The sequence below is a fragment of the Henckelia pumila genome, chromosome 4 (genome assembly GCF_033568475.1).
Source record: "Henckelia pumila isolate YLH828 chromosome 4, ASM3356847v2, whole genome shotgun sequence".
Classification (NCBI taxonomy): Eukaryota; Viridiplantae; Streptophyta; class Magnoliopsida; order Lamiales; family Gesneriaceae; genus Henckelia; species Henckelia pumila.
In genome coordinates this window covers 100,788,615-100,932,793 of record NC_133123.1, presented here as the reverse complement: position 1 = coordinate 100,932,793, position 144,179 = coordinate 100,788,615, and the positions used below count along the sequence as shown (strand labels likewise).

General features: G+C 39.1%; 1 protein-coding gene across 1 annotated transcript; it reads right to left on the bottom strand.

Moving 5' to 3' along the window:
* Positions 1-34,168: 34,168 nt before the first annotated feature.
* LOC140859865 (callose synthase 1-like) lies at positions 34,169-75,362 on the bottom strand. Its single transcript, XM_073262471.1, has 43 exons — positions 75,162-75,362; positions 73,518-73,750; positions 70,837-70,937; positions 69,683-69,804; positions 69,517-69,610; positions 69,236-69,346; positions 69,040-69,156; positions 68,412-68,501; positions 68,230-68,321; positions 67,931-68,057; positions 66,184-66,321; positions 66,010-66,086; positions 65,854-65,944; positions 63,556-63,678; positions 63,331-63,448; positions 62,545-62,879; positions 62,371-62,423; positions 62,216-62,276; positions 61,080-61,161; positions 60,923-60,972; positions 60,740-60,826; positions 59,166-59,297; positions 58,962-59,056; positions 57,566-57,650; positions 57,332-57,492; positions 57,117-57,240; positions 56,923-57,026; positions 56,711-56,840; positions 56,384-56,535; positions 44,688-44,797; positions 44,444-44,569; positions 44,283-44,351; positions 44,007-44,196; positions 43,785-43,938; positions 43,090-43,209; positions 42,897-43,012; positions 42,721-42,804; positions 41,952-42,064; positions 41,636-41,865; positions 40,747-41,544; positions 40,570-40,620; positions 40,261-40,446; positions 34,169-34,642 (listed from the first exon to the last, which is right to left on the bottom strand). The coding sequence occupies exons 2-43, from the start codon at positions 73,702-73,704 to the stop codon at positions 34,394-34,396; spliced, it is 5,835 nt and encodes a 1,944-aa protein (XP_073118572.1). The 5' UTR covers positions 73,705-73,750; positions 75,162-75,362; the 3' UTR covers positions 34,169-34,393.
* Between the last annotated feature and the right edge of the window lie 68,817 nt (positions 75,363-144,179).

Genomic DNA, 144,179 nt, shown 5'->3' with positions numbered 1-144,179 from the left:
CGGGTATCAATTCTGATTGATCTGATCACCGTTCTCCAACAGAATCCGGGAAGCTCAAAATTCTGATCTGAAGACTCAGAGGTTAGCCCGGCTGGCTTAGAGTGTTAATATTTCTTGTTTTCATCTACAAGGAGACGGTCTGTTGTGTCTTTCTGGTCGAGTTGTGGTACCCGAGGATTCTACTTTGAGGGATGAGATCTTATCACAAGCTCACCGCAGTCGATTCTCTGTACATCCAGGCAGCATGAAGATGTATAAGGATCTTTGCACTCGATTTTGGTGGAAAGGGATGAAGCGCAGTGTCTATCAGTTTGTGTCCCGATGCCTTGTGTGTCAACAAGTCAAGGCAAAGTTTAGACGACCCGGAGGGTTACTTCACAGCTTATAGATTCCTGAATGGAAGTGGGAGCATGTGACGATGGGCTTTGTCACCCACTTGCCTATGTCTTTCAGGAATTGTGATGCTATTTGGGTTGTCGTGGATCGGTTGTCAAAGTCAGCGCATTTTCTTTCCTATAACCGCGATTACACCTTTGATAGGATGGCGCAATTGTATGTGCGGGAGATTGTTCGATTGCATGGGATTGCGTTGAGCATTGTCAGCGATAGAGATCCGAGATTCACTTCGAGGTTTTGGGGTATTTTCCAGCGAGCCCTTGGTACTACCTTGAGCTTGAGTACGGCTTATCATCCAGAGACGAACGGACAGTCGGAGCGTACTATTTGCACTTTAGAGGATATTCTTCGCGCGGCGGTGATGGATTTTGGTCCAGCGTGGAATGATCATTTACCCTTGGTGGAGTTCGCCTACAACAATAGTTTCCATCGCAGCATTGGCATGGCACCATTTGAGGCTCTTTATGGACGCCGTTGTCGTATACCTTTGTTTTGGGACGAGGTTGGCGAGCGTCAGGTAGAGGGTCCTCAGATGATTCAGCAGATGATTGATGCATTAGAGTTGATCTGATGCAGGGTTAAGGCAGCCCAAGATCGACAGGCTAGTTATGCGAACACTCACCGCAGGCCACTTCATTTTGAGGTAGGGGAATATGTTTTCTTGCGTGTGTCACCTTTCCGGAAGGTGATGAGGTTTGGTCGCAAGGGTAGCTGACACCTAGATTTATTGATCCTTTCGAGATTCTCGAGAAGGTTGGAGATGTGGCTTATCGTCTGGCCTTGCCACCCGATCTTTCGGAGATCCACGATGTGTTCCACGTGTCCTTGTTGAGGCAATATGTGGCGGACGAGTCGCATATTTTGCATCCGACCGAGGTAAAGGTAGATTGAGATCTATCGTATGTGGAGAAACCCCTACGGATTCTTGACAGGAAGGACAAGGTACTTCGTAACAAGCGCATACCATTGGTTATGGTACAGTGGAAGCGCAGAGGTACAGAGGAAGATACTTGGGAGTTGGAGAGCTGGATGTTAGCCGAGCACCCCGAGTTATTTTGAGATTTTGTACTTCTTTGTATCGAGTTTGTACTTGTTCAGTTGTAATAAAGAACATTTGGTTGGGTAATTATGTTTTCCTCTAAGACTTAAATTTCGAGGACGCAATTTCTTAAGTGGGGGAGAATGTAGTAACCCGCATTCCTAATTAGTGATTAATGAGTGATTAATCACGTGATCATGTTTAGATTAAGTAAAACATGATTAAGTAAGTTCCTGTTGGGATAACGGACTTCAGAAATGGATTCAGAGCACTCGAATTAGTTGAATTGGTTCAGCAGGATCGGACGATCCGAAGAGGAGTTCGGACGATCCGAAGTGGATCGGAAGCTCCGTGCCAGGATCGGAGGCTCCGATCGAGATCGGACGCTCCGTCGGCGAGATCGGAAGCTCCGATCTGGACCAGGGCACACGTCATCGCTTACGTCAGCAAGGTGACATCATGGCTGACGTAATATTGAGCGATCGGAAGCTCCGAAGGTGCGATCGGAGGTTCCGATCGTGTTCGGACGTTCCGAACCGGATTCGGAGGCTCCGAACTTCGTCTATAAATAGGGGGCCGAGATTTCATTTTCAATTGCACCTTTCCCTCTTTTCTCTCTGATTCCTAAGCCTTCTAACTCAGATTTAGGGAGTTCTAGGAATCCTATTGGGAATCCGGAAGTGGCTTAGTGATCTAGACGTCGTCGCAGAGCTATGGCCTAGTTTTGAGGCTATCGACAGCAAAAGGCTAACAACGGACGCAGGTATAGCTATGGTCTCCTTAAATTATTTAGGAGTATGCAATAGCTTAATTAAGGCTTTTATAGCAATGGATATTTGCATTGTAGTAGCAGTAGACTGGACTAGTAGGCTTGGAGTTAGACCAGTGGAACTAGGTTGTCCAGCAGTGTTAGAGGTACGTAAGTACTGACTGAGATAGCCGGCATGATATATTTTCTTGTATGTTGCATGAGTATGTGCTATATGTTTTATCATGTTTTAGCATGTTTTACCATCTTAGCACATACATGATTTTACGTGTGACTGCATCCGGAGAGATATGAGTCATTGACAGTCTACATAGGGAACAATGATCTCATTTTGAACTCGAGTCAAGTATGACAGTTTTCATATGAGACTTGTATCCTGTTTTGGATTCGGTCAGGATGGGGTTGGCTCAGCCCTGATATGGAGTATACGAGTACGCCGCGGAGTCGCCCTCTAGCCGGTACTGTATATTCTCGGCACCATGAGCAAGTATTTTCACTTGAGTTTTAAATCATCTGTGTGCGCATATTTGTATCTATATCATTGCTTAGTATTGAGCGTTCTAGCTCACGCCCCTGTGTTTGGGTATTGTGTATCTTGTGGCAGGGCAGGTTTGAGGTTGGACGGTCCAGGCGGCTCTCAGCAGGATTGAGCTTCGGGGAGTGCGAGGTTGTAGAGGGTAGGGATTTATTTACCCTGAACCTTCGATTTGGTTGTATAACAGTACTTATACACTTGTGGTAGCGTCGGTTGTATTCTGCCGATTGGATTTGTTGTATTTTAATTATCCGCACTTTACGCTTTAAGCTTTTATTGCGTGCGCTTTTACTATAACTCTGATTAGGTAGTGGATCTGGTTTGGGTCACTACATATAGGCACAAAGAAGACAATCAAAAAGTCACTCTATTGACATTTTATTATCCGTATTTAATGAGCAGTCTTTTGAGATTGACTTTTGAGAAGTTTCAGTACATGGCTTGTATCGCATCCAAGATCACAATCCATTGGGCTGATATTCTCTACATAAAATTTTGTGATATGATCAAGGAAAAAAGACAATAAGAAGGATTTACTCTTAGGATTTTTCATATTCTCAGTCTTTTATGGGTCGATCTCTCTACCACAGAACCCCTCCATGCTGCAAAATGGTCGAGTGAAGCCACAATTCTTAAGTTCCTGAAGAAAAACCATGTAATGCTCAAAAATATTTAATTTTAATCCAAGAATATTTAATTTGAGAATTTTAGAGTTTAGATTTAAATTCTAATATTCTTAAATGATTTAGGATTGAAATTAAATTAAAAAGATTGATCGAGGATTGAATTGCATTTACCAAAGAATTCAGGGTCTAAAGTGCAAATCTTGAAAATTTGACTTGGACACTTGTTTCATATATGTATATCAACGTGTATCCATCTTCTTCTTTAGAATTTCAGCAGCAACAATTCGATACTTCATCTTCTTCCTTGGAATTCATCTTTATATTTCAATTTCTCAACATCTGGCCATCGATTTCAAATCCGGGCATAGTTTTGGAATCCTTGTAAGAAGAGCTATCTATTGATGTAAGTATTGATGAGATTCAGTAGGTTTCAAAATTATTTATGTGAATAACTCAAAATTTGATTATCTATACATGTTCTTGAGATTATGCGTTTTGTTATATCGAAATCGGATCGAAGATTGGATGTCGTTTGAAATTGATATGATTTTCCAGCCTTAGTTTGGAAGTTTAATTTTTTGATATTTCTGGTTTTGATGTTTTTATGCTGATATGAGATGGTTTTGAAGTATATTAGATTGGTGTGTTGTTATATTTGAGTTTCGGTTTCCGCTTTTGATATCATCACGCCGTCGATTTGAAAATGATCAAGATTGAATCCATTTTTTTGATTTGAGCATGTATAGAGTTTGAATGTTAATCTTGAGCTTCCTTAATTATGGTTTTCAGAATTGTAGTGAAGTTGACGAGCTTGTGAATCCAGCCTTTGAACCGAGAAAGATTAGAGCAAGGTTTGAAATTATTTCTTTGAAGATTGAAAGATGAACTTGAGCAAATTTTGATTGATATGTGTTCTTGTTGTAGTGTTCAGATTTGAAGCACTCAAGAACCGAGAAAAAGATAAGGTAAAATATGACATCGATCATAAGGGGTTTGAAACTAGAGAACGATGATTCTTGATTTATCCTGGAAAAATCACATACTTGTTTAGATATGTGTTTTTGAACTTGAACTTGAACTGTTTAATCCATCTCAGGTAAATGGATATTTGATTCATAATTCACATACCTTTGATGTTGTGTCTGATACGAATTATGAAGAACGGATATATCCAAGTCAAGATCGGATACGAATCTTGAATACCAAGATCGGATACGAATCTTGATGTCGGGATCGGATATTTGATTCATAATTCACATACCTTTGCCTTTAATTTAGATTCAAAATTGATATGATATCGTTATTGCATGTTTGTGTCGCTTATATTGAGAAATATGTTCTCATCGGAGTTATCCGGTTGTTGTTTTGTTTTGTATGTGTGCATGGCAACAGATGGGGCAGGAGCTAGTCAGAGACGACACGGGTAGCTCGAGAGAGAGTCTTAGCATGTGGAACTCGGGTTGTAGCAGAAGTTACCTTATCATAAACCTTGTCAAGTATGTTAGAAGTCAAGAGACTTGTTATAAGTTGAAGAGTATGTTGAATAACTTGTTTAGTTTAGCTCTTTTTTGTACTTTAAGCTACTAGATGGATGTAATAAAGGTATGGGAACATGCTAGGAACATGATATATATGTATGTGCATGTTTTAGACTTAAAAGAGCATATATTGAAGGAGATAGAAGATCAGAAAATATGCTGCAAAAACATTACAGAAATCTGCTCCAGGCAGCGCTCGAGCTGCATTTTCTTGCCCCCGATCATGGCCCCAACGCGAGAGTTGGGCCGCGCTCGAGTGGCAAAAAGAGGCGCCCGAGCGCACCCCATTTTGAATAAAAATAATAATTTCTTGGTTAATATAACTTGAGTTAAGTTATGTTCAACTATTATTTGCCCTATGATTTGATTAGCAACCCGAGCCCCCGCAAACCAGGTGACTAATGACATTCTTCGAGAAATCAAGAAAAAAATTGGAGCCACACAGACTACTCATGTAGCTCCAGTTCAAAAGAAACGCACTAAATTAGTGAAATGGAAAATAGTTGTAGTCTCAGAGGATGAAGTAGATGAAGTAAACAATACTCCAATTGTTCAAGTGTTTGGAACGTCTTCTCCTGCCAATAATGATGAGGTTGTCAGGACCAAGAAGCTCAAATATATCACTGATATATCATCTTTGCCAAAGCAGAAAAGCAAGCCCACTTTGGAAACTCTATCGGTTGGGGAATTTTCAAGACCATCATCGGTCGAGGTTGCATCAAAACTCACAGAGGTCGTTGAAAATATCATCACGACCGATTCATCTCACTTCACACGATCGGTGAGTGGAATAAAAATTGTTGAACCCATTGCTCACACATCTTCAGACATCCCTTGCGTTGATCCCAAGGACAAAGGCAAAGCAGCAATGCCACCAAGAGTCAAAACCCCATCAGTTGGCAAGATTGAAGCTACCCTTCTTCTGTCACAAATTCTTCGGGATTTTTGATTGAAGCATCGTGAATTTTACGACTGGTTCACCTACAGAACTTCAGTATCCTTTTCTCAAATCTTGCAGGACAATAGCCTAGCTAAGCTGGCCAAGCTCGAAGAAAAAATTCTTGTCCTTACTTCAACAAATGTTATTGAACAAGCTCTTGGAAGACACAAACTTGTTGATATACAGCTTTGTGATAGTATGCTTCGCTACATTATTGCCCAACGAGAAAATAATTTTGATCCCCTTCGAAAGACTGCTGGTGATTATTTTGATGTTCTTGAACGATTAAAGCACGTCGCTATATTAACTGCCAATTTTCTTCACCAATATAGGATCAAGCATGACATTAGCTCAAATCTCACTGATGATTATGTCGAAGCCTATTTCATTGCAGTCAAGGATATGCTCTCTACAATGGATACACATGATGACACCGACATGAGTGGGCAGATTTTTTATCCAAAGGAAGAGATCTTCCTAGTCATTCAACATGATCCTCTTACAGTACCGACTTCATCATCCGCAACACTTTTATCACCTGTAGCAGAACCCACATCTCCTCCACCACATCTCTCTTCACTTATTGCTCCACTACCTTCAAATGCTGCAAACGCTACATCCGACCAAGCTCAGGTAAACTCCACTCCATCCTCTCCTCTTGTTGAAAAAGGTCCTAGTCTGGAGACTCCACTGTCGGTGGTTCCATTAACCTAAGTTGATGAGGTTGTTAAATAAATGACGGATTTCGAGCTGTTCAAGGCCCCTTCAAAGCACATGGAAATTTAAACTGGTCATCATAGCTCCCTCGTTGACACGATCTTTGAGGAACCGCCTCTGCAGTCTCCTCCAGTCCATGGTTAGGAAACCACTACTGCCTCAACGCCACCATATTTCGAGCAAATTAATGAATATCGCGATGTTTCTCCCATTATACCAGTTCTTGAAGTGTAGTAACCTCTATCCGAAATTAATAATTAATGGATAATTAATCATGTTTAGATTAAGTAAAACATGATTAAGGAAATTTCAGATGGATTAATGGATTTCAGAAATGGATCCAGAACACACGAAAATATTCGGGGGATTCTCCGAGTGTTAGACAAGATCGGAGGATCCAAACTCAAGAATGGATGGTCCGAAGAGGCTGAGTTCGGAGGGCCTGAAAATGTTTGGGAGGGTAAAGTTCGGACGATCCAAACCAGGATCGGACGGTCCGATCCCCTTCAGATGAGATAAGATAAGGAAAATAATTTGATTGTTCAAGACTGGAGTTTGGACGATCCGAAGTAAGGATTTTACGGTCCGAACAGTGGTCCAGCCAACTGTCCGGTAATAATACGTCATTGGTGACATCACAGGGGGTGACTTCGGACGATCCGAAGGTAGGATCGGAGGCTCCGAACTGGATCGGATGATCCAAAGTCCCGATAGGACGGTCCGAAGTGCTTTTAGGTGACACTTGTCACGCATGCAGAGTTCGGATGGTCCAAAGGCAGGTTCGGACGGTCCGAACCCTCGTCTATAAAATGAGGCCAAGGAGCTCATTTCACAACCGCACCAATTTCCTCTCCTTTTCCCGTGTAGCTATATTTTAGGGCTTTGGGTACTCTTATTTTATATTTGGAGTAGGAAATATATTTTAGCATAGTTAGACAGTGTCTGACATAGTAGCGGAGTAGTGCTCGTGTAGGGGAGCCGTGCTTGAGGCTGTGGAGTTGCAGCAAGGGTGTGCCCCTAGTTACGGGAAAAGTCGTCATCAGTGAGCTGACGACGGACGTAGGTATAGCTATGGTCTCCTTAAATTATTTAGGAGTATGCAATAGCTTATTTAATGTTTTTAAAGCTTAAATAATGACGCATGGGTATTTGCATTGTATAGTTGATGATAGGCTTGGAGCCTAGAGTGGGACTGCTAGGAACTGCCTGTAGTAAGGTACGTAAGTAGTGACTGAGATTGCTAGAGGGTATGCATGCTTATATGTTGCATTTATGTGTTTGCATGTTATTGCATGGATATTTTTATGCGGCATGTGCATATCATATTGTGCTTGTACATCTTTTGAGATGAACCAGTTAGGGTTGCTCAGCCCTGTTTGGACGTTTTGATGTCGAGTACCCTTGCGGCCGACGGGCTTAGCCAGGTACTGGAATCTAGGGGACTCCGTGGTCCGCGTCCGAGATTCGGGTTTGAGTGTTCGCACATAGTGGTTAGCGTCCCCGATGTGACGAGCTCATGTCTCAGGCGCAGTTTGAGCAGTTTGTATACAGTTATACCAGATATTGATACCTTGTCATTTGCATGCACTATATTTGTATGTTTTACCCGTGCTTTTGTATTGAGCTTAGAGCTCACGTCCAGTATTTTCTGTATATCCTGACACCACATTCAACGGGGCAAGTGTAGGTGCAGGGTTGAGCATCAGGAGCTTGGAGTAGCAGTGACCTTGAAGACAGCAGGATTAGCTGTAGGTTTCTACCCTTAGGATTATTTGTAATTCGATTGGGTTGTATATTGGTTTATTTAACCGATTGTATTTTGCTGGTCTATTTTTATTTAAGTCTTCCGCAGCAATTTATTTAATGCATGCTTAATTATGCTCTTAACTCTGATTAGGTAGTGGATCCGGGTAGGGTCGCTACATTTTTTGGTATCAGAGAAATGCATGAAAGAGACTCGGGATATAGTAGTAAGACATTGGGTTATCCTTGTAGGATTGACGAGACCTCTAAAAGAAACGATGATGAGGCGATTAGGTTTCCCGAAAACTATCATCATCGGCAGGATATCTATAGATTTGGCTTAAGGGATTCCATCAAGTGCGGACAGGAGCGATGGATCCTGTCCGAGTTTTCGAGACTTCTACTCATGTGGATCCTAGCTGTGGATTGAATACCGGATGCCAGAGGCAGTGGCAGAGGATTGGTTGGGACGCACTTGATGCTTGCATCCGTACCATCCTTACCATGATGACACTACTTTAAAGATTCTCCGATCGTAGTTTGAGAGATTGTCAAATAGACCTTCACTAGGAAATGACTCAAGTGGCTATGGCATGACTGGGTTCGAGCGTAAGGTCATTAACTTCATGCTGAACATGGTTTTGCCGGTATGCTTGTATCGATGAGTTCGGTAGGCACATGGGAGAATTACACTATAGTATAACTAAAATTACACTAGTATTACACTATAATATAACTAAATTTACACTGCAATAACACTATAGTATATATAACTAAAATAACACTAGCATTACACTATAGTATAACTAAAATTACACTAGGATTACACTATAGTGTAACTAAATTTACACTACAATAACACTATAGTGTAACTAAAATAACACTAGGATTACACTATATTGTAACTAAATTTACACTACAATAACACTATAGTATAACTAAAATAACATTAGCATTACACTATAGTATAACTAAAATTACACTAGGATTACACTATAGTATAACTAAGTATTACATGGGATTGTAATAAAGAAAATTGTACATAACTTGAAGTAATGGTACGTGTATTATATATCCAGCAATTCATGAATGATTGCATGATTTTGCTAAAGTTGGCATGGCGTTCTAGTTGATGTGTGTTCAACTACTTGTGACTCATGGGTTTTGAGTAGGACAACTGTAACTGCTTGACTTATGGTTAGTCTAGGGGTTTTCTTAGGATTGATCTAGATAGTCAGTGGACTAATTTAGTGTCAATGATGAGTTGTTTCATCTAGAGGCATGGGTATATTGTTCGGTTTGGAACATGGGGCTTTGTTCTGGGTTGTTTCTTAAGAACTGTAGTCTATTTGACCTTAGTAGGTTGAGACTTTGTGATGATGGGATTTCATCGGAGACCAGGTCCAGTATATGCCGAGAGTTGTGGACTATGACCATGACTAGACATGATGGGGGCGCTACCCTATGCCAGTGTTACTCTAGGAGTCTTTGTACTTCAGAGGTTGCTTGGAAGCCTTCGTGCTTCAGGAGATGGCGGTGGGAAGACTACCCAGTCTAGAGTTTTGGTAACAGTCACAACGAGGTATGACCTTGGATTAGATATCAGGTTTGATATCAATGATTAGATGTCTTCTGGTGTGTCAGATACATTAGTTTGAGTGGTCTGCTGTGAAAACCAGTCTTAGAAGGATTTCCTTGACATGTGTGTTCTTTGAACAAATATGTTTTGACCTATGAGATACGGCTAGACTAGTGGATCTAGTAGGTGATTGGATTCTCTTGTGATAGGACTTATCCAAGAGATGAGTTTGTGGACTGTCTGGGACTTTGACTCGGGGGTGAGTATGTTCCAGCGATGAGAGTGTTCCTCGATGATGGATTATATCGGATGCCAAGGATTATACAGGACTATTTGAGATGAGAGGGAAGCGTGGCCTATGTACGTTAAGCCTTTGTGATTGTCTAGGTAGGTTATCAAGGTAAGCTACCCCAGTCTTGAATTGTTGCAAAGTCTTAGAGAGGGATATAATCAGGAGCATGTTCGGAGATTGTGGCAATCTTAGGGATTCATTAGATATAATTCTTGGACTCAACGAGCCGTGGCGTTCATTCCAAATGTACGAGACAAAGATGAGACTAGTGATAGCGCTAAGTATTGTCTGATATTTTAGAGGTTGAGCGTAGGATTCCAGGAGAATGGAAATGATCTAGGTTGATATATCACGAGCAATTCTTGGGTTTAGTTTGTCTTGATGTTCGCCTTGGGTGAACAATACATCTATTAGTAGTGATAAGGTGGCACGGGAATTGTGCTAATAACCACTAGTGGCTATTGGCTAACTCTGTTGTAGTTAGGAAAATTAAGTCCAGTGAATGAGATAGTTGTCAGTAGTAAGGCGCGAGTTGGTGCCAATATACAACTAATAGCTATTGTCTGGCTATCGAGTATAGGTGTGATGAACCAGAGCGAGTTGGGTATTTCAAGTGTTGGAAATAGTAGACTTGTCGCAGCCGAGTCAAGACTATTGATCGAGCCACATAGGTAGTCTGATTTTATGTCACTGTTGAGCTAAGTGTGAGCCACAGTAGAATCGACGAGGTTGATTAGTTGAGCCCAATCAGTGATGATCAGGGTGTAGAAATTAAGAAATACCTGAGATAGTACTTTATCGCGTAGTGCTTAAGGGGATGAGTACTTGGTACAATCTCAGAGCAGTCGGCGATTTGGATATTTTAGAATCTCTAGGGTTGCCAGATATGGATCTTTTGGGATTGCTGCTAATCGGGGACGATTGCAATTTGACTTGTGTGATCAAGTTAGGCAATAACTTGACAATAGAGACAAGCAAGGGAATTAGTGGTTTCCCAGGATTGTGCATTCTTGTTAAGAAGAATCCGAGATTGATCTAAGCAATTACTTAGTGATAACAATCGTATACTCAAGGTTAAGTAACAGAAGGGATCAAGTTTCTGCTTCGTGTAAGAGTTGTCCACTAACAGCAATATTAAGGGTGTCAACCAAACATTTTTGAAGTGTTCCTGTGATGACATCTTGATGAACGGTTGAATTGAGAGCCAACGAGGTTTGCCTTTTGGAATTAAAGACTTCGCAAGATCGTGACAAACCTAATTCGTTCCTTCCAGTCAGTAAGTCACATCCGTACGGACTGTTTGTCAAGATTTTTGTGTTTCAACAATAGACAATAGTCGGATGTGAGATGTGCATAGCAAGTTACTTCGAGCGTGGAGTATTCCAAGAGTAACTAGTGACTTGTGATGATGCCAAGGGATTACGTGTTTGTCGGAGATCGTAGTCTTTTTCGATTCATGTTAGAGCTGATGCGTTCAACAAGGGCACGAGTTGACTGTTTGAATCCGTTGGGATTTAGTTTCCATGATCAATAAGTTCCACCTTGTGAGGTTGGGACGAGCGATGATGGTATCATCATAGGCTCCTTAGCAAGTTATACCGGGTGCAATGACTGTCGAGTTTTGAAACGAAATAGAAAGCGTTTCCATATGTCAGTGCACTGTGGAATGTCTCAGTCGAGCATATTGGTGGGAGCTTGCCTTAGTCTTGATATGTGTACAGTGATTGCGAGTATGTATAACTATCAGGAGGATGTCCATTGATTGGCATTCATGGGAGAATACTAATGCGGTTAAGCATTAATGGAGCTTACAGGAAATTCAACAAGAGTCTGAGTGTGTCAGAAGCTATTTCGACCAGACACTCGAGCAAGTGTCTCTAGTATGTTCTCGAGGTTCTACAATAGATTTCGAGGATGAAATCTTTTAAGGGGGTGGGGAGAATGTAGTATCCCGTATCCGAAATTAATGATTAATGGATAATTAATCATGTGATCATGTTTAGATTAAGTAAAACATGATTAAGAAAATTTCAAAAGGATTAACGAACTTCAGAAATGGATCCAAAACACTCGAAAATATCCGAGGATGCTCCGAGTGTTAGACAAGATCGAAGGATCCAAACTGAAGAATGGATGGTCCGAAGAGGCTGAGTTTGGAGGGCCTGAAGATGTTCGGGAGGGTGAATTTTGGATGATCCGAACCAATATCGGACGGTCCAATCCCCTTCAGATGAGATAATATAAGGAATATAATTTTATTGGTCAAGACTGGAGTTCGGACGATCCGAAGTAAGGATTGTATGGTCCGAACAGTGGTCCAGCCAGCTGTACGGAAATAATACGTCATTGGTGACGTCACAGGGTTAACTTCGGACGATCCGAAGGTAGGATCGGAGGTTGCGAACTGGATCGGATGATCTTGATGTCCCGATCGAACGGTCCAAAGTGCTTTCAGGTGACACTTGTCATGCATGCATAGTTCAGATGTTCCGAAAGTAGGTTCGGACGGTCTGAACCCTCGTCTATAAAATGAGGCCGAGGAGCTCATTTCACAACCGCACCAATTTCCTCTCCTTCGCCCGTGTAGCTCTATTTTAGGGCTTTGGGTACTCTTATTTTAGATTTGGAGTAGGACATATATTTTAGCATAGTCAGAAAGTGTCTGACATAGTAGCGGAGCAGTGCTCGTGTAGGGGAACCATGCTCGAGGCTGTGGTGTAGTAGCCCGAACCCTAATTGAGTAATTAAGGATTAATGCTAATTAAATAAATTGGGGATTGGACGGATCGGAAGCTCCGAAGGGACGATCGGAAGCTCCGATCGGGATCGGAAGCTCCGATGAGGATCGGAGGCACCGATGATATTACGTCATCCATGACGTGTGGCTGGATCGGAAGCTCCGATCAGGATCGGACGTTCCGATCACCCCTATCCGGAGTCATCAAGTGATATTTTGACACGTGGCAGATCAGGATCTTCGGAAGCTCCGATGGCAGGATCGGACGTTCCGATCGAGGTTCGGATGTTCCGATCAAGGATCGGAAGTTCCGATCGTTGTCTATAAATAGAAGGCCGAGACTTCATTTCTCCTTGCCAATTCCGAGTCCTCCTTTCCTTTCTAGTCCTTTTGGAGCTGTTCTAGTCTTCTTAGGCTTGGTCCGGAGGTCGGCGGGGCGTTCGGTAGTCGTAGCGGAGTTGTGCCCAAGTTCTGGAGGCATCGACATCAAAGGGCTAACGACGGACGAAGAGCAGACTATAGGCGTGGACCTAGAGTTGGTAGAGCTTGCACTGTTTTGAGGTACGAAAGTACTGTTCGAGATATCCTGACTGAGTATGCATGTATTATGTGACTGCATGATTTATATGCCATGATATTATGCTGCATTCATTTGCATCTTGCTGTATCTCCTTCGAGATGTCTGTTAGTAGGGTTGTACCCTATCCTGTTAGTGGATGGACTTCCATCGATTTGGGTCCGGCGTATCCACGGTTATCTCGGTATGGGAGCCACCTCCTGAAGCGACGGCACAGCGTGCTACATACCAGGGCCCGGTCTGTCTCTGTTATCTGATCCTTGACCTCGAGTCTATAGGGAGTTCACTTTGCATGCATGTATACTCATACTCTCGCACTGAGCGTTTTATGCTCACGTCTCGTACTCTGTATTTTCTGGACACCCTATTTCATGGGGCAGGTTTGCGATTGGACGAGGAGGGTGGATCCAGGAGGGGCTAGTCAGTGGTTGGCCAGCTGGAGCTTCGTCTAGGTTTTATTACTGTTGGTTGGGTTTTATACAGCTATTCGATTTGGTTGTATATTAATGGATAATTACAGATTCCTTTACTTGGGATTGTATAATGTTATTGGTTTTCGCAGTTTTATTCTGATATCTGTTTTATTAAGTTAATTGCATGCCTAAGTTCTGTTTAGTAGGTGATCCGGGTAAGTGTCACTACATTTATGGTATCAGAGCATGCAAAAGATTTCTTGGGATTTAGTCTCATCTTGAAGTATTTTTGTAGATATCAAATCGTGACGACCAGAGTTCTCATGGAAGTGTTGGTGGGCGTTGGGGTGATGCCGACCAGGAGCCTCGTCGAGAACGGCGTCATCGTCATCATGACGACGAGCGTTTCACTGTGCGTCGATTCTTAGCTATGGGTCCTAAGCCCTTAGTTGGAGGAGAGTCTCCGGAGGATGCGGAGAACTGGTTAGACCGCATGGAGACGACTTTTCAGACTTTCCAATGCACCGATGAGCAGAAGTTGGAGACCCTTGGCTATCTTCTGGATGGGCGTGCGCGTAGATGGTGGAGGTTTACTACTGCACCTTTTGTTGCGGCGAGAGGAGTGGCCACCTGGGCCGAGTTTCGCACAGCTTTCCAAAAGCGGTATTTTCCTCCTGCACTCCGACAGTCGAAGGCAGGTGAGCTATTGAGTCTGCGACAGGGAACCATGTCTATCGATGAGTATCAGCAGAGGTTCTTTGATCTGCTATCCTATTGCCCCGAGATTGCTGATAGCTCAGAGATGAAGTATAATCTGTTTCTTCAGGGCCTTAATCCTGAGATCCATGACCGTGTGGCGGTTGGTGACGACATGTCCTACGAGGGTTTGGTGAGCCGTTGTCATCAGGCGGAGGACAGCATTCGGCGGAACAGGTCTTTCTCTCAGTCGAGACCTGCTAGTTCTTTGGGTCCCCGTGCCCAAACTTTCAAGAAGTCTGGATCTTCTTCTTCCTCTGGTTCTGGAGGTGTTGTCCGTTACGGTAAGAAGGACAAGTGTGATCACTGTGGGAAGATCCATCCATCCGACAAGTGCCGCAGGGCTTCTGGAGCTTGTTTCCGTTGTGGAGAGACTGGTCATATCCGGAGGGATTGTCCACAGTCTGGGGGAGGCGGTTCTGGATCTGGTTCAGGATCGGGCTCTCAGGCCACCGTACAGCAGAGGTCGCAGGGACAGTCTGCTGGGAGTTCTCATTTGAGGCCACGAGCTTCTGGCCAGGTGTTTGCCCTGAGACATGATCAGGCTGTGGAGGAGAATGAGAAAGTCATCGCAGGTACATTTATGCTTTATGGTATACCTGCTCTTGTACTTATTGACACTGGTGCATCTCATTCCTTCATTTCTGCACTTTTTGTTAAGAGGCATAAGTTACCATGCATTGCTCTAGACGTAGTGATGTCTGTTTCTACTCCGACGGGCCAATCTACTTTGGCTAAGCGTCTAGTGATGGGTTGCCCTTTAGAGTTCGAAGGGAACATTCTGTTGGCGAATCTCATGGTCCTGGCGATGGACGACTTTGATTGCATTCTGGGAATAGATATGATGACTACCTATCGAGCTTCAGAGGACTGCTATCAGAGATTAGTACGCTTTCATCCGGAAGGGAGTGAGAGTTGGTTTTTCTATGGTGAGGGAGCGCGACCCCCGATGCCTTTGGTATCAGCTTTGAGAGCCTGTCGAGCTCTGGAGTCTGGCGGGGAAGGCTACCTTATCTATGCAGTTGATTTGTCCGCTGAGAGTATTGGGATAGAGAGCATTCCTGTTGTGGATGAATTTCCAGATGTGTTTCCTGATGAGATTCCGGGTTTTCCTCCTGCTAGGGAAGTCGAGTTTGGCATAGAGTTGATGCCGGGTACTTCGCCTATTTCTAGAGCACCGTATCGTCTGGCTCCGTCAGAGATGCGTGAGTTAAAGAATCAGCTACAGGATCTTTTGGACAAGGGGTACATTCGTCCTAGTGTATCTCCTTGGGGAGCTCCTGTTCTCTTCGTGAAGAAGAAGGATGGGTCGATGCGGCTGTGCATTGACTATCGGGAGTTGAATCGAGTGACTGTGAAGAACAAGTATCCGTTGCCTCGTGTTGATGACTTGTTTGACCAGCTGCAGGGCACATCAATTTACTCCAAGATTGACTTGAGATCTGGGTATCATCAGTTGAGAGTCCGTGATCAGGACGTAGCCAAGACTGCATTCCGTACTCGCTATGGTCATTACGAGTTTCTAGTGATGCCATTTGGTTTGACTAATGCGCCGGCTATATTCATGGATCTGATGAACCGTGTCTTCAGGGAGTATTTGGACAAGTTTGTCGTGGTCTTCATTGACGACATCCTGGTTTATTCGCGTAATACGGAAGAGCATGTTTCTCACTTGCGGTTGGTACTGCAGACTCTTCGAGATGAGCAATTGTACGCCAAGCTGAGCAAGTGTGAGTTCTGGATGGATAGAGTGGTTTTTCTTGGCCATATCATATCCAGGGAGGGGATTTCTGTTGATCCAAGCAAGATTGAAGCGGTACTTAATTGGTCGCGTCCGACGACAGTTGCTGAGATCCGTAGTTTTCTGGGTCTAGCAGGGTATTATCGTCGCTTCATTCTGAACTTCTCTCAGTTAGCTCGACCGTTGACGCAGCTTACCCGTAAGGGTGTGGATTTTGAGTGGCCCTCCGAGTGTGAGGAGAATTTCCGTGAGCTTCGACGGCGGTTGACTTCTGCGCCGGTGTTAGCATTACCGTCAGGATCTGGAGGGTATGTAGTTTACACGGATGCTTCTCTTCAGGGGTTAGGTTGTGTCCTGACTCAGAATGGGCATGTGATCGCATACGCTTCTAGACAGCTGAAGCTTCACGAGGACAACTACCCAGTCCATGATTTGGAATTGGCAGCCATTGTGTTCGCTTTGAAGATCTGGCGTCATTATCTTTATGGCGAGAAATTTGAGATCTTCACCGACCATAAGAGTCTCAAGTATTTGTTCACTCAGGCAGAATTGAACATGAGACAGAGACGTTGGATGGACTTGCTTAAGGACTATGATTGCGAGATTAAGTACCATCCGGGAGCTGCTAATCTCACCGCTGATTCTTTGAGTCGCAAGGTGCGACTATCCGCACTTCAGACTTGTTCGATGTCTAATGCGATCAGTGACTGTTGTACTTCAGGTTTTACCTTCAAGCATAAGAAAGGTATGCAGAGTATCCAGATTTTTGCGATATTATCTGAGCCAGCTTTGTATTCGCGGATCCGAGATGCTCAGATGTCTGATTCGAAGACCCAGCGTTTAGCTCGTCTAGCTAACGAGGGTAGCTCATCTGGATTTCATTATCAGTCAGATGGCTTTCTGTGTTTGTCTGGTAGGCTTGTGATTCCACAGGATGAAGAGTTGCGAGAGGAGATTTTGTCTCAGGCACATCGCACTAAGTTGAGTATTCATCCTGGGAGCAACAAGATGTACAAGGATCTACGTACTCGTTTCTGGTGGAAGGGAATGAAACGCAGTGTTTATCAGTTTGTTTCGAGATGTTTGGTGTGTCAACAGGTCAAGGCAGAGCACCGACGACCTGGAGGATTTCTTCACAGTCTGCCTATTCCTGAATGGAAATGGGAGTTTATCACTATGGACTTTGTGACCCATTTGCCGGTATCCCCGAGGAACTGTGATGCTATCTGGGTTGTGGTGGACCGACTCACCAAGTCAGCGCATTTCATTGCCTATAGCCGGGAGTACAATGTGGATCGTATGGCTCGGTTGTACATTCAGGAGATCGTTCGACTTCATGGAGTGCCTGTGAGCATTGTCAGCGATCGGGACCCCAGGTTTACTTCTAGATTCTGGGGGAGTGTTCAGCATGCGATGGGTACTACTCTCAGTTTGAGTACAGCCTATCATCCAGAGACTGATGGTCAGTCAGAGCGCACCATCCGTACGTTAGAGGATATGCTTAGAGCGTGCGTCATGGATTTTGGTTCAGCCTGGCAGGATCATTTGCCGTTGATCGAGTTCGCTTACAACAACAGCTATCACACTAGTATTGGGATGGCACCTTTTGAAGCGTTGTATGGGCGACGTTGTCGTACTCCACTCTTCGGGGAAGAAGTGGGGGAGAGACAGGCTGAAGGACCGGAGTTTATCCAGCAGGCGATAGACATTGTTGATCAGATCAAGAAACGGATTAAGACTGCACAGGATCGTCAGGCCAGCTATGCTAATATCAAGCGTAGGCCTTTGCAGTTCGAGGTCGGGGAGAAAGTGTTTCTGAGAGTGTCACCTTTCCGCAAGATTCTCAGATTTGGCCTTAAGGTCAAGTTGTCTCCCAGATTTATCGGTCCGTTTGAATTCTTAGAGAGCATTGGCGATTTGGCTTATCGACTAGCTTTGCCACCGCATCTATCTAGTATTCACGACGTGTTCCACGTATCTCTGTTGAGACGGTATGTGGCGGATGAATCTCATATTCTGCAGCGATCTGAGGTTCAGGTAGGCAAGGATTTGACTTATGTTGAGAAACCTCTTCGTATCCTGGATTATAAGGATAAGGTTTTACGGAACAAAGTCATTCCTTTGGTTTTAGTTCAGTGGCAGAGCCGAGGCACTGAGGAAGCTACTTGGGAGCTTGAGGACAGGATGCATATAGACCATCCTGAGTTGTTTTGATTTCATTCTTTAAGTTGTATTCAGTTGCAAACTCTGTAAACGTTTGATTTGAATAAAGAATGTTTCTGATTTCTGTATTTGCATTCGGTACTTAAGATCTGTTTTCGAGGACGAAATATCTTAAGTGGGGGAGAATGTAGTAGCCCAAACCCTAATTGAGTAATTAAGGATTAATGCTAATTAAATAAATTGGGGATTGGACGGATCGGAAGCTCCGAAGGGACGATCGGAAGCTCCGATCGGGATCGGAAGCTCCGATGAGGATCGGAGGCACCGATGATATTACGTCATCCATGACGTGTGGCTGGATCGGAAGCTCCGATCAGGATCGGACGTTCCGATCACCCCTATCCGGAGTCATCAAGTGATATTTTGACACGTGGCAGATCAGGATCTTCGGAAGCTCCGATGGCAGGATCGGACGTTCCGATCGAGGTTCGGACGTTCCGATCAAGGATCGGAAGTTCCGATCGTTGTCTATAAATAGAAGGCCGAGACTTCATTTCTCCTTGCCAATTCCGAGTCCTCCTTTCCTTTCTAGTCCTTTTGGAGCTGTTCTAGTCTTCTTAGGCTTGGTCCGAAGGTCGGCGGGGCGTTCGGTAGTCGTAGCGGAGTTGTGCCCAAGTTCTGGAGGCATCGACATCAAAGGGCTAACGACGGACGAAGAGCAGACTATAGGCGTGGACCTAGAGTTGGTAGAGCTTGCACTGTTTTGAGGTACGAAAGTACTGTTCGAGTATCCTGACTGAGTATGCATGTATTATGTGACTGCATGATTTATATGCCATGATATTATGCTGCATTCATTTGCATCTTGCTGTATCTCCTTCGAGATGTCTGTTAGTAGGGTTGTACCCTATCCTGTTAGTGGATGGACTTCCATCGATTTGGGTCCGGCGTATCCACGGTTATCTCGGTATGGGAGCCACCTCCTGAAGCGACGGCACAGCGTGCTACATACCAGGGCCCGGTCTGTCTCTGTTATCTGATCCTTGACCTCGAGTCTATAGGGAGTTCACTTTGCATGCATGTATACTCATACTCTCGCACTGAGCGTTTTATGCTCACGTCTCGTACTCTGTATTTTCTGGACACCCTATTTCATGGGGCAGGTTTGCGATTGGACGAGGAGGGTGGATCCAGGAGGGGCTAGTCAGTGGTTGGCCAGCTGGAGCTTCGTCTAGGTTTTATTACTGTTGGTTGGGTTTTATACAGCTATTCGATTTGGTTGTATATTATTGGATAATTACAGATTCCTTTACTTGGGATTGTATAATGTTATTGGTTTCCGCAGTTTTATTCTGATATCTGTTTTATTAAGTTAATTGCATGCCTAAGTTCTGTTTAGTAGGTGATCCGGGTAAGGGTCACTACATGTGGAGTTGTAGCAGGGGTGAACCCCTAGTTGAGGGAAAAGTCGTCATCAGCGGGCTGACGACGGACGCATGTATAACTATGGTCTCCTTAAATTATTTTGGAGTATGAAATAGCTTAGTTAAGGCTTTTAGAGCTTAAATAATGATGCATGGGTATTTGCATTGTAGAGTTGATGATAGGCTTGGAACCTAGAGTGGGACTGCTAGGAACTGCCTGTAGTAAGGTACTTAAGTACTCACTGAGATTGCAAGCGGGTTTGCATGCTTATATGTTGCATTTATGTGTTTTCATGTTATTGCATGGATATTGTTATGCAGCATGTGCATATCATATTGTGCTTGTACATCTTTTGAGATGAACCAGTTAGGGTTGCTCAGCCCTGTTTGGATGTTTTGATGTCGAGTACCCTTGCGGCCGATGGGCTTAGCCAGGTACTGGCATCTAGGGGCATCTGTGGTCCGCGTCCGAGATTCGGGAGAGAGTGGTCGCACACATTGGTTAGCGACCCCGATGTGACGAGCTCATGTCCCAGGCGCGAGTTTGAGCAGTTTGTATACAGTTATACCAGATATTGATACCTTGTCATTTGCATGCGCCATATTTGTATGCTTTACCCGTGCTTTTCTATTGAGCTTAGAGCTTACGTCCAGTCTTTTCTGTGTATCTGGACACCCCATTCAACGGGGCAGGTGTAGGTGCAGGATTGAGGACCAGGAGCTTGGAGTAGATAGTGACCTTGAAGACAGCAGGATTAGCTGTAGGTTTCTACCCTTAGGATTATTTGTAATTCGATTGGGTTGTATATTGGTTTATTTAACCAGTTGTATTTTTCCGGTCTGTTTTTATTTAAGTCTTCCGCAGTAATTTATTTAATGCATGCTTAATTATACTCTTAACTTTGATTAGGTAGTGGATCCGAGTAGGATCGCTGCATGAAGAAACCACAGGTAGCCCAGCGAAAGATTTATCCTTTATGTTTATTTATTTATGATAGTTTATGTTTGGTTTCACGAATGTTTTAATAGGTATCTTCCGCACTAAGTTTATTTTTTCAAAACTCACGTTTCATTTTCCTAAGATTTTAATTTTCGGTTCAGGTTTTCTTTGTAAAATTGTGTGTGTAAAAATTAAATAACAATTATAAATTTTTACCTCCAATCTCGAATCGAGATTATGGACACCAACAGATTACTCTGCTCTTGTTGTATATCCATGGAACTGATGGACGAACTGTTCTTCAATCAGGTCCACGAACAGAGATTTAATCCCTCTGATAGATTGCACTAGAAAATCTATCAGAAGTTTCTACGAAGAAAATTAACGAATTTGATCCGTTAAACCAGACTGCAAATTCAAAATTCACAGGCTGGATTTTCCCGAGTAGAGAGGGAGGGGGGCGGCCACTTAGAGAGAAAATCAGCTAGGGCTTTCGAAAATTGTGACCTCTGTTGTCTAATTTCTGTACTGCAATAACTTATTTATAATATGGACTGCTAACAGCTTAGGGCCCATTAGTCATAAGTTCAAGCCTGACAAGCAAAGCCCCCATGTTCAGAAATTAATATAAAATTCATCGTGACTCAGATTGATAAACCAATTTCACCAATGTGCACAGAAACCATTTCTGCACCTTTTAAAGTCAAGATAAATTTTCTGAATCTGAATTCAGTGATTTCCAAAAATGTCCATCCCTATGTCATTTTAGGAAATCTTACTCCTCTACTCTTAAATAAGAAGTCCCACTTCTTTGTTCATTAAATTTAACTCTTTAAATATAACTATCTCAACGGGGATTAAAAATCCATTACTCTGTGTGACCCTCAATGGTTCAGGGATACAGCTAGCCGTGGGCTCACAACTCCTTGTGACTCAGAACAACAATTTCCGACTTGCCCATCGAATCATGGTAAGAGAGCCTAGCAACATCGCCCCATGATTCCCTAGGTATCACTGATAGTGCCTACAAGAACCAATAGATTTTGGTTAGCATACAGTACGGTCCCTTCATCCATATATCCCGATCGAATCAACAACCATTGGTAAATCGAGAGTCGTTCTAGATTTGATAACTATGCAATACATCTTGAAGATCAAATAGTGACATCGCATGTGCTACTAAGAAACCATTTCTTAAATCACATCATGTACTCTGGCCAGAGATTCGTCACACTAATATCTCCTCAGATCGCATAGGATATCCACACTCGCAAGTATGTGGTGAATCCTTGACAACAAAGCATCGACTCCTATATGTGTCGTAACTGTACCCAATCCCGACACCTGATGACCCCAATAGAGTCGGTAAACGAGTCAAAGTACAGTACTAGCATATAGAGTCTCAATGATGTTTCAAGTAGTAAGGACTAATGGTGTACAACCAAAACCGCGGACTTTATCCACTCGATAAGTGATAACCACTTGGAAAGTCCGGATAGGGTAATTCGATCATTCATCGTATGAATATCCATTTGCATGCTTCGAACATCTCTATGTTCCTTACCAATGAAACGTGGTACTCTGCATCGCAAATGCTAGTCTCAAACTCGAGCGATCCTTATCCTTATTATCGGACGGCTCAATCGACTAGGAACTGTTTAGAATATACAGTGACTATAAGATGTGTTTCATGATAGTCATCCCCATGCACTACCACATCTTACATACACTATAGTATATTCAAGGTCTTTATCAAAACAACAATAGTATATCACAATATAACAATATGAAGAAAGATAAAGTCATTGCCATTAATAAAAGTGTAAATTATATTAAACAAAAGATTGTTTATACAAAGAGTCATCAAAGTCCTTAGCCACAAGTTGGCTCACCGGGCACCCACTCTTTCAATCTCCCACTTGCCCTAAAGCCAACTAGTCATACTACGTAGACCCATTGCTTCGCGATGTTTGTCAAATAATGGTCCTGGCAAGGGCTTAGTAAGTGGATCAGCGATATTGTCTGCAGAGGCCACTCTTTCGACAGTGATGTCTCCTCTTTCCACGATCTCCCGGATGATGTGGTATTTCCTCAGTACGTGTTTGGATCTTTGATGATACCTTGGTTCCTTTGCCTGAGCAACGGCACCCGTGTTGTCACAGTACACCGGGACTGGACCAACAACTTCCGGAATAACGCCCAACTCTTGGACGAAATTCCTCATCTAAACTGCCTCTTTAGCAGCAGCTGATGCTGCAATGTATTCTGCCTCAGTGGTGGAATCCGCTGTGGTGTCCTGCTTGGAACTCTTCCAAGAGACAGCACCACCATTGAGCATGAACACAAATCCAGAGGTTGACTTCGAGTCATCCACGTCACTTTGGAAGCTAGAGTCGGTATAGCCTTCCAATTTCAGTTCTCTTCCTCCATATACCATGAACATATTCTTAGTCCTTCGTAAGTACTTAAGAATGTCCTTCACGGCTTTCCAATGCATTTGGCCGGGATTAGCTTGATATCTGCTCGTGACACTCAGAGCAAATGCTACATCCGGTCTGGTAGATATCATCCCATACATGATACTACCAATGGCTGACGCATATGGTACATGTGTCATTTTCTCTATCTCTTCATCAGTCTTGGGACACATAGACCTGGATAGAGAAACTCCATGACACATAGGTAGATGTCCTCTCTTGGACCCATCCATTGAAAACCGTTTCAATATGGTGTCGATGTAGGTTGCTTGAGTGAGTCCTATCATTATCTTAGATCTATCTCTATAGATCTGTATCCCTAGAATATAGGATGCCTCACCCAAATCCTTCATCGAGAATCTACCTGATAACCATATCTTTGTTGACTGCAACATCCCTACATCATTCCCAATTAGTAGGATGTCATCAACATAAAGTACTAAGAATTTCACAGCATCCTTAACTATTTTCTTGTACACGCACGGTTCCTCCGGGTTCTTGATGAAACCAAAATCCTTTATTGTTTCATCAAATTTCTGGTTCCAACTTCTTGATGCTTGTTTTAGACCATAGATTGATCTCTGAAGCTTGCATACCTTATGCTCGCTTCCCATGGATGTGTATCCCTTAGGCTGCGTTATATAGATCTCTTCCTTAATGTTTCCATTAAGAAATGCAGTCTTCACATCCATTTGCCATATCTCATAGTCATACCAAGCAGCTATGGCAATAAGGATTCTTATGGACTTAAACATTGCAACTGGTGAAAAGGTTTCATCATAGTCAACTCCTTGTCTTTGAGTATAACCTTTCGCCACCAATCGCGCCTTGTAGGTCAATACCTTACCATCAGGCCCAAGCTTTCTCTTGTAGATCCATTTACACCCTATTGGAACAATTCCATCGGGAGGATCTACTAAGGACCAAACTTGGTTTGTATGCATCGAATCTATTTCCGACTGCATAGCTTCAAGCCATAAATTTGAATCCGCATCAGAAATTGCTTCCTTGAAGTTTCTTGGATCACATCCAACATCGGGTTCATCTTGATCCCCTTCAAGAAGAAGACCATATCGCATAGGAGGTCTAGAAGTCCTCTCGGATCTTCTAGGTATAGGCGTGTCTATCAATGGTTCCTGAGGTGTAGGATCATTATTTTGTATTTCGGGTTCTTCTCGAATTTCTTCGAGTTCCATCATCTCGCCTTTCTTATCCAATAAGAACTCTTTCTCCAAGAAGGTGGCAATCCTTGAAACAAACACCTTTGTTTCAGAAGGATGATAGAAATAATATCCGATTGAATTCTTCGGATACCCTACAAAATAATATAAGGTGGATCGACTATCCAACTTATCTCCCACTGTCTGCTTCACGTAAGCAGGACATCCCCAAATCCTCAAGTACGAATACTTAGGAGCTTTGCCATTCCATAACTCGTATGGTGTTTTGTCCACTGCTTTGGTGTGGACGTTGTTCAACAACAACACCGCCGTTTCAAGCGCGTAGCCCCAAAGCGAAGGTGGAAGCTCAGTGAAGCTCATCATGGATCGAACCATGTCCAACAAAGTTCGATTACGACGCTCCGATACACCATTAAGCTGAGGTGTCATAGGAGGAGTCCACTGAGAGAGAATCCCATTCTCTTTCAGATAGTCCAAAAACTCGGTACTTAAGTATTCTCCACCTCGATCCGATCGAAGTGCTTTAATACTTTTACCTAGCTTGTTTTCTACTTCAGCCTTGAATTCTTTGAACTTTTCAAATGCTTCAGACTTATATTTCATTAAATATAAATACCCATACCTAGAATAATCATCAGTAAAGGTAATGAAGTAGGTGTGGCCATATTGAGTACCAATTCTAAATGGACCACAAACATCTGTATGGATCAAATCCAACAGATTTTGACTACGCTCAGGTTTCCCCTTAAAAGGAGATTTAGTCATTTTTCCTTTCAGGCAGGACTCACAAGTAGGTAGAGAGTTAATATCAGACATATCAAACATGCCCTCTCCCACTAGCTTGTTCATCCTCCTTGAGGAAATATGACCTAGCCTAGCATGCCATAGGTTTGCCGGGTTTTGACTATCGATTTTTATTTTGTTTGTTGTTACCGGTTTATCAACATAATTTATTGGAACGTCTTTTAATTTTAAGTTATATAGATCGTTTTCAAGTTGTCCATTTCCAATCAAACATTCATTCTTGTAAATATTGCAAATCCCATTCACAAAATTGCAAGAATAACCATCTCTATCAAGCATAGAAACAGAAATAATATTTTTAATCAAATCTGGAACAAATAAAACATCTCTCAAAAGTAACTTAAAATCGTTCTGCAGAATTAAATAAACATCTCCCATAGCTTTAGCTTCAACTCTAGAACCATTTTCGAGCCTCAGCTGGGTCTCACCCATTCTAAGCCTGCGACTTCTTGTCATCACCTGCAAATCATTGCAAATGTGAGATCCACATCCGGTATCCAATACCCAAGAAGTAGTATTATGTGAAACATTTATTTCAATATAGAACATACCCTTCGCAGTTCGCAACTGCTCTAGATATTCCTTGCAGTTACGTTTCCAATGACCGGGCTTCTTGCAGTAATGGCAAACATCCTTGGACTTTTCCATGTTTGAAGCCTTTGTCTTGTACTTCTTCTCGGGTTCGGTTTTCTTGGGTGGGGCAGAACGTTTCTTACCCTTTGTACTTGGCCCCTTCTTAGCAAAAGAAGAGGAGCCCACCAAGAAAGCCGGTTTATCCTTCTTTAAAGTGGATTCATATGTTACAAGCATATTGACCATCTCTTCAAGGGAGGCCTCTATCTTGTTCATATTGAAATTCACCACAAATCCGTCAAACGAAGAAGGAAGAGATAGAAGTAATAAGTCCACGTTGAGATCATGCTCCAACACCAAATCAAGCGTTACCAACTTCTGTATGAGTCAAATCACTCGTACCCCATGATCACGGACCGAAGTCCCTTCACGCATGCGACACGTCATTAGCTCTTTTACAGTAGTGAACCTTTCAGCTCTCGATTGAGCCCCAAAAAGTTTCTTGAGTTGTACGTGAATGTCAGCAGCATTCACGGTATCCTCAAATCGCCTCTGGAGTTCATCAGACATCGAGGCTTGCATATAGCATTTGGCCTTGATATCATGGTCCCACCATTTATCAAGTTTGGCCAACTCTTCCGGACTTATGTCAGCTGGTGCTTCCTTCGGAGGAGATTTTTCTAACACGTAGAGCATCTTCTCCGAGGTCAAGACAATCTTCAACTTACGGAACCATTCCGTATAGTTTGCGCCAGTCAGTTTATTTTGTTCGAGGATAGAGAATAGTGGATTACGCGAATTCATCTTTATGAAATACTGAAAAGAAACAGACAAGAATCAGTGATTGTTTAATTAATTTACTAAGACATAAAATAGGCGAAATTTATTTTATGAATCTCACTCCCACTATTTTAACGATTTCACTACCCTCTAGTGAAAACGGGAAACTGTTTTCCTTAGTGAGAACATGAAGTCCAATTGACAAACTATGGTCCCGAATAATATCAGCCAACCATAATTTTCAAAAGGTAGAGCCCAATTGCTTCCAAAGCAACCTCCACGTTTTTACCTCATGTCCAATAAGGGCCCAATAATATGACGCCGTTTATTGTGACATGTCAAGATGACCCATCAATATTAAGTTGTGATGGACGGTCTCCATGTGGATCCCCCAATAATATGAGCCGATCCCATGGGAGTTCCACCCAACTTACAACATGTGTCGATCCAATGTACAGCTTTTCGACGAACGGGCCCCCCCAATAATGAGCCGGACCGTATCCGCGGGTAGCATCTCATACATTGATCGTTGATGGAAGGTAGGAACATTTAAACAATTTTAAATTTCCTTTATTTATCTTGATATCAATTTTAAATCATATTTAAAATGAGGGATTTTAATTTTGAAAATTTGTCTCATCATTTTAAAATTTGTATGTTTGCCGGATTCACACAATTTAGTCTAAAACATGCATACAACAATAATATCATATATTATATAGGATGATCGATTCCATTTCTAATCGACCCGTGGTTGCCAATCACGAGTATTAGTCCAATCCTAGGTAATATGCAGGTATGCAATGCAATCCTATTACATTGTGCTTCCAATTTACATTTCTTTTGTCTTTATTGTCTGCTGGGCCCACCTCCGTCTTCAAATCTTCATCTCCCACTAAATCTAATGTATTTACAATAAATAACAATGACAAGTAGGGGATACATTTTAAGGGGTGGGAACGGGCCATAAACCAGGCCCACTTTTATTACATATGACAATTCATATTGGGCCATAAACCAAGCCCATTAATAAATCCAACAACAATAAAAACAAATGTAAATTCCTAACATACACCTACAAAATTGGTCATGGCAATCGATCATCCTTATCCAATAACATTTAATTCAAAATTAATTTATTGGAAAACATGCAATGGCAATTTAAATTAAAAAGGATAAAATCATATTCCATATATAAAATCTTATTTTACATACAAAATCATATTTTTTCTTTTTTTCAAATAAAATCATATTTTACATATAAAATCCAATTTTATACATAAAATCATATTTTACTCAATATTTCCATAAGATCATATCTTATCATCAATTGTACCAAAAATAATTAATTTCATAAAATCTGATTTAACGGATAAAATCTATAAATTTTTCAAAAATTCAAATTTATCCAAAAACCAATTTTAAAATTTTCGGACTCAAACAATTCGATCCGACGCCTCGTGGACCAATCAAAAACAATTTTCGATCGGACCAAAAATAGAATTTTAACATATTAAAATTTTAATTTTAAAGTTAAAAATTAATTTTCGCGGGCCGCCCGGGACGCTCCCGGACTGCCCGCGCCCCAAAAGGGCTCGGGCAGCCCGTCGCTGCCCCTAGGGCAGCGATCCAATCGCAGCCCGTGTTTTGCCCGAAAAAATTTTTAATTTTAAAAAAATTTATTTTGTTTCAAAAACCGAGGCTTAAAAATTTTTGTACAATCGATTAATTTAATCGCTTGATCTGAGCAACCTGTCTCTGATACCACTGTTGGAAAACTGGCGTTCAGATCAATCACGATTGATACCCGGTGCAGCGGAAGTTTAAAAATTTTATTATGGAACAATTCCATATTGTGGGTATCAACCGTTCAACGATTAAATTATAAGTGTGTGTAAAATTTAAATAACAATTATTAAATTTTACCTTCAATCTCGAATCGAGATTATTGGACTCCAACAGATTTCTCTGCTCTTGTTGTCTCTCCCTGGAACCGATGAACTCCTTCAATCAGGTCCACGAATGGAGGTTTAATCCCTCTGATAGATTGCACTAGAAAATCTATCAGAAGTTTTCTGCGAAGAGAATAAAGAATTTGATTCGCTTATTCCAGACTGCAATTCAAAATCACAGACCGGAATTTCTCTGACAGAGAGAGGGAGGGGTCGGCCGAAATATTCTTGAGAGGAGGCTAGGGTTTCGAAATTTTGCTCTCAAAATTATGACCAGTTCTCTGTAATTTCTGTACTGCAATAACTTATTTATAATGCAGGCCACTAACACCTTAGGGCCCATTAGTCATAAGTTGAGGCCCGACAAGCAAAGCCCGCATGTTCAGAAATTAATATAAAATTCATCGTGACTCCAATTGATAAACCGATTTTACCAATGTGCACAGAAACCATTTCTGCACATTTTAAAATCAAGATAAATTTTCCTGAATCCGAATTCAGTGGTTTCCAAAAATGTACATCCCTATGTCATTTTAGGAAATCCTACTCCCTTACTCTTATTTAAGAAGTCCAACTTCTTTATTCATTAAATTTAACTCTTTAAATTTAACTATCTCAACGGGGATTAAAACTCCATTAACTGTGTGACCCTCAATGGTTCAGGGATACAGCTAGCCGTGGGCTCACAACTCCTTGTGACTCGGAACAACGATTTCCGACTTGCCCAACGAATCATGGTAAAGCGCCTAGCAACATCGCCCCATGATTCCCTAGGTATCACTGATAGTGCCTACAAGAACCAGTAGATTTTGGTTAGCGTACAGTACGGTCCCTTCATCCATATATCCCGATCGAATCAACAACCATTGGTATATCGAGAGTCGCTCAAGATTCGATAACTATGCAATACATCTTGAAGATCAAATTAGTGACATCGCATGTGCTACTAAGAAACCATTTCTTAAATCACATCAAGTACTCTGGCCAGAGATTCGTCACACTAATATCTCCTCAGATCGCATAGGATATCCACACTCGCAAGTATGTGGTGAATCCTTGACAACAATGCATCGACTCCTATATGTGTTGTAACTGTACCCAATCCCGACACCTGATGACCCCCATAGAGTCGGTAAACGAGTCAAAGCACAGTACTAGCATATAGAGTCTCCATGATGTTTCAAGTAGTAAGGACTAATGGTGTACAACCAAAACCGCGGACTTTATCCACTCGATAAGTGATAACCACTTGGAAAGTCCGCATAGGGTAGTTCGATTATTCATCCTATGAATATCCATTTGCATGCTTCGAACATCTCCATGTTCCCTACCAATGAAACGTGGTACTCCGCATCGCAAATGCTAGTCTCAAACTCGAGCGATCCTTATCCTTATTATCGGACGGCTCAATCGACTAGGAACAGTTTAGAATATACAGTGACTATAAGATGTATTTCATGATAGACATCCCCATGTTCTACCACATCTTACATACACTATAGTATATTCAAGGTCTTTATCAAAACAACAATAGTATATCATAATATAATAATATGAAGAAAGATAAAGTCATTGCCATTAATAAAAGTGTAGATTATATTAAACAAAAGATCGTTTGTACAAAGAGTCATCAAAGCCCATAGCCACAAGTTGGCTCACTGGGCACCCACTCTTTCAACCACTGTTGGAGTACGGCGATCAGATCAATCAGAATTGATACTCGGTGCAGCGGAAGTTTAAAAATTTTATATGGAACGATTCCATAATGGGTATCAAAACTTTACGATTAAATTGTGTGTGTAAAAATTAAATAACAATTATAAATTTTTACCTCCAATCTCGAATCGAGATTATGGACACCAACAGATTACTCTGCTCTTGTTGTATATCCCTGGAACTGATGGACGAACTCTTCTTCAATCAGATCCACGAACAGAGATTTAATCCCTCTGATAGATTGCACTAGAAAATCTATCAGAAGTTTCTACGAAGAGAATTAACGAATTTGATCCGTTAAACCAGACTGCAAATTCAAAATTCACAGGCTGGATTTTCCCGAGTAGAGAGGGAGGGGGCGGCCACTTAGAGAGAAAATCAGCTAGGGTTTTCGAAAATTGTGACCTCTGTTGTCTAATTTCTGTACTGCAATAACTTATTTATAATATGGGCTGCTAACAGCTTAGGGCCCCTTGGTCATAAGTTCAAGCCTGACAAGCAAAGCCCGCATGTTCAGAAATTAATATAAAATTCATCATGACTCAGATTGATAAACCAATTTCACCAATGTGCACAGAAACCATTTCTGCACCTTTTAAAGTCAAGATAAATTTTCTGAATCCGAATTCAGTGATTTCCAAAAATGCCCATCCCTATGTCATTTTAGGAAATCTTACTCCTCTACTCTTAAATAAGAAGTCCCACTTCTTTGTTCATTAAATTTAACTCTTTAAATTTAACTATCTCAACGGGGATTAAAAATCCATTACTCTGTCTGACCCTCAATGGTTCAGGGATACAGCTAGCTGTGGGCTCACAACTCCTTGTGACTCGGAACAACAATTTCCGACTTGCCCATCGAATCATGGTAAGAGCGCCTAGCAACATCGCCCCATGATTCCCTAGGTATCACTGATAGTGCCTACAAGAACCAATAGATTTTGGTTAGCGTACAGTACGGTCCCTTCATCCATATATCCCGATCGAATCAACAACCATTGGTAAATCGAGAGTCGTTCTAGATTCGATAACTATGCAATACATCTTGAAGATCAAATAGTGACATCGCATGTGCTACTAAGAAACCATTTCTTAAAACACATCATGTACTCTGGCCAGAGATTCGTCACACTAATATCTCCTCAGATCGCATAGGATATCCACACTCGCAAGTATGTGGTGAATCCTTGACAACAAAGCATCGACTCCTATATGTGTCGTAACTGTACCCAATCCCGACACCTGATGACCCCAATAGAGTCGGTAAACGAGTCAAAGTACAGTACTAGCATATAGAGTCTCAATGATGTTTCAAGTAGTAAGGACTAATGGTGTACAACCAAAACCGCGGACTTTATCCACTCGATAAGTGATAACCACTTGGAAAGTCCGCATAGGGTAATTCGATCATTCATCGTATGAATATCCATTTGCATGCTTCGAACATCTCTATGTTCCTTACCAATGAAACGTGGTACTCTGCATCGCAAATGCTAGTCTCAAACTCGAGCGATCCTTATCCTTATTATCGGACGGCTCAATCGACTAGGAACTGTTTAGAATATACAGTGACTATAAGATGTGTTTCATGATAGTCATCCCCATGCACTACCACATCTTACATACACTATAGTATATTCAAGGTCTTTATCAAAACAACAATAGTATATCACAATATAACAATATGAAGAAAGATAAAGTCATTGCCATTAATAAAAGTGTAAATTATATTAAACAAAAGATTGTTTATACAAAGAGTCATCAAAGCCCTTAGCCACAAGTTGGCTCACCGGGCACCCACTCTTTCAATTATATTGTGTATGAATAATACTTTTTGAGTCTTTAAACTCACTATACTTGATTGGTGGAGTTAAAATTGAGAAGTAAATGAATTAAAAGCTTTGGTAGAAAGGCTGAAGAGTCCAAGAGGCGAAGACATTGCATGACACGACTGTTCGAATCTCTGGCGTTCTAAAGCAAGAAGTTTTGCATATGTTTATTGTTCTTTCATTATTAAATTATTTTTATGCACGACCGTTAAGAGTCAGTGTTAAAGAAAAGTATAGATTTAGTATTTTCAATGACGGTTTCGTGACGATGAGTTTTATTGATTTTAAGTTTTTATTCTTTATGTTGTTTATTTATTTATGATAGTTTATGCTTGGTTTCACAATTTTTTAAAAGGTATCTTCCGCACTAAGTTTATTTTATCGAAACTCACGTTCCGTTTACTTTTCTAAGATTTTATTTGTCGGCTCAGGTTTCCTTTATAAGTAATAGTTTTTGGCGTGCCTGTATAGGAATCGATTCTTGACTGTAGGGTTGTATATATCCTTTGTTCAAATATTTTTATGCACGTTAGAGTTATTAGATTTTAATTTCAATCTCGAGTCGTTGAACTTGCAAACCCGATGCATTCCTGTACTTTTATATTTGAAAATTTTCCCCACACTTTTCCGCATCTACATTCTTGTAAATGTTTAAAACTACGGGACGTCTCATGTAATGCATGTGGTCAGGTCGGTCACTTAAATTCTTGGGCATTACAACGAAAGATTTAAAGAGCATGACATATCAAATTTCAAGTTATTTTCAAAGTTCATGATGATTTTAAGATGTTTTTAAGTATGTTTCATGAACAATAAGAAGTTTTATGATGGAAATATGTTATGATGAGAATGATGAAGTTATGAGAAAGTTTAAGATGATGATGTTTATGACGAGAAAGCATAATGAAGTTTACGAAGTTATGATGTTGAATGATGCCATGTATGCATGAAAACTTTTGATGTCTTGTGTTGAGTTGTGGTGGAAGTGCGGGATTGGTGCCTCGGGATGAGCTCCGGGGAGGGTCTTTTCAAAAGAATTAAAGTTTAATGTGCATATCGGCGACAGTCGGTATGGGATGATACGCATGTTGACACAAGGGTGGTATGGGTTGTACCAAATTATATTCATGTTGTACAACGACCGTGATCACGGAACCCAAGAGCTCTAATGGTTGCACATTTACATATTTCATCACCCCAAATGAAGAATTTTATGATATATGTTTCTATGCATGATGTTTAGGTTTAAGTATTGCACGTCCAATGCATTATGATTTTATTATGTATTAGTTATGTAATGAAGGTTTCTTGCTGATTCTTTAGACCCACTATACTTGTATGATGCAGATGTAAATAAAGAATTAATTATTTAAAAGTTGATCATGTGACCGAGTAGTCGAGAAAGCGAGAAAAGTTTGCATGGCACAGACGCCCGAGAATCTTATGTCAAGTAAGTCTACGAAGCTTAGGCATTTTATTAATTTTATGCATATTTATTTGATCTCGCAAGTCATTTTAAGATTCAAATCAATTTTTAAACTCGTTATTTTGCGATCACGTATTTTACAGTTTCAAGTTTTGCATGTGCGAGGATGTTTTAGCATTCCCGTATGAGTTAACATCATTTTTGTTCAATAATAGTTTAAACGAGTTTTAAACCATGAGATTTTGAGTTGCTTTGATTGAACTTAATTTTACGCATGATATTTTGTACCTACGACCACGATTAATGTTTCAAGAAAAAATATTTCGCATTTTTCTACATCATAATTTTTTAAAATATCCAAAAATACAGGACGTCACACATTAAGTCATGAAAGTTGTGCTCACAAATTAACAAATGAACCTTAGTATTTATATTTTCAAAACATGCAACCCGCCAATCTATGATATACACGATGATGATAATATATGAGAGAAAATAATTCGAAAAAGAGAAATATTATTGCAATAAAACTTACAAAATCCACTTGCCAATATTCTCAAGTCCCCAGAACTCCATCATACAGTCGACAGTACCAGTTCCTAGACTACTATAGTTACATGTATAAACAACACTATACACAGCGAACGAAATTATAGCAAAATAAGTAGAGCGACATCTTATATACATAGTCGACGCAGCCATTTCGAGTATACATACCCTTCGAAAGCATTCATTCTTTGTTGCTGGAGGAGCGATCCTTCTTCGGTCCACCAAGAATACGAGATATCTGCAGGCCTCTGCTGAAAGCTTGGTTGAACAACATTCGTGTTTGGAACTCAGAAACAAAAGGGAACCATGCCAAGAACGCGACTGGTGTGAACAACAGCAATCCGATTATAATTTCATAACCACGGGCAAGTGTTCTAACTGATCCCCAGATTCCAGCACGGACAACTAAAGGCTTTAAAGCCTGTGCGATCTGATTTTTCAGATACGATTCAGAGTAAGACTCAAACACGACCATAACATTTGTTAGAAAAATGGAGAGACAATAACAGTCTGATATCTAACTACATGTTTATTCCATGTTATACACTCGCACAGTGCACAAATCTATGTGAACCATTAGACTCTACAAATTATGACAACAACATTTAAGGGTGAGCCGAATTTTGGTTTAACCGAACAGTTCAACCAGTTACGTGAACCGGTTGATAATTTTTTAAAATATTGATCTATTCGATTAAGTTTCAGATATTCTCAAAAAACAAAAAGGACCAAACAACATGAACATCAGTAGAGAAAATTCTTATCATATAAATATTTCGGTTCAGTTAGTCAGGTCAACATTAAATATTTTGGCTATTTCGTTCAGTTAGCTAGGTGGTTTTTGTGAGAAGTTATTTATGTATATAATTCTGATATAATGAAGTTATTTATGTATATAATTATGATATAATTATTCATATATTCTAATCGTAGTCAATGGGTAAGTTTCCTTTTTCTATAGGATCTTAGAATCTCAGGGTATTATTATTGATTCTTATTGTTGTATATTTATGTTGTTCTTGTGGCCTAATGAATTCATTCAGAATTGTTGAGCATCAATTCTTTTATGGTATCAAAGCAATTCCGATCCATTCTTTAAAAAAAAATGGCGTCTGAAACACCAAAGGTCGAGTCTTTTGAGAATAACAGTCATTCCACTATAGCCTCAGGACAAGCTCCAGGAGATATGACTCCATCTCTAGTCATTACTACTCACAAGTTGAACGGATTGAATTTTTTGCAATGGTCTCAATCTGTGAAACTGTTTCTCCAAGGCAAAGGAAAGTTCGGCTATCTTACAGGTGACAATCCGATGCAACTCACTGCTGCTACATTTAAGACATGGGAAGCCGAAAATTCAATGGTCATGGCTTGGCTTATTAACTCCATGGATCCAACCATTGGGAAATCCTATTTGTTTCTTCCATCTGCTCAAGATTTGTGGGACTCAGTCAAGGCGACATACTCCGATGTCGGGAATGTCTCACAGATGTTCGAACTAAAAACCCAGATCCGCCAGACGAAGCAGGGATCCCGATCTGTCACAAAGTTTTACAATCAGTTGGTGGGATTGTGGCACGAGAGTGATCTCTACGTTGACTTCGAATGGCACTGTGCTACTGATCGGCTCCACTTCCAGCAACTTCAGAATATTGAGCAGGTCTTCGACTTCCTTTCAGGCCTCTCTAAGGACCTCGATGATGTTAAAAGGTCGTGTCCTCGGCCGATCTCCCTTTCCAAAAATCCGAGAGGTGTTAGCTGAAGTCCGCCGAGAGGAAAGCCGGAGAAAGATCATGTTAAACAATGTTGCTGCCCCTCACATTCCAGAAACCTCTACGTTGGTCTCCCGGTTTGAAGATCAGCCTCGTCGCGCTGGCAGGCCCTGGTGTGACCATTGCAAGCGTCCGGGTCATACCAAGGACACCTGCTGGAAATTGCATGGTCGTTCTCTTGATCACAAATCATCTCGTCCTCCAAGAGACAGCAAAGCTCTCCACACCGTTGCTGCCTCCAGTCCCAGTAACGAATCATTGCCAAACGAAACTCCTCTCTCCAACAGAGAACTTCTGGAGCAAGTGTACAAACTCCTGTCTGCCTCTCAGCCCATCAATCACTCCTCATCCACGTCCTGCATACAACAAGGTAATCTCCCGAGTGCTCTAAATGTCAATCAAGGGAATTTCAGTCCTTGGATTATTGACTTTGGAGCTTCCGATCATATGACCTATGACTCCCATATGTTTTCAACCTATGTTCCTAGTTCGGGTAATCTTAGGGTCACCTTAGCCGATGGTACACCATCCACTATCGCAGGTAAAGGTTCCATACTTATATCTCCATGTTTAACCCTACAATCTGTACTCCATGTTCCCAAATTATCCTGCAATCTCATTTATGTAACCAAGCTAACAGCTGATCACAATTGTGTAGCTAAATTTTTTCCTAATCTGTGTGAAATTCAGGAACAGGGCTCGGGGCGGACGATTGGCAGTGCTGAAAGACATGGGGGGCTTTATTACTTCAAGAGACCTAATCTTCTAGATGGACAAGCTCTGCAAATTAGTAGCAATTCTTTTTCTTACTCTCGTGACTCTGAAATAATGTTGTGGCATCAAAGATTAGGTCACCCGAGTTTTGGTTATTTAAAACACATGTTTCCCCCTCTATTTATGAATAAAAATCCATCTATGTTTCAATGCGAAGTGTGTCAAATGGCTAAACATCACCGATCTTCTTTTCCACCTCACGTGTACCAAGCATCTAAGCCTTTCTCACTCATACACAGTGATGTGTGGGGACCATCTAAGGCTACTAATCTCACGGGAACTAGGTGGTTTATTACCTTTATCGATGATCATTCACGATGTTGTTGGGTTTATTTATTAAAAGACAAATCCGAGTCCATCCAAGTGTTCAAATATTTTCATACCATGGTTAAAACTCAATTCAACACCAATATCCAAACCTTACGAACCGATAATGGGGGTGAATTTTTTAGCCTAGTATTGGGTGACTATCTTTTAGAACACGGGATCATACATCATAGCTCTTGTACGCATAGTCCTCAGCAAATTGGTGTTGCCGAACGAAAAAATAGACATTTACTCGAGATTGCTCGAGCCTTAATGTTTAATTGTCACGTTCCTAAATACCTATGGGGCGATGCTGTTCTTACAGCAACATATTTGATCAATCGAATGCCCTCAAAAGTCCTTAAATATACCACCCCTCATCAAACACTCACCCAATCTTTCCCCGAAAATCGGTCCTTCAGTCATCTACCCTAAAAAATATTCGGGTGTACCGCCTTTGTTCATGTTCAGCAACCAGGTCGGAGCAAACTTGATCCACGAGCTGTTCGTTGTGTTTTTATCGGGTATTCAGCCACACAAAAGGGTTACAAATGCCTAGACCCCGTCACAAAAAGAATCTTTGTTAGTGCCGATGTCACTTTCTTTGAGGATCTAACGTATTATCCCAAATCTTCCCTTCAAGTGGAGACAAAATCCTATGAAGGTAATTTTTGGGAATACGGGGAAGAACCGATAAACTCGAGTGTGTCTAATCCTAGGAGTCCATGTCTGCCAACCGTAGATTTTGTCCAGGACAACATTCCTAATACACTTGAATCGGCTGATCCTCCTCCTACTAAATCGCCGAAACTTCGTGTTTATTCTAGGAGAATAGGTACTCGAAGGGAGCCTCCTATAATCTCAGAGCTGCTATCGTCCGATCCGGGTCTTCAACAAGGTAACTCTTCATCTCTTTCTCTTTGTGACAGTCCTAACACTCCTATTTCTGTTCAGCCAGCCCTTGAATTGCCAATTGCTCAAAGAAAAGGCACTATGACTTGCACAAAAATTCCTTTATATCCCCTTGCCAAGTTTGTGTCCTCATCCAACCTATCTGGAAAATACAAAGCCTTTATATCTCAACTCACTGCAGAACAGATTCCATAAAAAATACAGGAAGCTCTAGGTATCCCAAAGTAGAGAGAGGCAATAATGGCAGAAATTACAGCTCTAAAAAAATGGTACTTGGGAAATTACTAATCTTTCCAAAAGAAAAACCAAAATTGGTTGTAGATGGATATTCAACATCAAATACAACTCAGATGGGACAATAGAGAGGTATAAAGCTCGCTTTGTAGCTAAGGGATACACACAGACTTTTGGAATTGATTATCAAGAGACCTTCGCACCCGTCGCTAAGTTAAATATCGTGAGAGTTCTTCTTTCGTTGGCTGCCAATTTGGACTGGCCGTTGCACCAGTTAGATGTGAAGAACGCTTTCCTCAACGGAGACTTAGAAGAAGAAGTTTTCATGGAGGTTCCTCCGGGATTTAAGGAACAAAATGAAAATGGCAAAGTTTGTCGGTTGAAAAAAGCATTATACGGTCTCAAGCAATCACCTCGAGCATGGTTTGGAAGATTTGCAAAGTGTGTTACTGGGTTCGGGTACACTCAATCTCAATCTGATCATACCTTATTCTACAAACACTCAACAACTCACAAAGTCACAATTCTTATTGTCTATGTTGACGATATCATCTTAGCCGGAGATGACCTTGATGAGATGAGAGATTTAAAGAATAAATTGGCAAGAGAATATGAAATGAAGGACCTCGGAAATTTGAAGTTTTTTCTTGGCATGGAAGTGGCTCGGTCTGGAAAAGGAATTGTAATTTCTCAACAAAAATATATTCTTGATCTTCTTAGAGACATAGGACATCTTCGATGTAAGCCCGCTCCAACTCCCATGGATCCTTATCAAAAACTCAGCCAAAAGAAAGAAGAAGCTACTGTGGATAAAGAGAAATATCAACGGTTGGTTGGACGATTGATATTTGGCTCATACTAGACCCGACATTGGACATGTTGGAGTCGTTAGTCAATTTATGCACTCACCAAACCGAGAACATCATGAAGCAGTAATTCGGATTCTCCGGTATCTCAAGGGATGTCCAGGAAATGGCCTGATTTTCAGGAAGCAAGGCACTCGATCTCTCACTGCCTATACCGATGCGGATTGGGCAGGATCGTCAATTGATCGAAGATAAACCTCTGGTTACTGTACTTATGTGTGGGGTAATTTGGTGACTTGGAGAAGCAAAAAACAAGGAGTTGTTGCACGAAGTAGTGCAGAGGCAGAATTTCGAAACATGGCACACGGGGTTTGTGAACTTCTTTGGCTTCGACGGTCATTCAGGAGTTGAAACTTCCTATGGACTCACCAATGAGGCTCTTATGCGACAACAAGGCAGCCATTAGTATAGCCCATAATCCTGTCCAACATGATCGAACCAAACATGTAGAGATTGATCGACACTTCATTAAAGAGAAGTTGGAGAATAATGAGATTTGCATGCCTTATGTCCCTTCAAAAGACCAGGTGGCAGACATTCTAAGTAAGAGTCTTCATCAGCCTACATTTCGAGAAATGGTTAGCAAGCTGGGAATGTTGAACATTTACTCTCCAGTGAGAAGTTATTTATGTATATAATTCTGATATAATGAAGTTATTTATGTATATAATTATGATATAATTATTCATATATTCTAGTCGTAGTGAATGGGTAAGTTTCCTTTTTCTATAGGATCTTAGAATCTCAGGGAATTATTATTGATTCCTATTGTTGTATATATATGCTGTTCTTGTGGCCTAATGAATTCATTCAAAATTGTTGAGCATCAATTCTTTTAGTTTTTCATGATTATTTTAGTTATTTCGATTCGGTTAGATTGCTTTTGACGAAAATTTTGGTTGATTCAATGATTTGTAGCTAAATTTGGCTTATTTAGTTCTGAATGCTCACCCTAACCAACATTTTATAGATTGCAATACTTGCATCACACTTGAAAACAAGTAGAGAGTAAGTACAGCTAACTTAGGATAAACCACTTACTGTAAAACGGGTGGAAGATGAAGGTTGAGTCAGACCCAAATCGTAAATAAATGATATAACTACATACATGGAATAGGGCCAGGAGAGAAAAAGATTGTCGAAAAACCGAAAAACAGAAGATAGGACGGATAAGTAGCACTCACCAATAGCAATCCCCAACCGGTAGGCATGAATGCGAGGATGCAAACAATAACATCTCGGAATGTCATGTGTGCAAGAGCTATTAAGGTAATAAGTACTGCCACAAGTAAGAGGAATATCAAGCCCTTGATCATTCGAAACACGAGCTGAAAATCAGCACTGAGTTGCTTCCTTCCAACCGAGACAACCTGCAAAAGTTTGGCACATTTAAGGTCCAGGAAAGAGTTTGAAGCTCGAGGTGAACAGTTCTATTCTTTTGAGCAGAGATATGCTCGGTATTGGTATTACTTTAAAAGAGGTAAAATGTGCACCTTCAACATTAGTAAGACCAGAAGAATCACAAGCCAGGATAAACCATAAACCTGGATATGAAGCAAAGGGATAATTATCATGTCCACATTCCTAAGTAGCAAATAATTAAAAAAATGAAGGAACGAAGGAAAAATAGAAAATAAAGAATGAGGATCACATGAGTGTAAACAACATACCAGAAAACTTTTGCTTCCCTTTATGAAGCTCAGGTGATAAACGAGTCCGTACTGATAAATGAAAAACCGAAGAGACAGCAATATTTCAAAAATTATACCACGTGTCCCTGAATGAGACAAATGCTCTTGTTGTTTCTCCCACCAAGATTGCCAACTCTTTTCAGGAGGGACACCTATGCCTCCATGATTATTCATCCATTTGTTCCAATCTGTCCAATCATCCACGATTTTCTGCCATTCGAATCCAGAAGGATTGAAAAGAAAAGGGGCAAAAAGCCAAGTGCCCACAAGCACCCATATAGAAACAGTAATCAATATATATGCAACAACTCCTCTGTATGCTCTACCAAATATTTGGTACACAAGAAGCAAAATCATTAGTTCAATTCCCTTGACGAAATGGCTTCGGGAATATAACTGGTAGTTGTCTGCAAACTTTGCATGAAACACGACAAATCCTCGACCAGTACCTCTATATTGTGCACCCCCATGAAGCAACGTTCGTCCAAAATAATGTATTCTTGTTCCAAGAGAAAATGTGAAAAATACAGGAGCAAGTTGTAGTTGCATTAGAACAAAATCAGTTAAAGCACTACCAAAACCCCTTTCAAGACCTATCTCCATCATCATAGGCAAAGCCATTAGGAGTCCCATTTGCACAAATGACTGAGAAGCAAGAGCAACTTGTAAAGGCTTATTGTCCCGTATTGCTGGATGGCTACTCAAATTCTCTTCCAGGCCACTTAGAACAAGATAAAGTCGACCATATAGAAACACATACACAGTAAGAACTGTAAGCTGTGAGGGGAAAAAAAAAAAAAAGAAATGTTCAGATACAACCTTGAGAAGATTTACATTGTTAAGAAACTTTTCATGGTGTGGAAGCTACCAAAGTGCTAAAGTAGAATCCCACTGTAGTAAAATAACATGACAGCATTCGGAAAAAGTCGAAGCGATGGCCAAGCCTATAAACATCACGACTCAAAGTCTGCTCTCCATTACCACACGCTATCTTTGCCTCAAAATTTGATATTTGGTTGAGGCCCACATCCCTTCCTTTACCAACTTGTACATACTCATGATGAGTGACGTTGCCTCCACGAAGAGTGGAATTGAAACCTTCATAGAAATGAGCTGAATAAAAAAACCGAAATGCTACATTTATCAGAAAATACATATAGGTTGTTTTAAGGATATGAAAATGCCTGCAAAGATATCCTCGCTCAAGTTGATGATTTTAGAAGCTTTGCTAACACCACCTCTAGTCAGGTGAAACAATCTATCAAATACATCTGGATGTCCATAATGAAAACGAACCCTGAAATACAACACGAAAATTTTGAGATCAGACAAGTGGAATCAGCTGATCCAAGACGAGCCACCAACATTAGCATCATATTATCCATAATTCATAAAATGCTAAGGCCTTGTGGGATTTTTGGTTCATTAAGTGATGAAGCAAAACTGAAGTGAAGACGAAGATACAGAGAAGGCTCTTATTAATTTGCCACATTGTCTAAACGAAGTACTCTCATATGTGCACCTATTCTCTACTAAAGAATCTGTGGCCGCAAGACTTGACAAAGCCCTGTTTGGACTGCCACTGGTACAACATTCAATTACCCCCACATTTAAACTCAAAAGTATTATAAAAGAGAAATTTAGTACTTTTTGTCTTTACCAACAGTCTTGTTCTTCAATTTTAATCTTATTAAACGGTGAATAAAAAAGAACACAAAATGCAACAAGCTAACCAAATATCATAACTATTTCTAGGTTTCAATGGATTGGCAGAAGAAAAACATAAACTTAGATAAATGAAGGTGCAGAAGATATATGAAGGTGATATATGACAAGCAATCAATAAAAGAAAAACAAACTTCATTAGGGAAACTAGTGGCAGAAGATAAATAAAGGTGCAGATAGTGAAACTTAGATACGTAACAAATCCTATAAAAAGTAACACAAACTTACTTCAATGGATTGGCGAGCAATCTTTGGCCTATTGTGACAAAACTATTCTCCTGATTTGACATGAACCAGGCGAGTGAAGATACACTAAAGAAATAGAGAACTACAGGTTAACCAACAATAAAATTACAGATATGAGATTTGAAATGAGTAAAAGTCTATTTCCCAGAGTTCAATACCTTCCTGTGAATATGTGCTCCCTAAGTCCAAGAATTGTTGGTTTCCTCACACCATGCTTCTTAAGGAACTCTTGCAACACGTTCCTCATTTTGAAGGCTTCTTCCATGTAGTTGTCCTGTTACCGAACATTTGATCATAATCCATCAGGTTAACACTGAATTCCACTTCCTTAACAAAGTCCAAGTCAAATACCTGGTTCATATCAATCGTTTGTAAGCCTTCCCCACGTGTAAAGATTATGGCATGATTTTGATTCTCTGGTTTGCCCTCACCCAATATTGCTGGCCCGGGAAGTTTTATGCGATAAATAACCTGCAAGAATTTGAGCGGTTATTACTATCATCACACTACCGTGCTTATACAAATGTAGATTCGAGTTTTAAAAAAATACCATGCTTATACAAGACTCGCATCACCAGAAACTTTAAGGCACACACAAAACTTTCATGTTGAAAAACAAAAGGAGGATATGCTTATATAAATCAACAAGAAGTCTAGAATTGAAAAAATAAAATTAATTAATTAATTAATTAATTAAAAAGTCATATAACAAACCACAATTCATAAGAGTAGATATCTGAAGGGATTGCCCATAAAACAGGCAGATATGAGATGAATGTAAAATCATCAGAGATATGCACTCCATTACTTTCCACGACAGTGTTAAGTATTTATGTTGAATGTATATTTAACATTGGTTTGATAGCTCATAAAATTCAATTTTTGTTGTTGTTAATGTGTAAAAATTATTGTACTTCAATATCTTCGGAATAACCATAAGGTAACTCCCATTATAAAACATGAAAAGATGAAATAGAAAATTTTATCATATGTCGTGGATACATTTGATTATATTTCAGCATTCATATCACGTTAAGAACTTGTACCTGGTCTAACTTCTGATCTGGATCAGATGAGTCAACTGATTTTGGCACAGCTTTAACAAGAGTTGAATAGTAGATTTTCTCATCCATTTTACTAGATTTAGTTCTACCTGTATCTTCAACCTCATCAATGTAAGCCACACGAATAGATGGATACCTGCTCAATAAATTAACAAACTCAAGACACAATAGAAGACATGAAAGAAATAAATCACAAGATCGCACTTTATCATAAGTCTCAAAATATCTGCTGCACGAGAATCACGCGATCTTTTTTGAAGTCCATATCTTTGGCATGAGACCACATATGTAAACTTCATGTCTGCAACTGCTTGACATTGTGTTAATAATGAACTTTCATTTCTAACGTGTTCCCCAGCATTCAGTTCAGCAGCCTTATAGCCTTTCATTAAATCTGTAGCAAGCATTGACCGAAATAATAACTACTTTTCAAGTTAATGGAAGGTAAAGAAAAAAACAAGTAAATAATTCATTAAGCACCTTCCTTTCCTGCCATATCAAGAAAAGACTGTAGTTCCAAAGCTTGTCGGTAGTACATCATGCCTCGTACTGGTATTCACGCAGAGAACGTATCAATAGAACATACCATCATATAATTTTGCCACCAATCGGCTCAGAAGAAAATATTTAAAATATAATACCCGTTTTGGTCAATGTTTGGCCCCTGTATGATGCCCATAGACGTAGTTCTTCCTCGAGTTTTGGGTCTAGCTTGATATCTTCCTCGCTGCTGCAACCAATTCGTTCCAGAAAATTCTCCCATTCATCTGTCATTTAAAATAGTAGTTCATATTAGAGTTCTCCATTCTAACTTCTAAGTCAAGCATGTATACTGTATACATAGTAATAACAATATCAAGAGTCGAAAACAAAAATAAATGAAACCTGGGAAAATCTTTTGCAAATAAAACAGAATTGAAACACCATCCTCATTTGGCTTCTCCAGTAAATTAGTGGAGAAGAGAACTTCTTCATCCAAGTAAGGAGTTAAAATGCTGCAGAAAACATAAATGCAAATATGTAACATAAGACCTTGCTTAAAAATAACAGCATATTCATCAAGCAACGATGACAGGACTTCTTTCATTTTGAAACAAGATTATATCATATATAAATCATATAATAATTACAAAAAGCGGATAAGCTATCCGCACACGAAGCCCCTAGATCTCAAGACATACTTTTTTTTTTTATCAGAAACAAATGTCATGTTATTAATAGGTAAAAAAGTTAAAAGTTACATATAAATGTGGACCAGTGTCCACGAGTTAGTCTAGGGGTCTAACATGAAGATTATGCTAATTCAAAACTAGACTCCAACCTCTACACAAATCTGAAATCGCAAAAGCTTGGAAATCATTTAAACGATGTAACCACACTGCTACTCTCAGTTTGATCTTATCCCAAATCTCTTCAATCGAGTCTGCTACGTCTTCGAAGATTCTTCGATTTCTTTCCAGCCACACGTTCCAACAAACACAATGTATTGTAATTTCCCATAGAGTTTTCCCTCTTTTGCCCAATGAACATCCCAAATCTGCTGCGCACAAATCCTTCGTTGTCTTTGGAGTCACCCACAACAATCCCAGATCCTTTGGCACTGACCACCATAAGGTACTCGTGAATGGACAATGCACCAGTAGATGATCTATACTCTCTCCCCCTTTCTTGCACAGCACACACCAATTAGGATTTAAAAGACATTTCGGAGACCTCTTTTGGATCAAATCACAAGTCGGCAGCCTACCCAACACTGCTGTCCATGAGAATACCTTTACCTTAGAAGGAATCAGCGCTTTCCAAATGGTTCGAAACAGATTGAATTTTGGGAACAGAGCCTCTGGGAAGAAAAAATCAAAGAAAAATTTCACTGAAAACTCTCCCGAAGCATCCCACTTCCAAAGCCTAACGTCCTCTCCCCTCTCTGAAATAATAACCCTGCCCAAGGTATCCAATAAAATTATTAAGTCACTCATTTCCTCGTCCCTAAGATCCCGACGGAAGTGGAGATCCCAAGATAATGAACTGGACGGAGAGGCTGGATTTAAAGAAATAAAATGAGATATTGGCTTATTGTGAGATCTAGAAATCTGAAAAAGCAAAGGAAAACGGAATTTAAAAGCTGAATGCCCTACCCAACAGTCCTCCCAAAATCTAATTCTATCTCCCCCCTTGACCACTAACCTCAAAGATTGGATAAAAGCCGGATAAATCCTAGAGATGAACTTCCAAGGACTCCGAAAGGTGTTATTCCTTGCCAGCCCTGCGCCCAACCATTTTCTTGCAACCCGTATTTGCTGACTACGATTCTCTTCCACAGTGAATTCCCTTCCTTTGAAAAACGCCACCACCATTTACCCAACAAAGCTTTATCTCAAGACATACTAGATATTCTAGCAACAAATTCATCTAGAAAATAGCCAAATACCTTACATTAAAAACCAGTAAATTTAAACAACTTCCAAGCCCCAGAATATATCGCACTTTTCCAAATGACTTGTCTGTAACACAATTTATCTTATGGGTACTCTCAATTGAAAAGATGTTATTAATATTGTTGATAAGTTTGTTATAATAATTATCTTTAGTTCAAGTTTATCCTTTTACATTTAAAATAAAGATTAGGTTGTTATCTTACCTTTTAGATGCAGAAATCTTCTATATATCTTGGAGACTTCATATTGTAACGTAAGGAGATAAAATAAGTATTGAATAAAGAATGTTTGACAGTACACATCGTCTTCTTCCTGATTGTTAGCTTTTATGGTATCAGAGAGCTATTAAAAGCTACTGTTGAAGATTTAAATAGATTGGATAAGATATTTATTCAAAGTTTAAATAAGGATTAGATAGGATTTGATATTTAGATATTCTGTTATTTCTTTGTGTATATTAGGATGTAACTTGTACGCATAATTCAAAAATCAGAATGATTCTCTTCCCTCATAGAGATTCTATACTTTACCACATGGTATCAGACGTTCAGGGTAAACCCTAGCCATGACCAAATACGGCTACGGCTACATGGCTTCCTCCTCTGAATCTGATAAACAGCCACCAAGCACGCCTGATTTTTCACCAATTCACTCCATTACATGCCACGAGCTCAATGGTTAGAATTATCTCCAATGGTCCCAGTCCGTCATGATGTTTATATGCGGCAAGGGCAAGGAAGATCTCTTATCTGGTTCATCCAAGCGTCCAGCTTCTGGTGATGGCAAATTCAAGGCTTGGAATGCTGACAACAACATGCTTATGTCGTGGCTAATTAATTCCATGGTCCCCGAAATTGGCGAGAATTTCTTACTATACCCCTCTGCCAATGAGATTTGGGATGCAGTCCATGATACATATTCAGCCCGCGACAACACATCTGAATTATTCGGTGTGGAAAGTTTGGTTCATGAAATACGACAGGGTGATGACAATGTCACGACATATTTCACTGCCCTCACCAAACTTTGGCAGCAACTGGATTTATTTGAGACACATGAATGGAAGTGCACGGCTGATGAATCACAATTCAGAAAAATTGTGGAAACCAAACGAGCGTTTAAATTCCTTCAAGGCCTCCATCCATCCCTTGATGAAGTTCGTGCCCGCATCTTGGCCATAGAACCATTGTCGGGGCTTCGCGTGGCTTTCTCCGAGGTCCGCCATGAGGAAAGTCGGCGAAAGTTGATGTTGGGCTCCTCTCGTTGTCCTTCAGTAGAAGGTTCTGCTCTTGCTTCCAGTCGGCCCTCATTCACGCCCATTTCCGACCATGGTGCTCGCAATTCGCCCTTTTCTGCCCCTATTCAGAATCAGCATATGCGTAATTGTAGGCCTAGGTGCGAGAAACGCAAGAAACCCAATCACACGTTGGACACTTGCTGGCGCATTCATGGCAAGCCAGTGGACTGGAAACCAGCCAGAGAAAGACGTGCCAATGCTGCTACTTCAGATTCTGTCTCTACTAACGCACAACAACCTTTCACTCAAGCGCAGTTGGATGTTCTTCAGCGGCTGTTCAGCCAGAATTCGGAATAGAATTCTTCCCAGAATTCTGCCCAAATGTCTTCACTTATTAGTACTGGTACAACAGTCCTTCAAGGTGACTTCTCTCGTGCATTTTTCTCCAAACAGATTTGAACTCTACGTGGATTGTTGACTCAGGCGCCTCTGATCATATGACGGGAAATTTTTCACTTTTTAGTTCATACAATCCTTGTAGAGATTCTCGGTCTGTGCGTATTGCTAATGGATCTAGTTCAAGGGTATTTGGTATTGGCTCTGTATATATCTCACGTGATATTTCTTTACAAGCTGTGCTCTTTGTTCCCGGTCTAGCATGCAATTTGTTGTCTGTTAGCAAAATTAATGCCGATCTCAATTGCACTACTAAATTCTCTGTGGATTCTTGTTTTTTCCAGGAACTGAATTCGGGGAAGAAGATTGGCAGTGCTGAACTACGTGCTGGCTTGTTTCTCATCCATATGGACCCTAACTTTAAGAATGGGCCGAAGAATACTCCAAGCCCAGCTCTTCCTGATTCCTGTTTTGTTTTCCATTCCAATAAAAACAGTGAAATTCTTTTATGGCATTATAGATTAGGTCATCCGAACTTTCTGTACCTTGCCAAACTGTTTCCATTTCTCTTTCATAATAAATCATCAAGTTTACTTCAGTGTGATATTTGTCAAGTTTCCAAACACACACGTAGCACCTTTAAAACGCAACCATACAAACCATCAACACCTTTCTCACTCATTCACAGTGGCATCTGGGGGCCATCAAAAATAAAAAATGTAACGGGGGCTCGTTGGTTCCTTTTATTTGTAGATGATCATACTCGAGTGTCATGGGTATTCCTTATGAAGGATAAATCTAAAACCACTTCCCTGTTTCAGCTTTTTCATTCCATGATTCAGACTCAGTTTTCAGCCAAAATCTAAGTCCTGCGCACTGATCGAGCCCGAGATTATTTTAATTCAGTGTTAGGTGCTTATCTGGCCTCTCATGGCATTGTACACCAAAGTTCATGTGTCGACACCTCTCAACAAAATGGGGTATCTGAACGCAGAAATCGTCACCTCCTTGAGGTTACCCGCTCTCTTCTATTCTCATACAAAGTTCCTAGCCATTTTTGAGGTGAAGCAGTACTTACTGCTACATATCTCATTAATAGCATGCCCTCTCGCGTCCTCAACTACAAAACACCTATCGAGTCTCTCCTGGAATCCTTCCCCAAAATACACCTGCTTAACTCTATTCCCCTGAAAATCTTTGGGTGTTCCGCCTTCATTCATGTTCATTCCAATCATCGTGGGAAACTCGATCCAAGGGCCATCAAATGCATTTTTTTAGGGTACTCACCTAACCAAAAAGGCTACAAATGCTACTCTCCAGTCACCGGCAAATTCGATCACTCTCTAGATGTCACGTTCTTCGAAAATGAACCTTTTTACCCCAATTTTTCTATTCAGGGGGAGAGTAACACCAGCGAATCTCCAAATTGGGAACTCACATCATTTGTAGACCCAATCCATGTTACTCCAGAAACAGATCATGTACCACAACCCAACTCCCAATCAACTCCTCCAAATACACCACTCAAAGTCTATTCAAGAAGAAAGGTCATCCAAATGGAGAGACAACAAGAACCAGTACAAAGTCAACCAGTCCAAGACACTTCTACGATACCAGTTCCAAATGGAAAAGACAAAGGTACTACTGAACTTGACAATAACTCTCCCATAATGGACCATTGCGACATTGATGATAGACCTATTGCTTTAAGAAAGGGAACTAGGGCATGTACACAACACCCGATATGTAATTTTGTCTCATTTGACTCTTTATCACCTGCATATCGTTCTTTTGTCTCCAATTTAGATCAAGTCCAGGTTCCAAGTACTATCGAGGATGCCCTCAAAGATCCGAATTGGAAGGCTGCTGCCTTTGATGAGATCAAGGCACTAGAAAAGAATAACACGTGGCAGATTACAGAACTTCCCGCCGGAAAACGAACTGTTGGGTACAAATGGATATACACAGTGAAATATAAGGCTGATGGGAGCATTGAACGATACAAAGCACGGCTAGTTGCAAAAGGATACACTCAGTGGTATGGAATTGATTACCAAGAGACGTTTGCTCCTGTTGCAAGACTCAACACAGTCAGGGTGCTTCTATCAATTGCTGTCAACCTTGACTGGCCATTATTCCAACTAGATGTTAAAAATGCATTCCTCAATGGAGAGCTTGGAGAGCTGGAGGAAGAGGTGTACATGGATATTCCCTCAAGATTTGTGACAGAAGCTGTGAGAAACAAAGTATGCAGTTGAAGAAGTCTCTGTACGGCCTTAAACAGTCACCTCGGGATTGGTTTCATCGGTTTACAAATGTGTTGACAAAAGAAGGATACCTACAGTGTCAGTCAGATCACACTCTATTTGTAAAACACATTGAGGGAATGACCACTGCTCTGATTGTTTATGTGGATGACATTGTTCTCACAGGAAATCATAAAGCAGAAATGAGTCGTGTAAAAGGTGTCCTTTCAAAGGAGTTTGAAATTAAAGATCTGGGATATCTTAAATATTTTTTGGGTATGGAAGTGGCTAGATCATCTCACGGAATCTCAATTTCGCAAAGAAAGTATGTTCTGGACCTACTTAAAGAGACAGGAATTATAGATTGCAAACCAGCTGATACCCCAATGGATCCAAACATGAAAATAGGGATGAATGGAGATAGAACACTTGTTGACAAAGGAAGATACCAGCGATTGGTTGGTAAATTGATCTATCTATCACACACCCGGCCTGACATTGGATACACTGTGAGTGTTGTCAGTCAATTCATGACTAAACCCACTGAAGAACACATGGAAGCTGTATATCGAGTGCTGAGATACCTGAAGGGAACACCTGGTAGAGGGTTGCTCTTCAGGAAGACTACATTCCGAAACATTAGAGTCTAGAGTGATGCTGATTGGGCAGGTTGTCCTGTTGATAGACGCTCTACATCTGGATACTGCTCGTTTGTATGGGGTAATCTAGTGACATGGAGAAGCAAGAAACAACCAGTTGTCGCTCGAAGTAGTGCCGAAGCTGAATTCCGTGCTTTATCCAATGGAATTTGTGAAGGCATGTGGCTTAAAATGCTGCTCAATGAACTGAAGATGGGAGACAGTCATTCAATAGATCTGATGTGTGACAACCAAGCTGCATTAAAAATTGCCAAGAATCCATTCCATCACGACCGAACCAAGCATGTGGAAATAGACAGACATTTCATAACCGAAAAGATTGAGAAAAAGGTAGTTGATCTCCACTATGTTCCCTCTCACATGCAGCTGGCCGATATCTTGACAAAAGCCCTCCATTGACCAAACTTCGAAGAATTGAAGTCCAAGCTCGGCATGACAAACATCTACGCCAAGCTTGAGGGGGAGTGTTGAAGATTTAAATAGATTGGATAAGATATTTATTCAAAGTTTAAATAAGGATTAGATAGGATTTGATATTTAGATATTCTGTTATTTCTTTGTATATATTAGGGTGTAACTTGGACGCTTAATTCAGAAATCAGAAATCAGAATAATTCTCTTCCCACATAGAGATCCTATACTTTACCACACCTACAGTCAGTTAAGAAACAATAATGGTCAAGATGGCCTTTTCCGGAGTAAGTGGGAAATCAGATTATGAGGATTCTTCAAAAGGCCTTCCACCAAATCTCATTGCTACGTTTGAACCCACATCTCTTCAAATCACGAATCACAAATTAAACGGCAAAAACTTCCTTCAATGGGCTCGGTCCGTCCAACTGGTGATTCGAGGAAAAGGGAAATTTGGTTATCTCGATGGTTCGATTCCCCAACCACAGTCTGCTGATCCCACTTATCAAAATTGGGATGTTCAAAATTCAACGGTCATGGCATGGCTACTTAATTCAATGGAAGAAGGAATTGGCGACACTTATCTCTTCCATCTCACAGCTAAGGATATATGGGATGTTGTAACTTTGGCATACTCCGACCTTGAAGACTTTTCTCAGGTGTTTGAAGTAATCAAATACGGAATTTGAAACAAGGGGATAATACTGTCACACAATATTTCAGTACCCTCAAGAGACTCTGGCAAGAATTAGACTTGTTCACCATTTGTGAATGTAAGAATCCAGATGATGGGGTTCTATATCGCAAGATGTTGGATAAAGAACGTATTTATGATTTTTTAGCAGGTCTTACTCGAGAACTGGATGAGGTTCGTGGCAGAATCCTTGGTCTGAAACCACTGCCATCCATAGACGAAATTTTTGCAGAAATTCGAAGGGAAGAAAGTCGAAAGAGGGTAATGCTTCCTGATGTCTTACCTGGTCCAGAAAATACTGCCCTTGTGGCTCGCACTCCAGCAGAACACGATGACCCTCGAATGAAGGATGGTAAACCTTGGTGTGCGCGCTGTCAAAGACCATATCACACGGTTGATACCTGCTGGAAAATCCATGGGAAACCCCCAAATTGGGTTCCAAACAAGTTTAAAAATCGTGAAAAAAGGTGGTTTCAAGCAGCTGCCACCTTGGAAGGCGACGCAACTAAGTCAGATGCAATTTTTTCCAAGGCACAAATTGACCAACTTTGCAAACTTCTCTCAAACTCTGCAGCCGCTTCTTCAAATCTGGTTTCCAAAGGTACCACTTTCACTGCTCTCAGTGATCTAACTACAAAAGGTGAGATTTGGATAATTTATTCAGGGGCTTCGGATCACATGTCGTCAAATAAGAATCTATTTTCCAACTATCTTCCCAGTACGGATGAAAAAAGAGTTAAAATTGCAGATGGTTCTCACATTGTTATGGCTGGTGTGGGCACTGTTTCACTTAATTCCTCAATCATTCTCACTGATGTTTTACATGTGCCAAATTTATCATGCAATCTACTGTCTATCAGCAAACTCACAGCAGATTTGGATTGTTCTGTTTATTTTACCCCATCTATTTGTATTTTTCCGGACCGGATTTCGGGGAAGAGGATTGGCAGTGCTGAGGCAAAATCTGGACTCTATTACTATCAGGATGCATCTTTCGTGAGTAATTTTGTGCAAACAGCAGCTGGACCTTCTTCCCTTTCTCGCAAACATCAAATAATGCTCTTACATTGTAGGCTAGGTCATCCAAGTTTTTTGTATTTGAGACGTTTATTTCCTTGTTTCGAAATAAATGATTTTTTCCAATGTGAAATTTGTCAATTATCGAAACATACTCGTGTTCCCTTCCCTCCCCATCCATATCAGCCCTCTAAACCATTCGCTTTAGCTCATAGTGATATTTGGGGGCCTTCTCGCGTGTCTACTACTTCTAATCATCGTTGGTTTGTCACATTTACGGATGATCATACTCGTGTCAGTTGGGTGTATCTTTGAAAGATAAATCAGAGGCTGGCCAAGTGTTTCGTCATTTTTATTCCATGATAAAAACAATTCAATGCCAACATTCAAATCCTACGTACTGATAATGGCACAGAATTTTTTAACTCTATGCTAAATGGTTTTTTGCTCGATAATGGCCTCATTCATCAAAGTTCTTGTGTTCATACACCACAACAAAACGGGATTTCAGAACGAAAAAATCGACATCTTTTAGAAGTAGCACGTTCTCTTTTGTTCACTTCCAACGTTCCCAAGTGTTTCTGGGGGATGCAATTTTGACAGCATGTTATTTGATAAATCAGATGCCATCCCGTGCACTCAACTTTCAATCACCTCTAAATTGCCTTCGTCAATTCTTTCCTGACAATAGGAGTTTTTCGAACTTAGAGCTTAAAATTTTTGGGTGTTCTGCGTTTGTCCATGTTCATGATCAAGGTCGTGGTAAATTGGATCCTCGGTCCCATAAATGCATTTTTTTGGGTTACTCTTCTACTCAAAAAGGGTATAGGTGTTATTCTAATGCCAAGAAAAAATACTTTATATCAAGGGATGTCACCTTCTTCGAGTCAGAACCTTTCTTCCCAAAAGCAATCATCAACTTCTCATGGTCAGGGGGAGAACCTCCCCTTTCCTCTTCCGAGTCCAGTCCTTCCCGAAGTTTGGGAATATCAGTTAGCTCTCCCCTCTTCAAATTCACCTTCTGAAAATAATTCTGCCTTAAATCCTAGTAGTCCTATTCTGCACCAACATGATTCTCAGCTTGATGTTACTAAAACTCCTACTCTTAGACAGTCAACGGCAGGGGGGAGACTTGGTGCAGCCGTTTCCTAAACATTTCTCACGAAAGAAGCATCCAAACAAGGAAATAGAACCAGTACCCCTTGACACCCAGTTCTCCAACTTGGATTCTGAGTCACTGGATGATATAGATATGCTGCAAAACAATTCTTCTCAGGACCTTGATGTGCCAATTGCATTACGAAAGGGGACCAGGTCTTGTACACAACATCCAGTGGCCAAGTTCGTGGCATATGGCCATCTATCAGCTTCTGTTAAGACACTAATCTCAAACCTATCAGGTACTCAAATCCCAACTACAATACAGGAAGCTTGGATTGATCCAAAATGGAGAAAGGCTGTCCTAGAAGAGATGCAAGCACTTCAAACAAATGGAACATGGGAAATTGTTCATAAACCCGAGGAAAAAGTACCTGTTGGATGTAAGTGGGTATTTACTATCAAATATAGAGCTGATGGTTCAATTCAACGATACAAAGCAAGATTGGTTGCAAAGGGATATACACAAACGTATGGGGTGGATTATCTAGAAACTTTTGCACCAGTGGCCAAGATTAATACACTAAGAGTGTTATTGTCCTTAGCAGCAAATCTAGATTGGCCACTTTACCAGTTGGATGTGAAGAATGCATTTTTAAATGGAGATCTTGAGGAGGAGGTATATATGGAGTTGCCACCAGGTTTTGATGAGAAAGGCAAGAAGGGTAACGTATGCAGGTTGAAGAAGTCATTGTACGGATTGAAACAATCTCCACGAGCCTGGTTTGACAGATTTACTAAGGCTATCTTAAAACTTGAATATCACCAGGCCAATACTGATCATACATTGTTCTATAAACATAAGAATGGAAAAAAAACTCTTCTTATTGTCTACGTGGATGATATTGTCCTTACAGGTGATGATCAAGAAGAAATGGAGAGACTGAAAAGGAAGCTTGCCACCGAGTTTGAAATGAAGGACCTAGGAAGATTGAGGTACTTTCTTGGCATGGAAGTGGCAAGGAACAAATCTGGAATTTCAGTTTCTCAACGTAAGTATGTGCTGGACCTTTTAAAGGAGACAGGAATGCTAGGATGTAAACCGGTTGATACACCAATGGATCCTAATCTGAAATTGGGGGAAACAATGAGTAATAATCCGGTTGAGAAAGGAAGATATCAACGTCTAGTTGGTTAACTGATTTATCTGTCATATACTAGACCAGATATAGCCTTTCCCGTGAGTTGTGTAAGCCAGTTTATGCATGCTCCATTGGAAGAACACATGACAGCTGTTTATCGAATCCTAAGATATCTGAAGGGGACGCCAAGAAAGGCTCTATTTTTCAAAAAAACGGAAGCAAGAAACGTTGAAATCTTTACCGACGCTGACTGGGCAGGATCTGCAAGTGATAGGAGGTCTACATCAGGATATCGTTCCTTTGTTTGGGGAAATCTGGTGACATGGAAGAGCAAAAAACAACCAGTAGTAGCTCGAAGTAGTGCTGAAGCAGAGTTGAGGTCAGTAGCTCATGGTGTTTGTGAAGCCCTATGGTTGAAAATGGTGCTTGAAGAGCTGAAAATGAACATAGCGACACCACTGAAACTACGGTGTGATAATAAGGCTGCAATAGATATCACTCACAATCCAGTCCACCACGATCGAACTAAACATGTTGAAGTCGATCGACATTTTATTAAAGAAAAGATCGACGAAGGAATAATCAGCATAGCCTATGTCCCTGCATCTGAGTAAACAGCTGACATTCAGACAAAAGGCCTATGCAAACCTCTGTTTCAAAAATTTGTAGACAAGCTAGGATTGTACAATTTGTACACTCCAGCTTGAGGGGGAGTGTTAAGTCTGTTATGATAATTATCTTTAGTTCAAGTTTATCCTTTTACATTTAAAATAAAGATTAGGTTGTTATCTTATCTTTTAATGCAGAAATCTTCTATATATCTTGGAGACTTCAAATTGTAACGTAAGGAGATAAAATAAGTACTGAATAAAGAATGTTTGACAGTACACATCGTCTTCTTCCTGATTGTTAGCTTTTAAATATTTTTGGGGAACCATCTAAAAAACATAAGATATTTAGGGTGTTAAGCGATTGTTGCAAATGATTTATCAATTTACATAGAACAAAGCAGCATAGGAAAAATAACTTGTGCATTACTATAACAAAGCAGCATAGGAAAAATAACTTGTGCATCCCTCAAGTATACGGGTAATGGGTTCCTATTCTTAATGCATCATCTCTCTATGGATCAAAATTGTCCGATAAAATACAACATAACACATTATAAGATGAAACCCTAGTATTGAAGCATGACAAAGACCATAGTCCTTAATAAACCTAAACCTAACCATCGGAAGTGACTTACGAAAACGAAAGCATATTGCGAACTTTGGGAGCTGCAGGCATGTCCATGAAGAGTGAATTTGAGAAAAATGAAATACGTCTCCTGGCTTCTAAATTGGATGGCACATCCATAGCCGATTCCTTCACAGTTAGCAGCAGATTAAGCCGCTTAATCTGAATACACAAATAGCCATTGATAAGGATAGAGTAAACAATAATGCTCATAATTACAAGTATCAATAAAAAGAGGCAATATAATTTTACTATCTTTTAACAGTTATTCAAGTCCAAGTTTATCGGACCCCTTACGAGGAAAGGAGGATTTTACAAAGCATTCCATAGAACTTACTTTCTCTTTCCATGCATCGAGGTCTTCTGTAACTGGAAAACGAAGTGTCTTAAAGTACTGATGCTGTTGGTCAAGAGGCATCATCCCTTGATACATTCCATAGGATCCACCATGGCTGGATTCTAGCAAACTACCAAGAGAAAATAATGATTGAAGTGCATATACCTTAACCTGAAATGGTGTGTGATTATTAATAGCAAGTGTATCATTACCTAGGAACAAAGTCATCCAATATGTCCCTAGTCACAACTTCTAGCATGTCGAGCAAGACAATAACTATTTCATCCTTATCCTTGTCATCCTTCCCATTTTCTCTCTACACAGTAAAATATAATTACTCTCAGACTGTCTCAGACATTGTCATGTCTTGTGTTGACGTTAGAAATATAGGATTCAAAATATTTACCAGATACCCTATAAGCAGCACAAATTTTTCATAGAGGATTGGCAGAGCACTCATATTACATTTCACTATAAGATCACCCTGTTGTACATGTTCATCGACTTCAGAGAAGATCTCATTTATTACTCTGAAATTTATAAACCAAAAAATATATGATTGGAATTTTCAATATGTGATAAATAATATAAAATTTTAATGTTTTTTTGCTGGAAACTTACTGCTTCTCACGCTCTCCAACAACCAAATAATTGATAATATTTTTACAAGACGCATAGCACTCACTAATAGCACATCGCATGTATATATCAGCATTCAATCTCTTATTGAGCTCTCGATCTCTTGCATTGACGTCTTTCGCCATATCCAGGGCAATAGGAAGCTATATAGAAAACCATGAGAGATGAAGCGATTATGGAAAAGCTTGCAAATTAAAGTAGTTCTAGTATCCCTACCTTGCTGGCTAGTAAAAATGGAGGCCACTGGATAAGGTCCAACTCTTTGTCAGCATGATATGGTACAAGTAATAGGTTCATTTCCCTGTTACCATTGTTCCCCATCGTGAACCCAGAAAAAATATAACCAATTTCAGAAAAGATGCAGTTAAAAGCAGTTCAGAAATTTAAGCCAAAAACTAATACTGTCTTCTGATTGCATTCTGTGGAAAAATTCGAGTGGAAAAAACCAATTCAACTGCATAGCTATATCAGGGGTTTTTTGTTTGGAAATTGCACTTTTGTATTTGCTGTGCATAATTGCTTATTGAAAACTGAAAGTTTCTTAAATTTTGTCTTTACAGTTTAACCTGCAATATCTTCTGGTATATAACCTCTTTGATTACATACCAAAATATACAGTTTTTTCAGCCTAACTTTCCGAAATGGATTCCCCTTCCATGGCTGTGTCGGGGAATTGACTGCCGAGAACAAGTGCTATGTTTTTAAGAATCAATACACCTATTATATCAAAATCACACTGATGTAAAACATCATAGGCAGTGGAATAAACCTTTTGTGATAATGATGGTATCCCAATTCCTCAGGAAACTCAACTGTACAGATTGTAATCATAGGGACCTATTAGATTCTTAAGAATAAGATTGTATAGTTGCATTTTCTGTTATATATCTAGCTTTATTTCCTATTTTGTATAAGGGAGTCAATTTCTGCTTTCCTAACTAATTAATAAAAACCATATTCTTTTCTACCCAATCTATATGGTATCAGAGCCATAATATTGTCCTGTGCTCTACATTATTTTTATGTTTTCCTTCCCTTTTGTTCATCCATTTTTCGATACTCATCAGCCAAATTCTATTGCCAGCCTATTATCATGTCAGAAATCTATAAATCACTACCACCAACTTCCGACTGTATCACTCTCTTATTCCATCCAATCACTACAATTTGCTGGTAGTTCAATCCGTTAGAAAGTACAATGGAGGGAGAGAGAAACTTAGAGATTTAACTGTTGACATTGTTGAGCAAGAAAAAACTGATGCTGGTCATGCTGTTTGGGATACTAAAACTCCAGTCTCCATGATAATGGCTTGGTTAGTAATTCTATGGAGGAGAAAATAAGTGCAAACTACATGTGTTGACCAACCACCAAAGCTCTTCCAGGAAAATGTCACCTAAAATAAGAATTCTAACGCTAGATATTCTAAATTTCTAATCCCAAAGGTTTATGACAGAATCTCGACTTCTTCAATGATGACTATGAATGGAAGCGCACAGATGATTGCAATTACTTTAACTAGATGGCTGGTTCAATGTGAATTTTGATTAAGTATGAGGAGTCTAGCATGATTTTTCAATAAACCATGACATAAGTGTGAGTGTCATCATATACCTGTAATTTATCAGATCTTCCTCTCTAAAACATTCGATTATCTTGTTCCACATCTGCGAAAATTTTGCTGCCTCCTCCTGTTTATTAGATTCAATCTGCAAATCCCAGTCAATTCCAAATGCCATTATAGATCCTTGGAAACAGATATAAGAAAACAAGAAGGTGGAATATATTGGAGTTAACCACGAGTAAATCATGATCAACCTGCGCAAATTTACGGGAGATCGTGGCCTTTAGCCCCTTAGGCTTCTCAGCCTTTTCTACTGGAATCAAACGGGCATTAAAAGCACCTGGCAATGATTGAAACCGAGACCTAAGCATTGCCAATGTACGAATCTGAGGGAACAACATATGTTTATCAGCTTTAAAGACTAACAGAAAAAAGCAGAAATTTCTGAAAAGTGTAAGAAAACCACATTTTCTGTATGAGATAAACCACATGTCATAAATCCATATATAAAACATATATACACCAACTAAAATCATAGTCAGATTTATCGATGTAAGAATAGATCAAGGGTCCTGATGCTATTTTGTCTGAATTTTAGTCTCATTGGTTGATTTAAAAAACGGCAATTAATACTTAAAACTAGAAGATTAACAAGTTTAGGCCTGTGACTTGCTTGGGAATAATAAAAATGTTCAAGTAAAATTAGTTTTCAGAGACAAGCAGCTTGAATGCAACAGTAAGGAAGCTGTTTATCTTTCGTGGAATCTGAAATCTTCAATCTAGCAACATATTGAAGGATTCATCAAATCTCAAGGGGCAATTGAATATTGTTTTATAATAAAGTGTAGAGCTCTGGTGCATGATTCCCATAAAGTGAAATGATAAATTCGAATGTAGAATTGGGTCAGAACAACATATTGTCAAAATAAATAAGACATACATTACTTCACATTAAATTTTCATAGGGCTGTTAAACACCACAGAATAACTTCATATATAAGCAAGTTAAAACAATAAACACTTGGCAGCAGTTGAAAGTACTTGCTTTAGAAATGTGAGAAGGCATTATTTATTGATATTTGTATTCTCAGAAGGAATCACAAGATTGTCCAAACAACAAAAATATAAAAGCAGAGAGCACATATTCACGACTAAGACATGACGAAACAGGATGCATTTTGAGCAGAGTGAAGCAACATAAATGGTTCGAGACAGAAAGAACTCAAGAAATCGGTTGGACGGGCAGATTCATATGAGGTTCCTCTTTAAAAAAGTCCCCGAGCAGGCTTAGTTGATCCATGCCCTTGAGGTATCTCTAAAGTACACGAGCTCTTGCAAACATCAAAGCTACACCCATCTCCCCTCACAAGTAAAATTTGGGTGCATCATGACATATTAGGAAGGGAGACAGATGGCACAAAATTTAAACCTAAAATTACACTACAAACATTTTCGAGCACAAGCTCAAATAACTAAATATTTTCACGAAATGAGCTCAAGCATGAAACTGAATACTCGATCTAGCTCGAGCCTACAAAATTTAAATCGAGTTGAGCTCATGTAGTGTGATGCTCGAGCTTTGACTTGGCTCGTGTGCACCCCTAACATTTACTAGCATACATGCATGCATTTCTTAAAGGATGAGTGTGTGTGACTGGTTAAACTTAAGGATTATGAAACAAAAATAAGGAAAGTATGATCTATACGGTATATGTTCAAAGCATTACGAAGAGGTTATTCGTTACGCAGCATATAGACATACAAAATACAAATGCCCAGAAACACCGAATATTGAATATTGATCTCAAGAAATTAAAAGTCAAACAACCTCTCCAAGGCGTCGAAACGCTCCATATATCCCTCCAAATATTGTGGAAAAAATGGCATACCAAATCTGGGTATCCATGAAATATACCTGGAAGGAACCATAAATAAGAGATATTGAAAGACATGTAGAACAAGAGAGAAACAAACATCGACAAATCACCCTCAAGGATAAAGATGAACTTACAATAATAACAGGAGCCCAGAGTGCAATCACTACCCCAATGTTATTTTTTGCTGAAATGAAAAAAAAATGGTATCTCCCAGTGATGAGTAAAAATTTCTTACATAAACATCACCAAAATTGAATATACAAAATAGCCAATCGTGACGAATGTAACCACCTCGAGGAAAGAACTCATGCCACTCATAGTTATTTATATGAACCTGCATGATTTCTTTTGTTGGCCCCACAAGAGGATGTATCTGCGACAATATAACCCATCAAATCACCGGTCCATGAAAGTTGACAACCAATATCTAAACTAGGGACAACCTTTTTATCCAAATATTCCTTTCAAAAACTATTCATTGGCTAGGAGAGAAATTTGTGAACATAAATTTCACCAGATGCAGATGTAGGAAGATGACTTACAAAAGGAATGGTTTGTTGAGTCATGGAAAATTTGATGTTTTCTGATTTGGAATAAATATTGAAAGTTTGATTTAATATACTGGTTCCAGATTTCCTCATGCACGTGAATTTCATAAGCGTATAGAGAGACTGTTACAGATGTCTCACATCGAACATTAAAACTAATAGAGTAGCTTATAAACTCATGAATTTATACCACCCATTAGGCAAGACTTTAGGATGGAACACATATTGGGTTTAAAACCTAAAGTTGGTGATCTCGTTGAGCGTCCGCGGAGCAGAAGGGGTAACCTAGAAAAGAACTACCATCATATTAGTATTGATAATTATTTTAATAGGAGGTATAATTATAGGTTGGATTAAGGCGTGTGATACGTGCACTGAATGCTGAAAGGTGTTAAGCTGTCTAGAGAGGGGCAGCCGCGGACGTCGGCTTCTCAAGGGGTCGGCAATGTTACAAATACCCCCACATCGAACATTAAAACTAAAAAAGACTAGCTTATAAACTCATGAGGTTATATCACCCATCAGACAAGCCTTTTGGGATAGAACACATCTTGGATTTGTAACCTAAAAGAGACTGTCTTCCACACAGTACAAAGGTACGCATACACAAACCTCAAACTGTTATCAGTGTAATTTTTTGGTTCTTCTCAGTTCTCAAAATGAATAAAAATGGTATCATCAAGTCTCAACTCTTTAATAGTGGCCTAAATTTCTACCATAAGAATATCAGGACTGAGAATTACATAAATAAAATGAAAATCAGCGTCGGAAATAGTACAAATGGAAACATTAACAAAATTGAATACATGTTGTCAAAATGGAAATAAACACAATCAAATTTTAGAAAGAAAGAACAAGAGAGAGTTAACTGTCAGTCACCTCAATGTAAAAACTAAAAGCCAACTTTGCTGCCAAAAGGAGAACCCAAAACACTGTATAACTGGAAAAAGAAATGGAGATGGATCGATGGCTTGTAAGAAAAAAAGAAATCTATTACGAGTAAATATACTCTGCTAATCAAAGAAATGTTTTACTTGACAACAGAAAATGTGCTTTCCTGCATTCCCCTTCCAACATAGAGCCGAGGCTGCAGGGAAAGGGACATTCGAGTGTTAAGAGTCAAATCTTTACTCTTTAGGCGTGACACTGACAGAAACAACCACAAACAAACCAGTTAAACGTTCAGGATAAAACTGCTGTTTGCATACCTGAGACCACCACATCATTAGCCTCACAATTTTGTAGTCTGATCTTTCAAGATACCGCCGTATAAATGGAAACAGAAATAACGATCCAGAGAGCATATTTGGAGATAAGTATATTAAAACCGCAATGATATACAAAGAACGAGAACCATGTCCCTGTCCAAACCAGTTCTTAATTGTTTGCGCAAATCCAGGACCATTATTCCAACTATATGCATAAGTCACTGGCAACACAATCACCCACACTGCTGCAGAAACAACCTTTAATATATATCTCAGCTTTACATGTGCTGACATACTCATCCTAGCTTTCCAGCTCATAATCACATCAAGAACAGCTGCACAACAACGTGGGAAAATGAGGACAATCTCCCAGTACAAACTTTCATGTCATACTCATGTTGAAGGAACTAGACTCTATAAGAATATGACGGAAGTTTAAACAAATTAAATTAGGGTGGATGACTAAAAAACGATTTTATATGGAACAAGTGATCAAGTTTGCAAGAAAGACATAAAATTGGACAATTCTGTTGGGTACCACCTCCCAAACAGTGCTTGACCATAACCTGATCTTCAACCAGAAAGCTCAAACCCCATGGTATCACATGACAGTGCAGGACAAAAAACTGGACAATGTTAACCATTCATTGTTTAGTTCATTCATTGAGAAGATTAGGAACGATGTCTAAAAAATAAGAATTTCCAGTTAGAAGATGCACATAAATATAACAAGATCGATATCATTTTTTTAAACCTTGAGCAGGTTTTTTTCCGTTTGGAAATTACCTTGAGCAAGTTTTAGTATTGCAGCTGTAATAAATATACTCAGAACTTTCTTCATCACATCTCCATCAAATATACTGCCAATACCTCCAGATCCATTCCATGATATTATTATCATTGCCTTCACAGTTGAGAAAATTCATTTCAAGAAGATAACCAAAGTAACATATATTAGAAACAAGATTATGATGATGATGAAGCAGATACAGATACAAATTAAAAGAAAACCTGTAAACACAAAATAAAAAAGCTCCACATTCTATCATAACTCCTAAATATATGCCAGAATGAACGAGTCTCGACAAAGTTGAGTTTTCCCATCCATCTCTCTCTGCCAACAGATGCATTATCCTGAAAGTTGGAGTATAATTTTTATAACAATAATAATAATAATAATAATAATAATAAGTAGAAGAAGAAGAAGAAGAAGAAGAAGAATAGAAAGAGAAAGTTATGGAAACATATTTCTTCTTTTTCCTTTACGTTTTGAATGAATTAATTAGTACAAGTTGTCTACATTTATACAATATACAACTTAATAAATAAAGAAACTAAAATTATAAATCCTTAGTCATAGGAAAAATAACCTGCTTTCAAAAACTAAAATAACCCTATTTTCCTATATCCTCCCACAAGTTGGTGCATGAATTTATAATGTTACTCAGCAATGATGAATGGCATAATGCATTCTAATCTCCAACTTTTATTTAATAAAACGTCTATCTACCTCAATATGTCCAGTTGCGATCATGTTGGAATGCAATCCTGATCGCAGACTTATCATCACAAAATTATTTCATTGAGATTTCTTTGTCTAATTTCAACTCTTCATGTATCAACTTATCCACAACATTTACACCCTCCATTAACCACAGTCTATTTCAAACTACTACATTTGGTTTTCACTTCTCAATATGATATGATTATCCCTGAGAAGATACAATAACCAGCAATGGATCTTGTATTTGAGTTAGAACCTGCACAGTCAGCATCAGTAAAAACTTCAATACTTCTTTGGTTGCTTTTCTTTAGCAATAATCCTTTTCTAGGTGAATTCTTTAGATGCTTCAAAATATTTTAAAACTGGCTCACTACACTACCAGTGAAGGCAATATCATTCCTCAGGTAGATAAGCTTACTACCAGTGAAGGCAATATCATTCCTCAGGTAGATAAGATTGCCCACATGACACAAATATCTCCAGTTATCAACTGGAGTTCCTTTCGATATTTCACTCAACTTCATTAAGGTAAATTGAGTGTCACTTAATGTACAGCCACTCATCCCTGTTTCTTAAAGGAGATTCAAAGCATACTTCAGTTGTGATACACATATCCCTTTGCTCTTTCTGCTTTGTTTCTTTTCTTTCCTATCAATTTCATAGGAAACGGTCACTAGTTATTGACGTATTAGTGCATCAACTTAACCCCCCGCTTTCAAAAGTTTATGTGATGGAAAAGTGAATGGTAGAAAGTGATGCGATCGTGGACAGCTCGCATACGGATCATGTTACGGAGAAAGTTCGAGATCCATTGGAGTTGCCATTAGGACCAGTGACGAGGGGTCGAGCTAAAAAGATTAAAGAAGCACTTCAAATATTGATGCTAAATTAACAAGATGGAGTTGGAACACTTGAAGATTATTCTGGAAGATGTTTATGCGTCAATGAAGTGTTAAAAAGTGAAGAATTAGAAATTCGGACAGAAGGCTCCTCGCTCGAGCGCAACTTCTTGCCGCTCGAGGGAGCATTGCGATTTCGGAAAACAAATTGGCAGAAGACTTCTCGCTCGAGCGCCACTTTTTGCGCTCGAGCGAGCCCAGAAATTACACACACTTCGGCGTGTTTTGTGTGTGTACGAGTTTCGGTTATTTTTGAGTCTTTTTTCCTATTTTTGGAGGTAGAAACTTACTAAGAAATTATCTAGATAGTATCTTTTGCAATATTTTGCGTTATCTCTTAATTTTGAGTTGTAAACTATAAATACATTATTCTTATTCATTAACAGTTTTTACACAAATTATTGACATTCTCTCTAGAATTTTATTCAAAGCTTTGCTTTAACTTTTTCAAATCAAACTTCTCAAAGTATAATTACTTTGAAGCGTTTGTCAGTTGTTCTACATCTAGATTATCAAACACAAGTATGAGATCGCAAAAGACTAGAAATCGCCAATCTTTGACACAGGCTCAATCAAACATCTGAATCCAATTATCAATCTAATGGACGCTCTAAGTCAAACTTTAACAGATGGCACAGGCTCAATCAAATCTAAGAATTGTAAGGATAAATCTGGAATGTTTTTTTTTTAAGACCCAGAATAAAAATATTAAACACCATGTAAATTCACCAGATTCTTGCAGCAAAAGTGAAAACATAGGGCACTAGTGGCAAAATTATTATCTGAAATTAGGCACAACAACTCATGCACCTACACTTTGATTACTGCCAATGCAGAATTTTAAAGGAAATAAAAGGTTAGAACAATCCATGTCGAAATGCATCATCCTAGAAAAATAATTCTTACTTCATTTTTATCTGAATGTTTTTCATAGGGAACATGGAAGAAATCAGCATCAGCACGCATCGGCCAACCTAGTCTGAAGCAATTAAGTGACCTGCAAATTACCACTAGATAAGTAAAATGGTTTGACATAAAGGGCATAAGATGGGATCATATCACCAGAAGTATTCATTCAAATCGTCATAGGTTCTCCATTGAGAATGCTTGGATTTCCCACCCCTGCTCCTTTTAGCTTCCTAAAAGGCAGAGATGAAAGTCATGGACTAAAAAGAAACAAAACATGGCAATAAGAAATATCTCTGAAGGCTTGAGAACAAAAGATAGGAGTAACACCTCAGCTATTGTATTATAAATTGGAGTTACAACTTTACTCAAGAAAGCCTCCTCATCGCCGCCATAGGCAGGCTTGATGTTCTCACCAGTCACAGAACTAACATGTCCAGCAAGTAGACCATAAAGCTCAAATGCCATCTGAACAAAGAGCCAGACGAGAAAAGAATATAAAACAACAGGAATCAAAGCATGGTTAAACCCCTATAAACAACCACTTGAAGACTCATTTCTTAAAGAGATTCATTGTAAAACAAACAAGAATAGTATAAAATAACAACCAGCATCCTGCACTTTACTGGCTTTGCACTGACCCAAAAACTCCAGGAAAATAGAATTTAACACTGAAATAACTTATCTGATTCTTGATGTCAATATTCTCAACCATAGACAATGAAAAATCTTACCTAGAGCTTTAACGCCCAATATTTTGGTTGTTCAAGATAGAAGAAATTCTACCATATAGATAAAAACAGTTGCCATTTGTCTATAGATAAGAAAGTAACCATACCCTTGAAAATATAGCCGTAGCACTCAAATATTCACTTCGGATAAATTCAAATTGAGCCCGGTGGCAGCTTCTCTTGAAGAATATTTTACATTGCTCTTATGTCCACTCAGAGAATGAAATCACCCACTATTTTTGTTCATTATTATGATTAATTGGATACCAAGGGGTCAGACACTACACCTTTTTCTATAGAGTAGTTCAATGTAACACATTTTCAGAATGAAAAAACAGCAGTTAAATAGTAGTCAACAGCATAGGTAGGAAATATTTCCATATGAAACAATGGCCGCATTTGGTTTCTTCTCTAAACAACCTTCCTCCCCTCAAAAGTTCAATAACTAATTGGTTTTATCCACTTAAGAAATTAAGTTTCATCCTCGTAAAAATTCAATTTTATCACAATCGCAATATAATCCCAGAAATCAACACTACAGACAAATTTTCAGATTTTTAAATATCTCACTCACATTCAAAAATCACATCTGACACACTTTCAATTCCCAAAACAACAAATCAACTTTCATAAGTTTTATACCAAACATGCTTTCAAAAACTGACTTCAATTGGAAACAGTTGAAAGTCCAACAAAGAGCTACTAAATATGAACATATGAATCGGATAATGGGCTACAGATTAAGGAGCAAACAAATAAGTGTCCAGAGTGAAACCAAAAAAGAGAACTACAATTATACACATTGTCCCTAGATGATTTTTCTCAATAAATCACAGAGTGCAGCTGCCAGATCGTTAAGTAATTGTAAAGCAATTCAGTCACCCAAACAGGAGTAAGGAAATGTTGCAACGAAAATGGCCCACAAAAACTAACAGAATCTATGGGTAAACAATTCTCATCATCATTTCCTTCCCTTCCGCACTCATATTACAGTCCTCAAAGTAAGAATATACGTCAAGCTTACAGGACTTATTACACTACAATTAGAGAGAGGGAAAACTCTTCTAAAGTAACAAAAACCGTCCTTGCTTGCAAGGATGGGGATGGGAGTCCTAAGATGGATATATGTGCAGGCATGCATGGAATTATTTATATTATTCTACATGCCATTTCAACACAAAAGAAGATTTAAAAAAGGTATCTGCACAAACATTAAAGGCAAAAAGACAGTTGCCAGTATATTATTAGAGGATTATGGAGCCAGATCTGAAAAATAAGATGATGTCAGAGGACCAAACATCATAAAAATCTTGGGAGGAAGAAAGAATAAATGCATAAATACATACATGATGATATATATAGCAGAGGCATTCAGGCATAAATCTCAAATTTGCCGCTTCTCCCCAAATAAGAAGATATAGGCCGATATATAATAATTTCCTTTGTTGAACTTCCTGTTGGATGGTTGGCAGCCTATTGAAAGAAATCACTATAAGTTAAAAAAGTAGGTAATGTAACTAGAGACAGATGAGGGAGAAATGTTAGAACAACCTTTTAAACCCTTTCCTCCACAGAATCTGTAACGTATTTATAACACCACAAAGTTTCTGGTCGTAAATTGAACATAAACACATATTTCACTCACCATAAGCTACTCTTACGACCAAGATACTTGCACCACTTCTTGTAATTTTTGAAAAGTTTTTTCATTACTTCAGTAAGTGCACGATCATCCAACTAAAAGACATCAATACAAGAGAACTCTGTTATGACAGTAGATCTCACATGCATTAAAATTAGAGTTCAGTGAAAAGGAAAGCACAATACTTTTGGCTGCTGATCAGGCTTTGGTTGTCTAATGTGCACATTTGCTAGCAATAAAATCAAGTGTTCCCTCTGGTTTGCCACATTATCTTTCTGCACTCAAGACAACATGCACAATATAACTGTATGAAAAGAGTTTCTGAGGATTTGCCAAATATGTTGCTTCATCAGAACAAGTAATGCAAAACTTTCAGATCCTATTCTCCATCAAAACTATTCAATGACACAGAGGAAGATGCTTCATAAAAGTGAAATGTAAATAACCACATCCTAGCCAGTTCCATATTGCAATTACTGCTAAGGACATAATTTATTTTTTTTTTAAGAAAGCACCCTTACTTATAACAAGTTAATATTATAAAGCTCCAAATACATGTTATAGGATTTGACCAGTTTACCAATTCTTGTTTAAATAAACGAAAAATTTTGCAAGCAGAATTCTTTTTCAGTGGGTGCATAATTTCAACTAATGCATTCATTATTTTCCGTGTGTGCCTCATTGCATCCCGTATCCTTGACAAATTGTGAGTTTAATTCTTGAGAATTGAAGTGTTACCATGTGTGTGCCTCATCGTATCCTGTATCTAGGCCATAAGTAAGTAAATAAACATGATACAGCACATTTCAGTACCTGAAAACCAAACATCGCCTGAAGCCAGTCTAAAATATCTTCATCCACTTTCTTATTCAGTCCCTTTGGCCGTGGAAGACCTCTTGTATTACGAAGTGCAGCAACAGATGCTTGTATCTGTTAACGAGAAAGGCAACTAAATTCCAGATACAATTGATGTTAGAAAATCTAACCTCCTGAGTAAATGAAGTCCAACCTCAGGGTATCTCATGATCGCTTGATGTGAACTTTCAGGATCAAGAGGCAGAATATTGTATGGCACATATATCTGAGTTTTCTCCGTGACCTTGGTGTGTTTTTCTAAAATCTAGATGTAGAATGGAAATAAATCAGAAGGTTAATGTACGGTACTGGCAATTTAAGATATAATATATATATGATATGCAATGACATGTCAGTAAAAGGAACTAGAATGGAAAAGATTGCTATGAACAGCCTTTAAGATATAATATATATGAAAGAATAGCGAAACATTACCTCATCATCTACTTCAACAGATTCTGTTAAATTAACTGCCTTTAAGACATCAAAGAGCACTGCAGCTGTCTGATAAGCTTTTGTGAGCCGAGCACTGAATCAAGATTAAAGATTATTTAAAATATGTCGAATAAATAACTGAATTAAATATTTTGGAGTACTTTACCGATCCGCTTTATCAGCAGCATTCTGCAAAGCCTCAATGTACTTCCTGTAGTAATGCTGATAAAAACTCTTCATTTCACGTGCATCACTTCCTTTTCTTGCCTTCAATGTTGTATCATTTTCCTACAGAATAATTCACCAAATACCAGAATTTTCTTATAGCAAAATACCCCGCATCAAAACCTAGCCAGATAAAGACTCCAGCCTTGCCTTATGTTACCTTTCCCATGTTAAAAAAAGGAGCCCAAAAAACAAATAACCTGTAAGCAGGACACTGGGCATTCTCAGCTAATTATCAGCCTTCTTAAATATGCATTTTGAGCCATTTAAATAAAGGAATTTCCGCCAACTGTGATTCTTCTCCCAGATATCACCTAAAATATGGTAATAATTTTTCGAAAAAAATAACATCCAATCTGTCTGATTTCATCAATACCCAACTTTTGCCTCCTTAACACTGGGATAGGTCATTCTGAGTTTTTACATGGTACAGATACCAGACAGATCAATCTATCATTTAAACAGTCATGGATGGTGGAACGTGCTTCTAGCAAAGTATCTGGACTGCAATAAACTTTAAGATAAACTACTCCAAATTGAGTCAAGGAACTTAAACTATGAAAATTGATCCTTACCTATTTGGCCCACAAACGAAACTCAAAACTGGCCAATTTTTAGCAAGATCAACTGTCTGCGGCATATTCAAATTTCATAGCTTCATCTTTTTTATTAATTGCCCCGACCATCATTTTCTCGTACCAATTTCAGCAGAAGCCAACGGTTCTTAGATTTACAGTAACTTTCTGAAGTAGTTTTTCAAGAGTAAATTAAAAGTAGGCATCATCCAAGAAAAAAAAGAGTCCACAATGAAATTTCTTTACCAGTCATTACCTTTTATATGTTCATAATTTAAAAGTCATTTATGATTTATTTTGTGTGGCAAGATGTTAGTTCATCCACGGCAAACAAATAGCCGTCGTACTATAAGGATCCTCTAACTCTAGCTGGGAAAACAATCTTCTAAGAAGTAACTATACAAGATTTGGAATCAAAATCAAGGAAATTAAGTGATCCAATACTTATTGACATAATATCAACCTTCTTTTTTCGACAACCAAAAGGCAAAAAAACAGATTGCATTCAAATATGATATACCCTTTCGAGGCGTTGAAGAAGTGCAGTTTTGAATTGACGTACTCCACGTCCACTAGAAGTTGGATCTAGGCGGTGAGCTTTCTCAAAGGCATAGAACCGACCTGATTCCAATGCACACATCAATACACATTGGCTTTAAAAGAAACACTTAACAATCAAAAGAATGCTTCAAAAATCAGTTGTGCAAATAGATAATAACATTGTGCAGCTCAGAAGATATGTCATTAGAGCATTACACAAGGCGAGAGTCGAGACTTGTTGCGAAATAATACGATTAGACATGTGAGGTAGACTATCACAAAACTTTAGTGCTGATAGCGAATATTTGTTATATATAGGAAACGAGATTATATTATATAATAACCAGCAATTGATTACAAAAAACAAACAAGATATCCGTGCACGGAGCACCTAGAGCTCAAAACATATTAACAATATATAACACTCCAATCCCTAGTTAAATCTCAGAGTGTAATAAACTCCTTATGCTTCCTTACTCGTGTGGATGCCCGAATCTTGATCTTTTCCCAACACTTTTCACCCGACTCTTCTATATCATCAAAAATTCTTCTACTCCTTTCCAACCAAACCGACCAACAAATACAGTGGACCACCATCGTTCAAAAAATTATACCCATCCTAACAAGGTCACGACCAAGATCAGCAGTAAATAAGTCCTTCATAGATCTCGGAGCTACCCAAACCAGACCCAGCTCTCCTAAAGCTCTGAACCATAGAAATCTCATCTCCTGAAAGGGCAGTAAATAAATATGTGGTTCTGGGTCTCCACCTCTTACCGACACAATACGCACCAACTCGGACAAAGACAACAAGTAGGCCAATGCTTTTGCATCATCTCACAAGTTGATATCTTTCCTTTCACCGCGATCAATGAAAAAAATTGTACCTTCGATGGGATAGGCATTTTCCAAATGACATGAAAGAGAGGAAAGGAAAGTACATCACTTTCTGGGAAGAAAGACTCAGAAATTTTTAACCGAGAAAATCTCCGAAGGATACCCAACCCAGATTCTAATATCTGAAGGCCCTCTGACCTGCCTTACCCTATCTAAAGACCATAAAAAACAGCTCAACTCGTTCACTTTCTCATCCCTCAAATCCCGCCGGAAATGCAAGTCCAAGAAATGATAAATAGGTTTGTTATGAGTCGAAAATATCTGGAATAAAGATGGATAAAGATCCATAAAAGAGGAATCAAGATCCATAAAAGAGGAATCCCTCCTGATTGGGTTACCCCCTTTCACCACTGCCCTCACTGACTGAAGAAAAGCCGGGTAGATTCTAGAAATGACCTTCCACGAACTTCTACAAGTGACGTTTCTTCCTAAGCCCGTATGGCCGTATCCCATCCATTATCCTGTAGCCTGTATATAGTCACAATAACCTTTTTCCAAACACTGCTAAGTCTTTATTGTCCTCAACTACCAGCCCTAATCGGGAATCGCAACAGCATAATATGAAGAACGTTTTTCTCCATCGGAAACTAAAAAGAGACCACTGGGAGTGGAGTTCATAGAGACAAGGTGTGCCGATTCAAAAAGGTTTTGTATGGCTAAAAACAATCTCCTGAGGACATATCATACTTTGTTAGTGTCATCAGTCTATTCATGTATGATCCTGAGGAGATTCATCTAACAGGAAAACCACAAATTATTTAGTTGCTTGAAATCTCACCCAGGAAACGGTATAATGTATGAGAGGTATTCTGAACTCAATTTTGAAAGCTACATTGATGCAGACTATGCCGGATATCAAATAGAACAAAGATAAACCTTGGCTACTGTATCTTCCACGGTATAACCTAATAACGTGTTGGAACAAGAAATAAAATGTAGCAGCCCATTCAAGCATGGAAGCGGTGTACAGGGCTAGTGCACAAGAAGTATGCTAGATGTAATTGGTGAAGATGACCCTAGAAGAACTAAAGGTTAAATGGAATGGACCTGTTCACAATAAATCAGCCAGCAACATCTCAAATAACCTAATGCAACACGATCTGACAAAACACATTCAGATAGAGACTTCATCCAAGAAAAGCTGGATTGCGGAATGATTTTTTTTACGCCTCATGTTCCCACAAGAGGCCACTTAGCAGATGTTCATGCGAAGGGTCTGAACAAAATACAATCATTTAGGAGACTATTGGCAAGTTGAGAATGGAAGATGCATATTAACCAGGTTGACAAGGAGTGAGGAAAGATATGATTTTTTCTTGATTTGTGGCCTGATTTGGTGTATAACTATAAATTAGGCTACAATGGAAAATCCCTTGATTAAAGGAAACTGCATACTTCAAAATTCTCTTGATTAAAGTGATCTGATTGTTTATTTGTTTCCATCTCTTGTAAGTTGAAACTAGGGTCGTCTTCAAATTTAGTTAGTGCACACATCAATAAAGAATTTCATTAACTTTCCCTTCCACAGCGTAGAATTTGACATAGCTACCCCAGCCTAAATTTGAAATTCATTCCATCATAATACACAAAATTGATTTAAGCCTGGGAGATGATAAATGTAAAAGCAAAAAAGGAGTGATGTTGTTGTAAATGACATTTGTCAGCAAATGATGATTATAACAATGATGAAAGAAAGAAAAACCGCTCTTCAGGAGTTACTAGAATATATCCATATGAAGAGATGCAAGTTATTTTAAAACTTACAAAGATAAGCAACCCTGGAATTTATGGGCTCAACCTCATTAGCAACACGGAGTATTGGAGCAATCTCAACAAGAGATGATGGCACCACCTCACTATCCATCATTGTCTCCCCCAAATTACCAACGGTCTGAGTCCGCAGAATCCGTCTCTGTGGCTGCGAATCAGACCCCCTCCTCTGGTAAGCCATTTTAGCTTTACGTTTTCCAGTCACAACTTGATTTACTTTAGTTTACCTGTCAAAATTATTACAAAAGTTGTAAGAAATCAAATTTCCTTGAAGGGACCTCTTTTGAATTAATTAAATTATTACATACAGCATATGACAATAAGATGTTTATTTTCGTGCAAAATATAAAATGATCCCAAACTGAAATTTCAGGTTTGGGTGAATAGTCTGGGACTATTTTAAACTTGACCCCGGTTTCTAAACACTATATCTAGACTTTTTCACCTATATTCCCTTCTATCCTGCTCTCCTTTTTTCTTCCCCTATCATGCATTCTACATAACGCAAACCCAAGATCCACATCAAATAGTCATCAAAAAGAACTGCTGCATAGCTTGACTAATTAGTTTATAGTTATAAGCGTCTAGAGTAACTAGCGATCATGGACACCAAATTATGTCAAAAAAATAAATTTAAAAACAAGTGATGAAACAACATTTTAAAGCATATAATGCACGTGACTTAAAAACAAAACAAAACAAGTATGGCAAACAACGAACAAATTTTAGATTTCTGAATACATTAAAAATACCCATATCCGTGACTGAGTCAATAACTTTCACAGTTTTCTGGCACATTTCAAACCAAAAAGAAAAAAAAAATAAAAAAATAAAAAAGAAGAAGAAGAAGAAGAAGAACTGGGCTTTTGGGAAAAAAAACAGAGAGAGAATCAAAAGTTTAGTGCTAGTAAACATCAAATATCATCAAAGCCACCAGGATCTAATTCAGCAAAATAAACAGCGAATTGATACAAAATGGGATATGGGTTACATACACGTCAATAAGATTAACAAAAAGGAGCAACCTTGATATTGGGTTCTCACAGTTTACAAAATTTAAGATAGGTAATACTAATATCCTCTGGTTTGATTTGCACGAAATATAAATTTTGCAGATAACCAAATCATTTCTATTTCTTCAGGCAATCAAAACCCAGAAAGAATTAGTTCTCATAATTTAGAGAAAAGAAAACCAACCTCCTGATTTTATTCTTTAATTAAAACTAGTAATCTAATGCGACATGCAGAACCCCTTTTCTGTTTCTTCTTCCAGTGCTCATAGGGGACAAAAAAAAAGAACTAACTTGATTGAACTAACCTTTGAGCTTTAACCCACTGCACAATTTTTGAAGGCAAAATAACAAGAAAAGAGAAAAAAAACAAGTTCAAAAATTGAAACTTTATTTTCCTCTCAACTCAACCAAGCAAACAAAACCACAACAATTCAACCTATCAAGACATTTCATTCATAAAAAATGTTCGATCATTGATGAAACAGAACCTCCATGCTAAGCATATAACAGAACCCTCTTCATCTTTCTCATTTTCCTTACCATCAACTACCCAATTCTGAACAATCTTAAACCACAAATTTCGATCTTCCAAATTGCAGTGAGAAGAAAATTACAAAGCAATTACCGTGGAAATCATTCCCACCAAATCTTGACAGCAGAACTTAAGTTTCTTGGAAAAAAAGAACTGAATTTCCTGGCCCCTAGCGTTGAACAGAGAAGTAATGCTCAGTAAATGATATGAGAAGAAACTTCGACAAGAACAATTAATAATTATCTTCAGAATTTCATATATAAAGTGGGCAAAGAAAGTGTTTTTTAATAGTGAGTGTGAGTGATAATTCACAAAGAAAGGTAGTGCCACCAAACTGATTGAAGGTAGGAAAGCAACGCGCGTAGCAACAAAAGTTACATCATAATTGATCAAAAAAACAAAAAAAGTAAATAAAAAAAGTTGTGTAATAATACAGAAAAAGTTCATATTGTGAAAAAATTATAATAATAATTTGTACTTGAACCCATCCTTGCTTGTCTCTTATTCGCTCTAGTATCTACCTGGTATTTGTTAGTGTGTTGTTAATGAAGTATATAAGAAGTCATCCTTCCGTGTAAGAATTAACATTTTCATCTCTCGGAAAAAAATTTTACATTGCCACGTAAATTGAGATTTATCAACAACGTGTCCACTTTTATTCAGTGAATCTTACGTAAATTGATAATTTTACATCCTGAAATTTTTCTTGTTTTGTGTATGATATATATACACACTCCAGCTCATTGTTTATATGCGATTGTATGTTAATAAAATATATATAATTTTGAATTTAAAATTATTTTGGTAAATTTGAATTTAATTATAAATTTTTCTTTAATGTTGTTAGGATAATGGGAAAATGGTTAGGTTAATGAGATAGTAGCAAGAGAATGTTGGAAATTTTTAGTAGCAATTTACTTTTTCATCTTGATTTATTAATATTTTGAAAGAATGATAAAGAATAAATTTGGATATTCATTAAAGTGATCAAATCTAGTTTTTTTAAGTAGTTCATACATTATAATATAGTGTATATATATATGTGTGTGAAAAATTGTATTTGTTATTTTGTAATTTTGTCATTTTACGATTTTGGTTTTATATGTCATGAAATTTTAGTATTGTAATTTTTATTTTTATTTTGGTAATTTTAGTCATTTACATTTAGAAATTTGATGTGACATTATACACATCAGCATCATCTCAACACTGTATTAGTTTCATGTCAACGCCAAATCGAAAAAAAAGGACTAAATTACCAAAATAACAGATATAACCGATAAACTGAAATTTGATAAAATAGATTACCAAAATCGCAAAGAGAAAATTATAAATTTTTCATATTTGAGTACTTTAATAATATAAACAAAAATATAACTCGTTGTCACAAGTGCTACAAGTATATAATTATCATATTTTAAAATTTAAAATTTGTATTATAAAATCCAACTTTAAATAATAAATAATATCATCACTTTAAATTAAATACGTGGAAAAATAGTAAAATTGAAATTAACTGAGAATGTAGTGTATTAGATTTGTTGGTATAAAGTTTACAGCCTGCTTAAGCGAAACGTTTAGTCGAAGGAGTTGACAAGGGTCTTTTGGCATAAAAGATGGAAGCTTTGGTTTCACATCGATATTTGTAATGTGGCTTAATTTACATTATATTGGTTCAGATATAAAGTACGTAGCACTTGTATTTTATTTTATGATGATTCTTGCGTAATTGCGCTAAAAAGTTTCTAGTTTATTAATCAACTTTTTAATACATAAGTAGCTATATGTCTACTTTTGTTCTCTTTAAGTGTTTGGACTTTTAAAAGTTGATTTTAAAAGATATCGATAAAAAGAAATTTTTGTTCAATATTTTTTTACAAATAAATAGATGTTGGCAAGGTTGGATGAAACTAATTGCGGGCCCAACATAATTGTCCACAATGTGTCCTCAAATTTAGGTAAGGTTTAATTTGATTTAGAAGTTTTAGCAAAGATACAAAAAAATAGTATTTTGAAACTCTACATGAATTTCGGTGCAAGAAGGATGAAATTGGGATAATTCATACTTTTTTTTACGTGGAATCCGCAGTCACTACTTTTCCGTACATATTGGATAAATCATCGAACTAACGCAATAGCCTGCAAATCAAACTAGTCAGTAAATCGTACTAGACAATTCCTAACGAGTAAACTGCATTAGACAATTCCTTGGTAGGAGAAATTGAACTCTTGACCTCTGGTCAAGCACTCATCTACTCCACCAATTCGGAAGAGTTGGATAATTCATACTTTTATCATTATATATATATATAGTCTGTCATTATTCTCTCAATTTTTTCTCTAGTTCTGTGTATGCTAATTAATTATATCCTTCAAATTTTAGATTGTGTCATAATTTCATCTCAATTGTTAGTTCAGCATTTCAAATTCACACATAAAATTGAAGACTTAAATTAGGGTTTAAGAAGGATAAAATTTGAGATTATGAATACTAATTATTCAATTTGTGGGCAAACAATATGTAGTCATGCACGTAGTCCTCATGTGTGTTGATTATCAACTCTTAATGTTAAATTAACTTTGAGACGAAATCGGGACACATTATAAAACTTCAAGGTATAAATAACACATACTTGAGTGAAAAAAATTGAAAAGAGAGGTAAACTAGCTATAATGATACAATTATGAATTACCACAAACAAATTTGAGTAGAGTCCAACCTATTTAAACTTTAAAGTTGTCATTTGTCAAATATTGGCTTGTGGAGGGATTATCAATGTAGATCTTGACTAACCAAGTCATTCCAAACTAGATTCAAAGTTTTATTATGTTGAGCAAGATTAGGAGTGGGAAAAAATATCGAATTTTCGATACGTCGAAGTTATTGTACATAAAAAATAACGAGTTTTCAGTAAACCATAGATTTCGTTACGACACGATAACGATATGAAATTTGAAAATTCTGGTATATACAGGATTAGTGAAACAATACATAAAAAATTAAAAAATATATAATATTTTTAAACAATAAATTTATAAATTTTAAAAGGGAAAATTGTTTTTTTAGTCATGTACGTTTGTCACTTTGTGATTTTGGTCCTCTATATTTTTAGATTTCAGTTTAGTCCGATATCTTTATTTTTTTGGCAATTTTAGTCATTTTGCTGATGTTGAACCAATACAGTGCTGATGTGGAGCTGACATGTATAGTGCCACATAATAATTTTCGAATAAAAAGGACTGAAATTGCCAAAAATCGAAACATGCAGGACTAAAACTGAAATATGAAAACATAGATGACCGAAATCGCAAAGTGACAAACATAAAGGACCAAAATTGCATTTTTCCCATTTTAAAAAACATAACATTTTTTGGTATAAAAAGATATAAACTGATACCATATCTGATATAAATTTTGTTGGGTTTGAAAAGAAAAAACAAACTCGATAAATTCGCAACCTCGATTCAATGAACAAAAGATCCAAAGTATTGTCCCGATCTTTGAAACAAGTAAAATTTGTGATATTCATTATTCACCCCTAAACTATGAAATTTAATAACAAATAAACACGGGATAAAGAATTGAAAACAATGGAAATTTCAAACGAACTATTCTTTGATAATCCACAATGATAATCAATTGACAAACGCCACAAAGTATGAACTTGATAAGTTTGATTTGAAAAACAAAGCAAAAACTGTAAGAGTGGGTGCCCAGTGAGCCAACTGTGTGGCTATGGGCTTTGATGACTCTTTGTATAAACAATCTTTTGTTTAATATTATTTACACTTTTTAATGGCAATGACTTTATATTACTTCATATTGTTATATTGTGATATACTATTGTTGTTTTGATAAAGACCTTGAATATACTATAGTGTATGTAAGATGTGGTAGAACATGGAGATGTCTATCATGAAATACATCTTATAGTCACTGTATATTCTAAACTGTTCCTAGTCGATTGAGCCGTCCGATAATAAGGATAAGGATCGCTCGAGTTTGAGACTAGCATTTGCGATGCGGAGTACCACGTTTCATTGGTAGGGAACATGGAGATGTTCGAAGCATGCAAATGGATATTCATAGGATGAATAGTCGAACTACCCTATCCGGACTTTCCAAGTGGTTATCACTTATCGAGTGGATAAAGTCCGCGGTTTTGGTTGTACACCATTAGTCCTTACGACTTGAAACATCATGGAGACTCTATATGCTAGTGCTGTGCTTTGACTCGTTTACCGACTCTATGGGGGTCATCAGGTGTCGAGATTGGGTACAGTTACGACACATATAGGAGTCGATGCATTGTTGTCAAGGATTCACCACATACTTGCGAGTGTGGATATCCTATGCGATCTGAGGAGATATTAGTGTGACAAATCTCTGGCCAGAGTACTTGATGTGATTTAAGAAATGGTTTCTTAGTAGCACATGCGATGTCACTAATTTGATCTTCAAGATGTATTGCATAGTTATCGAATCTTGAGCGACTCTCGATATACCAATGGTTGTTGATTCGATCGGGATATATGGATGAAGGGACCGTACTGTACGCTAACCAAAATCTACTGGTTCTTGTAGGCACTATCAGTGATACCTAGGGAATCATGGGGCGATGTTGCTAGGCGCTTTACCATGATTCGTTGGCAAGTCGGAAAGTGTTGTTCCGAGTCACAAGGAGTTGTGAGCCCACGGCTAGCTGTATCCCTGAACCATTGAGGGTCACACAGTGTAATGGAGTTTTAATCCCCGTTGAGATAGTTAAATTTAAAGAGTTAAATTTAATGAACTAAGGAGTTGGACTTCTTAAATAAGAATAAGGGAGTAGGATTTCCTAAAATGACATAGGGATGGACATTTTTGGAAACCACTGAATTCGGATTCAGGAAAATTTATTTTGACTTTAAAATGTGCAGAAATGGTTTCTGTGCACATTGGTGAAATCAGTTCATCAATCGGAGTCACGATGAATTTTATATTAATTTCTGAATGAGCGGGCTTTGCTTGTCGGGCCCCAGCTTATGATTAATGGGCCCTAAGGTGTTAGTGGCCTGCATTATAAATAAGTTATTTCAGTACAGAAATTACACACAAAAAAGGTCATAATTTTTGAGACAGAGAAAATTTTCGAACCCTAGCTCTCTCTCTCTGTTCGGCCGACCCCTCCCCCTCTGCCCGAGAATTTCCGGTCTGTGATTTTGAATCGCAGTAAGGAATAACGAATCAGATTCGTTTATTCTCTTCGCAGAAAACTTCTGATAGATTTTCTAGTGCAATCTATCAGAGGGATTAAACCTCTGTTCGTGGACCTGATTGAAGGAGTTCATCGGTTCCAGGGAGAGACAACAAGAGCAGATAAAATCTGTTGGTGTCCAGTAATCTCGTTGCGAGATTGAAGGTAAAATTTAATAACTGTTATTTAAATTTTACACACACAATAATTTAATCGTTGAACGGTTGATACCCACACTATGGAATTGTTCCATAACAAAATTTTAAACTTCCGCTGCACCGGGTATCAATCGTGATTGATCTGACCGCCAGTTTTTCCAACAGTGGTATCAGAGCCAGGTTGCTCAGATCAAACGATTAAATTAATCAATTGTACAAAATTTTTGAGTCTCGGTTTTTGAAACAAAATAAATATTTTTAAATAAAAAAAAATTTTTCGGGGCAAAACCCGGGCAGCGATTGGATCGCTGCCCGGTGGGGCAGCAATTGTTGCTGCCCCGGGCGGCGCACGGCGCCGCCCAAGGCGGCGACCGTCGCCGCCCAGGGCGGCGCACGGCGCCGCCCAGGGCAGCGCTGTGCGCTGCCCAGCGCAGCGCTGGGCGCTGCGCAGGGCAGCGCTCGGCGCTGCCCAGGGGCGGCGCTCGGCGCCGCCCAGGGCAGCGCACGGCGCCGCCCAGGGGCGGCGCCAGGCGCTGCCCCCGGCCCGCGCCCCGGGTGCGGGCCGGCCCGGGAGTGTCCCGGGCGGCCCGCGGGAAAAATTATATTTTTATTTAAAATTTTATTTTTGGTCCGGTCAAAAATTGTTTTTGATTGGTTCACGAGATTTCGGATCGAATTGTTCGAGTCCGTAAATTTTAAAATTGATTTTGGATAAATTTGAATTTTTGGAAAATTTTAATATTTTATCCGTAAATTGAATTTTGAAATCAATTATTTTGGTACAATTGATGATAAGATATGATCTTATGATATATTAAGTAAAATATGATTTTATTTGTAAAATTGGATTTTATAGATAAAATATGATTTTATTTGATATAGAGATAAAATATGATTTTATATGTGAAATGAGATTTTATATATAAAATATGATTTTATCTTGTTTAAATTTGAATTGCCACAGCATGTTATCCAATAAATTAATTTTGAATTAAATGTTATTGGATAAGGATGATCGATTTCCATGACCAATTTTGTAGGTGTATGTTAGGAATTTACATTTTGTCTTTATTATTGTTGGTTTTATTAATGGGCCTGGTTTATGGCCCGATATGAATGTCATATGTAATAAAAGTGGGCTTGGTTTATAGCCCGTTCCCACCCCCTAAAAATGTATCCCCTACTTGTCATTGTTATTTATTGTAAATACATTAGATTTAGTGGGAGATCAAGATTTGAAGATGGTGGGCCCAGCAGACAATGAAGACTGAAGAAATGTAAATTGGAAGCATATGTAATAGGATTGCATTTGCATACTGCATATTACCTAGGATTGGACTAAGACCCGTGATTGGCAACCACGGGTCAATTAGAAATGGAATCGATCATCCTATATAATATGTGATATTATGATTGTATGCATGTTTAGACATAAATTGCGTGAATCCGGCAATGCATGCAATAAATTAAATATGATGAGACAAATATTTTTATAAATAAAATCCCTCATTTAAATATGATTTAAAATTTATATCAAGATAAATAAAGGAAATTTAAATATTGTTTAAATGTTCCTACCTTCCATCAATGGTCAATGTATGTGATGCTACCCGCGGATACGGTCCGGCTCATATTATTGGGGGGGCCCGTCCGTCGGAAAGCTGTACATTGGATTGACAAATGTTGTAAGTTGGGTGGAACTCCCATGGGATCGGCTCATATTATTGGGGGATCCACATGGCGACCGTCCATCACAACTTAATATTGGTGGGTCATCTTGACATGTCACTTTAAACGGCGTCATATTATTGGGCCCTTATTGGACATGAGGTAAATACATGGGGGTTGCTTTGGAAGCAATTGGGCTCTACCTTTTGAGAATTATGGTTGGCTGATATTATTCGGGACCATAAGTTTGTCAATTGGACTCCATGTTCTCACTAAGGAAAAAGTTTCCCGTTTTCACTAGAGGGTGGTGAAATCGTTAAAATAGTGGGAGTGAGATTCATAAAATTAAATTCGCCTATTTTATGTCTTAGTAAATTGTTAAACAATCATTGATATATGTCTGTTTTCCTTTTCAGTATTTCATACAATGAATTCGCGAAATCCTTTATTCTCGATCCTCGAACAAAACAAGCTGACTGGCGCCAACTATACGGAATGGTTCCGGAAGTTGAAGATTGTCTTAACTTCGGAGAAAATGCTCTACGTGTTAGAGAAAGCACCTCCGAAGGAAGCACCAGCTGACATAAGTCCGGAGGAATTGGCCAAACTTGATGCATGGTGTGACCATGACATCAAGACCAAATGCTATATGCAAGCCTCGATGTCTGATGAACTCCAGAGGCGATTTGAGGACACGGTGAATGCTGCTGACATTCATACGCAACTCAAGGAACTTTTTGGGGCTCAGTCGAGGGCTGAAAGGTTCTCTACTGTTAAGGAGTTGATGACGTGCCGCATGCGTGAAGGGACTTCGGTCCGTGATCATGGGGTACGAGTGATTTGGCTCATACAGAAGTTAGCGACCCTTGATTTGGTGTTGGAGCATGAACTCAATGTGGACTTGCTGCTTCTATCTCTTCCTTCTTCATTTGATGGATTCGTGATAAATTTTAATATGAACAAGATAGAGGCCACCCTTGAAGAGATGGTCAATATGCTCGTTACATATGAATCCACACTTAAGAAGGATAAGCCAGCTTTCTTGGTGGGCTCCTCATCTTCTGCTAAGAAGGGGCCAAGTATGAAGGGCAAGAAACGTTCTGCCCCACCCAAGAAAGTGGAACCCGAGAAGAAGCAAAAGACAAAGGCTTCAAACAATGGAAAATCCAAGGATGTTTGCCATTACTGCAAGAAGCCGGGTCATTGGAAGCGCAACTGCAAGGAGTATCTTAAGCAGTTGGGAACTGCAAAGGGTATGTTCTATATCGAAATAAACATGTCACTTAATACAACTTCTTGGGTATTGGATACCGGATGTGGATCTCACATTTGCAATGATTTGCAGGTGATGACAAGAAGTCGCAGGCTTAGAATGGGTGAGACCCAGCTGAGGCTCGGGAATGGTTCCAGAGTTGAAGCTACGGCCATTGGAGATGTTTGTTTGATTTTGCAGAATGGTTTTAAATTATTGTTGAGAGATGTTTTATTTGTGCCAGATTTAATTAAAAACATTATTTCTATTTCTATGCTTGATAGAGATGGTTATTCTTGTAATTTTGTGAATGGGATTTGCAATATTTACAAGAATGAATGTTTAATTGGAAATGGACAACTTGAAAACGATCTATACAATTTAAAACTAAAAGACGTTCCAATTAATTATTTTGATAAACCGGCTACAACAAACAAAAGGAAAATCGATAGTCAAAACCCGGCAAACCTTTGGCACGCTAGGCTAGGTCATATTTCCTCAAAGAGGATGAACAAGCTAGTGGGAGAGGGCATGTTTGATATGTCTGATATTAACTCTCTACCTACTTGTGAATCCTGCCTAAAAGGAAAAATGACTAAATCTCCTTTTAAGGGGAAACCTGAGCGTAGTCAGAATCTGTTGGATTTGATCCATACAGATGTTTGTGGTCCATTTAGAGTAGGGACTCAACATGGCCACACCTACTTCATTACCTTTACTGATGATTATTCAAGGTATGGGTATTTATATTTAATGAAATATAAGTCTGAAGCATTTGAAAAGTTCAAAGAATTCAAGGCTGAAGTAGAAAACAAGCTAGGTAAAAGTATTAAGGCACTTCGATCGGATCGAGGTGGAGAATACTTGAGTACCGAGTTTTTGGACTATCTGAAAGAGAATGGGATTCTCTCTCAGTGGACTCCTCCTATGACACCACAGCTTAATGGTGTATCGGAGCGTCGTAATCGAACTTTGTTGGACATGGTTCGATCTATGATGAGCTTCACTGAGCTTCCACCTTCGTTTTGGGGCTATGCGCTTGAAACGGCGGTATTGTTGTTGAACAACGTCCACACTAAAGCAGTGGACAAAACACCATACGAGTTATGGAATGGCAAAGCTCCTAAGTATTCGTACTTGAGGATTTGGGGATGTCCTGCTTACGTGAAGCGGACAGTGGGAGATAAGTTGGATAGTCGATCCAGCTTATGTTATTTTGTAGGGTATCCGAAGAATTCAATCGGATATTATTTCTATTATCCTGCTGAAACAAAGGTGTTTGTTTCTAGGAATGCCACCTTCTTGGAGAAGGAGTTCTTATTGGATAAGAAAGGCGAGATGATGGAACTCGAAGAAGTTCGAGAAGAACCCGAAATACAAAATAACGATCCTACACCTCAGGAACCATTGCTGGACACGCCTGAACCTAGAAGATCCGAGAGGACTTCTAGACCTCCTATTCGATATGGTCTTCTTCTTGAAGGGGATCAAGATGAACCCGACATTGGATGTGATCCAAGAAACTTCAAGGAAGCAATTTCTGATGCGGATTCGAATTTATGGCTTGAAGCTATGCAGTCAGAATTGGATTCGATGCATACAAACCAAGTTTGGTCTTTGGTAGATCCTCCCGATGGAATTGTTCCAATAGGGTGTAAATGGATCTACAAAAGAAAGCTTGGGCCTGATGGTAAGGTATTGACCTACAAGGCGCGATTGGTGGCGAAAGGTTATACTCAAAGGCAAGGAGTTGACTATGATGAAACCTTTTCACCAGTTGCTATGTTCAAGTCCATAAGAATCCTTATTGCCATAGCTGCATGGTATGACTATGAGATATGGCAAATGGATGTGAAGACTGCTTTTCTTAATGGAGACATTAAGGAAGAAATCTATATGAAGCAGCCTGAGGGGTTCACATCCATGGGAAGCGAGCATAAGGTATGCAAGCTTCAGAGATCAATTTATGGTCTAAAACAAGCATCAAGAAGTTGGAACCAGAAATTTGATGAAACAATTAAAGATTTTGGTTTCATCAAGAACCCGGAGGAACCTTGCGTGTACAAGAAAGCAGTTAAGGATGCGGTGACATTCTTAGTACTTTATGTTGATGACATCCTACTCATTGGGAATGATGTAGGGATGTTGCAGTCAACGAAGATATGGTTATCAGGTAGATTTTCGATGAAGGATTTGGGTGAGGCATCCTACATTCTAGGGATTCAGATCTATAGAGATAGATCTAAGAGAATGATAGGACTCACTCAATCAACCTACATCGATACCATATTGAAACGGTTTTCAATGGATGGGTCCAAAAGAGGACATCTACCCATGTGTCATGGAGTTTCTCTATCCAAGTCTATGTGTCCCAAGACTGATGAAGAGATAGAGAATATGACACATGTACCATATGCGTCAGCTATAGGTAGTATCATGTATGGGATGATATCTACCAGACCGGATGTAGCATTTGCTCTGAGTGTCACGAGCAGATATCAGTCTAATCCTGGTCAAATGCATTGGAAAGCCGTGAAGGACATTCTTAAGTACTTGCGAAGGACTAAGAATATGTTCATGGTTTATGGAGGACGAGAACTCAAACTGGAAGGCTATACCGACTCTAGCTTCCGAAGTGATGTGGATGACTCGAAGTCTACCTCTGGATTTGTGTTCATGCTCAATGGCGGTGCTGTCTCTTGGAAGAGTTCCAAGCAGGACACCACAGCGGATTCCACCACTGAGGCTGAATACATTGCAGCATCAGCTGCTGCTAAAGAGGCCGTTTGGATGAGGAATTTCGTCCAAGAGTTGGGCGTCATTCCTAAATTTGTTGGTCCAGTCCCGGTGTACTGCGACAACACGGGTGCCGTTGCTCAAGCAAAGGAACCAAGGTCTCATCAAAGATCCAAACACGTACTGAGGAAATACCACATCATCCGGGAGATTGTGGAAAGAGGAGACATCACTGTCGAACGAGTGGCCTCTGCAGACAATATCGCTGATCCGCTTACTAAGCCCTTGCCAGGACCATTGTTTGACAAACATCGCGAAGCAATGGGTCTACGTAGTATGACTAGTTGGCTATAGGGCAAGTGGGAGATTGTAAGAGTGGGTGCCCAGTGAGCCAACTGTGTGGCTATGGGCTTTGATGACTCTTTGTATAAACAATCTTTTGTTTAATATTATTTACACTTTTTAATGGCAATGACTTTATATTACTTCATATTGTTATATTGTGATATACTATTGTTGTTTTGATAAAGACCTTGAATATAGTATAGTGTATGTAAGATGTGGTAGAACATGGAGATGTCTATCATGAAATACATCTTATAGTCACTGTATATTCTAAACTGTTCCTAGTCGATTGAGCCGTCCGATAATAAGGATAAGGATCGCTCGAGTTTGAGACTAGCATTTACGATGCGGAGTACCACGTTTCATTGGTAGGGAACATGGAGATGTTCGAAGCATGCAAATGGATATTCATAGGATGAATAGTCGAACTACCCTATCCGGACTTTCCAAGTGGTTATCACTTATCGAGTGGATAAAGTCCGCGGTTTTGGTTGTACACCATTAGTCCTTACGACTTGAAACATCATGGAGACTCTATATGCTAGTGCTGTGCTTTGACTCGTTTACCGACTCTATGGGGTCATCAGGTGTCGAGATTGGGTACAGTTACGACACATATAGGAGTCGATGCATTGTTGTCAAGGATTCACCACATACTTGCGAGTGTGGATATCCTATGCGATCTGAGGAGATATTAGTGTGACAAATCTCTGGCCAGAGTACTTGATGTGATTTAAGAAATGGTTTCTTAGTAGCACATGCGATGTCACTAATTTGATCTTCAAGATGTATTGCATAGTTATCGAATCTTGAGCGACTCTCGATATACCAATGGTTGTTGATTCGATCGGGATATATGGATGAAGGGACCGTACTGTACGCTAACCAAAATCTACTGGTTCTTGTAGGCACTATCAGTGATACCTAGGGAATCATGGGGCGATGTTGCTAGGCGCTTTACCATGATTCGTTGGGCAAGTCGGAAAGTGTTGTTCCGAGTCACAAGGAGTTGTGAGCCCACGGCTAGCTGTATCCCTGAACCATTGAGGGTCACACAGTGTAATGGAGTTTTAATCCCCGTTGAGATAGTTAAATTTAAAGAGTTAAATTTAATGAACTAAGGAGTTGGACTTCTTAAATAAGAATAAGGGAGTAGGATTTCCTAAAATGACATAGGGATGGACATTTTTGGAAACCACTGAATTCGGATTCAGGAAAATTTATTTTGACTTTAAAATGTGCAGAAATGGTTTCTGTGCACATTGGTGAAATCAGTTCATCAATCGGAGTCACGATGAATTTTATATTAATTTCTGAACGAGCGGGCTTTGCTTGTCGGGCCCCAGCTTATGATTAATGGGCCCTAAGGTGTTAGTGGCCTGCATTATAAATAAGTTATTTCAGTACAGAAATTACACACAAAAAAGGTCATAATTTTTGAGACAGAGAAAATTTTCGAACCCTAGCTCTCTCTCTCTGTTCGGCCGACCCCTCCCCCTCTGCCCGAGAATTTCCGGTCTGTGATTTTGAATCGCAGTAAGGAATAACGAATCAGATTCGTTTATTCTCTTCGCAGAAAACTTCTGATAGATTTTCTAGTGCAATCTATCAGAGGGATTAAACCTCTGTTCGTGGACCTGATTGAAGGAGTTCATCGGTTCCAGGGAGAGACAACAAGAGCAGATAAAATCTGTTGGTGTCCAGTAATCTCGTTGCGAGATTGAAGGTAAAATTTAATAACTGTTATTTAAATTTTACACACACAATAATTTAATCGTTGAACGGTTGATACCCACACTATGGAATTGTTCCATAACAAAATTTTAAACTTCCGCTGCACCGGGTATCAATCGTGATTGATCTGACCGCCAGTTTTTCCAACAAAAACTTCATAAAATTCTAGAGAGAATTTTTTATTACTTCAATTCTTGCAATAATCAATAAGTTTACAAACTTATAAAACTCAAAAGATAGTAACAAAATAGTTTTATAGAATAATAAAACTCTAAAAGTTGCACAAATCAAAAAATTATCAGGCAGCACACAGTACATGTAGCGACCCGACCCGGATCCACTACTTAATCAGAGTTAAGAGCATAATTAAGCATGCATTAAATAAAATCGCTGCGAAAGACTTAAATACAAGCAGACCGGCAGAATACAACCGACTAACAAACTCGATTTATACAACCCAATCGAATTACTTAGATAAAAACCTACAGCTAAATACTGCTGTCTTCAAGGTCGCTGGCTCCTCCAGGCTCCTGGTGCTAAATCCTGTACCTACACCTGCCCCGTCGAATAGGGTATCCAGATACACAGAAAATACTGGATGTGAGCTCTAAGCTCAATACGAAAGCATGGATAAACATACAAATATGATGCATGCAAATGATAGGGTATCCATATCTGGGATAACTGTATACGAACTGCTCAGACTGGCGCCTGGAATATAAGCTTGTCACATCGGGGTAGCTAACCACTGTGTGCGACCACTCATTCTCGAATCAAGGACGCGGACCACGGAGTCCTCCAGGTATCAGTACCTAAGGGTACTCGATATCAAACGTCCTAACAGGGCTGAGCAACCCTAACTGGCTCATCTCGAAAGATATACAGATGTAAAGACACAAGATGATATGCACATGCCGCATAACAATAATAACATGCAAACACATAAATGCAACATATAAGCATGCATATCCGCTGGCAATCTCAGTCAGTACTTACGTACCTTTCTAAGGCAGTCCTAGTAGTCCCACTCTAGGTTCCAAGCCTATCATCAAGTCTGCGTCCGTCGTCAGCCCACTGATGGCGACTATCCCGCAACTAGGGCACTCCCCTGCTGTAAATCCACAGCCTCGAACACGGCTCTACAACACGAGCACTGCTCCGCTACTATGTCAGACACTGTCTGACTATACTAAAACAAATATCCTACTCCAACTCTAGAATAAGAGTACCCAAAGACCTAAAATAGAACCACGAGGGAGAAGGAGAGAATTCGGAATTGGTAAGAAATGAATGCCTCGGACCTTATATTTATAGGCATCGATCGGAACTTCCGATCCTTGATCGGAACGTCCGATCCTGCCATCGGAGCTTCCGAACATCCTCATCTGCCACGTGTCAAAATCTCATTGGTTGACTTCGGATAGGGGTGATCGGAGCTTCCGATCCTGTTCGGAGCTTCCGATCAACCACACGTCATGGATGACGTAATTTGATCGGAGCTTCCGATCACCTTCGGAGCATCTAATCTTAACTTCGGAGCTTCCGATCTGTCTGACCCTCTGGACCATTTCTGATCATTTTGGGTATATTTACGGGCTCCGTAAATCCATTTAGAAGTATCCTTAATCGCGTTTTACTAAATCTAACATGATCACACGATAATTACTCATTATCGTTAATTCTGGATATGGGCCACTACATTCCCACCACCTTAAAAAGATTTCGTCCTCGAAATCTAAGGTAAACCTCGGGACTATAGTATAAACCATTCGTCCAATTCATTAGTAGTTCCGGTTCAAAACATCTGGTCAAATAACCTTCGACAATACCAAAGTGGATCCGAACTGGATCGGAAGCTCCGAACCAATCCAGGAAGCTCCGAACCAATTCAGGAGGCTCCGAACTGGATCGGAGGATCCGAACTCAGGATCGGACGCTCCGAAGTGGATCGGAAGCTCCGTCGGTAAGATCGGACGCTCCGATCGGGACCAGGGCACGTGTCATCGCTGACGTCAGCAAAGTGACGTCATGGCTGACGTAATATTGGGCGATCGGACGCTCCGAAGATGGGATCGGAGGTTCCGATCGTGTTCGAATGATCCGAACCGGGTTCGGAGGCTCCGAACTCCGTCTATAAATAGGGGGCCGAAATTTCATTTTCAAGTGCACCTTTCCCTCTCTTCTCTCTGATTCCTAAGCCTTCTAACTCAGATCTAGGGAGTTCTAGGCATCCTATTGGGAATCCAGAAGTGACATAGCGATCCAGGCGTCGAGGCGGAGCTGTGGCCTAGTTTTGAGGCAATTGTCATCAGCGGGCTGACGACGGACGCAGGTATAGCTATGGTCTCCTTAAAATATTTAGAAGTATGCAATAGCTTAGTTAAGGCTTTTAGAGCTTAATTATTGATGCATGGGTATTTGCATTGTAGAGCTGATATAGGCTTGGAACCTAGAGCGGGACTGCTAGGAACTGCCTGTAGTAAGGTATGCAAGTACAGACTGAGATAGCCAGCGGGTTTTGCATGCTTATATGCTGCATTTGTGTGTCATATTATTATGCAGCATGTGCATACCATATTTTGCCTGTCCATCTTGTGAGATGAGCCATGTAGGGCCGCTCAGCCCTGTCTGGATGGGTGATGTCTAGTGACCAGTGACTGACGGGTCATGGGTGGCTAGCATCGGGGGACACAGTCCACGTCCTATAGGAATGAGCAGTGTACACAGGATTTTCTCCCCGGGTTGTACCACTCATGTCCTAGGCGCCTTTACTGAGCAGTTATATACAGTTACCCCAGATATGAATACCCTATCATTTGCATGCATCATATTTGTATGTTTTACCCAGTGCTTTCGTATTGAGCTTAGAGCTCACGTTCAGTCTTTTCTGTGTACCTGGACACCCCATTTGACGGGGCAGGTGTAGGTGCAGGATTGAGTACCAGGAGCTTGGAGTAGCCAGTGATCAGTGAAGACAGGAGGATTAGCTGTAGGTTTACCATTAGGCTATTTATTCGATTTGGTTGTATAAATCGAATTTATTTAACCGATTGTATTCTGCCGGTCTGTTTTTATTTAAGTCTTTCGCAGCGATTTATTTAATGCATGTTTAATTATGCTCTTAAACTCTGATTAGGTAGTGGATCCGGGTAGGGTCGCTACAAGTCCAGTCTACTGCTAGTACAATGCAAATATCCATGTATCAACAATAAAGCTCTAAAAGCCTTAACTAAGCTAAAGCGTACTCCTAAATATTTTTAGGATGCCAAAGCTATACCTGCGTCCGTCGTTAGCCCTTTGCTGTCGATAGCCTAAAAACTAGGTCATAGCTCCGCGACGACGTCTAGATCACTAAGCCACTTTCGGATTCCCAATAGGATGCCTAGAACTCCCTAGATCTGAGTTAGAAGGCCTAGGAATCAGAGAGAAGAGAGGGAAAGGTGCACTTGAAAATGAAATCTCGGCCCCCTATTTATAGACGAAGTTCGGAGCCTCCGCACCCGGTTCGGAACGTCCGAACACGATCGGAACCTCCGATCGCACCTTCGGAGCTTCCGATCGCTCAATATTACGTCAGCCATGATGTCACCTTGATGACGTAAGCAATGACGTGTGCCCTGGTTCAGATCGGAGCTTCCGATCTCGCCGACGGAGCTTCCGATCTCGATCGGAGCCTCCGATCCCGGCACGGAGCTTCCGATCCACTTCGGATCATCCGAACTCCTCTTCGGATCGTCCGATCCTGCTGAACCAATTCAACTAATTCAAGTGCTCTGAATCAAGTTCTGAAGTCCGTTATTGTTGGAACATCGTTCTCTGATCACACGGATGTGATACCCGGAGAAGCGGAAGTTTAAAAATTTTATTTTTCGATATGGAACAATTCCATATCGTGGGTATCAAATCCTAAAGTTTAAAATTGTTGCAAGTAAAATAATAAACACAGTTAATTATTTTACCTATTCAAGCAAAGGCTTGATTATAGACTCCAACAGAATTTAATCTGCTCTTCTTGTACATCCCGGGAACCGATGACTATCACGATCAACCTCCGGAATTAAGTCTACGAATAGAAAACTCAAACCCTCTGATTGATTGCATTAGAAATCAATCAGATGTTTATCGAAGAGAATAAACAGATTTGATCTGTCAATTCAGAATGTAATTTTTCACAAAAATTACAGACTGAATTATCTCAAAAAGGAGCAGAGGATTTTCGAAAATTCCTCTTGAAAATATATGTGTGTGATTCGAAAATTGCAAGACTGAAAGCTTATGATTTTCGAACACTACACATGTATTTATAGATAATTTCTAGACTATGAAGGTCAATCAGGCTACTGTTCTACGGAAACAACCTAGAACGAAACTCAAAATTCTAAACAAGATCAATATTTCCATACTCCCAGATGAATCACCTCATCACTGACACTAACCCAGTCGAACGACTAATTAGGTCAATCCTAGGAAAACACATAGACTAACCCCATGTCGATCCGTTACAGTTGGCTTACTCAAAACCCATGAGCTAACATAGTTGATCACCAATCAACTAATTCCAAGTCAAACTTATTAAAATTACTTTCAATCTATCACGAATTGCTGAGCAAACAAATCAATAAAACATGTATCATTACTTCAAGTTTGTACAATTTCTTTATTACAATCCCATGTAATACATTTCAATATCCCGAAAATACAACAAGATGTACATCCAATAACTTAAAATGATACAACCAAATTCTGATGATTCATTACAACTGAAATACTGTTTACAACTACATCAATACAGTATTTAAAATCATCATACTAGTCTTGTTCCTTGAGCATGAAGCTTCTAATCGACACATGCATCGATACAAGCATACTCCCGTCCAAGTCTCACTACACGTCCTCCAGCGAAGAACTCCAGAGAAATGGCACGTGATAGCTAACCAGCTATGCTCTGCATCAGTGCATGTCAGTCGACTTCTTCTGCTCACGATCTACCATCAGCGTTCTTCTTGTACCCAAATCATTCTTTTGAACATGAAGTTTCCCGTATGCCTACCAAAAGCATCGATACAAGCATACCGGCAAAACCATGTTCTGCACGAGTTTACAGACCTTACGCTCGAAACCTGTCATGCCTTAGGCACTCAAGGTATCTCCTGTGAAGGTCTATCTAACAATCTCTTCAGCTACGAGTGGAGAATCTTCAAGGACTGGAACCACATGGATTACTAAACACCATTCATCCCAAAAAGCCCTCAGAGGTATCTAACGTGATATACTTGATCTTCTCTTCCAGTCTTCTTTGGCTGGAATACATATATTCTTCGATCAGCATTCCAATGCATCGAATGATGAACTGTCCACAGCAGTCAGTCTATCTATCGATATGCTACTACTGGTGTTCTCATCACTGCTGCATTCCTTATTGTAAAAACTTATGCCGCAAACCTCGGCAATGAAGAACAAATCTTCTTTCGCTAGGCCTCAATAAATCCTACAAGGATAATCAAGAAGTCTTATTATCAATTTCCTAAGTCCCTTGCATGTAGCTCTGATACCATAAATGTAGCGACCCGATCCAGATCCACTACCTAATCAGAGTTAAGAGCATAATTAAGCATGCATTAAATAAAATCGCTGCGGAAGACTTAAATACAAGCAGACCGGCAGTATACAACCGGCTAACAAACTCGATTTATACAACCCAATCGAATTACTTAGATAAAAACCTACAGCTAAATACTGCTGTCTTCAAGGCCGCTGGCTCCTCCAGGCTCCTGGTGCTCAATCCTGCACCTACATCTACCCCGTCGAATAGGGTATCCAGATACACAGAAAATACTGGACGTGAGCTCTAAGCTCAATACGAAAGCACGGATAAACATACAAATATGATGCATGCAAATGACAGGGTATCCATATCTGGGATAACTGTATACGAACTGCTCAGACTGGCACCTGGAATATAAGCTCGTCACATCGGGGTAGCTAACCACTATGAGCGACCACTCATTCCCGAATCACAGACGCGGACCACGGAGTCCTCCAGGTATCAGTACCTAAGGGTACTCGATATCAAACGTCCTAACAGGGCTGAGCAACCCTAACTGGCTCATCTCGAAAGATATACAGATGTACAGGCACAAGATGATATGCACATACCGCATAACAATAATAACATGCAAACACATAAATGCAACATATAAGCATGCATATCCGCTGGCAATCTCAGTCAGTACTTACGTACCTTTCTAAGGCAGTCCTAGTAGTCCCACTCTAGGTTCCAAGCCTATCATCAAGTCTGCGTCCGTCGTCAGCCCACTGATGGCGACTATCCCGCAACTAGGGCACTCCCCTGTTGCGAATCCACAGCCTCGAACACGGCTCTACAACACGAGCACTGCTCCGCTACTATATCAGACACTGTCTGACTATACTAAAACAAATATCCTACTCCAACTCTAGAATAAGAGTACCCAAAGCCCTAAAATAGGACCACGAGGGTGAAGGAGAGAATTCGGAATTGGTAAGAAATGAATGCCTTGGACCTTATATTTATAGGCATCGATCGGAACCTCCAATCCTCGATCGAAAATTCCGATCCTTGATCGGAACGTCCGATCCTGCCATCGGAGCTTCCGAACATCCTCATCTGCCACGTGTCAAAATCTCACTGGTTGACTTCGGATAGGGGTGATCGGAGCTTCCGATCCTGTTCGGAGCTTCCGATCAACCACACGTCATGGATGACGTAATTCGATCGGAGTTTTTGATCGTTCATCGGAGCTTCCGATCACCTTCTGAGCATCCGATCCTAACTTCGGAGCTTCCGATCTGTCTGACCCTCCGGACCATTTCTGATCATTTTGGGTCTATTTCCGGGCTCCGTAAATCCATTTAGAAGTCTCCTTAATCGCGTTTTACTAAATCTAACATGATCACACGATAATTACTCATTATCGTTAATTCTGGATATGGGCCACTACAGTACATATCGAGTTTGTGTGCACGGAAGGAGGATTGTGCATGGTCCGAAAGGAGGTCCGGACATGGGTCCTTGCATGGCTTCATAACTCTTTTCATTCTCTTGATCACTAAGTACTTCATTGATGTTGAAATACCCTCCAACTTGAGCGTCATGAATCCAAAATCCTTCGAGCCTTGACGAGATGAATTAGGTGTTTCTTGATAGTTCACCATGAATACTTGAAGTGTGTAGTGACACGCACCGTGATCATCAGAAATTTAAGCAAGCAATTAATCAATAAATATTCATAATAAGAGATAAACTGCGGAAACTTAAATAACTTAATACCATCATGGTAAAACCTAGTGGCTGACCCTGAAATCCTGCCTTGGTCACCACCCAAACTCCAGATCTCTAGGAGAACTACCTGCAACTGCCCCATTGAATGGGATGTCCAGACAACAAAAAATAACTGGACGTGAGCATAAAACGCTCAATACGCTAGTATGGGTAAACATACGTGTAGTGACCCTTACCCAGATCACCTACTAAACAGAACTTAGGCTTCCAATTAACTTAATTAAATAGTAATCAAAATTAAACTGCGGAAACCATAAACACTAATACAATCCCACGAAAAGGAATCTGCAAATACCCAAATAGTTTGTACAACCAAATTGAAAGTTGTATCAATCCAAATACAACAGAATAAAACCAAGACGATGCTCCAGCTGGCCAACCACTGTCTAGCCCCTCTTGGATCCACCCGCCTCGTCCAATCGCAAACCTGCCCCATGGAATAGGGTGTTCAGAAACATAGAGTACGAGACGTGAGCATAAAACACTCAGCACGAGAGTATGAGTATACACGAATGCAAGTGAACCGCCTACTGACTAGAGGTCAAGAATCAGATACAGAGACAGACCGGGCCCGGTATGTAGCACGCTGTGCCATCGCTTCAGGAGGTGGCTCACATACCAAAATACTAGTGGATACGCCGAACCCAAATCGATGGAAGTCCATCCACTAACAGGATAGGGTAGAACCCTACTAACAGACATCTCAAAGGAGATAACTCAAGATGCAAATGTATGGAGAATAAAATCATGTCATATAAATCATGCAGTCACATAATACATGCATACTCAGTCAGGATATCTCGAACAGTACTTTCGTACCTCAAATACTAGGCGCGCTCTACCAGCTCTAGGTCTACGCCTATAATCCGCACTACAATTCCAAATGATACTAATATCATTATAGTGCCTAAAAGCATTAACTAAGCTATTGCATACTCCTAAATATTTTTAGGAAGCAAAAACTATACATGCGTCCGTCGTCAGCCCTTTGCTGTTGCTTGCCTCAAAACTAGGCCATAGCTCCGCTACGATGCCTGGATCGCTATGTCACTTCCGGATTCCCAACGGGACGCCTAGAATTCCCTAGATCTAAGATGGAAGACCAAGGAATCGAGAGAAGAGAGGTGAATGGTGCGACTGAAAATGAATCTCGGCTGTCCTATTTATAGAAGGAGTTCGGGCCATCCGATCCACGCTTCGGAGCATCCGAACACGATCAGACCGTCTGATCTTGACTTCGGGTCGTCCGAACTCGATAATGCATCATTTCTTACGTCAGCAAAATGACGTCATCCATGACATCTGTTGGAAGAATGATCGGAGCGTCCGAGCCCTCTTCGGGCCATCCGAACTTCGACATCGGAGCCTCCGAACTCGACAATGGAGCCTCCGAACTCGACAACCCTCTAACCATTATCGAACCTTCTGAATCCATTTCCGAACCTTGTTAACCCATCTGGAACTTCTTTAATCATGTTTCATTTAATCTAACATGATCGTTCTATTAATCATTCATTAATCGTTAATTCTGGATACGGGTTACTACATTCTCCCCCACTTAAGATATTTCGTCCCGAAATCAAATCTTAAGTACTGAAACGAAACAACAAGATCCAGAAAAATTCTTTTATTCAAATGCAAAATTCACAGAGTTTACAACTGAATATAACTCGAAAAGGAAATCAAAACAACTCAGGATGTTCTGAACGTATCCTGATTTCGAGCTCCCATGTGGCTTCTTCAGTGCCTCGACGCTGCCACTAAACCAAAACTAGAGGAATGACTTTATTCCGCAAGACATTATCCTTATGATCCAGGATACGAATATGTCTCTCTACATAAGTCAGATCTGTATCCACCTGAACCTCAGACGGTTGTAGAATGTGAGACTGATCCGCCACATACCGTCGCAATAGAGATACGTGGAACACGTCGTGAATACTGGACAGATACGGTGGCAAGGCTAGACGATAAGCCAAATCGCCAATGCTCTCCAGGATCTCAAACGGACCGATAAACCTGGAAGACAACTTGCCCTTGAGGCCAAACCTGAGAATCCTGCGGAAAGGTGAAACTCTCAGAAACACTTTCTCCCCAACATAAAACTGCAAAGGTCTACGCTTAGTGTTAGCATAGCTGGCCTGATGATCCTGTGCAGTCTTAATCCATTTCTTGATCTGATCAACAACATCTGCTGTCTGCTGGATTAACTCTGGTCCCTCAGCCTGTCTTACCCCCACTTCTTCCCAGAAGAGTGGAGTACGACAACGTCACCTGTACAACGCCTCAAAAGGTGCCATCCCAATGCTAGTATGATTGCTGTTGTTGTACGCGAACTCAATCAATGACAAATGATCCTGCCAGGCTGAACCAAAGTCCATAGTGCACGCTCGAAGCATATCCTCCAAAGTACGGATAGTGCGCTCTGACTGACCATCTGTCTCCGGATGATAGGAAGTACTAAAACTTAAAGTAGTGCCCATCGCACGCTGAACACTCCCCCAGAACCTAGAAGTAAACCTGGGGTCTCGATCGCTGACAATGCTCACAGGCACTCCATGAAGTCGAACGATCTCCTGAATGTACAATCGTGCCATACGATCCACAGAGTACTCTCGGCTATAGGCAATAAAATGCGCTGACTTGGTGAGTCGGTCTACCACAACCCAGATAGCATCACAATTCCTCGAGGTTACCGGCAAATGGGTCACAAAATCCATCGTGATAAGCACTCATTTCCACTCAGGAATAGGCAAACTGTGAAGCAAACCTCCAGATCGTCGGTGCTCTACCTTAACCTTCTGACAGAACAAGCATCTCGAAACATACTGATACATGTTGCGTTTCATCCCCTTCCTCCAAAACCGAGTACGTAGGTCCTTGTACATCTTGTTGCTCCCCGGATGAATACTCAACTTAGTGCGATGTGCCTGAGACAAAATATCCTCTCGCAACTCCACATCCTCCGGTACCACAAGCCTACCAGACAAACACATAAAGCCATCTGACAGATAATGGAATCCAGACGTACTAACCTCGTTGGCTAGACGACCCAAATGCTGGGTCTTCGAGTCAGACATCTGAGCCTCCCAAATCCGCGAATACAAAGCTGGCTCAGATAGTATCGCAAACATCTGGATACTCTGCATACCTTTCTTGTGCTTGAAGGTATACCCTGAAGAACAACAATCCCTGATCGCACTAGACATCGAACAAGTCTGAAGTACGGATAGTCGCACCTTGCGACTCAATGCATCAGCGGTGAGATTAGCAGCCCCTGGATGGTACTTAATCTCACAATCATAGTCCTTAAGCAAGTCCATCCAACGTCTCTGTCTCATGTTCAACTCCGCCTGAGTGAACAAATACTTGAGACTCTTGTGGTCGATGAAAATCTCAAATTTTTTGCCATACAGATAATGACGCCAGATCTTCAAAGAGAACACAATAGCTTCCAGATCCAAATCATGAACTGGATAATTGTCTTCGTGCAACTTCAACTGTCTAGAAGCGTATGCGATCACATGCTCATTCTAAGTCAGAACACAACCTAACCCCTGAAGAGAAGCATTCGTGTAAACCACATACCCTCCAGATCCTGACGGTAATGCCAACACCGGAGTAGAAGTCAACCGTCGTCGAAGCTCACAAAAATTCTCCTCGCACTCGGAGGACCACTCGAAATCAACACCCTTGCGGGTAAGCTGCGTCAAAGTTCGAGCTAGCTGTGAGAAGTTCAGAATGAAACGACGATAATATCCTGCTAGACCCAGAAAACTATGGATCTCAGCAACTATCGTCGGACGCAACCAATTAAGCACAACCTCGATCTTGCTCGGATCAACAGAAATCCCTTCTCTGGATATGATATGATATGGCTAAGAAAGACCACTCGATCCATCCAGAACTCACACTTGCTCAGTTTGGCATACAACTGCTCATCCCTAAGAGTCTGCAGTACCAACCGCAAGTGAGACACATGCTCGTCCGCATTACGTGAATACACCAGAATGTCGTCAATGAAGACTACGACAAACTTGTCCAGATACTCCCCGAAGACACGGTTCATCAGATCCATAAATATAGCCGGCACATTAGTCAATCTAAATGGCATCACTAGAAACTCGTAATGCCCATAGCGAGTACGAAATGCAGTCTTGGCTACGTCCTGGTCTCGGACTCTCATCTGATGATACCTATATCTCAAGTCAATCTTGGAGTAAACCGAAGTACCCTGCAGCTGATCGAACAAGTCATCAATACGAGGCAAAGGATACTTGTTGTGGGGACCCGGGTTGCTAATCTCATCTTAGGGCAATAAATGATTAATTAACAATTAATCAAATAATACATGAATAATAATCCAAGAGCTAAAAAATTATTATTATTTTTTTAAAGAAGGCCCCTCGCTCGATCGGGCAAACCTAGCCGATCGAGCGAGCTAAAAGTAAAAGCTCTCGGCCTGCAACAATTTTGGCCTCGCTCGATCGGTGAAACTTTACCGATCGAGCGAGCCCAAAATTTCAACCTTCTGTTGAGCAACATAAAGGCCTCGCTCGATCGGTGAAATCCTACCGATCGAGCAAGCTGTATTTCCAGAAAAACTGCAGGAAACACTCTTATTATCAACCATGGAACATGCATAAATATACTCTTTGATAAGCTACCAAATAATATACATGCATTGACAAATAAATCCTAATATTCAAATACATCCATTCTTGAATATAAACTAGATTCACATAAACATGTACAAGATTCCTTGTCTTCAAACATGTTTGTATACAATACATATCAGCTGCTTAAAACCCGAATCTCCACTTCTAATCTTTAAATCTCGTGCTATCCAAGTCACATCTGACTCGCTCATGCCCCCAACCTGATGCAATGCACACATACAAACAAAGCAACAGCCGGATAACTCCGGTGAGAATAAATCTCAGTATGAAAGACATGCATATACATCATGAAAGCATATGGAATCTATATGCTATAAAACACAAAAATCATAAAACATGTAATAACATGTAAATCATAGAATCATCATCAATGCTTAAACTCTTAACACATAATGATTCATCTAAAGCAATAGCACACATTCATATCTTGAATAGCGCATCACAACATTGCTAGCATTTATAACTGCATAATCTAAACAATAGAAAACTCTAGGTTAATGCATAAATGCAATGCATGTGCCAAGGAATCGGCTGTCAAATCTGATATCAATAAAGCTTAGTTCTTTGGGATCCCGAGGAATAAAATAACTATCAAACCGCCGACACTCCCAATCGAGGCGGCATCAAGTATTTTAATCCTCTGACATTGGTGCAACTATAGTGAGTCATCTAGCTCTTGAAAAATAAATCTATATTCCGTGCCATGAGTCATCTGACTTTGGAAGTAAATCTACATTCCATGCCACTCACTACAGTTCTCCAAACGTCATCTGCACTCTAGGCCATTCTGCCCTCTGTGCTTTACAGGCTGGAGTTCAAGATGAATGCAATATAAGATGTATGCATTAAAGACTGTAACACATCTTGAACATATAATCACAATCAAACAAAGCATCAAAACTCATATAAATCACATAAGAGCACTGAAACAACTAAGTATGTGATTTCAGGATAACTCGAAAACCACCACGTTCTCGAGTTGTTCTACCTGGCAGGAATAATGTTGATTCATACCTTTCATCGCGATTCAAACCTCTTGAATCTGTTGCCAATGCTGATCATCTCAACGCTAGCCAAATCGGTCATCAAAATCTGCTCATTTCAATCAGTGCTACTTGAAGGTGTTTTTGATTCAACTTCAAACACTTCAAGTCATGCGAACTCGAACTCGTCGATTCGACTTCAATAATCTTCAATTCAAATCTGAAATGGTTTATAACATAGCTAAACATCAATGTCCAATCTGAATCGATGTTTCTTTAAAGCTTATATAGTTCAAATCGTGCTAATACAATCGGAATTCAAACCGACGTCGCAACTATTCGAGTTCGATAAATCTTTTGATTCAAATATCATTATATCTACATTCTAAACTCAATCTCATATTCAATTCATCTACAATAAACTTGAAGATGAGCTCTAGACATTGAGAATGCATAACAATTCAAAATCTTGAACCGGCGGCGTAACGATACGATTTCGATCTTTCCAAAAGCTTAAACATCAATATGACAATCATATCAATCTCATATCATCACCAATTCTTCAGCTATATTTCGAAATATACAGCCCCATAAGTTCAGAATTTCAACAATTCTTTCCAAAAATCGAAAACATGTTCAAACGACGATCTTTTCTCGAGCCGTCTTAGATATGCTATTGCCGTATATGCTAGAACATGTTTATACAATCAAATCTTAATTCTAACAACAATTTAAAATTCAAAAATGGTAGAACTTCATAAAACTTACGTCAAAACGTAGCACTCGGAGATGTGATCGCAAATATATGTTAAATCGGAAATTCTACCGGGCAGATCAAAAGATATCGGAGTTTCAAGGGACAAGAATGGCTTTGGAACCCTCCTTTCCTTCTTCTCTCGATTGTTTCTGGAATTTTGGGCTGAAACTGATCAGATTACACGTTTAAATGTCAAGTTGCAAGGAGAATTGCATTTTGGTCCCTAAACTTTGGCATAATTGCAAATTAGTCTCCGGACAAGCGATTTAATTCAATTTCAATCCTAAATAAGTTAAGAATATTAGAATTTAATTCTAAACTCTAAATATTCTAAAATTAAATATGCTCGGATTAAAATTAAATCATTTCGGATCTTATCGCATTTTAGTCCTTGAACTGCTCAATATTTGCAAATTGGCCCTTGCTCGGATTTCATCCTCAAATTCAATTTTTGATATTTATCATCTTGGAATTCACATCTTAAATTCCATAAATATCAATTCAAATATTTTTAATCTTTTAATTTAAGAATTTCGGATATTAAAATCTTAAAATCCGAAAATCCTCAAATTAAATATTTCTGACCCGAAATTGAAATCTCTAATTTCCATAAATTCTTAAATTAATATTTTCTCTCTTATTCGGAATTTAAATCTTAAATCCCGTAATTAAGAACTTAATATTTTTGGGCCTTACAATTCCTCCACTCTAAGGAATGATTTCATCCTCGAAATCGCATTCGATCTTACTGCTGATTCTCATAAGCTGTATAGCCGACTGAAGTAATATTGACTTCAATTATCTGCGCTTTCGATATCTATTCTGATATCTTCTCTTCTATCGTATCTTAATCTTCTTTCTTATTACTTCTGCAAAACATATAATCACTGAGTCAACTTATATCTAGGTTGCTCTCTCTCGTGATCGAATTCTGCATCAGTTAATCTGTCTTGCTTAACATCTTATCTACTTCTGTTGTATCTGAATTGAATGCACATACATATTCTAGCTGATATTCTTTAGCCAATGCATATGGATAACAATTCATCTATCTGACAATTCACGATTGAGTATTAATCAACTAGTTAGATCAATTACTCATAGCTTCAAAAATCTATTTCTGAACCTAATGATGCTTGGGAAAGAATTTCTTTCTGATCATTCTGTTCAGGCTTCACATTTCTATCTGTTACTCATCTACTAGCTCTGTTAATGCTGCTCTATTCTTATTCTGTAATCTTCACATTCTCTATCATTTCTTGACTCATAGCTGGTCTGATAGCTGATATTTCTGAAATATAAAGACAATTCTGTGTTTCTGATCAATCAATTATCAAAATACTGTCTTTATATCTATCAAATAGCTGTCACAGGAATCATAGTAATCAAGTGGCAAATAATTAATCAATTAGTACCGAATCTAGTACTATCGTTATGAGAATATCCTCGGAAATCTGGATAATCACATCTGATAATCCACTAATCAGAGGATGGTATAATGAAATCTCATACAACCAAACACTCAGAACATCTGACAATCAATGCCACAATCTAGAAAACAAATCTAAAGTCTCTATCTCGACAATAGATTTCAAGAATTCCTGTAATCTGATCATCTTGCTAAATGCATAACCAGTATCGCTTTATGTTTGTATCATATCTAATACAACATATTCATGAATCTGTCGAAATCTACTACACTCTAAATCGCAAAATCATGACGATTCGAGTAGATTCGAACCAAAGTCGTTCAAAAAGTTGATCTGATTTCAACTCTTATGTAACTAATCTGTTACAGAAACCACTTGAGTTCTTCTTTTCTGCTTCTTTTACTGGAATTTTAGTATTGATAATGTTAATTCTGTCGTATCTGCTTTCAGTTCTTTTACCAATACTAATTTCCAAGTACTGACTACGTGTAAGTCATACATGTTTAGACAACTGAATGGATATTCAATCTGTTGTCATATGCCTCTTTCAGAATCTGATATTCCATATCTAGAATATCTGGCATAATCAAACGATTATTCACCGCAAAAATTCATCTGTTCTGCTCTGCTGTCTTATCTTTTATCTTCATCTTGCATTCTCAATAAATATTTTAGTGCAAGATCCATGTTGCTTTTATCTTTCCAAACCAATCGAGTTTAGCTTGGATTGCAACAATTCTGATCGGTTAAGTACCGTCAAGCATAAATATTCAACAAGTACAGATCTGTACCCAATAAATCTATCAATTATCTAAAACCCATAAATCTTACTGATATTCTGAATCTGAATTTCTATTAGTTACAAGCCAAATACTTCAAGATACACTGAATAAAGACATCAAATAATCAATAATTCTCAAATTTCAAATCAAAGGAACTCGCTCAAGGAAATGTCAGTCAAAATCAAATATTCTGAATGACAGCGAGTGAATCAAAGTAGACTCTAGCAAAGAATAAGAGTCAATCAACATCAATCGAGGTCAAATAACACAACCTCTGAATTGATATCAAAAAATTCAAGAATCATGATTTTTATAATGTAATAGCTTCAGCAAAATTGAAGAAAAAGCTCCACTGTAACTGATTTTTCTTATTCTCTATTGATATGAGTTCATTTATTAATTCTTAATTCTCAGCTGACAATAGTCGAATATAATCTTTTCGACTTAACTTATTATCATAGAATTAATCATCATTTCAGTACTACATAATTCTTTTCTACTCAATCTGCTAGCTGTTTCTGAAGTTCTTCATTCCAAGTAATGCTCTTCTATACGAGTTGCCATAATACTTTCGTACTAGACACCACTTTATATAGACCTGCATTCATGTCGTAGAAAGGTCGAAATATGGCATTGAACTATTTCTGTACATTCTAACCACTGACATAACTGTCAATTCTAGGTTAATTCTGTACTAGTTCAATATATTGACTAGACTTCTACTGACATTCGTCCACGGTCAAACGTAATATAACCAGTACCGAAATAACAAAAGCTACTTTATGAAACTCATATCATAAATTGCTAGTCATTTCTATTTCTTTATCAGTGCACAGATTCAATCAGCTAGTAACTGGTACTCAGTTATTGCATTAATATCTATAATGCATTCTAGCTTAATATCTCACACCTGATCTCAGCACATTCAATCTTATTTCCTCAATTCTGTATTTCATAGAATCTTACAAATATATTCCATCCACTCAAAGGCAAAATCTCAGCAAATACGATGAATAAAGGCTCATCAGATACAGATTATAGCATAACAATTCACTGATCTATGAATGTATGCTATGCAATCAATATATAAGCGGTTAACTAGAATTAACTCACTTACCTGTACTATTCTTATCTGTTACAACTTGAGCCTCATTTTCTGTACTTGCTTATTGCTTATGACATTATCTGTCATTCAAATTTTCTCTTGATCTGTTTCAGCTGGGGGAGTTATGCGCACATGTCTTCATCTGCTGGCGTTTAGACTAAATCAATCTTTGCTGTTGTTGTCACTAGCTCTTGCTTCATAGCTATACTACTATGGAAGTTGTAGTGGAGGTGATGATCATAGTGTTTCAACAATTACAGAGGCGTGAATAAAAATTCAACTATGCCTCGTATTACCGGTTCATTCTTCTCTTACTGACTTGAAATCAACTTATGTGTCTCTACTGTTCTATCATCTGTAGCATATACGGAAAAAAACAATTCTGTTTACTTACCTGCCAAACAATTTCAGTACTTTTTCTGGCAACTTCACCAACTTCTTGCTAAGTCCTGGAGTTGATATAAAATCAAGCTGATTCTATGTTCATCTGAATATTCTTCTCTTGAACAACTGATCCAGCTCTTCAAATCAACTCCTTTCTAGACATAGCATATTCTGTATCTTTCTGAGTTGATGATTCATAGCTTTGAAGTTGGTCAATTAACATACTCCTCAGTGCAATCGGCTCAAAAACAGTAACTCAACACTTTTCTGTTCTGTCTGCGATTCTGTTCTGTCTGAGGTTCTCATGCTATCTTCACAATCTGTCTTATTCAATACCAGAAGCAATATATATAGCAGAGATTATAAAATACAATTTCAGTATAACATACATATAATCTCATGCTTCTGAATAGAACACATGCTTGAAAATTATCATGCTTTTCATATACAACATGATTGCAACGAATTCATTTATTCTGATGAATTCAAGAAATCATGCATACATATCAGCATATAAGCATGTAATTTGCATATCGATAAAGCAAGCACTGTTCAATCAAACAATCATCGTCGCATACAATTCTGTAAAGCAAGTAAAGCATAATCATGCAATACTATAAATGCATGCGACTCAATCTACCCCTCTCAACTTTTATCTTAGTCCAAGACTTTACGCTCTGATACCACCTATTGTGGAGACCCGGGTTGCTAATCTCATCTTAGGATAATAAATGATTAATTAACAATTAATCAAATAATACATGAATAATAAACCAAGAGCTAATTTTTTTTTTTTTAAAGAAGGCCCCTCGCTCGATCGGGCAAACGTAGCCAATAGAGCGAGCTAAAAGTAAAAGCTCTCGTCCTGCAACAATTTTGTCCTCGCTTGATCGGTGAAACTTTACTGATCGAGCGAGCCCAAAATTTCAACCTTCTGTTGAGCAACATAAAGGCCTCGCTCGATCAGTGAAATCCTACCGATCGAGCGAGCTGTATTTCCAGAAAAACTGCAGGAAACACTCTTATTGTCAACCATGGAACATGCATAAATATACTCTTTGATAAGCTACCAAATAATATACATGCATTGACAAATAAATCCTAATATTCAAATACATCCATTCTTGAATATAAACTAGGATTCACATAAACATGTACAATATTCCTTGTCTTCTAACATGTTTGTATACAATACATATCAGCTGCTTAAAACTCGAATCTCCACTTCTAATCTTTCAATCTCGTGCTATCCAAGTCACATCGGACTCGCTCATGCCCCCAACCTGATGCAATGCACACATACAAACAAAGCAACAGCCGGATAACTCCGGTGAGAATAAATCTCAGTATGAAAGACATGCATATACATCATGAAAGCATATGGAATTTATATGCTATAAAACTCTAAAATCATAAAACATGTAATAACATGTAAATCATAGAATCATCATCAATGCTTAAACTCTTAACACATAATGATTCATCTAAAGCAATAGCACACATTCATATCTTGAATAGCGCATCACAACATTGCTAGCATTTATAACTGCATAATCTAAACAATAGAAAACTCTAGGTTAATGCATAAATGCAATGCATGTGCCAAGGAATAGGCTGTCAAATCTGATATCAATAAAGCTTAGTTCTTTGGAATCCCGAGGAATAAAATAACTATCAAACCGCCGACACTCCCAATCGAGGCGGCATCAAGTATTTTAATCCTCTGACATTGGTGCAACTATAGTGAGTCATCTAGCTCTGGAAAAATAAATCTATATTCCGTGCCATGAGTCATCTGACTTTGGAAGTAAATCTACATTCCATGCCACTCACTACAGTTCTCCAAACGTCATCTGCACTCTAGGCCATTCTGCCCTCTGTGCTTTACAGGCTGGAGTTCAAGATGAATGCAACATAAGCTGTATGCATTAAAGACTGTAACACATCTTGAACATATAATCACAATCAAACAAAGCATCAAAACTCATATAAATCACATAAGAGCACTGAAACAACTAAGTATGTGATTTCAGGATAACTCGAAAACCACCACGTTCTCGAGTTGTTCTACCTGGCAGGAATAATGTCGATTCATACCTTTCATCGCGATTCAAACCTCTTGAATCTGTTGCCAATGCTGATCATCTCAACGCTAGCCAAATCGGTCATCAAAATCTGCTCATTTCAATCAGTGCTACTTGAAGGTGTTTTTGATTCAACTTCAAACACTTCAAGTCATGCGAACTCGAACTCGTCGATTCGAATTCAATAATCTTCAATTCAAATCTGAAATGGTTTATAACATAGCTAAACATCAATGTCCAATCTGAATCGATGTTTCTTTAAAGCTTATACAGTTCAAATCGTGCTAATACAATCGGAATTCAAACCGACGTCGCAACTATTCGAGTTCGATAAATCTTTTGATTCAAATATCATTATATCTACATTCTAAACTCAATCTCATATTCAATTCATCTACAATAAACTTGAAGATGAGCTCTAGACATTGAGAATGCATAACAATTCAAAATCTTGAACCGGCGGCGTAACGATACGATTTCGATCTTTCCAAAAGCTTAAACATCAATATGACAATCATATCAATCTCATATCATCACCAATTCTTCAGCTATATTTCGAAATATACAGCCCCATAAGTTTAGAATTTCAACAATTCTTTCCAAAAATCGAAAACATGTTCAAACGACTGTGAAAACCGTAATTTTTCTAAATTACGTTTAGGATCTTTTATTATTTAATTATTTATTTGTGATAATAGTTAATTTATGATAATTAATATTAGTATATTTTATGTCATCGAGATAGTGTTGAAGATAGAATATAATTTTGGGTATCTTGATAAAATATTATTAAGATAGGTGATCAAGATCTAGGTGTGGTCAAATCTTGGGAGATAGATTTGAATTCAAATTTTGAAAGTTATAATCCTAGTCTATCTCAAACTCCTTTTTGGTGCTTATAAATAGAGGAGCAAAGCTTAGGAAATACCACACAAAAATTTCTCTATTTTCTCTCTTTTCCTCTCCTTAATTTCGAGTAGCACCTTAGCAAAATAGAGAGTCCCTTTTTCCTCCTTAGGTTTTCGAAAGCTTGTCAAATTTTGTCTTCAATAGTTTCAAGTGAGTGGCCTAGGAATTTGGAAGGGAAATTTGCTCAACTTGTGTCAGAGAACTTTTGAGAGTTGAAAATAGAAATAATAAGATAAATTGCTTTAGAAGTTGGACCAAGGATCAGCCTTTTTGTTCGAGAATTCAAGAACAACTTTCGATATTTGTTTCTGAAAACTTTTGGTCCAAGCTTCATCTGTGAAGTATTTAATCTCGCACCAATATATTCAGGTAAGTGGGCTTATGTTTTAAAACCTTATGTATGATTTAAAATTTCGATCGTTCATGATATTCCTTCGAATTTTGCTATGTAATTGATATTCTTGATGAATTTGTTAAGAGTATGTTTTGACACTGTTATGGCTCAAATTATGAGTGGAAAGGAAATTTCCGAACCATGTTATGTTATGGCCCTGATGCGGTGGGTAATAATAACCGTTCTATGACCTCACCCCTTAGAGGGATTACATATAGGGGACTGATCAGTTAGCCACGATTAATGAGAGGAATTTCAGTGTCTGGTCAAAATTATGTTATGCTATGTTATGTCATGTCAATTATGTTATGATGATGTTCATGCTATGCTATGTTAAGACATGATATGAAATATTTACGCTTTGAATTATGCTATGAGTTTTTGAAATAAATATATATATGTATATATTTGATATGATCGATCGGCCCCCACTTGCTGAGTGTTTCCCAAATTACTCACCCCCCTTACTTTTCCCCTTCCAGATGATGAAGATGGCGATTTAGAGGATCGTGAACAAGATATGTTTTGGGGATGGTGATAGAGGAATAATAAGACTAAATTTCGTTATTTTTATTATTGGGATTTTTGCTTTAATATTTTGTTATTAAATTTTTAGACGCTTCCGCAATCGTTTCATTATTTTGGATTTATCGAGTTGTAAAGACAATGTTTTGAAGTTTATTTATGATAATAGACTGGTTTGGTTTATACTGTACTACGAGGCTGGTTGTTTTATAATTTGTGTGAATTTGAAACAACGCCGGTGGCACGTCTTGGTCTCGGGGCGTGACAACGACGATCTTTTCTCGAGCCGTATTAGATATACTATCGTCGTATATGCTAGAACATGTTTATACAATCAAATCTTAATTCTAACAACAACTTAAAATTCAAACATGGTAGAACTTCATAAAACTTACGTCAAAACGTAGCACTCGGAGCTGTGATCGCAAATATATGTTAAATCGGAAATTCTACCGGGCAGATCAAAAGATATCGGAGTTTCAAGGGACAAGAATGGCTTTGGAACCCTCCTATCCTTCTTCTCTCGATTGTTTCTGGAATTTTGGGCTGAAACTGATCAGATTACACGTTTAAATGTCAAGTTGCAAGGAGAATTGCATTTTGGTCCCTGAACTTTGACATAATTGCAAATTAGTCCCCGAACAAGCGATTTAATTTAATTTCAATCCTAAATAAGTTAAGAATATTAGAATTTAATTCTAAACTCTAAATATTCTCAAATTAAATATGCTCGGATTAAAATTAAATCATTTCGGATCTTATCGCATTTTAGTCCTTGAACTGCTCAATATTTGCAAATTGGCCCTTGCTCGGATTTCATCCTCAAATTCAACATTTGATATTTATCATCTTGGAATTCACATCTTAAATTCCATAAATATCAATTCAAATATTTTTAATCTTTTAATTTAAGAATTTCGGATATTAAAATCTTAAAATCCGAAAATCCTCAAATTAAATATTTCTGACCCGAAATTGAAATCTCTAATTTCCATAAATTCTTAAATTCATATTTTCTCTCTTATTCGGAATTTAAATCTTAAATCCCATAATTAAGAACTTAATATTTTCGGACCTTACACTTGTTCTTCATAGTAACTCGATTCAGCTGCCGATAGTGAATGCACAACCGCATAGAGCCATCCTTCTTCTTTACAAAGAACAGAAGCTCCCAAAGGATATACACTAGGACGAATGTACCCCTTGTCCTAAAGATCCTGTAACTGATTCTTTAACTCTCGCATCTCTGACGGAGCCAAACGATACGGTGCTCGAGAAATAGGCGAAGTACCCGACATCAACTCTATGCCAAACTCGACTTCCCTAGCATGAGGAAAACCCGGAATCTCATCAAAAAATACATTTCGGAATTCATCCACAATCGGAATACTCTCTATCCAACACTCTCAGCGGACAAGTCAACTGCATAGATGAGGTAACCTTCCCCGCCCTACTCTAGAGCTCGACAGGCTCTCAAAGCTGATACCAGTGGCATCGGGGGGTCGCGCTCCCTAACCATAGAAAAACTAGCTATCACTCCTATCCGGATGAAAGCGTACTAATCTCTGATAGAAGTCCACTGAAGCTGGATAGGTAGTCAACATGTCTATCTCCAGAATACAATCGAAGTAATCCATCGCAAGAACCATGAGATTCGCTATCAGAATGTTCCTTTCGAACTCTAAAGGGCAACTCATCACTAGATGCTTAGCCAAAGCAGATTGACCCGTCGGAGTTGAAACAGAAACTACTACGTCTAGTGCAATGCATGGTAACTTATGCCTCTTAACAAAACATGCATAAATGAAGGAATGAGATGCACCAGTGCCAATAAGTACAAGAGCAGGTAAACCATATAACAGAAATGTATCTGCGATGACCTTCTCATTCTCCTCCACTGCCTGGTCGTGCCTCAAGGCAAACACCTGACCAGAAGCCCGGGGCCTCATATGAGAACTCCCAGCAGACTGTCCCTGCGACCTCTGCTGAATGGTAGCCTGAGAACCAGATCCTGAACCAGAGCCAGAACCGCCTCCCCCAGATAGCGGAAAACCCTCTGGAGATGACCCACCTCTCCACAACGGAAACAAGCTCCAGAAGCTCTATGTCACTTGTCTGACGGATGGTTCTTCCTGCAATGGTCGCACTTGTCCTTCTTCCCAAAACGAAAAACACCAGCGGAACCAGAGGAAGAAGAAGTAGATCCAATTTCTTGAAAGACTGAGCATGGGATCCAAAGAACTCGCAGGCCTAGACTGAGAAAAAGACCTGTTCCGTCGGATGCTATTCTCTGCCTGGTGACAACGGCTCACCAAACCCTCGTAGGTCATGTTGGAAAATGGTGATCAGATCAATCAGAATTGATACCCGGTGCAGCGGAAGTTTAAAATTTTTTATATGGAACGATTCCATATCATGGGTATCAAAACTTTACGATTAAATTGTGCGTGTAAAAATTAAATAACAATTATAAATTTTTACCTTGAATCTCGAAACGAGATTATGGACACCAACAAATTACTCTGCTCTTGTTGTATATCCCAGGAACTGATGGACGAACAATTCTTCAATCAGATCCACGAACAGAAGTTTAATCCATCTGATAGATTGCACTAGAAAATCTATCAGAAGTTTCTACGAAGAGAATTAACGAATTTGATCTGTTAAACCAGACTGCAAATTCAAAATTCACAGGCTGGGATTTTTCGAGCAGAGAGGGGATAGGGGGCGGCGGCCACTAGGTCTCAAAAACCCTAGTGAATTTCGAAAATTATGCCTCTGTTATATAATTTCTGTACTGCAATAACTTATTTATAATGTGGGCTGCTAACAGTTTAGGGCCCATTAGTCATAAGTTCAAGCCTGACAAGCAAAGCCCGCATGTTCAGAAATTAATATAAAATTCATCGTGACTTAGATTGATAAACCAATTTCACCAATGTGCACAGAAACCATTTCTGCATCTTTTAAAGTCAAGATAAATTTTCTGAATCCGAATTCAGTGATTTCCAAAAATGCCCATCCCTATGTCATTTTAGGAAATCTTACTCCTCTTCTCTTAAATAAGAAGTCCCACTTCTTTGTTCATTAAATTTAACTCTTTAAATTTAACTATTTCAATGGGGATTAAAAATCCATTACTTGTGTGACCCTCAATGGTTTAGGGATACAGCTAGCCGTGGGCTCACAACTTCTTGTGACTCGGAACAACAATTTCCGACTTGCCCATCGAATCATGGTAAGAGCGCCTAGCAACATTGCCCCATGATTCCCTAGGTATCACTGATAGTACCTGCAAGAACCAATAGATTTTGGTTAGCGTACAGTACGGTCCCTTCAACCATATATCCCGATCGAATCAACAACCATTGGTAAATCGAGAGTCGTTCGAGAGATAACTATGCAATGCATCTTGAAGATCAAATAGTGACATCGCATGTGCTACTAAGAAACCATTTCTTAAAACACATCATGTACTCTGGCCAGAGATTCGTCACACTAATATCTCCTCAGATTGCATAGGATATCCACACTAGCAAGTATGTGGTGAATCCTTGACAACAAAGCATCGAATCCTATATGTGTCGTAACTTCACCCAATCCCGACACCTGATGACCCCAATAGAGTCGGTAAACGAGTCAAAGTACAGTACTAGTATATAGAGTCTCAATGATGTTTCAAGTAGTAAGGACTAATGGTGTACAACCAAAACCGCGGACTTTATCCACTCGATAAGTGATAACCACTTGGAAAGTCCGGATAGGGTAGTTCGATCATTCATCGTATGAATATCCATTTGCATGCTTTGAACATCTCTATGTTCCATAACAATGAAACGTGGTACTCGGCATCGCAAATGCTAGTCTCAATCTCGAGCGATCCTTATCCTTATTAACGGACGGCTCAATCGACTAGGAATTGTTTAGAATATACAGTGACTATAAGATGTGTTTCATGATAGCCATCCCCATGTGCCACCACATCTTACATACACTATAGTATATTCAAGGTCTTCATCTAAACATCTTATAGTATGTCACAACATAATAATATGATAAAAGATAAAGCAAACGCCATTATAAAAGTGTAAATTATATTAAACAAAAGATTGTTTATACATAGAGTCATCAAAGCCCTTAGCCACAAGTTGGCTCATCGGGCACCCACTCTTTCAATCTCCCACTTGCCCTAAAGCCAACTAGTCATACTACGCAGTCCCATTGCTTCGCGATGTTTGTCAAATAATGGTCCTGGCAAGGGCTTAGTAAGTGGATCAACGATATTGTCTACAGAGGCCACTCTCTCGACAGTGATGTCTCCTCTTTCCACGATCTCCCGGATGATGTGGTATTTCCTCAGTACGTGTTTGGATCTTTGATGAGACCTAGGTTCCTTTGCCTGAGCAACGGCACCCGTGTTGTCACAGTACACCGGGACTGGACCAACAACTTCAGGAATAACGCCCAACTCTTGGACGAAATTCCTCATCCAAACGGCCTCTTTAGCAGCAGCTGATGCCGCAATGTATTCTGCCTCAGTGGTGGAATCCGCTATGGTGTCCTGCTTGGAACTCTTCCAAGAGACAGCACCGCCATTGAGCATGGACACAAATCCAGAGGTTGACTTCGAGTCATCCACGTCACTTTGGAAGCTAGAGTCGGTATAGCCTTCCAATTTCAGTTCTCTTCCTCCATATACCATGAACATATTCTTAGTCCTTCGTAAGTACTTAATAATGTCCTTCACGGCTTTCCAATGCATTTGACCGGGATTAGCTTGATATCTGCTCGTGACACTCAGAGCAAATGCTACATCCGGTCTGGTAGATATCATCCCATACATGATACTACCTATGGCTGACGCATATGGTACATGTGTCATTTTCTCTATCTCTTCATCAGTCTTGGGACACATGGACTTGAATAGAGAAACTCCATGACACATAGGTAGATGTCCTCTCTTGGACCCATCCATTGAAAACCTTTTCAATATGGTGTCGATGTAGGTTGCTTGAGTGAGTCCTATCATTCTCTTAGATCTATATCTATAGATCTGTATCCCTAGAATATAGGATGCCTAACCCAAATCCTTCATCGAGAATCTACCTGATAACCATATCTTTGTTGACTGCAACATCCCTACGTCATTCCCAATGAGTAGGATGTCATCAACATAAAGTACTAAGAATGTCACAGCATCCTTAACTACTTTCTTGTACACGCATGGTTCCTCCGGGTTCTTGATGAAACCAAAATCCTTTATTGTTTCATCAAATTTCTGGTTCCAACTTCTTGATGCTTGTTTGAGACCATAGATTGATCTCTGAAGCTTGCATACCTTATGCTTGCTTCCCATGGATGTGTATCCCTCAGGCTGCGTCATATAGATCTCTTCCTTAATGTTTCCATTAAGAAATGCAGTCTTCACATCCATTTTCCATATCTCATAGTCATACCAAGCAGCTATGGCAATAAGGATTCTTATGGACTTGAACATTGCAACTCGTGAAAAGGTTTCATCATAGTCAACTCCTTGTCTTTGAGTATAACATTTCGCCACCAATCGTGCCTTGTAGGTCAATACCTTACCATCAGGCCCAAGCTTTCTCTTGTAGATCCATTTACACCCTATTGGAACAATTCCATCGGGAGGATCTACTAAAGACCAAACTTGGTTTGTATGCATCGAATCTATTTCCGACTGCATAGCTTCAAGCCATAAATTTGAATCCGCATCAGAAATTGCTTCCTTGAAGTTTCTTGGATCATATCCAACGTCGGGTTCACCTTGATCCCCTTCAAGAGGAAGACCATATCGAATAGGAGGTCTAGAAGTCCTCTCGGATCTTCTAGGTATAGGCGTGTCCATCAATGGTTCCTGAGGTGTAGGATCATTATTTTGTATTTCGGGTTCTTCTCGAATTTCTTCGAGTTCCATCATCTCGCCTTTCTTATCCAATAAGAACTCCTTCTCCAAGAAGGTGGCATTCCTTGAAATAAACACTTTTGTTTCAGTAGGATGATAGAAATAATATCCGATTGAATTCTTCGGATACCCTACAAAATAACATAAGGTGGATCGACTATCCAACTTATCTCCCACTGTCTGCTTCACGTAAGTAGGACATCCCCAAATCCTCAAGTACAAATACTTAGGAGCTTTGCCATTCCATAACTCGTATGGTGTTTTATCCACTGCTTTGGTGTGGACGTTGTTCAACAACAATACCGCCGTTTCAAGCGCGTAGCCCCAAAACGAAGGTGGAAGCTCAGTGAAGCTCATCATGGATCGAACCATGTCCAACAAAGTTCGATTACAACGCTCCGATACACCATTCAGCTGAGGTGTCATAGGAGGAGTCCACTGAGAGAGAATCCCATTCTCTTTCAGATAGTCCAAAAACTCGGTACTTAAGTATTCTCCACCTCGATCCGATCGAAGTGCTTTAATACTTTTACCTAGCTTGTTTTCTACTTCAGCCTTGAATTCTTTGAACTTTTCAAATGCTTCAGACTTATATTTCATTAAATATAAATACCCATACCTTGAATGATCATCAGTAAAGGTAATGAAGTAGGTGTGGCCAAATTGAGTACCAATTCTAAATGGACCACAAACATCTGTATGGATCAAATCCAACAGATTTTGAATACGCTCAGGTTTCCCCTTAAAAGGAGATTTAGTCATTTTTCCTTTCAGGCAGGACTCACAAGCAGGTAGAGAGTTAATATCAGACATATCAAACATGCCCTCTTCCACTAGCTTGTTCATCCTCCTTGAGGAAATATGACCTAGCCTAGCATGCCAAAGGTTTGCCGGGTTTTGACTATCGATTTTCCTTTTGTTCGTTGTTACCGGTTTATCAACATAATTTATTGGAACGTCTTTTAATTTTAAGTTATATAGATCGTTTTCAAGTTGTCCATTTCCAATCAAACATTCATTCTTATAAATATTGCAAATCCCATTCACAAAATTGCAAGAAAAACCATCTCTATCAAGCATAGAAACAGAAATAATGTTTTTAATCAAATCTGGAACAAATATAACATCTCTCAAAAGTAACTTAAAATCGTTCTGCAAAATTAAATAAACATCTCCCACAGCTTTGGCTTCAACTCTAGAACCATTTCCGAGTCTCAGCTGGGTCTCACCCATTCTAAGCTTGCGACTTCTTGTCATCACCTGCAAATCATTGCAAATGCGAGGTCCACATCCGGTATCCAATACCCATGAAGTAGTATTAAGTGAAACATTTATTTCAATATAAAACATACCCTTCGCAGTTCGCAACTGCTCTAGATATTCCTTGCAGTTACGTTTCCAATGACCAGGTTTCTTGCAGTGATGGCAAACATCCTTGGACTTTTCCATGTTTGAAGCCTTTGTCTTGTTCTTATTCTCGGGTCCGGTTTTCTTGGGTGGGGCAGAACGTTTCTTACCCTTTGTACTTGGCCCCTTCTTAGCAGAAGAAGAGGAGCCCACCAAGAGAACTGGTTTATCCTTCTTTAAAGTGGCTTCATATGTTACAAGCATATTGACCATCTCTTCAAGGGAGGCCTCTATCTTGTTCATATTGAAATTCACCACAAAACCGTCAAACGAAGAAGGAAGAGAGAGAAGTAATAAGTCCACGTTGAGTTCATGCTCCAACACCAAATCAAGCGTTACCAACTTCTGAATGAGCCAAATCACTCGTACCCCATGATCACGGACCGAAGTCCCTTCACGCATGCGACACGTCATTAGCTCTTTTACAGTAGCGAACCTTTCAGCTCTCGATTGAGCCCCAAAAAGTTCCTTGAGTTGTACGTGAATGTCAGCAGCATTCACGGTATCCTCAAATCGCCTCTGGAGTTCATCAGACATCGAGGCTTGCATATAGCATTTGGCCTTGATATCATGGTCCCACCATGTATCAATTTTGGCCAACTCTTCCGGACTTATGTCAGCTGGTGCTTCCTTCGGAGGAGATTTTTCTAACACGTAGAGCATCTTCTCCGAGGTCAAGACAATCTTCAACTTACGGAACCATTCCGTATAGTTTGCGCCAGTCAGTTTATTTTGTTCGATAATAGAAAATAGTGGATTGCGCGAATTCATCTTAATGAAATACTGAAAAGAAACAGACAATAATCAGTGATTGTTTAATTAATTTACTAAGACATAAAATAGGCGAAATTTATTTTATGAATCTCACTCCCACTATTTTAACGATTTCACTACCCTCTAGTGAAAACGGGAAACTGTTTTCCTTAGTGGGAACATGGAGTCCAATTGACAAACTATGGTCCCGAATAATATCAGCCAACCATAATTTTCAAAAGGTAGAGCCCAATTGCTTCCAAAGCAACCTCCACGTTTTTACCTCATGTCCAATAAGGGCCCAATAATATGACGCCGTTTATTGTGACATGTCAAGATGACCCATCAATATTAAGTTGTGATGGACGGTCGCCATGTGGATCCCCCAATAATATGAGCCGATCCCATGGGAGTTCCACCCAACTTACAACATGTGTCGATCCAATGTACAGCTTTCCGACGAACGGCCCCCCCCAATAATATGAGCCGGACCGTATCCGCGGGTAGCATCTCATACATTGATCGTTGATGGAATGTAGGAACATTTAAAAAATATTTAAATTTCCTTTATTTATCTTGATATCAATTTTAAATCATATTTAAAATGAGGGATTTTAATTTTGAAAATTTGTCTCATCATTTAAAATTTGTATGCTTGCGGGATTCATACAATTTAGTCTAAAACATGCATACAACGATAATATCATATATTATATAGGATGATCGATTCCATTTCTAATCGACCCGTGGTTGCCAATCACGAGTCTAAGTCCAATCCTAGGTAATATGCAGGTATGCAATGCAATCCTACTACATTGAGCTTCCAATTTACATTTCTTCAGTCTTTATTGTCTGCTGGGACCACCTCCGTCTTTAAATCTTCATCTCCCACTAAGTCTAATTTATTTATAATAAATAACTATGACAAGTAGGGGATACATTTTAAGGGGTGGGAACGGGCCATAAACCAGGCCCACTTTTATTACATATGACAATTCATATCGGGCCATAAACCAGGCCCATTAATAAATCCAACAACAATAAAAACAAATGTAAATTCCTAACATACACCTACAAAATTGGTCATGGCAATCGATCATCCTTATCCAATAATATTTAATTCAAAATTAATTTATTGGATAACATGCAATGGCAATTAAATTAAAAAGGATAAAATCATATTCCATATATAAAATCTTATTTTACATACAAAATCATATTTTATCTTTTTATCAAATAAAATCATATTTTACATATAAAATCCAATTTTATACATAAAATCAAATTTTACTCAATATTTCCATAAGATCATATCTTATCATCAATTGTACCAAAAATAATTTATTTCATAAAATCTGATTTAACGGATAAAATCTATAAATTTTCCAAAAATTCAAATTTATTCAAAAATCAATTTTAAAATTTTTGGACTCGAACAATTCGATCCGATGCCTCGTGGACCAATCAAAACAATTTTCGATCGGACCAAAAATAGAATTTTAACATATTAAAATTTTAATCAAAAAATTAAAAATAAATTTTCCCGCGCCCCAAAAAGGGCTCGGGCCGGGCAGCCCGTCGCTGCCCCTTGGGCAGCGACCATCGCTGCCCGTGTTTTTGCCCATCAAAAAATTTTAATTTTTATTTTGTTTCAAAAACCGAGGCTTAAAAAATTTTTGTACAATCAATTAATTTAATCGCTTGATCTGAGCAACCTGGCTATGATACCACTGTTGGAAAACGGTGATCAGATCAATCAGAATTGATACCCGGTACAGCGGAAGTTTAAAATTTTTTTTATGGAACGATTCCATATCATGGGTATCAAAACTTTACGATTAAATTGTGCGTGTAAAAATTAAATAACAATTATAAATTTTTACCTTGAATCTCGAAACGAGATTATGGACACCAACAAATTACTCTGCTCTTGTTGTATATTCCAGGAACTGATGGACGAACAATTCTTCAATCAGGTCCACGAACAGAAGTTTAATCCCTCTGATAGATTGCACTAGAAAATCTATCAGAAGTTTCTACGAAGAGAATTAACGAATTTGATCCGTTAAACCAGACTGCAAATTCAAAATTCACAGGTTGGGATTTTTCGAGCAGAGAGGGGATAGGGGGCGGCGGCCACTAGGTCTCAAAAACCCTAGTGAATTTCAAAAATTATGCCTCTGTTATATAATTTCTGTACTGCAATAACTTATTTATAATGTGGGCTGCTAAAAGCTTAGGGCCTATTAGTCATAAGTTCAAGCCTGACAAGCAAAGCCCGCATGTTCAGAAATTAATATAAAATTCATCGTGACTTAGATTGATAAACCAATTTCACCAATGTGCAAATAAACCATTTCTACATCTTTTAATGTCAAGATAAATTTTCTGAATCCGAATTCAGTGATTTCCAAAAATGCCCATCCCTATGTCATTTTAGGAAATCTTACTCCTCTTCTCTTAAATAAGAAGTCCCACTTATTTGTTCATTAAATTTAACTCTTTAAATTTAACTATCTCAACGAGGATTAAAAATCCATTACTTGTGTTACCCTCAATGGTTTAGGGATACAGCTAGCCGTGGGCTCACAACTCCTTGTGACTCGGAACAACAATTCCGACTTGCCCATCGAATCATGGTAAGAGCGCTAGCAACATCGCCCCATGATTCCCTAGGTATCACTGATAGTGCCTGCAAGAACCAATAGATTTTGGTTAGCGTACAGTACGGTCCCTTCAACCATATATCCCGATCGAATCAACAACCATTGGTAAATCGAGAGTCGTTCGAGATTCGATAACTATGCAATGCATCTTGAAGATCAAATAGTGACATCGTATGTGCTACTAAGAAACCATTTCTTAAAACACATCATGTACTCTGGTCAGAGATTCGTCACACTAATATCTCCTCAGATTGCATAGGATATCCACACTAGCAAGTATGTGGTGAATCCTTAACAACAAAGCATCGACTCCTATATGTGTCGTAACTGCACCCAATCCCGACACCTGATGACCCCAATAGAGTCGGTAAACGAGTCAAAGTACAGTACTAGCATATAGAGTCTCAATGATGTTTCAAGTAGTAAGGACTAATGGTGTGTTGGAGAACGCGGCGATCAGATCAATCAGGATTGATACCCGGTGCAGCGGAAGTTTAAAAATTTTATATGGAACGATTCCATAGTGGGTATCAAAACCTTACGATTAAATTGTGTGTGTAAAAATTAAATAACAATTATAAATTTTTACCTTCAATCTCGAATCGAGATTTTGGACACCAACAGATTGCTCTGCTCTTGTTGTATATCCCTGGAACTGATGGACGAACTGTTCTTCAATCAGGTCCACGAACGGATAATTAATCCCTCTGATAGATTGCACTAGAAAATCTATCAGAAGTTTCTACGAAGAGAATTAACGAATTTGATCCGTTAAACCAGACTGTAATTAAAAATTCACAGACTGGATTTTACCGAGCAGAGGGGAGAGGGGGTCGGCCACTTCAGAGAGAAAAAGACTAGGTTTTTCGAAAATTGTGACCTTGTTGTCTCTAATTTCTATACTGCAATAACTTATTTATAATGTAGGCCACTAACAGCTTAGGGCCCATTAGTCATAAGTTCAAGCCCGACAAGCAAAGCCCGCATGTTCAGAAATTAATATAAAATTTATCGTGACTCCGATTGATAAACCGATTTTACCAATGTGCACAGAAACCATTTCTGCACCTTTTAAAGTCAAGATAAATTTTTCTGAATCCGAATTCAGTGATTTCCAAAAATGCCCATCCCTATGTCATTTTAGGAAATCTTACTCCTCTACTCTTAATTAAGAAGTCCAACTTATTTGTTCATTAAATTTAACTCTTTAAATTTAACTATCTCAACGGGGATTAAAAATCCATTACACTGTGTGACCCTCAATGGTTCAGGGATACAGCTAGCCGTGGGCTCACAACTCCTTGTGACTCGGAACAACAATTTCCGACTTGCCCATCGAATCATGGTATGAGCGCCTAGCAACATCGCCCCATGATTCCCTAGGTATCACTGATAGTGCCTACAAGAACCAATAGATTTTGGTTAGCGTACAGTACGGTCCCTTCATCCATATATCCCGATCGAATCAACAACCATTGGTATATCGAGAGTCATTCGAGATTCGATAACTATGCAATACATCTTGAAGATCAATTAGTGACATCGCATGTGCTACTAAGAAACCATTTCTTAAATCACATCATGTACTCTGGCCAGAGATTCGTCACACTAATATCTCCTCAGATCGCATAGGATATCCACACTCGCAAGTATGTGGTGAATCCTTGACAACAAAGCATCGACTCCTATATGTGTTGTAACTGTACCCAATCCCGACACCTGATGACCCCAATAGAGTCGGTAAACGAGTCAAAGCACAGTACTAGCATATAGAGTCTCAATGATGTTTCAAGTAGTAAGGACTAATGGTGTACAACCAAAACCGCGGACTTTATCCACTCGATAAGTGATAACCACTTGAAAAGTCTGGATAGGGTAGTTTGATCATTCATCATATGAATATCCATTTGCATGCTTCGAACATCTCTATGTTCCTTACCAATGAAACGTGGTACTCCACATCGTAAATGCTAGTCTCAAACTCGAGCGATCCTTATCCTTATTATCGGACGGCTCAATCGACTAGGAACAGTTTAGAATATACAGTGACTATAAGATATGTTTCATGATAGACATCCCCATGTTCTACCACATCTTACATACACTATAGTATATTCAAGGTCTTTATCAAAACAACAATAGTATATCACAATATAACAATATGAAGAAAGATAAAGTCATTGCCATTAATAAAAGTGTAAAAAATATTAAACAAAAGATTGTTTATACAAAGAGTCATCAAAGCCCTTAGCCACAAGTTGGCTCACCGGGCACCCACTCTTTCAATCTCCCACTTGCCCTAATGCCAACTAGTCATACTACGTAGACCCATTGCTTCGCGATGTTTGTCAAATAATGGTCCTGGCAAGGGCTTAGTAAGTGGATCAGCGATATTGTCTGCAGAGGCCACTCTTTCGACAGTGATGTCTCCTCTTTCCACAATCTCCCGGATGATGTGGTATTTCCTCAGTACGTGTTTGGATCTTTGATGAGACCTTGGTTCCTTTGCCTGAGCAACGGCACCCGTGTTGTCACAGTACACCGGGACTGGACCAACAACTTCAGGAATGACGCCCAACTCTTGGACGAAATTCCTCATCCAAACGGCCTCTTTAGCAGCAGCTGATGCTGCAATGTATTCTGCTTCAGTGGTGGAATCCGCTGTGGTGTCCTGCTTGGAACTCTTCCAAGAGACAGCACCGCCATTGAGCATGAACACAAATCCAGAGGTTGACTTCGAGTCATCCACGTCACTTTGGAAGCTAGAGTCGGTATAGCCTTCCAATTTTAGTTCTCTTCCTCCATATACCATGAACATATTCTTAGTCCTTCGTAAGTACTTAAGAATGTCCTTCACGGCTTTCCAATGCATTTGAGCGGGATTAGCTTGATATCTGCTCGTGACACTCAGAGCAAATGCTACATCCGGTCTGGTAGATATCATCCCATACATGATACTACCTATGGCTGACGCATATGGTACATGTGTCATTTTCTCTATCTCTTCATCCGTCTTGGGACACATAGACTTGTATAGAGAAACTCCATGACACATGGGTAGATGTCCTCTCTTGGACCCATCCATTGAAAACCGTTTCAATATGGTGTCGATGTAGGTTGACTGAGTGAGTCCTATCATTCTCTTAGATCTATCTCTATAGATCTGTATCCCTAGAATATAGGATGCCTCACCAAAATCCTTCATCGAGAATCTACCTGATAACCATATCTTTGTTGACTGCAACATCCCTACATCATTCCCAATGAGTAGGATGTCATCAACATAAAGTACTAAGAATGTCACAGCATCCTTAACTACTTTCTTGTACACGCATGGTTCCTCCGGATTCTTGATGAAACCAAAATCTTTTATTGTTTTATCAAATTTCTGGTTCCAACTTCTTGATGCTTGTTTTAGACCATAAATTGATCTCTGAAGCTTGCATACCTTATGCTCGCTTCCCATGGATGTGTACCCCTCAGGCTGCTTCATATAGATTTCTTCCTTAATGTCTCCATTAAGAAAAGCAGTCTTCACATCCATTTGCCATATCTCATTGTCATACCATGCAGCTATGGCAATAAGGATTCTTATGGACTTGAACATTGCAACTGGTGAAAAGGTTTCATCATAGTCAACTCCTTGTCTTTGAGTATAACCTTTTGCCACAATCGCGCCTTGTAGGTCAATACCTTACCATCAGGCCCAAGCTTTCTCTTGTAGATCCATTTACACCCTATTGGAACAATTCCATCGGGAGGATCTACTAAAGACCAAACTTGGTTTGTATGCATCGAATCTATTTCCGACTGCATAGCTTCAAGCCATAAATTTGAATCCCCATCAGAAATTGCTTCCTTGAAGTTTCTTGGATCACATCCAACATCGGGTTCATCTTGATCCCCTTCAAGAAGAAGACCATATCAAATAGGAGGTCTAGAAGTCCTCTCGGATCTTCTAGGTACAGGCGTGTCTATCAATGGTTCCTAAAGTGTAGGATCGTTATTTTGTATTTTGGGTTCTTCTCGAATTTCTTCGAGTTCCATCATCTCGCCTTTCTTATCCAATAAGAACTCCTTCTCCAAGAAGGTGGCATTCCTTGAAACAAACACCTTTGTTTCAGCAGGATAATAGAAATAATATCCGATTGAATTCTTCGGATACCCTACAAAATAACATAAGCTGGATCGACTATCCAACTTATCTCCCACTGTCCGCTTCACGTAAGCAGGACATCCCCAAATCCTCAAGTACGAATACTTAGGAGCTTTGCCATTCCATAACTCGTATGGTGTTTTGTCCACTGCTTTAGTGTGGACGTTGTTCAACAGCAATACCGCCGTTTCAAGCGCATAGCCCCAAAACGAAGGTGGAAGCTCAGTGAAGCTCATCATGGATCGAACCATGTCCAACAAAGTTCGATTACGACGCTCCGATACACCATTCAGCTGTGGTGTCATAGGAGGAGTCCACTGAGAGAGAATCCCATTCTCTTTTAGATAGTCCAAAAACTCGTTACTTAAGTATTCTCCACCTCGATCCGATCGAAGTGCTTTAATACTTTTACCTAGCTTGTTTTCTACTTCAGCCTTGAATTCTTTGAACTTTTCAAATGCTTCAGACTTATATTTCATTAAATATAAATACCCATACCTAGAATAATCATCAGTAAAGGTAATGAAGTAGGTGTGGCCATATTGAGTACCAACTCTAAATGGACCACAAACATCTGTATGGATCAAATCCAACAGATTTTGACTACGCTCAGGTTTCCCCTTAAAAGGAGATTTAGTCATTTTTCCTTTCAGGCAGGATTCACAAGTAGGTAGAGAGTTAATATCAGACATATCAAACATGCCCTCTCCCACTAGCTTGTTCATCCTCCTTGAGGAAATATGACCTAGCCTAGCATGCCAAAGGTTTGCCGGGTTTTGACTATCGATTTTCCTTTTGTTTGTTGTTGCCGGTTTATCAACATAATTTATTGGAACGTCTTTTAGTTTTAAGTTATATAGATCGTTTTCAAGTTGTCCATGTCCAATCAAACATTCATTCTTGTAAATATTGCAAATCCCATTCACAAAATTGCAAGAATAGCCATCTCTATCAAGCATAGAAACAGAAATAATGTTTTTAATCAAATCCGGAACAAATAAAACATCTCTCAAAAGTAACTTAAAACCGTTCTGCAAAATTAAATAAATATCTCCCACAGCTTTAGCTTCAACTCTGGAACCATTTCCGAACCTCAGCTGGGTCTCACCCATTTTAAGCCTGCGACTTCTTGTCATCACCCGCAAATCATTGCAAATGTGAGATCCACATCCGGTATCCAATACCCAAGAAGTAGTATTAAGTGAAACATTTATTTCAATATAGAACATACCCTTCGCAGTTCGCAACTGCTCTAGATATTCCTTGCAGTTACGCTTCCAATGACCGGGCTTCTTGCAGTAATGGCAAACATCCTTGGATTTTTCCATGTTTGAAGACTTTGTCTTGTACTTCTTCTCGGGTTCGATTTTCTTGGGTGGGGCAGAACGTTTCTTACCCTTTGTACTTGGCCCCTTCTTAGCAGAAGAAGAGGAGCCCACCAAAAAAGCCGGTTTATCCTTCTTTAATGTGGATTCATATGTCACAAGCATATTGACCATCTCTTCAAGGGAGGCCTCTATCTTGTTCATATTGAAATTCACCACAAATCCGTCAAACGAAGAAGGAAGAGACAGAAGTAGTAAGTCCACGTTGAGTTCATGCTCCAACACCAAATCAAGGGTTACCAACTTCTGTATGAGCCAAATCACTCGTACCCCATGATCACGGACCGAAGTCCCTTCACGCATGCGACACGTCATTAGCTCCTTTACAGTAGCGAACCTTTCAGCCCTCGATTGAGCCCCAAAAAGTTCCTTGAGTTGAACGTGAATGTCAGCAGCATTCACGGTGTCCTCAAATCGCCTCTGGAGTTCATCAGACATCGAGGCTTGCATATAGCATTTGGTCTTGATATCATGGTCCCACCATGTATCAAGTTTGGCTAACTCCTCCGGACTTACGTCAGCTGGTGCTTCCTTCGGAGGAGATTTTTCTAACACGTAGAGCATCTTCTCCGAAGTCAAGACAATCTTCAACTTACGGAACCACTCCGTATAGTTTGCGCCAGTCAACTTATTTTGTTCGAGGATCGAGAAAAGTGGATTACGCGAATTCATCTTATGAAATACTGAAAAGAAACAGACAAATATCAGTGATTGTTTAAGCAATTTTACTAAAACATAAAATAGGCGAAATTTATTTTATGAATCTCACTCCCACTATATTAACGATTTCACTACCCTCTAGTGAAAACGGGAAACTGTTTTTCTTAGTGAGAACATGGAGTCCAATTGACAAACTATGGTCCCGAATAATATCAGCCAACCATAATTTTCAAAAGGTAGAGCCCAATTTCTTCCAAAGCAACCTCCATGTTTTTACCTCATGTCCAATAAGGGCCCAATAATATGACGCCGTTTATTGTGACATGTCAAGATGACCCATCAATATTAAGTTGTGATGGACGGTCGCCATGTGGATCCCCCAATAATATGAGCCGATCCCATGGGAGTTTCACCCAACTTACAACATGTGTCGATCCAATGTACAGCTTTCCGACGAACGGCCCCCCCCAATAATATGAGCCGGACCGTATCCGCGGGTAGCATCTCATACATTGATCGTTGATGGAAGGTAGGAACATTTAAACAAATTTAAATTTCCTTTATTTATCTTGATATCAATTTTAAATCATATTTAAAATGAGGGATTTTAATTTTGAAAATTTGTCTCATCATTTTTAAAATTTTGTATGCTTGTCGGATTCACACAATTTTGTCTAAAACATGCATACAACTATAATATCACATATTATATAGGATGATCGATTCCATTTCTAATCGACCCGTGGTTGCCAATCACGAGTCTTAGTCCAATCCTAGGTAATATGCAGTATGCAATGCAATCCTATTACATTGTGCTTCCAATTTACATTTCTTCTGTCTTTATTGTCTGCTGGGCCCACCTCCATCTTCAAATCTTCATCTCCCACTAAATCTAATGTATTTACAATAAATAACAATGACAAGTAGGGGATACATTTTTAAGGGGTGGGAACGGGCCATAAACCAAGCCCACTTTTATTACATATGACAATTCATATTGGGCCATAAACCAGGCCCATTAATAAATCCAACAACAATAAAAACAAATGTAAATTCCTAACATACACCTACAAAATTGGTCATGGCAATCGATCATCCTTATCCAATAACATTTAATTCAAAATTAATTTATGGATAACATACAATGGCAATTTAAATTTAAAAGGATAAAATCATATTCCATATATAAAATCTTATTTTACATACAAAATCATATTTTATCTTTTTATCAAATAAAATCATATTTTATCTATAAAATCCAATTTTATACATAAAATCATATTTTACTCAATATTTCCATAAGATCATATCTTATCATCAATTGTACCAAAAATAATTAATTTCAAAATTCAATTTAACGGATAAAATATTTAAATTTTCCAAAAATTCAAATTTATCCAAAAATCAATTTTAAAATTTTCGGACTCGAACAATTCGATCCGACGCCTCGTGGACCAATCAAAAACAATTTTCTATCGGACCAAAAATAGAATTTGAACATATTAAAATTTAATTTAAAATTAAAAAATAATTTTTCCGCGGGCCGCCCGGGACATTCCCGGGCTGCCCGCGCCCTAATGGGGTCGGGCCGGGCAGCGCCGTGCGCCGCCCTGTGCAGTGCCCCCCCCGGGCAGCGATCCAATCGCTGCCCAGGTTTTTGCCCGAAAAAAAAATTTTTATTTTTAAAATATTTATTTTGTTTCAAAAACCGAGGCCAAAAAAATTTTGTACAATCGATTAATTTAATCGCTTGATCTGAGCAACCTAGCTCTGATACCACTGTTGGAGAACGCGGCGAACAGATCAATCAGGATTGATACCCGGTGCAGCGGAAGTTTAAAATTTTTATATGGAACGATTCCATAGTGGGTATCAAAACCTTACGATTAAATTGTGTGTGTAAAAATTAAATAACAATTATAAATTTTTACCTTCAATCTCGAATCGAGATTTTGGACACCAACAGATTGCTCTGCTCTTGTTATATATCCCTGGAACTGATGGACGAACTGTTCTTCAATCAGGTCCACGAACGGATAATTAAATCCTCTGATAGATTGCACTAGAAAATCTATCAGAAGTTTCTACGAAGAGAATTAACGAATTTGATCCGTTAAACCAGACTGTAATTAAAAATTCACAGACTGGATTTTACCGAGCAGAGGGGAGAGGGGGTCGGCCACTTCAGAGAGAAAAAGACTAGGTTTTTCGAAAATTGTGACCTTGTTGTCACTAATTTCTGTACTGCAATAACTTATTTATAATGTAGGCCACTAACAGCTTAGGGTCCATTAGTCATAAGTTCAAGCCCGACAAGCAAAGCCCGCATGTTCAGAAATTAATATAAAATTCATCGTGACTCCGATTGATAAACCGATTTCACCAATGTGCACAGAAACCATTTCTGCACCTTTTAAAGTCAAGATAAATTTTTCTGAATCCGAATTCAGTGATTTCCAAAAATGCCCATCCCTATGTCATTTTAGGAAATCTTACTCCTCTACTCTTAATTAAGAAGGCCAATTTCTTTGTTCATTAAATTTAACTCTTTAAATTTAACTATCTCAACGGGGATTAAAAATCCATTACACTGTGTGACCCTCAATGGTTCAGGGATACAGCTAGCCGTGGGCTCACAACTCCTTGTGACTCGGAACAACAATTTCCGAATTGCCCATCGAATCATGGTATGAGCGCCTAGCAACATCGCCCCATGATTCCCTAGGTATCACTGATAGTGCCTACAAGAACCAATAGATTTTGGTTAGCGTACAGTACGGTCCCTTCATCCATATATCCCGATCGAATCAACAACCATTGGTATATCGAGAGTCGTTCGAGATTCGATAACTATGCAATACATCTTGAAGATCAATTAGTGACATCGCATGTGCTACTAAGAAACCATTTCTTAAATCACATCATGTACTCTGGCCAGAGATTCGTCACACTAATATCTCCTCAGATCGCATAGGATTGTTGGAAAACAGGGCTCTCAGATCAATCACGATTGATACCCGGTGCAGCGGAAGTTTAAAAATTTTATCATGGAACAATTCCATGGTGTGGGTATCAACCATTCAACGACTAAATTATTGTGTGTGTAAAATTCAAATAACAATTAATTAAATTTTACCTTCAATCTCGAAGCGAGATTAATGGACACCACACAGATTTCTCTGCGCTTCTTGTATCTCCCAGGAACTGATGAACTCCTTCAATCAGGTCCACGAATGGGGTTTAAATCCCTCTGATAGATTGCACTAGAAAATCTATCAGAAGTTTTCTGCGAAGAGATTAAACGAATCTGATTCGTTATTCCTGACTGCAATTAAAAAATCACAGACCGGAATTTCTCGGGCAGAGGGGGAGGGTTCGGCCGATTTCTTTTGAGAGGAGGCTAGGGTTTCGAAAATCCTGTCTCAAAAATTATGACCTGTTGTGTCTAATTTCTGTACTGCAATAACTTATTTATAATGCAGGCCACTAACACCTTAGGGCCCATTAATCATAAGTTAGGGCTCGACAAGCAAAGCCCGCACGTTCAGAAATTAATATAAAATTCATCGTGACTCCGATTGATGAACCGATTTCACCAATGTGCACAGAAACCATTTCTGCACATTTTAAAGTCAAAATAAATTTTCCTGAATCCGAATTCAGTGGTTTCCAAAAATGTCCATCCCTATGTCATTTTAGGAAATCCTACTCCCTTACTCTTATTTAAGAAGTCCAACTCCTTAGTTCATTAAATTTAACTCTTTAAATTTAACTATCTCAACGGGGATTAAAACTCCATTACACTGTGTGACCCTCAATGGTTCAGGGATACAGCTAGCCGTGGGCTCACAACTCCTTGTGACTCGGAACAACACTTTCCGACTTGCCCAACGAATCATGGTAAAGCGCCTAGCAACATCGCCCCATGATTCCCTAGGTATCACTGATAGTGCCTACAAGAACCAGTAGATTTTGGTTAGCGTACAGTACGGTCCCTTCATCCATATATCCCGATCGAATCAACAATCATTGGTATATCGAGAGTCGCTCAAGATTCGATAACTATGCAATACATCTTGAAGATCAAATTAGTGACATCGCATGTGCTACTAAGAAACCATTTCTTAAATCACATCAAGTACTCTGGCCAGAGATTTGTCACACTAATATCTCCTCAGATCGCATAGGATATCCACACTCGCAAGTATGTGGTGAATCCTTGACAACAATGCATCGACTCCTATATGTGTTGTAACTGTACCCAATCTCGACACCTGATGACCCCCTCAGAGTCGGTAAACGAGTCAAAGCACAGTACTAGCATATAGAGTCTCCATGATGTTTCAAGTCGTAAGGACTAATGGTGTACAACCAAAACCGCGGACTTCATCCACTCGATAAGTGATAACCACTTGGAAAGTCCGGATAGGGTAGTTCGATTATTCATCCTATGAATATCCATTTGCATGCTTCGAACATCTCCATGTTCCCTACCAATGAAACGTGGTACTCCGCATCGCAAATGCTAGTCTCAAACTCGAGCGATCCTTATCCTTATTATCGGACGGCTCAATCGACTAGGAACGGTTTTAGAATATACAGTGACTATAAGATGTATTTCATGATAGACATCCCCATGTTCTACCACATCTTACATACACTATGGTATATTCAAGGTCTTTATCAAAACAACAATAGTATATCACAATATAACAATATGAAGTAATATAAAGTCATTGCCATTAATAAAAGTGTAAATAATATTAAACAAAAGATTGTTTATACAAAGAGTCATCAAAGCCCATAGCCACACAGTTGGCTCACTGGGCACCCACTCTTACAAGGATATCCACACTCGCAAGTATGTGGTGAATCCTTGACAACAAAGCATCGACTCCTATATGTGTTGTAACTGTACCCAATTCCGACACCTGATGACCCCAATAGAGTCGGTAAACGAGTCAAAGCACAGTACTAGCATATAGAGTCTCAATGATGTTTCAAGTAGTAAGGACTAATGGTGTACAACCAAAACCGCGGACTTTATCCACTCGATAAGTGATAACCACTTGGAAAGTCCGGATAGGGTAGTTCGATCATTCATCATATGAATATCCATTTGCATGCTTCGAACATCTCTATGTTCCTTACCAATGAAACGTGGTACTCCGCATCGCAAATGCTAGTCTCAAACTCGAGCGATCCTTATCCTTATTATCGGACGACTCAATCGACTAGAAACAGTTCAGAATACACAGTGACTATAAGATGTGTTTCATGATAGACATCCCCATGTTCTACCACATCTTACATACACTATAGTATATTCAAGGTCTTTATCAAAACAACAATAGTATATCACAATATAACAATATGAAGAAAGATAAAGTCATTGCCATTAATAAAAGTGTAAATAATATTAAACAAAAGATTATTTATACAAAGAGTCATCAAAGCCCTTAGCCACAAGTTGGATCACCGGGCACCCACTCTTTCATGGTGTACAATTAAAACCGCGGACTTTATCCACTCGATAAGTGATAACCACTTGGAAAGTTCGGATAGGGTAGTTCGATCATTCATCGTATGAATATCCATTTGCATGCTTTGAACATCTCTATGTTTCATACCAATGAAACGTGGTACTCGGCATCGCAAATGCTAGTCTCAATCTCGAGCGATCCTTATCCTTATTAACGGACGGCTCAATCGACTAGGAACTGTTTAGAATATACAGTGACTATAAGATGTGTTTCATGATAGCCATCCCCATGTGCCACCACATCTTACATACACTATAGTATATTCAAGGTCTTCATCTAAACATCTTATAGTATGTCACAACATAATAATATGATAAAAGATAAAGCAAACGCCATTATAAAAGTGTAAATTATATTAAACAAAAGATTGTTTATACATAGAGTCATCAAAGCCCTTAGCCACAAGTTGGCTCACCGGGCACCCACTCTTTCAGGTCATGTCATCACCGACCGCCACACGGTCATGAATCTCAGGATTGAGACCCTGAAGGAACAGATTGTACTTCATCTCAGAACTATCAGCGATATCGGGGCAGTAGGATAACAGATCAAAGAACTTCTGCTGATAATCCTCAATAGACAAGGCACCTTGACGCAGACTCAGTAACTCACCCGCCTTCGTCTGACGGAGTGCAGGAGGAAAATACAGCTTTTGAAAAGCTGTGCGGAACTCGGCCCAGGTGGCCACTCCTCTCGCCGCAACAAAGGGTGTAGAAGTAAAACTCCACCACCTACGGGCTCGGCCATCCAGAAGATAACCAAGCGTCTCCATATTCTGCTACTCAGTATAGTGGAATGTTCGAAAAGTAGTCTCCATGCGGTCTAACCAGTTCTTCGCATCCTCCAGAGACTCGCACAGATAAGAATCGACGCACACTGAAACGCTGATCATCATGGCGACGATGATGGCATTCCCGACGATGCTCCCGGTCCGCATCGCCCCAACGTCCACCTATACTGCCATGGTTGCTCTGATCATCGCGGTCTGCCATCTACAAAATTAACTTGCGGTTATCTTATGAAGAATCTAAATCCCAAGAATATTATGCATGCTTTGATACCATAAATGTAGTGACCCTTACCCAGATCACCTACTAAACAGAACTTAGACATGCAATTAACTTAATTAAACAATAATCAGAATTAAACTGCGAAAACCATAAACACTAATACAATCCCACGAAAAGGAATCTGCAAATACCCAAATAGTTTATACAACCAAATCGAAAGCTGTATCAATCCAAATACAACAGAATAAAAACCTAGACGATGCTCCAGCTGGCCAACCACTGCCTAGCCCCTCTTGGATCCACCCGCCTCGTCCAATCGCAAACCTGCCCCATGGAATAGGTTGTCTTGAAACACAGAGTACGAGACGTGAGCATAAAACGCTCAGCACGAGAGTATGAGTATACATGAATGCAAGTGAACCGCCTACTGACTAGAGGTCAAGAATTAGATACAGATACAGACCGGGCCCTGGTATGTAGCACGATGTGCCGTCGCTTCAGGAGGTAACTCACATATGGAAATACTAGTGGATACGCCGGACCCAAATCGATGGAAGTCCATCCACTAACAGGATAGGGTAGAACCCTACTAACAGACATCTCAAAGTAGATAACTCAAGATGCAAATGTATGCAGCATAAAATCATGTCATATAAATCATGCAGTCACATAATACATGCATACTCAGTCAGGATATCTCGAATAGTACTTTCGTACCTCAAATACTAGGTGCGCTCTACCAGCTCTAGGTCTATGCCTATAATCCGCACTACAATGCCAAATGATACTAATATCCATATAGTTCTCTAAAATCCTTAACTAAGCTATTGCATACTCCTAAATATTTTTAGGAAGCAAAAGCTATACCTGCGTCCGTCTTCAGCCCTTTGGTGTCGCTTGCCTCAAAACTAGGCCACAGCTCCGGTACGACGCCTGGATTGCTATGTCACTTCCAGATTCCCAATGGGACGCCTAGAATGCCCTAGATCTAAGCTGGAAGACCAAGGAATCGAGAGAAGAGAGGTGAATGGTGCGACTGAAAATGAATCTCGGCCCTCCTATTTATAGACGGAGTTTGGGCCGTCTGAACCACGCTTCGGAGCGTCCGAACACGATTAGACCGTCCGATCTTGACTTCAGGTCGTCCGAACTCGATAATGCGTCATTGCTTACGTCAGAAAAAATGATGTCATCCATGATGTCTGTCGACATAACGATCGGAGCGTCCGAACCCTCTTCGGGCCGTCCAAACTTCGACATCGGAGTCTCCGAACTCAACAACGGAGCCTCCGAACTCGACAACCCTCTAACCATTATCGAACGTTCTGAATCCATTTCCGAACCTTGTTAACCCATCTAGAACTTCCTTAATCATGTTTCATTTAATCTAACATGATCGTTCTATTAATCATTCATTAATCGTTAATTCTAGATACGGGTTACTACAATACGTATATGATGCATGCAATGTAATGAACATGTATCATATCTGGGCAACGAATCAGAAGTCCACTCAGACTGGTGCCTAGGACATGAGCTGTAGCCTCGGGGAATCAAACCACTGGACCCAACCACTCATTCCTAACCAGATGTGAACCTAGTATGTTCCCTGAAAACACTAGAGACGGAACAACCCGTCGTTCGAGTGACTCTCAGTGTCCCGAAACGTCCTAACAAGGGCTGAGCACCCTTTAACACAGGCTTTATCTCGAAGGATATCCAAGCTCAATATGAAATGCACATGCAAAATAATATCTCAAAGCAATAAAACATAGATCATGCATCCATAAACATTTCACATAAATGCAACACATAAGCATGCATACACACTGGAAATCTCTGTTAGTACTTACGTACCTTTCTAAAACAGTTCCTAGAAGCCCCTATCTAAGTTCCAAGCCTACCATGCAACACTACAATTCATAATAACCATGCATCATCTATCATGCTCTAAAAACCTTAATTAAAATATAGCATACTCCTTATTTCTATAAGGAGCTAAAGCTATACCTTCGTTCATCGTCAGCCTGCTGATGATGAATGCCCCAGAGCTTGGGCACATCTCTGCTACGACCCCTGGACAGCTCACCAAAGCTTCGCTGCTTGGCCACTACTACGGACACTGTCCGCTAAATATAAAAATAATACTACCTACTTCAACTCTTAAAATAAGAGTACCCAAAAGCTCTTAAAATCGAGCTAACATGGGTCAAGGACAGGTTGTAATGCCTTGAAAATGAGCCATCTCGACCCCTATTTATAGGCCAAGTTCGGAGCGTCCGATCCCCCGTTCGGAGCGTTCGATCCCCCGTTCGGATAGTCCGATCCCTTGTTCGGACAGTCCGATCCTGCATGATATCCACGTTGCATGCATGCAAGTTAGGACGGTCCGATCTCCCTTTGAATCGTCCGATCAGGCCTAGTGACGTCAGCCATGACGTTAGTCATCTGACTGGATTTTGGACATCTGTCCAATCGAGTTTGGACCGTCCGATCTTCTGATTGGAGCGTCCAATCTCCATCGGATCATCTGATCTGCTTCGTAACTTACGAACCCATTGGACCATCCAATCTATCAGGGGCTTAAGTTCGGACCATCTGAACCCTCCGAGCCCAATTAAGCCCACTAACCATCTTTGGGTGTTTTGGGTCCGATTTCTAGGTTCGTTTGATCATATAAAAATCTCTTAATCACGTTTCATTAAATCTAACTTGATTTTAATATTGTAAAATGGAACCGGGATACTACAAAGTGCCTCCTTAAACATCTTGTTTCGTCCCCTATTTATTGATCTTTGCAGTAACTCTAGTAGATCTCATTTCTTCTTAGATTGATTGTTTCGAGAGCTATCCCCATGATTGCATCATACTCCCCTTCTTTAAAAAAATTTGTTCTCAAATTTTGCTCGTTACCTACACCAAATAAAGAAATATTTGAAACATTAAAAATCTTATCGATACCATACTTACCTCGTATTTTCTACTTGTAAGCTTTATCACTCAAGTCATCCAACAATTTCAATGAACCAATGTCAGTGATTGCTTCTATATTCTCCACATCAACGAGTGTACCTAGAAAACTCACAACAAGATCAAAGAACACAAAATTTCTCATGCACAATATAAACACATTGACACTACTAGTATGAAAAAATAGGATCAATATTCTATTAAGAATGACAAAAACTAAATTCCTCTCTTTCTTAGACATAGCTAATCCCAACACAAAATTCATAGATATGGATAACCATTGTGCTCTAGGAATAAGAAATGATTTATTCAAACCATATAAGTGTGACCTAATTTGCTTCTCTACACGCAATATGCCTCTCACAACTCGTCTCAAAACATCTCCTTTCATGTGTAACTACAACATACATTTATCCACCATATTCATTGTCTTGGACTTGTCAATGTAACATATCAAACATATACTATGAAACGACTACTACTACTCTGATTTTATATATATATATATATATATATAATTTAATATTTTATACCTATAACGTAAAAAAAAATAATTATATATAAATATGTTTAAACTCAAAATAAATTTCCATTAAAATATTCTACTTAAAAACGCCTATAATATTGCATGCAATTAAATATTTTTAAAATAAACATAAATTAATGCATAAAACATCTAAACCAAAACCCCTTAAAATCTTCCACATAAAATTCATAAACTCATAAATAAATAATAAAGCTTGCGCGGAAAAAGTATTAATATTCAAATCCACTCAAAACATAAACTTGAGCATAGGTCACGGGCTAACCAGCTGTAGGGAGGCTCATACATCTTCACCGCCAGTCGGAGAAATATACTCTAGTTCAATTGCTTGCTTATGTGCACCATTTAAGTCTACTGAGCCTAGAGGCTCAACATGTTCTATCTCATAATAACAACATGCTAAAATCCATGCAGCATAAAATACATGCAATATACATAATATATAGTATTATATACATGCATGTTATTAATATTTTTATTTTATGATCATAACATAAACATATCATACATGATCATAACATAATATATCATATATGATCATAACATAACATATCATAACATAACATGCTCATCATATATCATATTTAGGGCATATCATAATTTAAAATCTCTGAAGGTTATATCCATGCCGTGTGACCATGAAATCGATCAATCAAAGAACCAACGTACGTGGCGGTGGGATCTCCATATCTTGGCCTCTTCACCAGGCTGACCCCGGATCCGTAGGCAAACATAATCATAATCGTATGAAAAGGCATTCGGGCCCCAGTATCCCGACCCAAAGTCCCGTGGAATATGGAAAGGTCTCCGGGCCTAGGTATCTCATCTCCATTCCATTAGGTTGTCACACACCCACTTCAACTTCCATAAAATATTTTCTTATGCCCAACATCATACATATATCATTATTCATCATGTACAATCATAAAAATTCTTCATGATCATATTTTCATAAAATTTTGCCCGTAAATATATATTTAATTATTTTATATAAAAATAATACTTTTACATATTTAAAATATTCATGCAATAATTAATTATATATTTACGGACTATGCATAATTTTTCATGGATTGGTTCAGGCTGCTGACTTTTTATAATACTTATACCCATTAACTTCTAAACTTGCCCAATAGCTCATCTTAAGCCCATTAAATTACATTTAAGCCTAAATAAATTATTCAAGCCCAATAAGACATATCGGGCCCAATAACCAAGCTCAAGCCCATTTATCACCTGGTCTGGCCCAATGGGCCCAAACACCCCAAAACTGGCCCAATAACTTTCACGAACTCTAGGTCCATAAAATTTAATGGACTCACTTAAATAATTATTTAAGCCCAAAATAATATCCCAAGTAGCCCATTTAAATTCATTAATTCAACTTAGGCCCAATTTAACACTTAAACTAATAATAAATCCTAAAATAAAAATACCCGAGCTCAACTAACACAATCCAAACCCGGACCCAGCTGATATGACCCGCACTATTTTAGAGCCAACCCGGATCCAAGATCCAAGCCCAGCCCGCCTAAAACCCATACAACCCGACAGCCCCCTCCCCATGACTTTGGCCGTGAGCAGCACCTGCTGCGGGCCTTTGGCCGCCGCTCTCCAGCAACCACTTGTCGGACCACCACCACTAGAACCTAGCCCACTTCCACACGCATCCATCAAGCTAAGACTCAACCCAAATCATGACCCATACAGCTTACACGACGACCTGCAAGCAAGCTATTCTCTCCTCGCGCACAGATTGGAGCAGTGGCCAAACTTTTGGTCGTGCCGCTTGCTCCAACCACCAAAGACCGTGAAACCACTTCCAAAACTTATCCAACATCTAGAGGGTTCCAAACCATCTGACCTTACATCAAAACATGGCCCGAGGAAGGAGAACGAGCCTCTCTTCCGTGGAATCCTTGCACTGCACGACTAGTGCATCAGAGATGAAATGCCACGGTTCCAGCCTATTCCACCTTAAACCTCTTACCCAGCTCGATCCTAAGGACCCTTATACACCTCTTAGCCACGAGCCAACAGACCTTGAACGATCCAATCAATAAAAACGTGAGGAAAAGCTTGAAGAGGTAATAAAACGAATCTGCTCAACATAAAAATGCAAATTTCATATCTAAGCCATATCCAACATGCATGGTTAAATATTTCATGATGAAATAAAAATACTACAACTTAAATGGTGCTCAAGAAAAGAATTCAAACGTGCCTTTGTGAAGATTTCAATCGAAATACGATACGAATGTGTATAATTTTTTGGGGACAAACGGGACTTCACCACCTTGATTTTCTTCAATGGAATCCGTGTAGTATGTGTTCAGTGATGGAGAGGAGTTGTTTAATGGTGAAGAAGATTTTTCACGAAGGGGACAAGAGCAAATGGGGTGTGAGTGATTGTAGGAAAAAAATGGAATCTTTAGGGAAGAAAAATGTATGGTGAGTGGCCTCCTCGGAATAAATACACCTAGATAACCAATCCAACTGATATCTGTATAATAAAATTTATTATTTTTGTAATATATATTTGTGGATTTTTTAAAGCCTAATAAAAGACTTTAATATGACTCATTTTGGTGAAGATCGGTTTTCTATGCATGTATATTTGATAAAATTTTTATTTTCTGGAAATAAAATCTTAAAATAATAATTTATGGCTCATAAAATCTTCATAAAATAATTTTGGTAAAAAAATCTTCACCTCGTTCGTCCACGGTCCCGATTACACGATCAAATAAAATATTTTCTAAAAAATCTATAAATTTCATAATTGCAGTTTAATTGTTAAAATAAAATTTACAACATGTAAATAATTTCACAAAATTCACATAAAATCATTTAACTCTTTTTTTTATAAATTTTAAATTAATTATTTTCCTAATTATGCATGCAAAATTCACATAAAAAAATTTCGGACGTTACATACTACGTGTTCCACTAACAATTAAATCACTTAATGATGAATATGGAATGAAAATTTTATCCTTTTTAAATAAGTACTCATTTCTCAAATATAATTTACCATGAAGACCACATAAATATAGCTCAAAGATATTCTTAAAATCACCATCTTACTCATAGAAAACCTTGGCATGCTCATATCCCCAAAACATTAAGTCCAACATAATTAGCACAAGTCTCAAATGTTCCACATGCTCATCCAAAATTTTTCTATATACCAAAATATTATCAAATTATACCACAATAATTTTACCTATTTGTGCATGCAAAACATGACTCATCAATATCTTAAAGTATTAGGCGCATTAGTTAGTTCAAAAGATACCACTAACCATTCTAGAAGATAAGACTTTCCACCTATACAACTCATGCACCATTCAAACAATCAACATATATAAACCAAATCAATCAATCTTTTAATGTGCACCGATTCAAGAAAAATGAGATCATGATTTGAAATCAAAGTATATTTCATAGATAGCACATTCTCAAATCTCTCGTGAAAGTACTCAAATCCTAACAAATTAGAATAAAGATCATACCTTCGAAAGTTTTCATTGGATTTATATTTTAGATTTGAAGCTAAATCATACCTTCCAAAAAGAACAACTTTTAAATCTTCAACCTCACCTTGTGTGTACTCAACTTTACATAGATCAAACATGTGCATCCTTTTAACATTGGATCTCATTTACCTCCTCGTCGAAACATCTCCAATATCCTGCAAAGAAGAAGGAACAATGCTCGGAATTGAACCGACTATATCATAATAATTAGATAAAACCTCTTAGTACAAAAGTAATTTAAGGTGTTTATCCAAATTATTTTTCCCGTCTTTCTTGCTCGAGCGGCAACAAGGCGCTCTTGAGCGATCAACACTTTGCCTCGAGAAACCTTCACAACACAGCACAAGCGCGACTGCCTTGTTTTTTGCGCTATCGCGCATCCTTCATTTCCAACAGCGCTTCTCATGCGCCCTTCCTAAACGCAATCGCGCATTATTTGTTCAAATAGCGCGCTTCTTCTTTGCCTCTCCATAGTGCAATAGCGCTTCTTCTAGGGCTTTTGTTTAGGGCGATAACACTAAATGTAGTGCCAACTTTTAGAGTGATAGCACTACATTTAGTGCTATCCAATCTCTTTAGCGCTTCATCCATTTTTTTTCTTTTTCTTTTTTTTTCTTTTCTCTTCTCTTGCCTTCAAAACTCTTTTAATTTTAATTTTTCCTACAAAAAAAACCTGAAGAGTGAAATACACATGAATGAAATAAAACACATAAAAACACACAAAACAATATGAATGCACACAAAATAAACATAAAAATAACACGAAATAATGCATACAAAATGCACTTATCAACACCCCCATACTTAAACCTTGCTCACCCTCGAGCAAGACATATGACAAACAAACACACAACAAAAACAAAGTAGGAAAGATTCATGGGAATTAGCCTCCGAGAAGTCACATGCACCAGATAAAATCACATATGGTCTCGATTTTCAATAATACACCATCGGTTTAGCGTGAATGTGCATGTGTGCCATGTTATTATAGTTACATGCAACTTAACAAGAATCTGTTTTACGACTGCTTAGCAACCTATGACATATTAGTGTAAATTTCACAATCAAGTGTCCCTTCCTCTCAACAACCTCCAACTCAAAAACACCTCCCTTGAGATAAATTACGCACCTCCGGATTTTACATCCGATTTTCTTAAACTCCAATAATTACCCGCAAAGTTAGCTATAACTAGGATATGATTCGAATTTAAATCCCCTCGTCTATAGCCCGAATAGAGCCACAATCCCATTGAACCCGCAAACTTGGCCATGTAAAAATGATTAGAATTTCAATCATTTTCCAAGCCCGAATGGAATTTCTATTTTAAAATTTCAAAATTTTTAACCCCATGAAATCCGCATACTTAGTCAAGAACAAGAGATTAGGATTTCAATCCCTTACTCGTAACCCGGATGGAGTTAAATTTGTTTTCAAAAATTCATATCAATTAAAATTTTTCAAAAATTTAGGTGCGCCCAAGATCATAAGTGTAATGTCAGAAAATCATTGAAATTCAAAGGACAAAATCAAGATCACTAAACACCTAATGTCGTGCAATGGTCAAACAGACACAAACATCATCAATGATATCGCTACACTTCACTTGTCTAACGTGCGTGCTTAAAAATATTCACTAGCAACCTTCGGTTTCTTATATCTAATCAAGAGCAAAAATTTTCACCAAAAATCAATTTTTTTCTCAACTTCATCATCATTGACTACCATTCTTCATCCTACTTATGAACACATGCAAAAAACAACAAAAATAAACTAAATGCAAACAAACTCGAAACATTGCGAATGCAACACAAACACACAAACAATAAAATAATCTAGTCTACCCCCCATACTTATTCAAAGCATTGCTCTCAATGCTTCAGAAACAATGAAAAAAAAGCAAAACGAACAAATGCAAAGACAAACATAAACACAATTAAAACAAAAATAACACTCCCCTGGTTATAAATTTGTCTGCTTTCTTTTTGGCAGTATCAGTTGGAGCGGTAGAAGCAGATTGGGTATAGCGGCAGGCACAACGAACTGGAATGGAAAAGAAGCAAAATAAAATAAAAATAAAAACAAAACTAACCAAAAAGAAACTAAAAAGCAAGATAAGAACACTAGGTTGCCTCCCAGATAGCGCTAAAGTTATAGTCTATAGCCCGACTATATTTCTCTCTTGAGTGGCAAAATTCAAGGTGGTTTATCCACCATCTTGGAAAAGCTCAGATCAATCCTACAACTGCATGCTTCACCTCTATAGAGATTTTGCAAGGGACCAATTCCTTTGGAGAGCTGAACCTGCTGATATTCCCCAACATCATGAATCACATCAATAAAATTGACAGCAGAGAAAGATTTTAAATTTGAGCTATCGCTAGCTGACTTAAACATATGGAACACAACTTGCTCATCATTCAATCTCAACACTAACTCTCCCTTTTCAACATCCACTAAGGCCCTACTAGCAGCAAGAAACGGATGCCCTAGAATCAGAGGGACCTCGCAATCTTCATTCATGTCAAGAATAACAAAATCTACAGGATAAAAAAATTTGTCTATCTTGACTAAAATATTCTCCACCACTCCTCTTGGGTATTTAACGGATCCATCAGCAAATTTAAGAGAGATAGAGGCAAGTTCAATATTTTCTATACCTAATTTTCGAGCAAGTGAATAGGACATCAAATTTATGCTCGATCCTAAATCACACAAAACATTATTCAATGATAAATTTCCGATTTGGCAAGGTATATAAAAACTCTCTAGATCTTGAGATTTTGGCGGGAGCTTATTCTGAAGCACAACAGAGCACTCCTCATTCATTGTGACTTGCGTTATATCATTCAATTTCTTCTTGTTTTTCAGAAAGTCCTTCAGAAATTTTGAATAGTTCGGTATCTGAGCTAAAGCATCTGCAAAAGGTATGTTAATATGTAGTTTTTTGAAAATTTAAAGAAACTTTTTAAATTGAAAATCAAACAATAACTGCTTAGCTCTACGGGGGAAGGGTAAAGTAGAAATATTAACATCAGCATTAACTTCAAAATTTTAAGTTTTACCTTTCTTACCTGCCGTGGAGGAATTTTCAGCACGTGCATCCTCCTTTATTTCTGAACTTTTCGGCCCATCCATAATCGTCTCTTCGTCCCTCTGCTGCTCCTCAGACTGTGCTCTAGTCACGACCATGATTGCATTCACGCCTCTGGGATTTGGTTTAGTGTTTCTTGGAAAAGTTCCAGTAGGACGGGTTGGGTTACTATCTGACCCATCTGAGCCTCTAACTTCTGCAGCATAGCTTCTTGATTCTGTAGCTGAGCCTCAGTACCAGCTACGTACTCCATCATTATCTCCTCAAAGCTCGGCTTCTGCACCTCTTGCTTAGGTTGATTCTGCCAGTTCTGATTATAGTTGTTGTTGTAGGAGTTGTACGGCTGCCGTCCTTGATTTCCTGCAAAATTAGCCGCTTCAACTTCAAACAACTATTGTTCTTCTTGCAGATTCCCTTGTACTTGAGTCGTTGACGCTATTTTTAAAGTGCTACTTGGTGTGTCAGAGTGTCAATCTTTGCATGTAGTGACCCTTACCCGGATCACCTACTAACAGAACTTAGGCATGCAATTAACTTAATTAAACAGATATCAGAATAAAACTGCGGAAACCATAAACGTTATACAATCCCAAGTAAAGGAATCTGTAATTTATCCAAATAATATACAACCAAATCGAATAGCTGTATAAACCCAAACAACAGTAATAAAACCTAGACGAAGCTCCAGCTGGCCAACCACTGACTAGCCCCTCCTGGATCCACCTTCCTCGTCCAATCGCAAACCTGCCCCATGTAATAGGGTGTCCAAAAAATACAGAGTACGAGACGTGAGCATAAAACTCTCAGTACGAGAGTATGAGTATACATGCATGCAAAGTGAACTCCCTATAGACTCGAAGTCAAGGATCAGATAACAGAGACAGACCGGGCCCTAGTATGTAGCACGCTGTGCCGTCGCTTCAGGAGGTGGCTCCCATACCGAGATAACCGTGGATAAGCCGGACCCAAATCGATGG

Coding starts and splice junctions, on each gene's coding strand:
- LOC140859865 (XM_073262471.1), bottom strand. CDS start 73,704: ATGGCTTACCAGAGGAGGGGGTCTGATTCGCAGCCACAGAGACGGATT. Junction 62,424..62,544: donor TAATGATGTGGTGGTCTCAG/GTATGCAAACAG, acceptor CTTTCCCTGCAG/CCTCGGCTCTATGTTGGAAG. Junction 57,027..57,116: donor TGCTGCTTATAGGGTATCTG/GTAAATATTTTG, acceptor TTTACTGTGTAG/AGAGAAAATGGGAAGGATGA.